Source organism: Tachypleus tridentatus, chromosome 3 (assembly GCF_004210375.1).
Source record: "Tachypleus tridentatus isolate NWPU-2018 chromosome 3, ASM421037v1, whole genome shotgun sequence".
In the NCBI taxonomy this organism is placed as follows: domain Eukaryota; kingdom Metazoa; phylum Arthropoda; class Merostomata; order Xiphosura; family Limulidae; genus Tachypleus; species Tachypleus tridentatus.
The window spans coordinates 56,018,706-56,144,582 of record NC_134827.1 but is presented as its reverse complement, the minus strand read 5'-3'; the positions used below and the strand labels follow the sequence as shown (position 1 = coordinate 56,144,582).

General features: G+C 34.4%; 1 protein-coding gene across 1 annotated transcript; it reads right to left on the bottom strand.

The window, feature by feature from the left end:
- Nucleotides 1-27,512: 27,512 nt before the first annotated feature.
- Nucleotides 27,513-80,938, bottom strand: LOC143245869 (anoctamin-8-like). Its single transcript, XM_076492125.1, has 17 exons — nucleotides 80,696-80,938; nucleotides 79,732-79,943; nucleotides 51,849-52,095; nucleotides 50,113-50,348; nucleotides 49,530-49,646; nucleotides 48,869-48,999; nucleotides 48,382-48,543; nucleotides 47,722-47,874; nucleotides 43,952-44,087; nucleotides 38,331-38,386; nucleotides 34,951-35,025; nucleotides 34,206-34,478; nucleotides 30,909-31,106; nucleotides 30,133-30,264; nucleotides 29,465-29,575; nucleotides 28,307-28,477; nucleotides 27,513-28,253 (listed from the first exon to the last, which is right to left on the bottom strand). The coding sequence occupies exons 2-17, from the start codon at nucleotides 79,838-79,840 to the stop codon at nucleotides 27,513-27,515; spliced, it is 3,048 nt and encodes a 1,015-aa protein (XP_076348240.1). The 5' UTR covers nucleotides 79,841-79,943; nucleotides 80,696-80,938.
- Nucleotides 80,939-125,877: the final 44,939 nt, after the last annotated feature.

Genomic DNA, 125,877 nt, shown 5'->3' with positions numbered 1-125,877 from the left:
CAAACACCAGACACAGGAGATAATGTACTAATAACTGTCTTGATGAAGTCAAACACCAGACACAGAAGATAATGTACTAATAACTGTCTTGATGAAGTCAAACACCAGACACAGAAGATAATGTACTAATAACTGTCTTGATGAAGTCAAACACCAGACACAGGAGATAATGTACTAATAACTGTCTTGATGAAGTCAAACACCAGACACAGGAGATAATGTACTAATAACTGTCTTGATGAAGTCAAACACCAGACACAGAAGATAATGTACTAATAACTGTCTTGATGAAGTCAAACACCAGACACAGGAGATAATGTACTAATAACTGTCTTGATGAAGTCAAACACCAGACACAGGAGATAATGTACTAATAACTGTCTTGATGAAGTCAAACACCAGACACAGGAGATAATGTACTAATAACTGTCTTGATGAAGTCAAACACCAGACACAGAAGATAATGTACTAATAACTGTCTTGATGAAGTCAAACACCAGACACAGAAGATAATGTACTAATAACTGTCTTGATGAAGTCAAACACCAGACACAGAAGATAATGTACTAATAACTGTCTTGATGAAGTCAAACACCAGACACAGAAGATAATGTACTAATAACTGTCTTGATGAAGTCAAACACCAGACACAGAAGATAATGTACTAATAACTGTCTTGATGAAGTCAAACACCAGACACAGAAGATAATGTACTAATAACTGTCTTGATGAAGTCAAACACCAGACACAGAAGATAATGTACTAATAACTGTCTTGATGAAGTCAAACACCAGACACAGGAGATAATGTACTAATAACTGTCTTGATGAAGTCAAACACCAGACACAGAAGATAATGTACTAATAACTGTCTTGATGAAGTCAAACACCAGACACAGAAGATAATGTACTAATAACTGTCTTGATGAAGTCAAACACCAGACACAGAAGATAATGTACTAATAACTGTCTTGATGAAGTCAAACACCAGACACAGGAGATAATGTACTAATAACTGTCTTGATGAAGTCAAACACCAGACACAGGAGATAATGTACTAATAACTGTCTTGATGAAGTCAAACACCAGACACAGGAGATAATGTACTAATAACTGTCTTGATGATGAAGTCAAACACACCAGACACAGGAGATAATGTACTAATAACTGTCTTGATGAAGTCAAACACCAGACACAGGAGATAATGTACTAATAACTGTCTTGATGAAGTCAAACACCAGACACAGGAGATAATGTACTAATAACTGTCTTGATGAAGTCAAACACCAGACACAGAAGATAATGTACTAATAACTGTCTTGATGAAGTCAAACACCAGACACAGAGATAATGTACTAATAACTGTCTTGATGAAGTCAAACACCAGACACAGGAGATAATGTACTAATAACTGTCTTGATGAAGTCAAACACCAGACACAGGAGATAATGTACTAATAACTGTCTTGATGAAGTCAAACACCAGACACAGGAGATAATGTACTAATAACTGTCTTGATGAAGTCAAACACCAGACACAGAAGATAATGTACTAATAACTGTCTTGATGTCAAACACCAGACACAGAGATAATGTACTAATAACTGTCTTGATGAAGTCAAACACAGACACAGGAGATAATGTACTAATAACTGTCTTGATGAAGTCAAACACCAGACACAGGAGATAATGTACTAATAACTGTCTTGATGAAGTCAAACACCAGACACAGGAGATAATGTACTAATAACTGTCTTGATGAAGTCAAACACCAGACACAGGAGATAATGTACTAATAACTGTCTTGATGAAGTCAAACACCAGACACAGGAGATAATGTACTAATAACTGTCTTGATAAGTCAAACACCAGACACAGGAGATAATGTACTAATAACTGTCTTGATGAAGTCAAACACCAGACACAGAAGATAATGTACTAATAACTGTCTTGATGAAGTCAAACACCAGACACAGGAGATAATGTACTAATAACTGTCTTGATGAAGTCAAACACCAGACACAGGAGATAATGTACTAATAACTGTCTTGATGAAGTCAAACACCAGACACAGAAGATAATGTACTAATAACTGTCTTGATGAAGTCAAACACCAGACACAGGAGATAATGTACTAATAACTGTCTTGATGAAGTCAAACACCAGACACAGAAGATAATGTACTAATAACTGTCTTGATGAAGTCAAACACCAGACACAGGAGATAATGTACTAATAACTGTCTTGATGAAGTCAAACACCAGACACAGAAGATAATGTACTAATAACTGTCTTGATGAAGTCAAACACCAGACACAGAGAGATAATGTACTAATAACTGTCTTGATGAAGTCAAACACCAGACACAGAAGATAATGTACTAATAACTGTCTTGATGAAGTCAAACACCAGACACAGAAGATAATGTACTAATAACTGTCTTGATGAAGTCAAACACCAGACACAGAAGATAATGTACTAATAACTGTCTTGATGAAGTCAAACACCAGACACAGAAGATAATGTACTAATAACTGTCTTGATGAAGTCAAACACCAGACACAGAAGATAATGTACTAATAACTGTCTTGATGAAGTCAAACACCAGACACAGGAGATAATGTACTAATAACTGTCTTGATGAAGTCAAACACCAGACACAGAAGATAATGTACTAATAACTGTCTTGATGAAGTCAAACACCAGACACAGAAGATAATGTACTAATAACTGTCTTGATGAAGTCAAACACCAGACACAGAAGATAATGTACTAATAACTGTCTTGATGAAGTCAAACACCAGACACAGGAGATAATGTACTAATAACTGTCTTGATGAAGTCAAACACCAGACACAGGAGATAATGTACTAATAACTGTCTTGATGAAGTCAAACACCAGACACAGGAGATAATGTACTAATAACTGTCTTGATGAAGTCAAACACCAGACACAGGAGATAATGTACTAATAACTGTCTTGATGAAGTCAAACACCAGACACAGAAGATAATGTACTAATAACTGTCTTGATGAAGTCAAACACCAGACACAGGAGATAATGTACTAATAACTGTCTTGATGAAGTCAAACACCAGACACAGGAGATAATGTACTAATAACTGTCTTGATGAAGTCAAACACCAGACACAGGAGATAATGTACTAATAACTGTCTTGATGAAGTCAAACACCAGACACAGAAGATAATGTACTAATAACTGTCTTGATGAAGTCAAACACCAGACACAGAAGATAATGTACTAATAACTGTCTTGATGAAGTCAAACACCAGACACAGGAGATAATGTACTAATAACTGTCTTGATGAAGTCAAACACCAGACACAGAAGATAATGTACTAATAACTGTCTTGATGAAGTCAAACACCAGACACAGAAGATAATGTACTAATAACTGTCTTGATGAAGTCAAACACCAGACACAGAAGATAATGTACTAATAACTGTCTTGATGAAGTCAAACACCAGACACAGAAGATAATGTACTAATAACTGTCTTGATGAAGTCAAACACCAGACACAGGAGATAATGTACTAATAACTGTCTTGATGAAGTCAAACACCAGACACAGGAGATAATGTACTAATAACTGTCTTGATGAAGTCAAACACCAGACACAGGAGATAATGTACTAATAACTGTCTTGATGAAGTCAAACACCAGACACAGAAGATAATGTACTAATAACTGTCTTGATGAAGTCAAACACCAGACACAGGAGATAATGTACTAATAACTGTCTTGATGAAGTCAAACACCAGACACAGGAGATAATGTACTAATAACTGTCTTGATGAAGTCAAACACCAGACACAGGAGATAATGTACTAATAACTGTCTTGATGAAGTCAAACACCAGACACAGGAGATAATGTACTAATAACTGTCTTGATGAAGTCAAACACCAGACACAGGAGATAATGTACTAATAACTGTCTTGATGAAGTCAAACACCAGACACAGGAGATAATGTACTAATAACTGTCTTGATGAAGTCAAACACCAGACACAGGAGATAATGTACTAATAACTGTCTTGATGAAGTCAAACACCAGACACAGAAGATAATGTACTAATAACTGTCTTGATGAAGTCAAACACCAGACACAGAAGATAATGTACTAATAACTGTCTTGATGAAGTCAAACACCAGACACAGGAGATAATGTACTAATAACTGTCTTGATGAAGTCAAACACCAGACACAGGAGATAATGTACTAATAACTGTCTTGATGAAGTCAAACACCAGACACAGGAGATAATGTACTAATAACTGTCTTGATGAAGTCAAACACCAGACACAGGAGATAATGTACTAATAACTGTCTTGATGAAGTCAAACACCAGACACAGGAGATAATGTACTAATAACTGTCTTGATGAAGTCAAACACCAGACACAGAAGATAATGTACTAATAACTGTCTTGATGAAGTCAAACACCAGACACAGAAGATAATGTACTAATAACTGTCTTGATGAAGTCAAACACCAGACACAGAAGATAATGTACTAATAACTGTCTTGATGAAGTCAAACACCAGACACAGAAGATAATGTACTAATAACTGTCTTGATGAAGTCAAACACCAGACACAGAAGATAATGTACTAATAACTGTCTTGATGAAGTCAAACACCAGACACACAGGAGATAACACTGTCTTGATGAAGTCAAACACAGACACAGAAGATAATGTACTAATAACTGTCTTGATGAAGTCAAACACCAGACACAGAAGATAATGACTGTCTTGATGAAGTCAAACACCAGACACAGAAGATAATGTACTAATAACTGTCTTGATGAAGTCAAACACCAGACACAGAAGATAATGTACTAATAACTGTCTTGATGAAGTCAAACACCAGACACAGAAGATAATGTACTAATAACTGTCTTGATGAAGTCAAACACCAGACACAGAAGATAATGTACTAACTAACTGTCTTGATGAAGTCAAACACCAGACACAGGAGATAATGTACTAATAACTGTCTTGATGAAGTCAAACACCAGACACAGGAGATAATGTACTAATAACTGTCTTGATGAAGTCAAACACCAGACACAGAAGATAATGTACTAATAACTGTCTTGATGAAGTCAAACACCAGACACAGAAGATAATGTACTAATAACTGTCTTGATGAAGTCAAACACCAGACACAGGAGATAATGTACTAATAACTGTCTTGATGAAGTCAAACACCAGACACAGGAGATAATGTACTAATAACTGTCTTGATGAAGTCAAACACCAGACACAGGAGATAATGTACTAATAACTGTCTTGATGAAGTCAAACACCAGACACAGGAGATAATGTACTAATAACTGTCTTGATGAAGTCAAACACCAGACACAGGAGATAATGTACTAATAACTGTCTTGATGAAGTCAAACACCAGACACAGGAGATAATGTACTAATAACTGTCTTGATGAAGTCAAACACCAGACACAGGAGATAATGTACTAATAACTGTCTTGATGAAGTCAAACACCAGACACAGGAGATAATGTACTAATAACTGTCTTGATGAAGTCAAACACCAGACACAGAAGATAATGTACTAATAACTGTCTTGATGAAGTCAAACACCAGACACAGGAGATAATGTACTAATAACTGTCTTGATGAAGTCAAACACCAGACACAGAAGATAATGTACTAATAACTGTCTTGATGAAGTCAAACACCAGACACAGGAGATAATGTACTAATAACTGTCTTGATGAAGTCAAACACCAGACACAGGAGATAATGTACTAATAACTGTCTTGATGAAGTCAAACACCAGACACAGGAGATAATGTACTAATAACTGTCTTGATGAAGTCAAACACCAGACACAGGAGATAATGTACTAATAACTGTCTTGATGAAGTCAAACACCAGACACAGGAGATAATGTACTAATAACTGTCTTGATGAAGTCAAACACCAGACACAGGAGATAATGTACTAATAACTGTCTTGATGAAGTCAAACACCAGACACAGGAGATAATGTACTAATAACTGTCTTGATGAAGTCAAACACCAGACACAGAAGATAATGTACTAATAACTGTCTTGATGAAGTCAAACACCAGACACAGAAGATAATGTACTAATAACTGTCTTGATGAAGTCAAACACCAGACACAGGAGATAATGTACTAATAACTGTCTTGATGAAGTCAAACACCAGACACAGGAGATAATGTACTAATAACTGTCTTGATGAAGTCAAACACCAGACACAGGAGATAATGTACTAATAACTGTCTTGATGAAGTCAAACACCAGACACAGAAGATAATGTACTAATAACTGTCTTGATGAAGTCAAACACCAGACACAGAAGATAATGTACTAATAACTGTCTTGATGAAGTCAAACACCAGACACAGAAGATAATGTACTAATAACTGTCTTGATGAAGTCAAACACCAGACACAGAAGATAATGTACTAATAACTGTCTTGATGAAGTCAAACACCAGACACAGAAGATAATGTACTAATAACTGTCTTGATGAAGTCAAACACCAGACACAGAAGATAATGTACTAATAACTGTCTTGATGAAGTCAAACACCAGACACAGAAGATAATGTACTAATAACTGTCTTGATGAAGTCAAACACCAGACACAGAAGATAATGTACTAATAACTGTCTTGATGAAGTCAAACACCAGACACAGAAGATAATGTACTAATAACTGTCTTGATGAAGTCAAACACCAGACACAGGAGATAATGTACTAATAACTGTCTTGATGAAGTCAAACACCAGACACAGAAGATAATGTACTAATAACTGTCTTGATGAAGTCAAACACCAGACACAGGAGATAATGTACTAATAACTGTCTTGATGAAGTCAAACACCAGACACAGGAGATAATGTACTAATAACTGTCTTGATGAAGTCAAACACCAGACACAGGAGATAATGTACTAATAACTGTCTTGATGAAGTCAAACACCAGACACAGAAGATAATGTACTAATAACTGTCTTGATGAAGTCAAACACCAGACACAGGAGATAATGTACTAATAACTGTCTTGATGAAGTCAAACACCAGACACAGGAGATAATGTACTAATAACTGTCTTGATGAAGTCAAACACCAGACACAGGAGATAATGTACTAATAACTGTCTTGATGAAGTCAAACACCAGACACAGAAGATAATGTACTAATAACTGTCTTGATGAAGTCAAACACCAGACACAGAAGATAATGTACTAATAACTGTCTTGATGAAGTCAAACACCAGACACAGAAGATAATGTACTAATAACTGTCTTGATGAAGTCAAACACCAGACACAGAAGATAATGTACTAATAACTGTCTTGATGAAGTCAAACACCAGACACAGAAGATAATGTACTAATAACTGTCTTGATGAAGTCAAACACCAGACACAGAAGATAATGTACTAATAACTGTCTTGATGAAGTCAAACACCAGACACAGAAGATAATGTACTAATAACTGTCTTGATGAAGTCAAACACCAGACACAGAAGATAATGTACTAATAACTGTCTTGATGAAGTCAAACACCAGACACAGAAGATAATGTACTAATAACTGTCTTGATGAAGTCAAACACCAGACACAGGAGATAATGTACTAATAACTGTCTTGATGAAGTCAAACACCAGACACAGAAGATAATGTACTAATAACTGTCTTGATGAAGTCAAACACCAGACACAGGAGATAATGTACTAATAACTGTCTTGATGAAGTCAAACACCAGACACAGGAGATAATGTACTAATAACTGTCTTGATGAAGTCAAACACCAGACACAGGAGATAATGTACTAATAACTGTCTTGATGAAGTCAAACACCAGACACAGGAGATAATGTACTAATAACTGTCTTGATGAAGTCAAACACCAGACACAGGAGATAATGTACTAATAACTGTCTGAAGTGATGAAGTCAAACACCAGACACAGGAGATAATGTACTAATAACTGTCTTGATGAAGTCAAACACCAGACACAGGAGATAATGTACTAATAACTGTCTTGATGAAGTCAAACACCAGACACAGGAGATAATGTACTAATAACTGTCTTGATGAAGTCAAACACCAGACACAGAAGATAATGTACTAATAACTGTCTTGATGAAGTCAAACACCAGACACAGAAGATAATGTACTAATAACTGTCTTGATGAAGTCAAACACCAGACACAGAAGATAATGTACTAATAACTGTCTTGATGAAGTCAAACACCAGACACAGAAGATAATGTACTAATAACTGTCTTGATGAAGACACAGAAGATAATGTACTAATAACTGTCTTGATGAAGTCAAACACCAGACACAGAAGATAATGTACTAATAACTGTCTTGATGAAGTCAAACACCAGACACAGAAGATAATGTACTAATAACTGTCTTGATGAAGTCAAACACCAGACACAGAAGATAATGTACTAATAACTGTCTTGATGAAGTCAAACACCAGACACAGAAGATAATGTACTAATAACTGTCTTGATGAAGTCAAACACCAGACACAGGAGATAATGTACTAATAACTGTCTTGATGAAGTCAAACACCAGACACAGGAGATAATGTACTAATAACTGTCTTGATGAAGTCAAACACCAGACACAGGAGATAATGTACTAATAACTGTCTTGATGAAGTCAAACACCAGACACAGGAGATAATGTACTAATAACTGTCTTGATGAAGTCAAACACCAGACACAGGAGATAATGTACTAATAACTGTCTTGATGAAGTCAAACACCAGACACAGGAGATAATGTACTAATAACTGTCTTGATGAAGTCAAACACCAGACACAGAAGATAATGTACTAATAACTGTCTTGATGAAGTCAAACACCAGACACAGAAGATAATGTACTAATAACTGTCTTGATGAAGTCAAACACCAGACACAGAAGATAATGTACTAATAACTGTCTTGATGAAGTCAAACACCAGACACAGAAGATAATGTACTAATAACTGTCTTGATGAAGTCAAACACCAGACACAGAAGATAATGTACTAATAACTGTCTTGATGAAGTCAAACACCAGACACAGAAGATAATGTACTAATAACTGTCTTGATGAAGTCAAACACCAGACACAGAAGATAATGTACTAATAACTGTCTTGATGAAGTCAAACACCAGACACAGAAGATAATGTACTAATAACTGTCTTGATGAAGTCAAACACCAGACACAGAAGATAATGTACTAATAACTGTCTTGATGAAGTCAAACACCAGACACAGAAGATAATGTACTAATAACTGTCTTGATGAAGTCAAACACCAGACACAGGAGATAATGTACTAATAACTGTCTTGATGAAGTCAAACACCAGACACAGAAGATAATGTACTAATAACTGTCTTGATGAAGTCAAACACCAGACACAGAAGATAATGTACTAATAACTGTCTTGATGAAGTCAAACACCAGACACAGAAGATAATGTACTAATAACTGTCTTGATGAAGTCAAACACCAGACACAGAGATAATGTACAGGAGATAAATAACTGTCTTGATGAAGTCAAACACCAGACACAGGAGATAATGTACTAATAACTGTCTTGATGAAGTCAAACACCAGACACAGGAGATAATGTACTAATAACTGTCTTGATGAAGTCAAACACCAGACACAGGAGATAATGTACTAATAACTGTCTTGATGAAGTCAAACACCAGACACAGGAGATAATGTACTAATAACTGTCTTGATGAAGTCAAACACCAGACACAGAAGATAATGTACTAATAACTGTCTTGATGAAGTACAGTCAAACACCAGACACAGAAGATAATGTACTAATAACTGTCTTGATGAAGTCAAACACCAGACACAGGAGATAATGTACTAATAACTGTCTTGATGAAGTCAAACACCAGACACAGAAGATAATGTACTAATAACTGTCTTGATGAAGTCAAACACCAGACACAGAAGATAATGTACTAATAACTGTCTTGATGAAGTCAAACACCAGACACAGAAGATAATGTACTAATAACTGTCTTGATGAAGTCAAACACCAGACACAGAAGATAATGTACTAATAACTGTCTTGATGAAGTCAAACACCAGACACAGAAGATAATGTACTAATAACTGTCTTGATGAAGTCAAACACCAGACACAGGAGATAATGTACTAATAACTGTCTTGATGAAGTCAAACACCAGACACAGAAGATAATGTACTAATAACTGTCTTGATGAAGTCAAACACCAGACACAGAAGATAATGTACTAATAACTGTCTTGATGAAGTCAAACACCAGACACAGAGATAAGATAATGTACTAATAACTGTCTTGATGAAGTCAAACACCAGACACAGAAGATAATGTACTAATAACTGTCTTGATGAAGTCAAACACCAGACACAGGAGATAATGTACTATTAACTGTCTTGATGAAGTCAAACACCAGACACAGGAGATAATGTACTAATAACTGTCTTGATGAAGTCAAACACTGTCAGACACAGAAGATAATGTACTAATAACTGTCTTGATGAAGTCAAACACCAGACACAGAAGATAATGTACTAATAACTGTCTTGATGAAGTCAAACACCAGACACAGAAGATAATGTACTAATAACTGTCTTGATGAAGTCAAACACCAGACACAGAAGATAATGTACTAATAACTGTCTTGATGAAGTCAAACACCAGACACACAGAGATAATGTACTAATACTGTCTTGATGTCAAACACCAGACACAGGAGATAATGTACTAATAACTGTCTTGATGAAGTCAAACACCAGACACAGAAGATAATGTACTAATAACTGTCTTGATGAAGTCAAACACCAGACACAGAAGATAATGTACTAATAACTGTCTTGATGAAGTCAAACACCAGACACAGGAGATAATGTACTAATAACTGTCTTGATGAAGTCAAACACCAGACACAGGAGATAATGTACTAATAACTGTCTTGATGAAGTCAAACACCAGACACAGGAGATAATGTACTAATAACTGTCTTGATGAAGTCAAACACCAGACACAGGAGATAATGTACTAATAACTGTCTTGATGAAGTCAAACACCAGACACAGGAGATAATGTACTAATAACTGTCTTGATGAAGTCAAACACCAGACACAGGAGATAATGTACTAATAACTGTCTTGATGAAGTCAAACACCAGACACAGGAGATAATGTACTAATAACTGTCTTGATGAAGTCAAACACCAGACACAGGAGATAATGTACTAATAACTGTCTTGATGAAGTCAAACACCAGACACAGAAGATAATGTACTAATAACTGTCTTGATGAAGTCAAACACCAGACACAGAAGATAATGTACTAATAACTGTCTTGATGAAGTCAAACACCAGACACAGAAGATAATGTACTAATAACTGTCTTGATGAAGTCAAACACCAGACACAGGAGATAATGTACTAATAACTGTCTTGATGAAGTCAAACACCAGACACAGAAGATAATGTACTAATAACTGTCTTGATGAAGTCAAACACCAGACACAGACACAGGAGATAATGTACTAATAACTGTCTTGATGAAGTCAAACACCAGACACAGGAGATAATGTACTAATAACTGTCTTGATGAAGTCAAACACCAGACACAGGAGATAATGTACTAATAACTGTCTTGATGAAGTCAAACACCAGACACAGGAGATAATGTACTAATAACTGTCTTGATGAAGTCAAACACCAGACACAGGAGATAATGTACTAATAACTGTCTTGATGAAGTCAAACACCAGACACAGGAGATAATGTACTAATAACTGTCTTGATGAAGTCAAACACCAGACACAGGAGATAATGTACTAATAACTGTCTTGATGAAGTCAAACACCAGACACAGAAGATAATGTACTAATAACTGTCTTGATGAAGTCAAACACCAGACACAGAAGATAATGTACTAATAACTGTCTTGATGAAGTCAAACACCAGACACAGGAGATAATGTACTAATAACTGTCTTGATGAAGTCAAACACCAGACACAGAGAGATAATGTACTAATAACTGTCTTGATGAAGTCAAACACCAGACACAGGAGATAATGTACTAATAACTGTCTTGATGAAGTCAAACACCAGACACAGGAGATAATGTACTAATAACTGTCTTGATGAAGTCAAACACCAGACACAGAAGATAATGTACTAATAACTGTCTTGATGAAGTCAAACACCAGACACAGAAGATAATGTACTAATAACTGTCTTGATGAAGTCAAACACCAGACACAGAGATAATGTACTAATAACTGTCTTGATGAAGTAGATAATGTACTAATAACTGTCTTGATGAAGTCAAACACCAGACACAGAAGATAATGTACTAATAACTGTCTTGATGAAGTCAAACACCAGACACAGAAGATAATGTACTAATAACTGTCTTGATGAAGTCAAACACCAGACACAGGAGATAATGTACTAATAACTGTCTTGATGAAGTCAAACACCAGACACAGGAGATAATGTACTAATAACTGTCTTGATGAAGTCAAACACCAGACACAGAAGATAATGTACTAATAACTGTCTTGATGAAGTCAAACACCAGACACAGACACAGAAGATAATGTACTAATAACTGTCTTGATGAAGTCAAACACCAGACACAGAAGATAATGTACTAATAACTGTCTTGATGAAGTCAAACACCAGACACAGAAGATAATGTACTAATAACTGTCTTGATGAAGTCAAACACCAGACACAGAAGATAATGTACTAATAACTGTCTTGATGAAGTCAAACACCAGACACAGAAGATAATGTACTAATAACTGTCTTGATGAAGTCAAACACCAGACACAGAAGATAATGTACTAATAACTGTCTTGATGAAGTCAAACACCAGACACAGATAAGATAATGTACTAATAACTGTCTTGATGAAGTCAAACACCAGACACAGAAGATAATGTACTAATAACTGTCTTGATGAAGTCAAACACCAGACACAGGAGATAATGTACTAATAACTGTCTTGATGAAGTCAAACACCAGACACAGAAGATAATGTACTAATAACTGTCTTGATGAAGTCAAACACCAGACACAGGAGATAATGTACTAATAACTGTCTTGATGAAGTCAAACACCAGACACAGAAGATAATGTACTAATAACTGTCTTGATGAAGTCAAACACCAGACACAGAAGATAATGTACTAATAACTGTCTTGATGAAGTCAAACACCAGACACAGAAGATAATGTACTAATAACTGTCTTGATGAAGTCAAACACCAGACACAGGAGATAATGTACTAATAACTGTCTTGATGAAGTCAAACACCAGACACAGGAGATAATGTACTAATAACTGTCTTGATGAAGTCAAACACCAGACACAGGAGATAATGTACTAATAACTGTCTTGATGAAGTCAAACACCAGACACAGGAGATAATGTACTAATAACTGTCTTGATGAAGTCAAACACCAGACACAGAAGATAATGTACTAATAACTGTCTTGATGAAGTCAAACACCAGACACAGGAGATAATGTACTAATAACTGTCTTGATGAAGTCAAACACCAGACACAGGAGATAATGTACTAATAACTGTCTTGATGAAGTCAAACACCAGACACAGGAGATAATGTACTAATAACTGTCTTGATGAAGTCAAACACCAGACACAGGAGATAATGTACTAATAACTGTCTTGATGAAGTCAAACACCAGACACAGGAGATAATGTACTAATAACTGTCTTGATGAAGTCAAACACCAGACACAGGAGATAATGTACTAATAACTGTCTTGATGAAGTCAAACACCAGACACAGGAGATAATGTACTAATAACTGTCTTGATGAAGTCAAACACCAGACACAGATAAGATAATGTACTAATAACTGTCTTGATGAAGTCAAACACCAGACACAGGAGATAATGTACTAATAACTGTCTTGATGAAGTCAAACACCAGACACAGGAGATAATGTACTAATAACTGTCTTGATGAAGTCAAACACCAGACACAGGAGATAATGTACTAATAACTGTCTTGATGAAGTCAAACACCAGACACAGGAGATAATGTACTAATAACTGTCTTGATGAAGTCAAACACCAGACACAGGAGATAATGTACTAATAACTGTCTTGATGAAGTCAAACACCAGACACAGGAGATAATGTACTAATAACTGTCTTGATGAAGTCAAACACCAGACACAGGAGATAATGTACTAATAACTGTCTTGATGAAGTCAAACACCAGACACAGAAGATAATGTACTAATAACTGTCTTGATGAAGTCAAACACCAGACACAGAAGATAATGTACTAATAACTGTCTTGATGAAGTCAAACACCAGACACAGATAAGATAATGTACTAATAACTGTCTTGATGAAGTCAAACACCAGACACAGAAGATAATGTACTAATAACTGTCTTGATGAAGTCAAACACCAGACACAGGAGATAATGTACTAATAACTGTCTTGATGAAGTCAAACACCAGACACAGAAGATAATGTACTAATAACTGTCTTGATGAAGTCAAACACCAGACACAGAAGATAATGTACTAATAACTGTCTTGATGAAGTCAAACACCAGACACAGAAGATAATGTACTAATAACTGTCTTGATGAAGTCAAACACCAGACACAGGAGATAATGTACTAATAACTGTCTTGATGAAGTCAAACACCAGACACAGGAGATAATGTACTAATAACTGTCTTGATGAAGTCAAACACCAGACACAGGAGATAATGTACTAATAACTGTCTTGATGAAGTCAAACACCAGACACAGGAGATAATGTACTAATAACTGTCTTGATGAAGTCAAACACCAGACACAGGAGAGATAATGTACTAATAACTGTCTTGATGAAGTCAAACACCAGACACAGAAGATAATGTACTAATAACTGTCTTGATGAAGTCAAACACCAGACACAGGAGATAATGTACTAATAACTGTCTTGATGAAGTCAAACACCAGACACAGAGATAATGTACTAATAACTGTCTTGATGTACTATTAACTGTCTTGATGAAGTCAAACACCAGACACAGGAGATAATGTACTAATAACTGTCTTGATGAAGTCAAACACCAGACACAGGAGATAATGTACTAATAACTGTCTTGATGAAGTCAAACACCAGACACAGGAGATAATGTACTAATAACTGTCTTGATGAAGTCAAACACCAGACACAGAAGATAATGTACTAATAACTGTCTTGATGAAGTCAAACACCAGACACAGAAGATAATGTACTAATAACTGTCTTGATGAAGTCAAACACCAGACACAGAAGATAATGTACTAATAACTGTCTTGATGAAGTCAAACACCAGACACAGAAGATAATGTACTAATAACTGTCTTGATGAAGTCAAACACCAGACACAGAAGATAATGTACTAATAACTGTCTTGATGAAGTCAAACACCAGACACAGAAGATAATGTACTAATAACTGTCTTGATGAAGTCAAACACCAGACACAGGAGATAATGTACTAATAACTGTCTTGATGAAGTCAAACACCAGACACAGAAGATAATGTACTAATAACTGTCTTGATGAAGTCAAACACCAGACACAGAAGATAATGTACTAATAACTGTCTTGATGAAGTCAAACACCAGACACAGGAGATAATGTACTAATAACTGTCTTGATGAAGTCAAACACCAGACACAGGAGATAATGTACTAATAACTGTCTTGATGAAGTCAAACACCAGACACAGGAGATAATGTACTAATAACTGTCTTGATGAAGTCAAACACCAGACACAGGAGATAATGTACTAATAACTGTCTTGATGAAGTCAAACACCAGACACAGGAGATAATGTACTAATAACTGTCTTGATGAAGTCAAACACCAGACACAGAAGATAATGTACTAATAACTGTCTTGATGAAGTCAAACACCAGACACAGAAGATAATGTACTAATAACTGTCTTGATGAAGTCAAACACCAGACACAGAAGATAATGTACTAATAACTGTCTTGATGAAGTCAAACACCAGACACAGAAGATAATGTACTAATAACTGTCTTGATGAAGTCAAACACCAGACACAGAAGATAATGTACTAATAACTGTCTTGATGAAGTCAAACACCAGACACAGGAGATAATGTACTAATAACTGTCTTGATGAAGTCAAACACCAGACACAGGAGATAATGTACTAATAACTGTCTTGATGAAGTCAAACACCAGACACAGGAGATAATGTACTAATAACTGTCTTGATGAAGTCAAACACCAGACACAGGAGATAATGTACTAATAACTGTCTTGATGAAGTCAAACACCAGACACAGAAGATAATGTACTAATAACTGTCTTGATGAAGTCAAACACCAGACACAGAAGATAATGTACTAATAACTGTCTTGATGAAGTCAAACACCAGACACAGAAGATAATGTACTAATAACTGTCTTGATGAAGTCAAACACCAGACACAGGAGATAATGTACTAATAACTGTCTTGATGAAGTCAAACACCAGACACAGGAGATAATGTACTAATAACTGTCTTGATGAAGTCAAACACCAGACACAGAAGATAATGTACTAATAACTGTCTTGATGAAGTCAAACACCAGACACAGAAGATAATGTACTAATAACTGTCTTGATGAAGTCAAACACCAGACACAGAAGATAATGTACTAATAACTGTCTTGATGAAGTCAAACACCAGACACAGAAGATAATGTACTAATAACTGTCTTGATGAAGTCAAACACCAGACACAGAAGATAATGTACTAATAACTGTCTTGATGAAGTCAAACACCAGACACAGATAAGATAATGTACTAATAACTGTCTTGATGAAGTCAAACACCAGACACAGAAGATAATGTACTAATAACTGTCTTGATGAAGTCAAACACCAGACACAGAAGATAATGTACTAATAACTGTCTTGATGAAGTCAAACACCAGACACAGGAGATAATGTACTAATAACTGTCTTGATGAAGTCAAACACCAGACACAGGAGATAATGTACTAATAACTGTCTTGATGAAGTCAAACACCAGACACAGGAGATAATGTACTAATAACTGTCTTGATGAAGTCAAACACCAGACACAGGAGATAATGTACTAATAACTGTCTTGATGAAGTCAAACACCAGACACAGGAGATAATGTACTAATAACTGTCTTGATGAAGTCAAACACCAGACACAGAAGATAATGTACTAATAACTGTCTTGATGAAGTCAAACACCAGACACAGGAGATAATGTACTAATAACTGTCTTGATGAAGTCAAACACCAGACACAGGAGATAATGTACTAATAACTGTCTTGATGAAGTCAAACACCAGACACAGGAGATAATGTACTAATAACTGTCTTGATGAAGTCAAACACCAGACACAGAGATAATGTACTAATAACTGTCTTGATGAAGTCAAACACCAGACACAGAAGATAATGTACTAATAACTGTCTTGATGAAGTCAAACACCAGACACAGAAGATAATGTACTAATAACTGTCTTGATGAAGTCAAACACCAGACACAGAAGATAATGTACTAATAACTGTCTTGATGAAGTCAAACACCAGACACAGAAGATAATGTACTAATAACTGTCTTGATGAAGTCAAACACCAGACACAGAAGATAATGTACTAATAACTGTCTTGATGAAGTCAAACACCAGACACAGAAGATAATGTACTAATAACTGTCTTGATGAAGTCAAACACCAGACACAGGAGATAATGTACTAATAACTGTCTTGATGAAGTCAAACACCAGACACACAGAGATAATGTACTAATAACTGTCTTGATGAAGTCAAACACCAGACACAGAAGATAATGTACTAATAACTGTCTTGATGAAGTCAAACACCAGACACAGGAGATAATGTACTAATAACTGTCTTGATGAAGTCAAACACCAGACACAGGAGATAATGTACTAATAACTGTCTTGATGAAGTCAAACACCAGACACAGGAGATAATGTACTAATAACTGTCTTGATGAAGTCAAACACCAGACACAGGAGATAATGTACTAATAACTGTCTTGATGAAGTCAAACACCAGACACAGAAGATAATGTACTAATAACTGTCTTGATGAAGTCAAACACCAGACACAGAAGATAATGTACTAATAACTGTCTTGATGAAGTCAAACACCAGACACAGAAGATAATGTACTAATAACTGTCTTGATGAAGTCAAACACCAGACACAGAAGATAATGTACTAATAACTGTCTTGATGAAGTCAAACACCAGACACAGGAGATAATGTACTAATAACTGTCTTGATGAAGTCAAACACCAGACACAGGAGATAATGTACTAATAACTGTCTTGATGAAGTCAAACACCAGACACAGGAGATAATGTACTAATAACTGTCTTGATGAAGTCAAACACCAGACACAGGAGATAATGTACTAATAACTGTCTTGATGAAGTCAAACACCAGACACAGGAGATAATGTACTAATAACTGTCTTGATGAAGTCAAACACCAGACACAGAAGATAATGTACTAATAACTGTCTTGATGAAGTCAAACACCAGACACAGAAGATAATGTACTAATAACTGTCTTGATGAAGTCAAACACCAGACACAAAAGATAATGTACTAATAACTGTCTTGATGAAGTCAAACACCAGACACAGGAGATAATGTACTAATAACTGTCTTGATGAAGTCAAACACCAGACACAGGAGATAATGTACTAATAACTGTCTTGATGAAGTCAAACACCAGACACAGGAGATAATGTACTAATAACTGTCTTGATGAAGTCAAACACCAGACACAGGAGATAATGTACTAATAACTGTCTTGATGAAGTCAAACACCAGACACAGGAGATAATGTACTAATAACTGTCTTGATGAAGTCAAACACCAGACACAGAAGATAATGTACTAATAACTGTCTTGATGAAGTCAAACACCAGACACAGGAGATAATGTACTAATAACTGTCTTGATGAAGTCAAACACCAGACACAGACACAGAGATAATGTACTAATAACTGTCTTGATGAAGTCAAACACCAGACACAGAAGATAATGTACTAATAACTGTCTTGATGAAGTCAAACACCAGACACAGAAGATAATGTACTAATAACTGTCTTGATGAAGTCAAACACCAGACACAGAAGATAATGTACTAATAACTGTCTTGATGAAGTCAAACACCAGACACAGAAGATAATGTACTAATAACTGTCTTGATGAAGTCAAACACCAGACACAGAAGATAATGTACTAATAACTGTCTTGATGAAGTCAAACACCAGACACAGAAGATAATGTACTAATAACTGTCTTGATGAAGTCAAACACCAGACACAGAAGATAATGTACTAATAACTGTCTTGATGAAGTCAAACACCAGACACAGAAGATAATGTACTAATCACTGTCTTGATGAAGTCAAACACCAGACACAGAAGATAATGTACTAATAACTGTCTTGATGAAGTCAAACACCAGACACAGAAGATAATGTACTAATAACTGTCTTGATGAAGTCAAACACCAGACACAGGAGATAATGTACTAATAACTGTCTTGATGAAGTCAAACACCAGACACAGGAGATAATGTACTAATAACTGTCTTGATGAAGTCAAACACCAGACACAGAAGATAATGTACTAATAACTGTCTTGATGAAGTCAAACACCAGACACAGAAGATAATGTACTAATAACTGTCTTGATGAAGTCAAACACCAGACACAGAAGATAATGTACTAATAACTGTCTTGATGAAGTCAAACACCAGACACAGAAGATAATGTACTAATAACTGTCTTGATGAAGTCAAACACCAGACACAGGAGATAATGTACTAATAACTGTCTTGATGAAGTCAAACACCAGACACAGGAGATAATGTACTAATAACTGTCTTGATGAAGTCAAACACCAGACACAGGAGATAATGTACTAATAACTGTCTTGATGAAGTCAAACACCAGACACAGGAGATAATGTACTAATAACTGTCTTGATGAAGTCAAACACCAGACACAGAAGATAATGTACTAATAACTGTCTTGATGAAGTCAAACACCAGACACAGAAGATAATGTACTAATAACTGTCTTGATGAAGTCAAACACCAGACACAGAAGATAATGTACTAATAACTGTCTTGATGAAGTCAAACACCAGACACAGGAGATAATGTACTAATAACTGTCTTGATGAAGTCAAACACCAGACACAGAAGATAATGTACTAATAACTGTCTTGATGAAGTCAAACACCAGACACAGAAGATAATGTACTAATAACTGTCTTGATGAAGTCAAACACCAGACACAGAAGATAATGTACTAATAACTGTCTTGATGAAGTCAAACACCAGACACAGAAGATAATGTACTAATAACTGTCTTGATGAAGTCAAACACCAGACACAGGAGATAATGTACTAATAACTGTCTTGATGAAGTCAAACACCAGACACAGGAGATAATGTACTAATAACTGTCTTGATGAAGTCAAACACCAGACACAGAAGATAATGTACTAATAACTGTCTTGATGAAGTCAAACACCAGACACAGGAGATAATGTACTAATAACTGTCTTGATGAAGTCAAACACCAGACACAGAAGATAATGTACTAATAACTGTCTTGATGAAGTCAAACACCAGACACAGGAGATAATGTACTAATAACTGTCTTGATGAAGTCAAACACCAGACACAGGAGATAATGTACTAATAACTGTCTTGATGAAGTCAAACACCAGACACAGAAGATAATGTACTAATAACTGTCTTGATGAAGTCAAACACCAGACACAGGAGATAATGTACTAATAACTGTCTTGATGAAGTCAAACACCAGACACAGAAGATAATGTACTAATAACTGTCTTGATGAAGTCAAACACCAGACACAGAAGATAATGTACTAATAACTGTCTTGATGAAGTCAAACACCAGACACAGGAGATAATGTACTAATAACTGTCTTGATGAAGTCAAACACCAGACACAGAAGATAATGTACTAATAACTGTCTTGATGAAGTCAAACACCAGACACAGAAGATAATGTACTAATAACTGTCTTGATGAAGTCAAACACCAGACACAGAAGATAATGTACTAATAACTGTCTTGATGAAGTCAAACACCAGACACAGGAGATAATGTACTAATAACTGTCTTGATGAAGTCAAACACCAGACACAGGAGATAATGTACTAATAACTGTCTTGATGAAGTCAAACACCAGACACAGGAGATAATGTACTAATAACTGTCTTGATGAAGTCAAACACCAGACACAGGAGATAATGTACTAATAACTGTCTTGATGAAGTCAAACACCAGACACAAGAGATAATGTACTAATAACTGTCTTGATGAAGTCAAACACCAGACACAGGAGATAATGTACTAATAACTGTCTTGATGAAGTCAAACACCAGACACAGGAGATAATGTACTAATAACTGTCTTGATGAAGTCAAACACCAGACACAGGAGATAATGTACTAATAACTGTCTTGATGAAGTCAAACACCAGACACAGGAGATAATGTACTAATAACTGTCTTGATGAAGTCAAACACCAGACACAGGAGATAATGTACTAATAACTGTCTTGATGAAGTCAAACACCAGACACAGAAGATAATGTACTAATAACTGTCTTGATGAAGTCAAACACCAGACACAGAAGATAATGTACTAATAACTGTCTTGATGAAGTCAAACACTGTCTTGATGAAGACACCAGAAGATAATGTACTAATAACTGTCTTGATGAAGTCAAACACCAGACACAGAAGATAATGTACTAATAACTGTCTTGATGAAGTCAAACACCAGACACAGAAGATAATGTACTAATAACTGTCTTGATGAAGTCAAACACCAGACACAGAAGATAATGTACTAATAACTGTCTTGATGAAGTCAAACACCAGACACAGAAGATAATGTACTAATAACTGTCTTGATGAAGTCAAACACCAGACACAGGAGATAATGTACTAATAACTGTCTTGATGAAGTCAAACACCAGACACAGAGAGATAATGTACTAATAACTGTCTTGATGAAGTCAAACACCAGACACAGGAGATAATGTACTAATAACTGTCTTGATGAAGTCAAACACCAGACACAGGAGATAATGTACTAATAACTGTCTTGATGAAGTCAAACACCAGACACAGGAGATAATGTACTAATAACTGTCTTGATGAAGTCAAACACCAGACACAGGAGATAATGTACTAATAACTGTCTTGATGAAGTCAAACACCAGACACAGAAGATAATGTACTAATAACTGTCTTGATGAAGTCAAACACCAGACACAGAAGATAATGTACTAATAACTGTCTTGATGAAGTCAAACACCAGACACAGAAGATAATGTACTAATAACTGTCTTGATGAAGTCAAACACCAGACACAGAAGATAATGTACTAATAACTGTCTTGATGAAGTCAAACACCAGACACAGGAGATAATGTACTAATAACTGTCTTGATGAAGTCAAACACCAGACACAGGAGATAATGTACTAATAACTGTCTTGATGAAGTCAAACACCAGACACAGGAGATAATGTACTAATAACTGTCTTGATGAAGTCAAACACCAGACACAGGAGATAATGTACTAATAACTGTCTTGATGAAGTCAAACACCAGACACAGAAGATAATGTACTAATAACTGTCTTGATGAAGTCAAACACCAGACACAGAAGATAATGTACTAATAACTGTCTTGATGAAGTCAAACACCAGACACAGAAGATAATGTACTAATAACTGTCTTGATGAAGTCAAACACCAGACACAGGAGATAATGTACTAATAACTGTCTTGATGAAGTCAAACACCAGACACAGGAGATAATGTACTAATAACTGTCTTGATGAAGTCAAACACCAGACACAGGAGATAATGTACTAATAACTGTCTTGATGAAGTCAAACACCAGACACAGGAGATAATGTACTAATAACTGTCTTGATGAAGTCAAACACCAGACACAGGAGATAATGTACTAATAACTGTCTTGATGAAGTCAAACACCAGACACAGGAGATAATGTACTAATAACTGTCTTGATGAAGTCAAACACCAGACACAGGAGATAATGTACTAATAACTGTCTTGATGAAGTCAAACACCAGACACAGGAGATAATGTACTAATAACTGTCTTGATGAAGTCAAACACCAGACACAGGAGATAATGTACTAATAACTGTCTTGATGAAGTCAAACACCAGACACAGAAGATAATGTACTAATAACTGTCTTGATGAAGTCAAACACCAGACACAGAAGATAATGTACTAATAACTGTCTTGATGAAGTCAAACACCAGACACAGAAGATAATGTACTAATAACTGTCTTGATGAAGTCAAACACCAGACACAGAAGATAATGTACTAATAACTGTCTTGATGAAGTCAAACACCAGACACAGAAGATAATGTACTAATAACTGTCTTGATGAAGTCAAACACCAGACACAGAAGATAATGTACTAATAACTGTCTTGATGAAGTCAAACACCAGACACAGAAGAATGTACTAATAACTGTCTTGATGTCAAACACCAGACACAGAAGATAATGTACTAATAACTGTCTTGATGAAGTCAAACACCAGACACAGAAGATAATGTACTAATAACTGTCTTGATGAAGTCAAACACCAGACACAGGAGATAATGTACTAATAACTGTCTTGATGAAGTCAAACACCAGACACAGGAGATAATGTACTAATAACTGTCTTGATGAAGTCAAACACCAGACACAGGAGATAATGTACTAATAACTGTCTTGATGAAGTCAAACACCAGACACAGAAGATAATGTACTAATAACTGTCTTGATGAAGTCAAACACCAGACACAGAAGATAATGTACTAATAACTGTCTTGATGAAGTCAAACACCAGACACAGAAGATAATGTACTAATAACTGTCTTGATGAAGTCAAACACCAGACACAGGAGATAATGTACTAATAACTGTCTTGATGAAGTCAAACACCAGACACAGGAGATAATGTACTAATAACTGTCTTGATGAAGTCAAACACCAGACACTGGAGATAATGTACTAATAACTGTCTTGATGAAGTCAAACACCAGACACAGATGAAGTCAAACACCAGACACAGGAGATAATGTACTAATAACTGTCTTGATGAAGTCAAACACCAGACACAGAAGATAATGTACTAATCACTGTCTTGATGAAGTCAAACACCAGACACAGAAGATAATGTACTAATAACTGTCTTGATGAAGTCAAACACCAGACACAGGAGATAATGTACTAATAACTGTCTTGATGAAGTCAAACACCAGACACAGAAGATAATGTACTAATAACTGTCTTGATGAAGTCAAACACCAGACACAGAAGATAATGTACTAATAACTGTCTTGATGAAGTCAAACACCAGACACAGAAGATAATGTACTAATAACTGTCTTGATGAAGTCAAACACCAGACACAGAAGATAATGTACTAATAACTGTCTTGATGAAGTCAAACACCAGACACAGGAGATAATGTACTAATAACTGTCTTGATGAAGTCAAACACCAGACACAGGAGATAATGTACTAATAACTGTCTTGATGAAGTCAAACACCAGACACAGGAGATAATGTACTAATAACTGTCTTGATGAAGTCAAACACCAGACACAGAAGATAATGTACTAATAACTGTCTTGATGAAGTCAAACACCAGACACAGGAGATAATGTACTAATAACCTTGATGAAGTCAAACACAGGAGATAATGTACTAATAACTGTCTTGATGAAGTCAAACACCAGACACAGAAGATAATGTACTAATAACTGTCTTGATGAAGTCAAACACCAGACACAGGAGATAATGTACTAATAACTGTCTTGATGAAGTCAAACACCAGACACAGGAGATAATGTACTAATAGCTGTCTTGATGAAGTCAAAGACGAGACACAGAAGATAATGTACTAATAACTGTCTTGATGAAGTCAAACACCAGACACAGGAGATAATGTACTAATAACTGTCTTGATGAAGTCAAACACCAGACACAGAAGATAATGTACTAATCACTGTCTTGATGAGGTCAAACACCAGACACAGAAGATAATGTACTAATCACTGTCTTGATGAAGTCAAACACCAGACACAGAAGATAATGTACTAATAACTGTCTTGATGAAGTCAAACACCAGACACAGAAGATAATGTACTAATAACTGTCTTGATGAAGTCAAACACCAGACACAGAAGATAATGTACTAATAACTGTCTTGATGAAGTCAAACACCAGACACAGGAGATAATGTACTAATAACTGTCTTGATGAAGTCAAACACCAGACACAGAAGATAATGTACTAATAACTGTCTTGATGAAGTCAAACACCAGACACAGAAGATAATGTACTAATCACTGTCTTGATGAAGTCAAACACCAGACACAGAAGATAATGTACTAATAACTGTCTTGATGAAGTCAAACACCAGACACAGAAGATAATGTACTAATAACTGTCTTGATGAAGTCAAACACCAGACACAGAAGATAATGTACTAATCACTGTCTTGATGAAGTCAAACACCAGACACAGGAGATAATGTACTAATAACTGTCTTGATGAAGTCAAACACCAAACACAGAAGATAATGTACTAATCACTGTCTTGATGAAGTCAAACACCAGACACAGAAGATAATGTACTAATAACTGTCTTGATGAAGTCAAACACCAGACACAGAAGATAATGTACTAATAACTGTCTTGATGAAGTCAAACACCAGACACAGAAGATAATGTACTAATAACTGTCTTGATGAAGTCAAACACCAGACACAGAAGATAATGTACTAATAACTGTCTTGATGAAGTCAAACACCAGACACAGAAGATAATGTACTAATAACTGTCTTGATGAAGTCAAACACCAGACACAGAAGATAATGTACTAATAACTGTCTTGATGAGGTCAAACACCAGACACAGAAGATAATGTACTAATAACTGTCTTGATGAAGTCAAACACCAGACACAGAAGATATTGTACTAACAACTGTCTTGATGAAGCCAAACACCAGACACAGAAGATAATGTACTAATAACTGTCTTGATGAAGTCAAACACCAGACACAGAAGATAATGTACTAATAACTGTCTTGATGAAGTCAATCACCAGACACAGGAGATAATGTACTATTAACTGTCTTGATGAAGTCAAATACCAGACACAGAAGATAATGTACTAATCACTGTCTTGATGATGTCAAACGTTCATCTCCCCAAATGGGAGAATATTAATGGCAGTTTATAAAATAAAAAATAATTATTTAAACCATGAGAAACTAAAATAGAAAGTAAAACTTCTTTTTTATAACCTCAGGAACATAACAATTTTATTGAAATTATTGAAAAGAATTAAGTATGGTTATTAGATGTCACACCCGACATTTTAGCTCCCACCTTAACATAGAAAATAAAACCATAGTTAACCTTGCATTGAAATAATAAAAAGTAATTACTGGTCATTTTATGACCCACTACACACAAAGGTCATAATTAAATTATGGAAGCCCTGGCAGAAACCTATAAAATGAGTGATAATTTTGGAGGTAAAAAGTACTGAATCATTACTGGATGTGTGGTTCATAATTTTCACTGAAAAAGGTATCCTTTGATGGTACCCGAGGTTTTCTATTACCTCTTAAGTACATGAAAAAGGTATCTTTTGATGGTACCCGAGGTTTTCTATTACCTCTTAAGTACGTTATGTATTTTACATACATGGGTCAAACTGCACATGCCTTGCATAAAAATATGAAAATTTGAACAATATTTCACAACCAAAATTGATTTCTTTTACACTAGATATCACTGGAAAAGCCCACTAATCATGTTTAACAGTGAGCTAACACACATCATGATAGAAACAGCATGAAGAGACCATATCACAATCAACCTGATGTCTGTAAAATGTCATATGACTAGGTCTCCTACCAGATTTACTTCAAACTATTTACCATCCGTTCACTTAAAAGAGAACGTCATGCCATCAACCGACTGTAGAGAAAAAGTGACAAATTTAAAACAACATCATAAATAGTTAATATTTTAAAAGGAAAAGGGTTATAAAGCTATGAATGTTAAGAACTTGAATTTTTTCCAAATTACACTTTACATAACAAAACCATATATATCCTCACAATGCATCAGTAATTTCAGAAATATGAAACTGTGGGATAAAACAAGGTACACTGAAAGTTGGACCCCTCAATTACCTCCCACATGATTGTCCTCTTGAGTCAGGATGTTACTGAGAAACTGTCTACTTGAACTGAATGAATTATGATAACAGCTTCAGACTTTCCATCTTTTTTCATTTGGGAAAACAAAAGCTTTTCCATCTTTGGGGAGGAAACTCTGAGGGGCCAGAGACGTCAGGATCTTGTTCGGACTGGCTGGTATTCCAATTTCCAGGTACATCAAGAGAAGAGGAGTGTGGAAATGGATGCTTTTTTCTTTTAAGTGTTGGAAATTTTAAGGATTTCTTTCCATTCATAGTTTTACTGGGGCTGCTGTGGGGATTTTCACCAAGTGATGGACCAGAGGATGGTGAAGGAGATGAGGATTCAGAGTCCTGTGATTCTGACTTCTTTATAAGACGAAGATGGGACAGACTAAACTTATGACGACCAGACTTTTCTTTAACTTGTATTTCCTGAGTTTCTACAGCCAAGATGGGCCGTTCATCCAACTCTACATTCTTTTGATGTGAGGTTACAGAAGCATCTGAACACAAGCTCTCCTTTTTGCCTGATTTTTCTTTCCTCTTGAGGAGAAGAACAGGAGACCCAGGTTGTAGCTCCAGTCCACAAGGAGAAGGAACTCTTGTCCTGTGAGATGAGGTCTGTGTACTTCCAGGGTCAGCATCATCACCTTCATCCTTCTGGTCCACTTTTTGATCCTTGTCCTCCACATCCGTGTGGTTTTGATCACTCTCAGAATTGCCACAAAGTAACACATTTACAGCTTTCTCGCTGTCTTCAACTAAGTTTTCCAAATGGCTATCTCCACAGAAACTTACAGTTCTACGTTTCTCTACCACAGTTTGTACACTCTGGTTTATCAAGAATTCTGTCTGGCAAGCAGCATCCTCAACGTTCGCCAGACCGTGTTAGTATGTTTGTGATCCTGACCAGAGACACCAGATTCAACCTGAGAAGAATCCCTTATTTTCTGAGCTGAAGTAGCTCTTTCTTCTTGAGGTTCTGGAACACTGCTAGACTTTGATGAATTTTCAGCCTTATATTTATCTGACAGAACTGTTGAGCTCTGTAGTCGCTACACAGGAAAGAAAGGAAGCTTCAGAAATGGATGGTTTTTTGTAGATAATATATTTACTCACTGTTTGTTCAGGGTAAAATATTCAAATAGCAAAGTTAATCTTTTACACAGCTTTAAACAGAGACTTATGTTACATTGTAAATGTTTAAGTTATGAAATTACTTATTTTACAGCAGCATAAGAACTGCTGTGAAAAACATGGTGTAGAAGTTAAAAGTCAACTGTCCCTCTGTAGTTATTTCAATGAATGTTGTACAAGTTGAAATAGAGAATTAACACCACATCAGTTTTAAGGACTCAAGGTACAACATCAGTTTTAAGGACTCAAGGTACCACAGCCTTCTCTCATAAACAAGGTCATTCACATCACCTAATTACTTAATTTCAGATGCTAATTTATCTTGTCAAAGTTCAAGTCCCTTGACTCAAAATCAAACCCAAAACAGTCGACAAGCAAGTGCTCTACGAGCTGAGAAAATCCTTTCTAACAATACATATTAACACAGTCTTCTCCCCTCACACAAGATCCCGCCATGGGCCTTATCACCCAACATTGAGCATCAGTTTTTCTGGCTGTAAGTAAGAATTTCTTTTATTACTTCTCTGTCTCATATTTGAGCTTCTTGCAGATCAGGTGAGTGCTCTAAAAACTGACATAAAGGGTTAACTTATCATAAACTGCTTATGGCACTTTTTAACAAATTAAACTGCAAAGCCTTGAAGCCTGGTTATTTGAGGTATAAGCTTATTTTTACTAATTTAATCATTTGGTTAATATTTTCACACTGAATAAGTTGCTGATGTACATAATAGTGAATTTAAATGAGCACAGAGCCACCCTATTTACTTGACTGACTAAATAACAGTACAAGAGAATTATGTAAGAAATATAAGCACACTGAAAGAAAAATTACTGGTTTTCATAACTCACTAGAAATGTTTTTATGTACAATTTTCTGTTTAATTACACGATAAAAAAAATACCTTGGTAGCTTCTCGACGCTGGAACTCTACTTTGGCCATCTCTGTCGCTACCCAGTGTGGAACATCAGGTATAGCGTAGGCTATACCAAACTTCAAAGCTAAGATAATATGCTACAAAGAATGTCAAGAATGGAATATGAATACTGGGATATGAATACACTTCTAAAACTTTCCACTGTTTTTATGGCATCTGATTTGGAAAACTTAATTAATATTATTCATTTTACTATTACTGACAGTTTTAACAGCCATTCAGAGCCTTCTGGCCTGTACACAGAGAAGGAAGAAAACAACTAAAAAGAAAAAGACACTTTGTTGTATTTGTTGATATATAATTTGTTGAATACTACATTACCAAAACTCTTAAGTATCAGAGTATATGAAAACAAGGTTACTTAAGCAAAACATATTTAAGACAAAACTTGTACAAATCACGTACTGTCATTTAAAGTCTCCATTATTCTACCCCAGCAAGACCACTCTTTCACTTCACCTTATAGAAAGTTTACAACTAGCTGCAATGGAAAACTGAAGAAGGCAAAGTAATGAAAGATTTTTGTGGCAGTCTGGACAAAACCGTAAAGTTAATGAATTACGTTCTGTTATTCTTGTCTTACACAAAATATTATGTAGAGTTTCAGTAAACTTTAATTCATGTATACACGTACCTCTAATACAATTATCAGAAGTATGGTGCCACTAGTGGACATTGAAGGAAACATTCTTTGAACTTGACCTGACATACCAATCAGTGCACAGTTAACTGTTACTGCTATCACACCCATCAGTTCCATTGCGTCCTAAAAGATGACATGTACATCTTAAAAAAACTTGCACTGTTTTTGACGTATCACCACACAGTTTAAAATAAAGTTTGAATTGTGCATTACACATGACAGTTCACATCCTTACCAAGTAACCATGTAAGTTTAATAACAAGTAAATCTATGTCACATCACTATTCTGACAGAAGGTGCAAGACATCACAACTAAAAGACATTATCAGAAGCAATTTATCATTTTAAAATAACACAGAAAGTAATAATCCAAGTCTGTACTTACCATCAGTAAACTAATTACACCTGTTTGGGTATTAATGAAACACCTTACTGGATAACTGGAATCACATATAGAGTTCTAACTGGCAACTAAATTACAAAACCTATGAACCAAATGTCTCTATGAATCTTGAATAGTTTTGAGGCCTAATTCATACAAACATTCTGCTGACCTTGACCAAACATATCAATCAGTATAAAATTAAAACTGACAAAAGTCCTGTCACATTTTCTAAGATATAGAATTTTTTCTCCACCAGTTAGTGCCACAGTGTTTCATGAAGGAAATCTCCCAAGTTATTTTAACATGTTAATATCTCACAAGTATGAATTATAAGTAAATTAGACGTGTTTATTGTACGTTATAAACACAAAATATGACCTACTTGCCAGCTCCCAATATTTTCACACCGCTGTCCAAACGGCCGTTGGAAGATCACGCAGAGTTTGAAAGCATCGCTACGTATCTCTATGACGTTGTTAAGAAGAGCACAGAAGGCTGCCAAGGGGAAAGCTGAACTGAATAAAATGACGTATCCAAACTGGATGAACATCTCCAGGTAATCTTCAAAAGTGCCTTCATACTGACAGTCACAGTCATGTTATAAAAATACATTATTCAGGTACAAGCATGGATATGGAGATTAAACATTTATTGAAATATTTAACAAAGTTTAAACTGGTAATAGAACTGATAAAACATAAATATCCTATGTCATGGATTAAACTGTTACAGGACATAACAGAATCAAAGAAATTTCAAGAGAAAATTTTTCATTTCACTTTTATTAATCTCTGTTTTGAAAGTTCAGAAATGAATTTTGAACCATATCTCAATCCGTAACCCCTCAATTTTCATAATTCATTATTTTGTAAAAATAAGACACTCAAAAAGTAAAACAAACATCACAGTTAATCTCAAAATCAATAATTGTGTCGCTTTGTAAGAACTGAAAGTCATTTTCTTACAGCTGTACATCTGCTCATTCATTTTCTTTATCAAAAAGCATCAAACTCTGAACAACTTTAATGACAAAAATTTAAAGATAACTAACTGTATAAGCTCGTGTATAAGTCACTCCTTTAGGCTGTGATTTTTCTTTGATAAGTTCTACCCTCAATTTATACATGTGGAACAAAATCTACAACATTTGTTTTATAAATTTTTTCTTTCATCTTATTTCTAAGTGCCCTGATATTAGCTTTATGCAACTATTTGTTTGCTGTTTATAAACAATTCCTTAATAAAACAGAATGACACAGAAAATATTCACGCTGATACAACCTCACGTGCTGATACAGATGACTTGTAATGCGAAGATAAAGAGTTTTACATGCTTGTGGAAAGTGATGGTAAACAATAAAAGTTTATTACAAGTTGTAAGTCTTTTAATTAATATGATAATGTTAAGTAAGCTTCCATAGTATCCTTTATTTCTTTAAAACACAGCATTGAAAAGTTTAGGAGAAAACCCATGGGTGAGTCTTAATACCTTCTAAAGACAAAACAAATACAGAAGACTTTAGCTTCAGAGGAAACTGTGATATTTTGAGGATAATATTTACCTAAAATTAAACATTTATTAAAAGGCAAAGTTTTATTTTCAAACCCTTCCTTCAACTAATACACAGAGTATGAGTGTAATAGCTCTATTTCTTACTTAGGTTTAGTTCTCGATTTATATGTGGGTAAATATTTACGGTAATCAGCACAACCAGTGAAATTTCTCCAGCTGTTATAGAATAAAATTCAGCTATGAGTAACAGTCATGTTTCTTCAATTTTCACAGACTTAAACTGTTACATAATAATTACTTTTGTTTTTTTGAAATACTTTATATTTTATATCTCTCTCTATTTGTGGTATAGATAAACAAATGCCTTGTGATACATGTACCACAAGGGTTTGGAGTCAGTGCCAGTACTGGTATCAGCAGTACTTGACATCCAGCATGGGCCATCACCACCTGTACTGGTTTATAGTATATCATAAGTTAAGAATAATATCTGTTATCATATGTCCCATCTTCAGAGTTCTGACATAATGCTTCCTCTTGCATTTCAGATTCACTTTTCACAGAATTATAATTGTTTCTTCTGGTACTTTTGAGTTCATACTTCAGTTGATATGCAAACCTCACTGTGAAAGTTAGCAACAGCAAGAGATATGGGAAATCTGCAACTCCCACACGCTGGAAGAGAACGTGAATGTTCCTACGTGACTGACTGCACTTTAGGCAAGTGCATGCATGATTAACCCTAAGCAGGCAGGCAGGTCACACTGCACATGTGACATTCAAAATTCAGTTAAACTAGTTTATTTTTACGGTATATGTATCTGACATCAAATCACAGATAATAAATCAAATTTTAATACTCTTCAAGTTTCAAGTTCTTAAATGTGTAGGGAAATATTTAAAAACAACCTCAAATTCTCCTAATGTGAGAATTTGTTCTTGTGCCGTTTCCTCTTCTGTCCACCCCCAAGAAAATTATAAAACTGTAAAATGTAACGTAATATATTCTCTGTAATTTTGTTATCAGTATTATGAAGCTATATTTTTATATTCTTTAATTTTATGGGATAAAAGAGCAACCAATGAATATTCAGAAAACACTTCCATACCTGTGTCCACATGCTCTAATTTAGAATTTGCTAATAAATATTCTGAGGCATTAAGTTTATAACAAATAGGAAGACAAGTTTCAAATGATTCATAGACATAGTCATCACACCACAGGGGCTTACAGATAATCGACAATTCTGGAAAGAATACTTGAATTTCTAATTTCTCAAATAATATTATTAGAGATGCTTGAGTACCAGCACTTGAGCCTGGCACTGCTGGTACTATGCAAACCCTGACCACATATACGATGTCCAGCATCTGGTGAGCATATGTCTTATGGCACATATACCATAAGTGATGTCCAACATCCGATACATACACATCTGATGGTACACGTACCATAAGTGATGTTCAACACCTGGTAAGCACAAGTCTGATGGTACACGTACCGTGATGTCCAACATCTGATGGTACACATACCATAAGTGATGACCAACATCTGAGAAGCACATGTCTGATGGTATACATACCATAAGTGATGTCCAACATCTGATACGTACATATCTGATGGTACACATACCATAAGTGATGACCAACATCTGATACGTACATGTCTGATGGTACACATACCATAAGTGATGACCAACATCTGATACGTACATGTCTGATGGTACACATACCATAAGTGATGACCAACATCTGATACGTACATGTCTGATGGTACACATACCATAAGTGATGTCCAATATCTGATACGCATGTCTGATGGTACACATACCATAAGTGATGTCCAATATCTGATACGTACATGTCTGATGGTACACATACCATAAGTGATGTCCAATATCTGATACTACATGTCTGATGGTACACATACCATAAGTGATGTCCAACATCTGATATGTACATGTCTGATGGTACACATACCATAAGTGATGTCCAACATCTGATACGTACATGTCTGATGGTAAACATACCATAAGTGATGTCCAACATCTGATGGCACAATGTACCAATAGCTTTGTTAATACAGTATTCAAATGTTCCTTATTCAACCTTATAAAAATCATTACAAGACATCACTTAACTACAATTTCAAGAGCTATTTTCTACCTTGTACATAGAACTTTCAACTTCAGCTTGAGTGAGCTTATTCTTTAACAAAGTTTCACTCTTGTCATCTTCCTGGGCATGTCTGTCCAAAACTTCATGTTCATCTGGTTTTAGGCTTCTCGTCTCGGGAACTGTTTTCTGCTCGTTGGTCTTGGGTGTCGAAACGGATCTTGCCCCAAGTTTGGCAAGTTTCAAAGACTCAGATAGGAAAGGGAGAAGAGATTCTTTGATGTTTCCCACTACTTGTCTCGTGATAAGCAAAACAGCCAATTGCTGAAAAGTAAAAGCTGTAATACCACATGCCACACTTTTATATCACTAGTTACACATTAAGAGGAGAAGGTATAAGTTTAATATAAGGAATCTGTCTTTTGCTATATATCACACAGATGTAGTTTAACACTAGATAAATTTACATTGCAACTAGTAACAACCTATTAAAGTAAAAACACCCTAATATTTTTCTTCAACAATACTGGACTGCCAGTAAACTGTTTTTACATTTTACCTGAGAGTTATCAAATAGTGCTAGTAACATGTAAACTCTACATCTCAGGTTTAAAACTAGATTCATAAATGTTTGTATTTGACACATGATAACCATAGTTACACGGAAACTCCTTAATTCAAAGTTTTAAGTCAAATCACCATAATTTTTACCACACACATCATATCTATTTTTAACCATTATATGTACAAAGTATAAACTACTTTTTAAAATCAGAAACAGAACTGTTCTACTTACCTCCTTTAACTTGTCCATGTCTTGAAGATAAAAAGCAATGTAGAACAGTGAAAGAAATGAGTTGAAGGACTGGAACTATAAATTAAAACTAGGTTAAAATAACAGTAGCAACAATCTGAACACATAACCTATCAGATGTATAAGAAAATGGCATGAAACATGCATAATTCAATAAGCAAAGATGAAGAACATGCTAAGCAGCAGAAATCAAAGCTACTTTTATTTTGGAGATTACACATGTTGACATGCTTTTCATATGTTAAATGTTCCCTTTCATGTTACTGCTTCTTAAATTGAAAATTGAATGATTCACCTTTATTATTATTTCAGCTTCTTTCTGATAATGAACAATAGATGCATTGTTGTGAGACAATTAAAAGATTCTTACAATATTTGACTTCTTACACTCACTTAACCCTTGTTTCTCTACTCTTTGTTATTGGTGGAGCCCACATGCCGTATTTTGTGTGATTTTATGTTTTTGTCCATCACACCACGTTGCATAAAGAACAGAGCATGAAAATATCCATAACTTTCTGTGTAAAATAAACAGGAAAACCCAGCATGAATTATTGTGATTATGTGTAATATCAATAGTATTTGTGTGTGTATTTTCTTACGATTCAATGACCATATGTTATTGTGGACCTTGTGACAAACAGCCTAGCGTATTCATAAGCAACATCGCAGATAAAGAGTTTAGCTGAATGTAAACAAAAACCCAACACAGTTCATGTGAGTTGCCTCACTAGTTCTGCATTAAAGTGTATTTCTGAAACAGAAAAATAGTGAAAGACAACTTGGTCCTTATACTATCCTTTCTTCTTAAAGAAAACACTCAGTAATCAGTAATTTAAATTAAAGTTGTATACTCTAAATTTTAAAAGTTTCATTGTTCATCCAGTAACAAATGAAATACTGACTAGAGTTTATTATCAGATACAGCAGAAAAAAAAAGTTTATATTATTCTACAATAAAATATCGAATTTCCTTACATTCCATCTAATCTGTTTCTACAGTACATACAATAAAATCACAACTACTGTTTTACAACACACCAAATGTTTGTGTGGTCTGACAAAGACAAACTGTCAAAGCTTAACTAACATTTTCAAATGAGCTCACAGTAAACACAAGTGAGCAACGTATAATTCTGTCATTAAATACAAATCGCCCATACTAATTACTTTAGATTATACTTTCTGATAACAGTATCTTTTGACCAATCACTGTTTGAAGTTACAGAAGGTTTATCCAATAAACATAAGTACTTACTTCAGTGTTCTTCTATAAAAATAAAAGGTTTTTAAAAATCCTTGAAAACACACACAAAACTTAATAATGCAAGCCTGATCACTCAAAATGAGTTTAAAATTATTTTTTTTTTTTGTTTTAGTAAGAAGATGAAACTGACACCAAATCTTTCCTTTTATATAAAATACAATCATTTGTATTTTACAAATAAAATAATCTTCTTGAAAACCCAAGATTGTATCTTATGCAAAATAAAAATACAATACAGTATTTGAACAATTACCTATAAAATGGAAACATAAAACAAAACAGTTTTGTTAATCAAAACAATTAGTTATAATATTGGTAAGACAATTTACAGTGTGATAAAAACAGTTAGTTATAATGTTGGTAAGACACTTTACAGTGTGATAAGAACAATTAGTTATAATGTTGGTAAGACAGTTTACAGTGTGATAAGAACAATTAGTTATAATGGTGGTAAGACACCTTACAGTGTGATAAGAACAGTTAGTTATAATGTTGGTAAGACACTTTACAGTGTGATAAGAACAATTAGTTACAATGTTGGTAAGACACTTTACAGTGTGATAAGAACAATTAGTTATAATGTTGGTAAGACACTTTACAGTGTGATAAAAACAATTAGTTATAATGTTGTTAAGACAGTTTACAGTGTGATAAGAACAGTTAGTTATAATGTTGGTAAGACACTTTACAGTGTGATAAGAACAATTAGTTACAATGTTGGTAAGACACTTTACAGTGTGATAAGAACAATTAGTTACAATGTTGGTAAGACACTTTACAGTGTGATAAGAACAATTAGTTACAATGTTGGTAAGACACTTTACAGTGTGATAAGAACAATTTGTTATAAGTAAGACACTTTACAGTGTGATAAAAACAGATAGGGTAATGTGGACAAACAGACATGACTGTGTTTCAATGTCACAAGAACAGTGAGGTTAAAATGGATATACAATGATCATATATACAGAATGACCTTCTATTAGAAATCATTAAACATAAACACAAGTTAATAAAACTGTTGTTATGTAAATTTAAATAATTCTTTATTGCTACAAAATACCAATCAACAATATCAAAATAGTTACTTGAATTATCACTAGGGGAGACACAAGCAACAAAGACAGCTAGCTATAAGATATCAACTGCTCATGCATACTGCACCATCACATTAATGACCATGCAGTTCTAAAGAATCAGTAGCACATGATATAAACCAGAGTTCCATGCACAGAAACTGAGATCAACAAAAGATACTAACCACCACTATTTTGACAATCAGATGGTTTTCAAACTCTTCTTCCAGTCTATAGTTCTCTGAGAGGACAGAAGTGAAAGATAGAGACAGAGATATGGGCCACACAGATTAGCACACACTATAAGAAAGGTTTAAGTACTTGGAACACTGTGGGGAGGTTGCGTGTCTTCTTATCAGTGGTATGAAACAAAAGTTATGCTTCATAAACATTATTTTGCTATTATGTTTTTCAAATTAATAACAGTAGAACTGAAGTATAGAATTATACTGTTTTTAGACTATGAAAAAAACTGGCTCAAGCATTCTGTACCTGAAAAATAATGTTTTAATTATAAGACAATTTTACTCAACATTGAAACATGATCGTGTGCTTTTCCTGACTGGTACATGTGCTAAAAATGAAAAAAAACATTCCAATAAAAAGTAATTACTTGCCATATGTACCAAATGAAACATTTAATAAAGTATCTCCTACAACCTGTATTAATTACCCTAGTGGTAGAGTCTTGAAACTATTTACTACTACTTGATTTAGTTGCTTTGACTGAGTGATTTAAAAATTTTTCTGGAAGATACCAGAAGTCTCCTTGGGTTGATACAAATATGCTTATTCTAATGTTCGATACTGTTTACGTGAGCACAGGAATGTTACTGCAATGTGTGTGAATACCTTAAGACACCAACACTGAACAGTGATGAATGAAAAAAAATTATATTACTTCACAAACCAAGCAGATAAAAAGACATACAAACATTTGAAGGAAAAAAAACAGATGCAAAACCAAGCAAACCAACCTCAAACAAAACCAATATAATGGGTACTAGTATGGTACAAACCAGAACTAATTTGATAATGAGATGGTTCTGGAAGGCTTCTTCTAACCTATAGTTTTCTGAAAGTAAGTCAAACAGAATGGTTAGTATATTAAGTGTTTACAGTTGTGGCCTAAGTAACTTATGCTAAGAGAGTGAACACAGTTTACTTAACTTCCACTTACACACTGTCTTTTAATTGTTCCTAAATAAATGTTAATATTCATTGTAAATATGTGATGAAAGAAATGATATACAGATATTCACCCAATTTACTTCATAAAAGAATACTGACAGAGATATCTTTTAATCCAAGAGCCTGGGTTCAAGTCTTGAAGTTTCTTCTTCACTTATCAATTTTTTTTACTCAGGATAATTCAGGAGCCCTGATAGCCAGAGATTCTGGGTTCAAGTCCTGGATTATATTTTTATTTACTGTTTTTTTTTTTTCATATGAAACTTACATTTATTCAACTACAGTAAGTTTAATTACATAATGTATCACAACAAGTAAGAGACTTTAAACAGAAAGCATTGGTAACTCAGTGAGCTTCAATTACCATTTGTATACAAAGCCTAAGTGACTCAACTAAAGTCCTACATTAACAAATCAAAATAATTCTTAAACAATTATAAAACACTGCCCTCTAAAGTCTTCATGTACACAGACTAGTTCCTTCGCACTGTGGTAGTGAAGTGGATAACAATACTTGAAAAATTAAACATCTTCAAAATAATACTTGTTACATACACCATCACATGGTTCATGAGCATTTTGTAAAATATTTGAAACTTAAGTCTAAAAGTATATATACATTATTTATAATACTTTATCCATGGTACCTTTCCACCACATTACACTGTAGTGATATTAACTTTACATTATATAATACTTTATCCATAGTACCTTTCCACCATGTTACACTCTAGTAACATTAACTTTACATTATATAATATTTTATTCATAGTACCTTTCCACCATGTTTACACTCTAGTAACATTAACTTTACATTATATAATACTTTGTTCATAGTACCTTTCCACCATGTTTACACTCTAGTAACATTAACTTTACATTATATAATACTTTGTTCATAGTACCTTTCCACCATGTTTACACTCTAGTAACATTAACTTTACATTATATAATACTTTGTTCATAGTGCCTTTCCACCATGTTACACTTTAGTAACATTAACTTTACATTATATAATACTTTGTTCATAGTACCTTTCCACCATGTTTACACTCTAGTAACATTAACTTTACATTATATAATACTTTGTTCATAGTACCTTTCCACCATGTTTACACTCTAGTAACATTAACTTTACATTATATAATACTTTGTTCATAGTACCTTTCCATCATGTTTACACTCTAGTAACATTAACTTTACATCATATAATACTTTGTTCATAGTACCTTTGCACCATGTTACACTCTAGTAACATTAACTTTACATTATATAATACTTTGTTCATAGTGCCTTTCCACCATGTTTACACTTTAGTAATATTAACTTTACATTATATAATACTTTGTTCATAGTACCTTTCCACCATGTTTACACTTTAGTAATATTAACTTTACATTATATAATACTTTGTTCATAGTACCTTTCCACCATGTTACACTTTAGTAATATTAACTTTACATTATATAATACTTTGTTCATAGTACCTTTCCACCATGTTTACACTCTAGTAACATTAACTTTACATTATATAATACTTTGTTCATAGTACCTTTCCACCATGTTTACACTCTAGTAACATTAACTTTACATTATATAATACTTTGTTCATAGTACCTTTCCACCATGTTTACACTCTAGTAACATTAACTTTACATTATATAATACTTTGTTCATAGTACCTTTCCACCATGTTACACTTTAGTAACATTAACTTTACATTATATAATACTTTGTTCATAGTACCTTTCCACAATGTTACACTTTAGTAATATTAACTTTACATTATATAATACTTTATCCATAGTTCCTTTCCACCATGTTTACACTCTAGTAACATTAACTTTACATCATATAATACTTTGTTCATAGTACCTTTGCACCATGTTACACTCTAGTAACATTAACTTTACATTATATAATACTTTGTTCATAGTACCTTTCCACCATGTTTACACTTTAGTAATATTAACTTTACATTATATAATACTTTGTTCATAGTACCTTTCCACCATGTTTACACTTTAGTAATATTAACTTTACATTATATAATACTTTGTTCATAGTACCTTTCCATCACGTCACACTTTAGTAATATTAACTTTACATTATATAATACTTTGTTCATAGTACCTTTCCACCATGTTACACTTTAGTAATATTAACTTTACATTATATAATACTTTGTTCATAGTACCTTTCCACCATGTTTACACTCTAGTAACATTAACTTTACATTATATAATACTTTGTTTATAGTACCTTTCCACCATGTTTACACTTTAGTAATATTAACTTTACATTATATAATACTTTGTTCATAGTACCTTTCCACCATGTTACACTCTAGTAACATTAACTTTACATTATATATTACTTTGTTCATAGTACCTTTCCACCATGTTTACACTCTAGTAACATTAACTTTACATTATATAATACTTTGTTCATAGTACCTTTCCACCATGTTACACTCTAGTAACATTAACTTTACATTATATAATACTTTGTTCATAGTACCTTTCCACCATGTTACACTCTAGTAACATTAACTTTACATTATATAATACTTTATCCATAGTACCTTTCCACCATGTTTACACTCTAATAACATTAACTTTATATTATATAATATTTTATTCATAGTACCTTTCCACCATGTTACACTTTAGTAATATCAACTTTACATTATATAATATTTTATTCATAGTACCTTTCCACCATGTTTAAACTCTAGTAACATTAACTTTACATTATATAATACTTTGTTCATAGTACCTTTCCACCATGTTACACTCTAGTAACATTAACTTTACATTATATAATACTTTATCCATAGTACCTTTCCACCATGTTTACTCTTTAATAACATTAACTTTATATTATATAATATTTTATTCATAGTACCTTTCCACCATGTTACACTTTAGTAATATCAACTTTACATTATATAATATTTTATTCATAGTACCTTTCCACCATGTTTAAACTCTAGTAACATTAACTTTACATTATATAATACTTTGTTCATAGTACCTTTCCACCATGTTACACTTTAGTAATATTAACTTTACATTATATAATACTTTGTTCATAGTACCTTTCCACCATGTTACACTTTAGTAATATTAACTTTACATTATATAATACTTTGTTCATAGTACCTTTCCACCATGTTACATTCTAGTAACATTAACTTTAGAATACATACAATACTTTATTCACGATATATTTCTTTGGTACTACACCAACTATACTAGCTCTACATAATAAATACAACATCCAAGGTACTTTCACATTATGTTACAAGGGCAGCTTTTCTATAACATAGCAGTTTTTGTTATGAATACTGATTTTGTTACAGGTTTAGAACCCTTTCCTGATGGGCTCAGTATAAAACGCACAAGTTTGTATACATACTTGCAAACGCTAAGTATTCATACTATAATTTTCAACACATTATTAATCTTGTAAACATTTAGTAATGATTCCACATCTTCACTGAACATTTCTTTTTGAAAATATCTAATGTGTTTTCTTACTAGAAAAGTGCTTATCATGTTACAAGTAAAATCTATTCTTCATCTCCAAAATCACAAGTACTATTTGTGTAATCTCTAAAACCTCCTAAATACATTTCAAATATTTGTTTTCATTCAGATTATATATTTTCTCTGTCACTTTCTATACCCTAATTATAGGGGGTCTGTCAATTTGACCGAAGTCGTAATCACCATGAAAATTAGAATATAAATTATGCTTTTTTCTTCTAGAATGAATGCAAATTATAACAAAAACAAAATCCAAATGTTTAGTATAAATACCTGAAATCTCATAACATTACACATTTATATGTATTTATTAGTTTCCGTATACTGGCCTTCCACTCATGTCTGGGTAACAGCATAAATGTTATAATGACTCTGTGCACCTGAACTTGCTACCACATCCAATAACATAAAAATAACCTTAAGTCTTTACAAAGTGACCAGTCTTAGCTGTGTTTTATTAAACTAGTATTTTGTATTATAAAGTCAGATTTCAATTATTATACATTGCACAGGTAAATAGATTATTATTATTTATAAACAAGTTCTTAGAAGTATTTTTTCTGAAAACACAGGACGGTAAGTGAAAATGTAATGCACACAATTACCTCTTCTTGTTATGACCTTTTTACTCAGTCAGAGATTCTTGTAACTTGCTGAGCATTTTAAACTTTCGAGCATGGTGAACATTAAATGAAATCATTTTTGGTTTTATATATATACATTTGAATAACCAAAAAATCATAAATTATCATACTGATACCATAGAATTCCACTATAATTTATCAAATTTAGTAACTAAGCTGTATTTCAGTCTAAAAAATATGCAATTTCAAACAGACTAAAGACACAACCTACCTGCTTGAAATTTTGGTTCAAAAGAACAAGGTTGCATCTTAACACATGAAAATGGCTAAGAAAGCCACAAGGGAGACAATCTGAACTTTGGACTCACATGTCATATTCAAAAGCAAGTGTATATAAAGGACCATTTCCAAAAATTAAAGATGTGAGAAGGGCCATTGTGTTTGATTCAATATATGAACAATATCTCAGAAGACAGAAAATTCTTATTTTATATTCTAACTTGGTAATATCAGAGATTTGAGTTCCTAATTCATATGAAACTGTAGATTTTGTATTTTGACATAAGAAACGTATAATTTGAACCTCTGCAACATTGAACAAAGCACATGGCACACAAAAAGCACAGTTTCAGGTTTTGAATATTTATTTTGAAATTAAGAAATTGAATAATGTATGATACTACGATTTGAATTATAATCTGCAGGTTGATACCAAATTTGATGACATAAATTCATAAAATAGTATTTCAGTAACATTTTGAAAGTAAATCAATAAACACTGTGACACGGCCTTTGACCCGTGACTCATATGTACAGGGTTAAATACAAACTTCATTGTTTATAATAACAGACTGTAAATTGCAGAATCATTTTGGGACCACTCAAATTATTACATAATGCTTTGGGGTAGAGAGGGTGTCTAAGTCTGCATTAATATGTGCTATTGAGGACAGATGTCGAGTGCATTCTTGTAACAAAATTCACAAAACAACACTTGTAATGAAACTTTTTGTAACAATGTTATGGTAACTTGGATGCCATGAGGAAATGTTATTTGTAACACAAAATCTACATTACAAGCTGTTTGTAAGGAAATGTTCCAGATTCGACAAAACTGCTAAATATTCCTGACAAACAATAAACTGTTATGTAATGCAATTACTGAATCAGAAATGTTTCATTCTAGAATTTTACCACAACAGAACCAAACTAATTTCCTCCTACATAATTCTTAATCTTTATGCAACAACAAGTAAAATTTCTGTTGAACAACAGAGAGAAGAGAACATGTTAACACACAAATGTATGATTTACCTTTGTCATTCAGCCAGTAAGCTATACGATAATAGATTGAATCGAGTACATTGATGACTAAAGCTAAGAATATCTTGGGTAGAAAAGTTAACCAGAATGGATATTCAAACTGTCTTATCTTCTTATCCCACCAAACCTGAAAGTAAAAAAACAGATTTAAATAGGTATCAGATAAACTTTATACTTCATTACATATGCTAACATACAACTCTTAAGAACTTATTCAAAAGGTTAAGTGGTTTACAACAAATAGCATGGATATTTTAAGCTGATGAATAACAGTGTTCTATAGAGTATTGAAACTACATTTTACTTTCTCTTGATGACGAGAAACCCACTTGAAATAAAAATGTAACTCAGAACGGCTGGTATGGGTATTAACACTTTTACTGATAAGGAGGGAACAATGTTTCGACCTTCCCAGGTTAAGAAATAGAGAGTTTACAAGTGACCGTTGCTGGACACGTCTTAGGAACAAGAGTATAAATGGGTGTGGGATTGTAAGGGACGCTGCAGTTGTAATTGCCCACTGTGTTGTGTGTTGCATTCTGATCCAGTAACTCAACCCAAGTGTTGTATTACTAATCTTTTTATTAAATAGCAAGTGCTAAGTAATAAGCAACCGTCAACTACAAGTGCTAAGTAATAAACGACTGTCAACTACAATGAAGAAAAATAACAGTTGAAAGTATACAATATGAAAAAATGATTCAATAGCACGATATATGATTTGATCTGGTTAGCAAAAACAACATATCTTCCAAAAGCTCGTATATAAAACACATAAAGACCACATAACATGAATCGGGTAAATTGCCACAAAATCAATATTACTGTTTATAATCAACAAAACTTGAACAGTTGCTTACCAACTTTGGGGTGAATACAGTTGTTGGTTGAATACAAGGACAATCTAAAGCTTGAACGTTTCTCGTGTCTGCTTCATGATAACGACAACATTTCTTGTAACAATCTCAATCTCACGTGGATCTGATCCAGTGTACGGATGCTCATTACCTTTATATAGGGTGTTCGGAAAGTCACTGTGCACTTATATATTTATTAACAGACATGTTTCAGTATAGAATACAGAAGGTAAATATGAATAACAATTATAAACAATGTTGAAAGTAATCCCCATTGGAACCAATACAGGCCTGGATCCTTCTTATTTTGTTTCTAAACACTGCTATCACTTGCTGGCTTGAAATAGACTGAAAGACATATGATTACAAAACTGCACAGTGACTTTCCAAACGCCCTGTACAATACTGTATCACTGCACGCGGCATTTGAATTCATTTACAATCGGGATTTAACACTCGGTAAGCCATAGAACACTATTGTATATTCAGATAAAACTGCATGTAATGGAATCTGAAAGAAATGCAAAGTTACAACTAGTACTATTTTTAACGGCACAAGATTCTCATTCCAGAAAGGTGATTTGGCTAGAGCCACTTCTAACTAATACAAATTATCATGTAGAGCTGAAGACACTTGAAACATTGTGTGACACAAGATAAATAAGTGAGGAAAACTTTCATCAAACTTCACAGAAGTTGGGTTATTAATTAGTATAGGTACAAAGGTGTTCCTTTATGTTGGTTTAATTTTGGTTTTAGTTGCTGTATAAGTAAGGTTTCTTTGATTTTGTGTTTGTTTATATTTGTTTCCCTACTTTGGAAGAAACTTATAACAAAACACAACATCCCAGTACACAAAAAATTTGTTCAAAGACCAGGTACAAAACTGAAGTCCATACCATATAAAAACTACACTGACAAACACAACACCAACATAATTTATAAAATACAATGCAACAACTGACACAACTTCTATATTGGAGAAACAAACAGAAAAATGGAAACCAGATTCAAAGAACATATAAAAAACACTTTCACATGTTTTCGAACACTGCAAATCAAATAAATACAACATAAACAGAGAAAACACCCAAATACTAAGTAGGGAAACAGATATAAACAAAAGCAAAATCAAAGAAGCCCTATTTATACAGCAACTAAAACCAAAATTAAACCAATATAAAGGAACACCTTTATACCCATGCCAATTAATAATTTAACATCCAATTGAGACGCGCCCGTAACTGTTTATAGTCTCATTCTTAAGACAGGTGTCTGGCAACGGTTACTTGCAAACTCTCTGTTTCTTAACCTGGGAAGGTCTAAACGTTGTTCTCTCCTTATCAATGAAAGTGTTAATACCCATACCAGCTGTTCTGAGATACATTTTTATTTTAGTTTTCTTGCTGGTGTTTCATTTTAAGCAAACAGAAATACCATTTCGCTTCTTTTTAAGTACATTTATCCAAACAAAAACACTAAAGTTTCTGAAATATAACCATAAACTGTAAAAGGAAGTAAAATTAAAAAAAAAATCTTTTTATTCCAAAATATGACAATTGTTATTTAAAAACAAGTTTGAAAATATACAATAACTGTCTTCAGCACACCTGGGGTACATGTGGACTCCAATGACTTTCTCAATTTTACATCTTTTTAGATAATCATTACAAATCTATGTCAATTCATGTAATTGTCAAGTAGTAACCCTGGATCAATACTACACTCTTGATTTTGTTTGTTTTCTTATTACTTAGCGCAGAGATACACTAGGACTATCTGCATTAGCCATCCTTAATTTAGCAGCGTAAGACTAGAGGGAAGACAGCTAGTCATCACCACCCACCACCAACTTTTGGGCTACTCCTTTACCAATGAATAGCAGGATTGACAGTCACATTATAACACCCCCACAGCTGAATTGGCGAGCATGTTTGATGTGACAGGGATTTGAACCCATGACCCACAGATTGTAAGTCAAGCACCCTAACCACCTGGCCATGCAGGGCCTATTATTTTTGAAACAGGTATATAGCATAGGTAGCTATAATGTGATATTTCTCTGGGTCTGCACATACTCCATATTAACATGACCATTACTATAAATGCAGTTCTCATATACCATAAAAAACAAATTTCTAAACATTTATTTCATTACATATACTGTTTCAGGGAATAATTTATCAAAGTAGTTTAGTATCATCTGGTCTATCAGCTTATAACATCATTATAGTAAGCATGTATGTGTACCTAATTCCTCAACAAGTGTTCTCTGTGATTACCAATTATAATACCCTATCTTATAGAAACATGTTATAAGAATACATCTGGGTTCGGGTCCGGTCTGACCCAAGGAGACCCACAATGTGCGCTTTCAGTTTCCTTTGAGTTAAATTTTGCAATATTGTGGTAACTTCATCGTGTATTGGTGGATAACGACTTAAATATAGAAGCACGATACAAATCTGACATTTCTTTGGTACAATGTTTGTATATAATGAATAGTTTTAACACTACTAACTTGTATACAGAGAAACAATGTAGTTTTATATTTTCTTAATTTGTCAACTTATTTCCTCTAGAATAAATGGACTATTACATCATTCATATTGCATGCAAACCCCTAAAAAAAGTTGTAATACAATAGGTTTCTGGCATTTAAAACCAAATATTACTTTAATGGTAAGTTAAGGGTACAGTTGGACCCCTGGTGGTCATTCATGCAACTTTTCAAAGGTTTGCTGATGAGGATGAAGCACTGTCTTTCACATTAAGAATGAATCTGTTCGAACTTCAACCAACCAATCAGAACGACTCTGAATAAAATTATTTTTAACTGCTGTTCCGAACACCAATAATGTAACATTTAAGATGTATGTTGATTCACAAAAAATCTGATGTTACCTGAAGTTCAAAAATAAGGAACATGACAACAAACACCACAAGTAAGAAGAAAGCAATGACTGGTAGGCTAACACAGTATCTGAAGAGATTTCGTTTCCAGGCAGGATAAGTGGGCTCCAACCTCCCGGTTACCTCACTTTGTTGAAGTGGACCCTGAACAATAATAATTTAATGGTATGAATAATTATCTCACTCTTCAGTTTAGCTTCCTAATATCTAAAAATTCATTATTTAACCTGGCAGATGAAACTAGGGGTAAAGTTTGCTTTTCTACTGAAATTTATTCACATATCAAAACCATGTATCAGACACTGAAACAACTTATTAGATCTTGGCTAATGAACAGTAAATATGCATGGTTTTGTTTTTAATGTACCCAAAACCCTAATGATTTTAGAAAAATCAGATGAGAGATATCATGCAACCAAAATTCAAGTTTTAAACCAAATTGTACTCCCACACACAAGTCATAATTTTTTAAAGTTTATTTTGTATTTATTTGTTTAGTTTTCTCAAGATAAGCTGCATATATGTTCTAGTGTGCATATGATCACCAAAATACACATACGCTTAAACAGATAAACGTGTGAAATGGTTGTAGAAATAACAGAATTAAATACTCTTAACTGAAACTGTGACCAAAATATAAATAGTCCTAACCAAGAAGAGAGGACGTGGCTCCAAAAGCAGTTCACTCTGGCTGTCTAAAGTACCCCAACGATATGCATGCTCTGCACACGTGCGTTTCCAAGATTCCAGATACAACGTTGCCCACAGAACGTTAAAAAGAGCAAATACTACAAAACAAAGATCTTCAGTGGCCTGTTTAAACACAAAATAAAATATCAAATTACCGTATAAACCAGAATCAGGTTACGGTTACTGTATACAAACTCTGAAGATATTTGAAGTACTCTAACTCTGCTTAAAGATGTTGAAATTTCATGGAGACGTACTGCTGATTTCTCAGAAAAACGTTTAATTTCGTATACAGACAAGCACATTTTTCACTTTCCATCACAACTTTCTACATTTTATATCTCTGCTGGCTGAATATCAAATAAAACTCTGGAACTTCACTGAAATGTATCAAATTATTATAAAGCACTTTAACCTAAACAATAAACTACTGGTCAAATGATCATACCTGGTCCTGTCCATAGTACCACATCCACAAAAAAAAGCCAAAAGCAGCAGGAACAGTGAGAGCTTTAGTGTAATGACCTAGCCAGGCAAAATATATTGCTATCTTCACTCCAAAATAACCACAAATGTCATCTGTAACAAACAAATAACTACCATTAATGCAAAGTTTAAGTCATACATATTTCACAACTTAGACTGTAAGTAGGATAAAGTTCTTCAACTGAATGTAATATTTTGGTTAAAGTGCAGACTTAAAATAATACCCAGTTATGCTTCACAGTGGAACAACTACAAGCTGTTAAGCCAAAAATAGATATGTCTTACTTAGTGGCTGTAAGAAAAACTTTAAGTATTCTATTACCTGATGATCTGTTTCAACAGAAATAGATAAATATTAATTGTGTAATGACTGTTTAACAAAGGGTCCAAATAAGTCACTATTTTACAGACAAGTTATGTTTTATGTCTGTAATGTCTAAGTAGGGTTCTATTTTACAGATGACTTACATTGCATACCTGTGATAAAATTCTGCTAAACCTCTCCTCTGACTTTCAGAAAAGTCTAAAAAAACCAATGTATGTAAAACGTTCTGTTTATTAACTCTAATGATTCCTGGTAAGACTTCATAACAAATGATGTAAATAATACTTAAATAACGCACCTAGTGGCTGAAACTGGAAAAAAGCTTGAACCCAGGTCTTCTTTAGCTTTGTCAATGTTTCACTGTTGTGCAACGGTAAAACCTGGCTGACAATTCCTGTTGCTAGACACTTAGGAACTGGAAAATATCAACAAGTGAGCTATAAAATTGTAAATTACATAGATTCATAACACATGAATTTGAAGAACTTATATATATGTTTATTTTGTAATTCACAGCTATAAAAATATTAATAAACACTTGATTAAGTTACCCATAAGGCCCTAAAACCAGTCAAACAGAACATCACACAACATAACTTGTGCCAAACAGTGCTCTTACATCTGTACAAAATAAACGTTTCAACTGACATCAGTGAGTCAGAACTTAGTAAGTGTTGAACTGAAAACAAACTTATCACATCTGAACTTGATTCACTATCAGTTACTTACAGCATGCAATTAAATTTGAACTGATATATATATAAGAACATAATAGTAAGAAAAATGGATATATTTTAAAGAGAAATGCTTTATTTAAAATGCTTGTCAGGATTTATAATGTTAGAGTGAATATAGTAAGTAATATTGATGACAGCACTTACTGATTGTCTGTCCTTCTACAAAGTGAATATGATTCAGCTGGTCTGCTTTTTCAGCTCTAAGACTGTATATGAAATACAAAATGATGCTCTGTCTCTCTTGTGAACTGAAGAAGTTAACAGAATCTTCCACATTCTCAAAGAAATCCTGTTCTTCAAACACAAATTCTTTCATGCCTCCTCCAAACACAGGTTTAAGCTGTTTGCGTAACTTCAACTGCTCGGCACCTTTTAAGAGACTGATGAATGAAAGAAGTCATCAGATCTTATGCAAACTACGATGGAAATCACTTTGAGTTTCTCAAAAAGTAGGTTTTAAATACTCCAACAGAAAATAGAAAATAGTTTTTCTAACTTTATAGAAATAAAATTCACTTATAAAGTTCTGGACATCAAAATCTCTTCAGTTGATTGACTTAAAGCTACATTATAATAATGGAATTATCAAAATGATACTACCTTCTACTGTTATATCGTCAGCATAAAAACAATGAGTAATATACAACAAAAATTATAACTTGCAGTTAAATCAGTTTTCATTTTTAAGTAATGCTTCATACTAGTTGATTAACTACAACTCAAATTAAAGTTTTTAATGTTACAATAGAATATACACCTGGATATTTTAAGCAACTCATCTGATAAAAAAAAAACCTTTATGTTCAAAGTCAGATCCTGTGATAATGTTCTCATATTTACATGTCCATTCACACAACTTCTATAACTTGAAATGTTTGCTTATGCTACTGTAGTCCCTTCAAGTGTCTGCTTACGTTACTTTATTCCACTGAAATATCTTTTTACATGACTTCAGTCTCTGATATGTCTATTTACACTACCTCATTCCTCTGATGTATCTGTTTACATTATTTCAGTCCTCTGTTGCATCTGTTTACATCACTTTAATGCTCTGCTGTATCCGTTTACATCACTTCACTCCTCTGCTGTATCTGTTTACATCACTTCAGTCCTCTGATGTATCCGTTTACATCACGTCAGTCCTCTGATGTATCTGTTTACATTACTTTAGTCCTATGCTATGTCTGTTTACATCACTTCACTCCTCTGCTGTATCTGTTTACATCACTTCAGTCCTCTGATGTATCTGTTTACATTACTTTAGTCCCATGCTATGTCTGTTTACATCACTTTAGTCCTCTGATGTATCTGTTTACATCACTTCAGTCCTCTGATGTATCTGTTTACATCACTTTAGTCCCATGCTATGTCTGTTTACATCCCTTTAATCCTCTGCTATGTCTGTTTACATCACTTCACTCCTCTGCTGTATCTGTTTACATCACTTCACACCTCTGATGTATCTGTTTACATAATTTCAGACTCCTGATATGTCTGTTTACATTACTTTGGTCACCTGATATGTCTGTTTAACAATACTTCAGTCTTCTAGTGTATCTGTTGTAGTCTCTAATGTTTGATTATGTTGTTTAAATACTTCACAAAGCTCAAAAACTAAAAACAAAAAGTTTTTCCCACGAGCTTTTTAACCAAAAACAAACAAAATGCCATACAATAATACAAAGTCAGGCTGCCCATCACAATATAACATAAAGTGAAAATGACCATCACATTACTATTATATTAGTATAAACAAAATTGTACTTTTACTTCAAGTGATACAGTGGTACGTAGCTGGCAGAACACGGATAGTGCATTGTGTATCCTTGTGCTTAATTACAAACAAACATACTTGAAGTTACATCATCATCAAAACTTACTTTTCATAAGGAGCAGTGAAGTAAAACACATACACTCCAGAATATCTATGATGGCGAACTTCAACTGAAATATCTGGTACACACGTTTTCAGTTTTGTCAATAGCCACACCAGTGTAGCTTCGCTGGCATTAGGAGGGAAGGTCATAACAACATCACAGTCATGGCTGGGAACTGTATGTTTCAACACCTGCCCAGCAGCAAGTAGCTGTCGAGATGAGGAGATTCGTTTTCCAATTAGTTGGCTCGCTTTGAAAGAGAAAACCACAAGGTTATATATCACAAGTAAAGGTACTTGAAAGAAATGAAGGTCACAATTGTTTTACAAACACGCTATAGTATACATAATTATCATAACTTCTGGTTTCTTATTAAATTAATATAAAACACACAGTTTCTCTACCTTTTCTTAACTAACAGCATGGTAGATTTCTGTGCACAAATATTTACAAATGGAAGTTCAATCAATAACCCATATATTTGTGTTCCAAACCTGAACAGTTGTATCCTATTAAGAACATGTGTTTCATGTACATCTATGATTCCATAACCCATACTTGAATCCACAAGTCAAGGAAAGTTTAATTAGAACACGAAAAGACGTGATAATTATGGTCTATACTGCATTGATCACATAAACTTTAAGCACTTTCTACGCACTCTCTTGAAGCATTTTTTGGAAGCTAAAATCTACATCAAAATGAATCTGATTATATTGAAATTTAAAAAAATGTGAATGTAAACTGAAACAAAAAGTATTTACTCCATTGAACTGTGCAACATTCATTAAAGTTAGATATATTGATATATTCTGTTACTATGATCTATTCAAATACATTTGCAAAAAAAGGTACTGTTTTCAAGGACTTTTTGAGGAATTGTATGCACCTTAGATCAGTGATAAAGTGCCTATTGTATTCAAAGTGACTGTTTAGACTATCAGGATGTATTAGTAACCAGGAAGAATAGTTTGTTACAAATACATTCAGGTTAACACGGTTTCACTATGTTCTATAAAGGTTTCTTATCATGTAATGTCAGACTAGAAGAGTATGGAAGGTGAAACTTCAGTGGTTTGAAAACTTTCATAAATATTTAAGTTTCTGAAATTTGAACATTTTAGTAACTGCTTGTATAAAGTTTTGAAGAACTTCCAAATTTGAGACATTGAATTTTTATAAACTACTAAAAAGTTAAGCATTTCAAAGTCTGAATTATATTATCGAGTATTATATTAATGAGTATCTCTGATCTCTTGTCTATTTGAAAATATTCATACTGAGATATAAAGTTGTATCTCAGGCTGGCTGGTATGGGTATTAGCACTTTTACTAATAAAGCAGAAAATAGCATTTTGACCTTCTTAGGACATCTTTAGGTTTAACCGTTGTTCTCTCCTTATCAATAAAAGTGTTAATATCCATACCAGCTGTCTTGAGATTAACTGTGTAAATTTAGATAAACCGTGTTAGTTTAGTTTTAACTAAACTAAGGTTTCATAACTGTGCTGAAAGGTGTAGTAAAAACAACATTTATCTAACATACACCCACCCTAAATTCAACCCTCAAACAGCAGTCATCATCAACTGATGCTGCAACCTACAACATTTTTGTTGTTTAATGGTAAATCTGGACATGACATAACTCTGTTATTACTCACTTTCTACATTCAACAACAGTTGCATGTATGGTTAGATAGTTAATGAAAGTTGCTAAATGATGAATCATTAGGTTCATTAACCAATTACATTCAATTTTTTCAGTTGTTCCCATGAGACAAATAAAAATAAATTTCATTACATGCCATACTAACATCATAATGTCCATGTAAAATCAAAATAACTCACTTTACTAGCTCATACTTAATGTTAACAAAATAACTCACTTTACTAGCTCGTACTTATGGTTAACAAAATAACTCACTTTACTAGCTCATACTTAGGGTTAACAAAATACCTCACTTTACTAGCTCATACTTAGGGTTAACAAAATACCTCACTTTACTAGCTCATACTTAGTGTTAACAAAATACCTCACTTTACTAGCTCATACTTAGTGTTAACAAAATAACTCACTTTACTAGCTCATACTTACGGTTAACAAAATAACTCACTGTACTAGCTCATACTTACGGTTAACAAAATAACTCACTTTACTAGCTCATACTTAGGGTTAACAAAATACCTCACTTTACTAGTTCATACTTAGTGTTAACAAAATAACTCACTTTACTAGCTCATACTTAGTGTTAACAAAATAACTCACTTTACTAGCTCATACTTAGTGTTAACAAAATACCTCACTTTACTAGCTCATACTTACGGTTAACAAAATAACTCACTTTACTAGCTCATACTTACGGTTAACAAAATAACTCACTTTACTAGCTCATACTTAGTGTTAACAAAATACCTCACTTTACTAGCTCATACTTAATGTTAACAAAATACCTCACTTTACTAGCTCATACTTACGGTTAACAAAATAACTCACTTTACTAGCTCATACTTAGGGTTAACAAAATTACTCACTTTACTAGCTCATACTTAGGGTTAACAAAATAACTCACTTTACTAGCTCGTACTTACGGTTAACAAAATACCTCACTTTACTAGCTCATACTTACATTTAATAAAATAAATCACTTTACTAGCTCATACAGTTAATAAAATAAATCACTTTACTAGCTCATACTTACAGTTAATAAAATAAATCACTTTACTAGCTCATACTTATGGTTAACAAAATAACTCACTTTACTAGCTCATATTTAAGGTTAACAAAATCCCTCAGTCTGAACCCCAAGACGAACTACATATAAATAATGTAAACATAAAAGATTTTGCAACAAACAGAATAGCATACTACAAAATAAACTTCAGGCTTTGAAGTTTCTGGAAGCTAAAACCTTCTTTCTCTCTAAAATACAACAGACTTTTGAACTCTTTGAATTTTCATTTTTTGTCTGAATTTTTGGAGGATTCAGGTTTCAGGTGTTTAAATTACAAACTCTGTATCCCAAGACGGCTGGTTTGGGTATTAAAACTTTTACCAAACTAAAATATAGAACAAAGTTTCAACCTTCTTAGGTCATGTTCAGGTTAACAAAAAGAGTTTCCAACTGACATTTGCTGAGCACGTCTTACGGAAGAGATTGTAAATATCCTTGGCGAACAGTTTTTTTAAAAATACTAAGTTTGGTTTTGAAATTTCACATTAACGTTCCATATGCTTCACCCTCATTACTAACCAAATCAGCTCAATGGGCAATCTTACAACAAATCTGATTGTTCTTAATAGCTAAGAAAAGTATTTATTTTTCTATTTATCTACTGATATTTTAGTAAAGGTGTATCCTTCACAATCAATGATATCCATACTTAATAATACAGCTGTCTCCTTGTCAACCAGGGGTACAACAGTTAATAATACAGCTGTCTCCTTGTCTACCAGTAGTACAACAGTTAATAATACAGCTGTCTCCTTGTCTACCAGTGGTACAACAGTTAATAATACAGCTGTCTCCTTGTCTACCAGTGGTACAACAGTTAATAATATAGCTGTCTCCTTGTCTACCAGTGGTACAACAGTTAATCATACAGATGTCTCCTTGTCTACCAGTGATACAACAGTTAATAATACAGCTGTCTCCTTGTCTACCAGTGGTACAGCAGTTAATAATACTGCTGTCTTGTTATTAACCAGGGGTACAACAGTTAATAATACAGCTGTCTCCTTGTCTACCAGTGGTACAACAGTTAATAATACAGCTGTCTTGTTGTTAACCAGTGGAACACCAGTTAATAATAAAGCTGTCTTGTTGTCAACTGGTGGTACAACAGTTAATAATACAGCTGTCTTGTTGTTAACCAGTGGTACAACAGTTAATAATACAGCTGTCTTGTTGTCAACTGGTGGTACAACAGTTAATAATACAGCTGTCTTGTTGTCAACCAGTAGTACAACAGTTAATAATACAGCTGTCTCGTTGTCAACCAGTGGTACAACAGTTAATAATACAGATGCCTTGTTGTCAACCAGTGATACGACAGTTAATAATACAGCTGTCTCCTTGTCTACCAGTGGTACAACAGTTAATAATACAGCTATCTTGTTGTCAACCAGTGGTACAACAGTTCATAATACAGCTATCTTGTTGTCAACCAGTGATACAACAGTTAATAATACAGCTGTCTCCTTGTCTACCATTGGTACCACAGTTAATAATACAGCTATCTTGTTGTCAACCAGTGGTATAACAGTTAATAATACATCTGTCTCCTTGTTTACCATTGGTACAACAGTTAATAATACAGCTGTCTCCTTGTCTACCAGTGGTACAACAGTTAATAATACAGCTATATTGTTGTCAACCAGTGGTACAACAGTTAATAATACAGCTATCTTGTTGTCAACCAGTGGTACAATAGTTAATAATACATCTGTCTCCTTGTCTACCAGTGATAAAACAGTTAATAATACAGCTGTCTCCTTGTCTACCATTGGTACAACAGTTAATAATACAGCTGTCTTGTTGTCAACCAGTGGTACAACAGTTAATAATACAGCTATCTTGTTGTCAACCAGTGGTACAACAGTTAATAATACATGTCTCCTTGTCTACCAGTGGTACAACAGTTAATAATACAGCTGTCTCCTTGTCTACCAGTGGTACAACAGTTAATAATACAGCTGTCTTGTTGTCAAGCAGTGGTACAACAGTTAATAATACAGCTATCTTGTTGTCAACCAGTGGTACAACAGTTAATAATACATGTCTCCTTGTCTACCAGTGGTACAACAGTTAATAATACAGCTGTCTCCTTGTCTACCAGTGGTACAACAGTTAATAATACAGCTGTCTTGTTGTCAAGCAGTGGTACAACAGTTAATAATACAGCTATCTTGTTGTCAACCAGTGGTACAACAGTTAATAATACATCTGTCTCCTTGTCTACCAGTGGTACAACAGTTAATATTACAGCTGTCTCCTTGTCTACCATTGGTAAAACAGTTAATAATACAGCTGTCTTGTTGTCAAGCAGTGGTACAACAGTTAATAATACATCTGTCTCCTTGTCTACCAGTGGTACAACAGTTAATATTACAGCTGTCTCCTTGTCTACCATTGGTAAAACAGTTAATAATACAGCTGTCTTGTTGTCAAGCAGTGGTACAACAGTTAATAATACAGCTATCTTGTTATCAACCAGTGGTACAACAGTTAATAATACAGCTATCTTGTTATCAACCAGTGGTACAACAGTTAATAATACAGCTATCTTGTTATCAACCATTGGTACAACAGTTAATAATACAGCTATCTTGTTATCAACCAGTGGTACAACAGTTAATAATACATCTGTCTCCTTGTCTACCAGTGATAAAACAGTTAATAATACAGCTGTCTCCTTGTCTACCATTGGTACAACAGTTAATAATACAGCTATCTTGTTGTCAACCAGTGGTACAGCAGTTAATAATACATGTCTCCTTTTCTACCAGTGGTACAACAGTTAATAATACAGCTATCTTGTTGTCAAGCAGTGGTACAACAGTTAATAATACAGCTATCTTGTTATCAACCAGTGGTACAACAGTTAATAATACAGCTATCTTGTTGTCAACCAGTGGTACAACAGTTAATAATACAGCTGTCTTGTTGTGAACCAGTGGTACAACAGTTAATAATACAGCTGTCTTGTTGTGAACCAGTGGTACAACAGTTAATAATACAGCTGTCTCCTTGTCTACCAGTGGTACAACAGTTAATAATACAGCTGTCTTGTTGTCAAGCAGTGGTACAACAGTTAATAATACAGCTATCTTGTTGTCAACCAGTGGTATAACAGTTAATAATACATCTGTCTCCTTGTTTACCATTGGTACAACAGTTAATAATACAGCTGTCTCCTTGTCTACCAGTGGTACAACAGTTAATAATACAGCTATATTGTTGTCAACCAGTGGTACAACAGTTAATAATACAGCTATCTTGTTGTCAACCAGTGGTACAATAGTTAATAATACATCTGTCTCCTTGTCTACCAGTGATAAAACAGTTAATAATACAGCTGTCTCCTTGTCTACCATTGGTACAACAGTTAATAATACAGCTGTCTTGTTGTCAACCAGTGGTACAACAGTTAATAATACAGCTATCTTGTTGTCAACCAGTGGTACAACAGTTAATAATACATGTCTCCTTGTCTACCAGTGGTACAACAGTTAATAATACAGCTGTCTCCTTGTCTACCAGTGGTACAACAGTTAATAATACAGCTGTCTTGTTGTCAAGCAGTGGTACAACAGTTAATAATACAGCTATCTTGTTGTCAACCAGTGGTACAACAGTTAATAATACATGTCTCCTTGTCTACCAGTGGTACAACAGTTAATAATACAGCTGTCTCCTTGTCTACCATTGGTAGAACAGTTAATAATACAGCTGTCTTGTTGTCAAGCAGTGGTACAACAGTTAATAATACAGCTATCTTGTTATCAACCAGTGGTACAACAGTTAATAATACAGCTATCTTGTTATCAACCAGTGGTACAACAGTTAATAATACATCTGTCTCCTTGTCTACCAGTGATAAAACAGTTAATAATACAGCTGTCTCCTTGTCTACCATTGGTACAACAGTTAATAATACAGCTATCTTGTTGTCAACCAGTGGTACAGCAGTTAATAATACATGTCTCCTTTTCTACCAGTGGTACAACAGTTAATAATACAGCTATCTTGTTGTCAAGCAGTGGTACAACAGTTAATAATACAGCTATCTTGTTATCAACCAGTGGTACAACAGTTAATAATACAGCTGTCTTGTTGTCAACCAGTGGTACAACAGTTAATAATACTGCTATCTTGTTGTCAACCAGTGGTACAACAGTGAATAATACATCCGTCTCCTTGTCTACCAGTTATAACAAGAGTTAAAAGCACAGCAACAAACAGTTTCTTTATAATTTCAACAGTGAATTAAACTTGTCTTCATTACATTAATTAATAAAGAAAGGTTATGATTGTAAACTCTAAATATTTTTACTTATTAGTAACTGTCAACTATACAGTACATAAACTACTCAAACTAACTGACTCCTAAACAGTAATTTCTTGAAAACACTACTGAATAGTTCCTTCCACACTGGCCTATACTTTTATAATCAACAAAATTAGTCAGTAGATATTCACTAAGTTCAGAATAAATAATGAATTTCATCATACCTGGCTGAAATATGGAATTGCATGCAGACAAAAACCATATTTTCACTGCCTGAAACCTTGTCATAGTGTCAAACACATATATTATTAGCCCAAGAGTTTCATGTCTGTAAGCAAATGGCAAAATGCCAAAACAAATTTGGCAGGAACCAATACTTTACTCACCTATATTCCTAGTGATCAAAATAGATTAACTTTCTTTTCTTACACACTGTTTAAAAAAAGAACAAATGGAAGTTCTTCCATCTTCATTTTAACGGGATTATTTATTTTTAGACTGTTTTTTTTTGTCAACCAAGGAAGTATTTTTGTCACATGCTTAAAAAAAGCCAATTCGTTAATTAAACATGTTAAACAAAAGATATAGTACATCACAATATAGATAAGTATATATTCCCTCTTCTCTCAGACAGATTATTTAATGTAGGTTGTCTGTTCATTTAAAACAAACAATCTATTTTTAAATATTCAACTACTATTAATACCACATTATCTCATACAGAATGATTTAAATTATTTCTGTGGTCACCACCTTAATTAAAGGTTAGGAGTTCATCCTGACATTTGTTTTATTTAAAATATACACACATGAATAAATAAATAAGTTAATAAGTTCATAAGGTATTCCTCTCACATGTCAACTGTATATGCTATGGTATAAATGATTCAAAACATTTCATTCAACTGGTACCTATTCTAACCAAGAAGTCTACCAACTGCAGAATGAAATTCCAGAGAAAACATCATAATGACCACATTGGAAGGTTTGCTGGGTAAAATAATAATAATTTATCACATAACTTTCAAGTTTATCAAATATAGCTTTTGTCATATCAGTTCCATGTTGTTTTCAAAAGAGATAACCACATGTCATTGGATATACTGTTACCATATCATTCTGTACCTTCAACATATGACAGTTGTCAGGTTTTTCAACTATGACTAAAATTGGAAACATTACATTTTAACCTCACATAAAAATACTAATAAAATATAGCTCCTAACTGGTATATTGCTTCTCAAAATGTTGATTCCGTAAGTTCAAAATTTATGCAGAACAAACAAGGAGTCAACACGTACAACCTGACCTTGAAAAACAAGTGTCCCTGAGTTACCTCACAGAAAAATGGGAAGTTTCAGATCATAAGCAGTCCTGGAGGAACAGATACACAGCTCCATTCACATGTGTATGGCCTTCAGTCTTGCCAATACATGTGTTTCACCTCTATAGCACATCACCAAATACACAGTTGTACACTATGTATCTTAAGGTTAGAGTCACACATTCTTAAAACAGGTACATTTATGAGTGCAACCTGCCTTTCACTCTTATCAGAGGGAAATATTTAACATAAAGTTAAAAAAACATTTTCAAGGAAAATTATCTTTCCATGTCACACGGTTATAAAATAAAACACTACAAACCTCAACTGGAAACTTCATTCCTTAATAGACTGTATAGACAGATAATTCATGTTGAAACTTTGTAAAATAGATGGCAACTGACTGTTCTAGAAATGCAAGTGCAGAGAACAGAACATCAATCTCTACACACATGACTCCACAACGGCCAGTTGCCGTCCATTCCACAAAAATTCATCATCAAAACTTCATTATAATCTAGTTCTTCTTGACAGTAACCAAAAGTTACAAACCAGCCCAGCAAATGAAACTTGATACAAAGATAGTTTTATTTTTATAACTGTATTCACAAGCACATAAAACAATATAAAATGTTACCGTCTCTGTCAAATTGGACTCAAATTTTACATCTACACTAATGTTCTGGTACAGAAATGATATATGCACTATATCAAGTACACATATATTCCTGCAAACATACTGTTGGTAAACGACAGTATATTTATTTTTATTAAACTCTAAAAAATAATCACAAAATATTGAATTATTGCTGTATACACAACAGACTATTAATCATATTGGTAAACAGGCTATGAAACAATGTTATATACACAACAGACTGTTAATCATATTGGTAAACAGGCTATGAAACAATGTTATATACACAACATACTATTAATCATATTGGTAAACAGGCTATCAAACAATGTTATACACACAACATACTATTAATCATATTGGTCAACAAGTTATGAAACAATGTTATACACACAACATACTATTAATCATATTGGTAAACAAGTTATGAAACAATGTTATACACACAACATACTATTAATCATTGGGTAAACAGGCTATGAAACAATGTTATATACACAACATACTATTAATCATATTGGTAAACAAGCTATGAAACAATGTTATATACACAACATACTATTAATCATATTGGTAAACAGGCTATGAAACAATGTTATACACACAACATACTATTAATCATATTGATAAACAGGCTATGAAACAATGTTATACAAACAACATACTATTAATCATATTGGTAAACAAGTCATGAAACAATGTTATATACAACATACTATTAATCATATTGGTAAACAGGCTATGAAACAATGTTATACACACAACATACTATTAATCATATTGGTAAACAGGCTATGAAACAATGTTATACACACAACATACTATTAATCATATTGGTAAACAAGTTATGAAACAATGTTATACACACAACATACTATTAATCATATGGGTAAATAGGCTATGAAACAATGTTATACACACAACATACTATTAATCATATTGGTAAACAAGTTATGAAACAATGTTATACACACAACATACTATTAATCATATGGGTAAACAGGCTATGAAACAATGTTATATACACAACATACTATTAATCATATTGGTAAACAAGCTATGAAACAATGTTATATACACAACATACTATTAATCATATTGGTAAACAGGCTATGAAACAATGTTATATAGACAACATACTATTAATCATATTGGTAAACAGCCTATGAAACAATGTTATATACACAACATACTATTAATCATATTGGTAAACAGGCTATGAAACAATGTTATATACACAACATACTATTAATCATATTGGTAAACAGGCTATGAAACAATGTTATATACACAACATACTATTAATCATATTGGTAAACAGGCTATGAAACAATGTTATATACACAACATACTATTAATCATATTGGTAAACAGGCTATAAAACAATGTTATATATACAACATACTATTAATCATATTGGTAAACAGGCTATGAAACAATGTTATACACACAACATACTATTAATCATATTGGTAAACAGGCTATGAAACAATGTTATACACACAACATACTATTAATCATATTGGTAAACAGGCTATGAAACAATGTTATACACACAACATACTATTAATCATATTGGTAAACAAGTTATGAAACAATGTTATATACACAACATACTATTAATCATATTGGTAAACAAGTTATGAAACAATGTTATATACACAACATACTATTAATCATATTGGTAAACAGGCTATCAAACAATGTTATATACACAACATACTATTAATCATATTGAAACAATGTATTAATCATATTGGTAAACAGGTTATGAAACAATGTTATATATACAACATACTATTAATCATATTGGTAAACAGGTTATGAAACAATGTTATATACAACATACTATTAATCATATTGGTAAACAAGTTATGAAACAATGTTATATACAACATACTATTAATCATATTGGTAAACAGGCTATGAAACAATGTTATACACACAACATACTATTAATCATATTGGTAAACAGGCTATGAAACAATGTTATATATACAACATACTATTAATCATATTGGTAAACAGGCTATGAAACAATGTTATATACACAACATACTATTAATCATATTGGTAAACAGGCTATGAAACAATGTTATATACACAACATACTATTAATCATATTGGTAAACATATTGGTAAACAGGTTATGAAACAATGTTATATATACAACATACTATTAATCATATTGGTAAACAGGCTATGAAACAATGTTATATACACAACATACTATTAATCATATTGGTAAACAGGCTATGAAACAATGTTATATACACAACATACTATTAATCATATTGGTAAACAGGCTATGAAACAATGTTATATACACAACATACTATTAATCATATTGGTAAACAGGCTATGAAACAATGTTATATACACAACATACTATTAATCATATTGGTAAACAGGTTATGAAACAATGTTATATACACAACATACTATTAATCATATTGGTAAACAGGCTATGAAACAATGTTATATACACAACATACTATTAATCATATTGGTAAACAGGCTATGAAACAATGTTATATACACAACATACTATTAATCATATTGGTAAACAAGTTATGAAACAATGTTATATATACAACATACTATTAATCATATTGGTAAACAAGGTTATGAAACAATGTTATATACACAACATACTATTAATCATATTGGTAAACAGGCTATGAAACAATGTTATATACACAACATACTATTAATCATATACTATTAATCATATTGGTAAACAGGCTATGAAACAATGTTATATACACAACATACTATTAATCATATTGGTAAACAGGCTATGAAACAATGTTATATACACAACATACTATTAATCATATTGGTGCTATGAAACAATGTTATATACACAACATACTATTAATCATATTGGTAAACATGTTATGAAACAATGTTATATACACAACATACTATTAATCATATTGGTAAACAGGTTATGAAACAATGTTATATACACAACATACTATTAATCATATTGGTAAACAGGCTATGAAACAATGTTATATACACAACATACTATTAATCATATTGGTAAACAGGCTATGAAACAATGTTATATACACAACATACTATTAATCATATTGGTAAACAGGCTATGAAACAATGTTATATACACAACATACTATTAATCATATTGGTAAACAGGCTATGAAACAATGTTATACACACAACATACTATTAATCATATAAACATATGAAACAATGTTATATACACAACATACTATTAATCATATTGGTAAACATGAAACAATGTTATATACAAAACATACTATTAATCATATTGGTAAACAAGCTATGAAACAATGTTATATATACAACATACTATTAATCATATTGGTAAACAGGCTATGAAACAATGTTATATACACAACATACTATTAATCATATTGGTAAACAGGCTATGAAACAATGTTATATACACAACATACTATTAATCATATTGGTAAACAGGCTATGAAACAATGTTATATACACAACATACTATTAATCATATTGGTAAACAGGCTATGAAACAATGTTATATACACAACATACTATTAATCATATTGGTAAACAGGCTATGAAACAATGTTATATACACAACATACTATTAATCATATTGGTAAACAGGCTATGAAACAATGTTATATACACAACATACTATTAATCATATTGGTAAACAGGCTATGAAACAATGTTATATACACAACATACTATTAATCATATTGGTAAACAGGCTATGAAACAATGTTATATACACAACATACTATTAATCATATTGGTAAACAGGCTATGAAACAATGTTATATACACAACATACTATTAATCATATTGGTAAACAGGCTATGAAACAATGTTATATACACAACATACTATTAATCATATTGGTAAACAGGCTATGAAACAATGTTATATACACAACATACTATTAATCATATTGGTAAACAGGCTATGAAACAATGTTATATACACAACATACTATTAATCATATTGGTAAACAGGCTATGAAACAATGTTATATACACAACATACTATTAATCATATTGGTAAACAGGCTATGAAACAATGTTATATACACAACATACTATTAATCATATTGGTAAACAGGCTATGAAACAATGTTATATATGAAACAATGTTATATACACAACATACTATTAATCATATTGGTAAACAGGCTATGAAACAATGTTATTACACAAATACTATTAATCATATTGGTAAACAGGTTATGAAACAATGTTATATATACAACATACTATTAATCATATTGGTAAACAGGTTATGAAACAATGTTATATACACAACATACTATTAATCATATTGGTAAACAGGCTATGAAACAATGTTCCTCCACAACATACTATTAATCATATTGGTAAACAGGCTATGAAACAATGTTATATATACAACATAATCATATTGGTAAACAGGCTATGAAACAATGTTATATACACAACATACTATTAATCATATTGGTAAACAGGCTATGAAACAATGTTATATACACAACATACTATTAATCATATTGGTAAACAGGCTATGAAACAATGTTATATACACAACATACTATTAATCATATTGGTAAACAGGTTATGAAACAATGTTATATATACAACATACTATTAATCATATTGGTAAACAGGCTATGAAACAATGTTATATATACAACATACTATTAATCATATTGGTAAACAGGCTATGAAACAATGTTATATATACAACATACTATTAATCATATTGGTAAACAGGCTATGAAACAATGTTATATACACAACATACTATTAATCATATTGGTAAACAGGCTATGAAACAATGTTATATACACAACATACTATTAATCATATTGGTAAACAGGCTATGAAACAATGTTATATACACAACATACTATTAATCATATTGGTAAACATATTGGTAAACAGGCTATGAAACAATGTTATATATACAACATACTATTAATCATATTGGTAAACAGGCTATATGAAACAATGTTATATACACAACATACTATTAATCATATTGGTAAACAGGCTATGAAACAATGTTATATACACAACATACTATTAATCATATTGGTAAACAGGCTATGAAACAATGTTATATACACAACATACTATTAATCATATTGGTAAACAGGCTATGAAACAATGTTATATACACAACATACTATTAATCATATTGGTAAACAGGCTATGAAACAATGTTATATACACAACATACTATTAATCATATTGGTAAACAGGCTATGAAACAATGTTATATACACAACATACTATTAATCATATTGGTAAACAGGCTATGAAACAATGTTATATATACAACATACTATTAATCATATTGGTAAACAGGCTATGAAACAATGTTATATATACAACATACTATTAATCATATTGGTAAACAGGCTATGAAACAATGTTATATATACAACATACTATTAATCATATTGGTAAACAGGCTATGAAACAATGTTATATACACAACATACTATTAATCATATTGGTAAACAGGCTATGAAACAATGTTATATACACAACATACTATTAATCATATTGGTAAACAGGCTATGAAACAATGTTATATACACAACATACTATTAATCATATTGGTAAACAGGCATATGAAACAATGTTATATACACAACATACTATTAATCATATTGGTAAACAGGTTATGAAACAATGTTATATATACAACATACTATTAATCATATTGGTAAACAGGCTATGAAACAATGTTATATACACAACATACTATTAATCATATTGGTAAACAGGCTATGAAACAATGTTATATATACAACATACTATTAATCATATTGGTAAACAGGCTATGAAACAATGTTATATACACAACATACTATTAATCATATTGGTAAACAGGCTATGAAACAATGTTATATACACAACATACTATTAATCATATTGGTAAACAGGCTATGAAACAATGTTATATACACAACATACTATTAATCATATTGGTAAACAGGCTATGAAACAATGTTATATACACAACATACTATTAATCATATTGGTAAACAGGCTATGAAACAATGTTATATACACAACATACTATTAATCATATTGGTAAACAGGCTATGAAACAATGTTATATACACAACATACTATTAATCATATTGGTAAACAGGCTATGAAACAATGTTATATACACAACATACTATTAATCATATTGGTAAACAGGCTATGAAACAATGTTATATACACAACATACTATTAATCATATTGGTAAACAGGCTATGAAACAATGTTATATACACAACATACTATTAATCATATTGGTAAACAGGCTATGAAACAATGTTATATACACAACATACTATTAATCATATTGGTAAACAGGCTATGAAACAATGTTATATACACAACATACTATTAATCATATTGGTAAACAGGCTATGAAACAATGTTATATACACAACATACTATTAATCATATTGGTAAACAGGCTATGAAACAATGTTATATATATACAACATACTATTAATCATATTGGTAAACAGGCTATGAAACAATGTTATAACATATTGGTAAACACAACATACTATTAATCATATTGGTAAACAGGCTATGAAACAATGTTATATACACAACATACTATTAATCATATTGGTAAACAGGCTATGAAACAATGTTATATACACAACATACTATTAATCATATTGGTAAACAGGCTATGAAACAATGTTATATACACAACATACTATTAATCATATTGGTAAACAGGCTATGAAACAATGTTATATACACAACATACTATTAATCATATTGGTAAACAGGCTATGAAACAATGTTATATACACAACATACTATTAATCATATTGGTAAACAGGCTATGAAACAATGTTATATACACAACATACTATTAATCATATTGGTAAACAGGCTATGAAACAATGTTATATACACAACATACTATTAATCATATTGGTAAACAGGCTATGAAACAATGTTATATACACAACATACTATTAATCATATTGGTAAACAGGCTATGAAACAATGTTATATATACAACATACTATTAATCATATTGGTAAACAGGCTATGAAACAATGTTATATACACAACATACTATTAATCATATTGGTAAACAGGCTATGAAACAATGTTATATACACAACATACTATTAATCATATTGGTAAACAGGCTATGAAACAATGTTATATACACAACATACTATTAATCATATTGGTAAACAGGCTATGAAACAATGTTATATACACAACATACTATTAATCATATTGGTAAACAGGCTATGAAACAATGTTATATACACAACATACTATTAATCATATTGGTAAACAGGCTATGAAACAATGTTATATACACAACATACTATTAATCATATTGGTAAACAGGCTATGAAACAATGTTATATACACAACATACTATTAATCATATTGGTAAACAGGCTATGAAACAATGTTATATACACAACATACTATTAATCATATTGGTAAACAGGCTATGAAACAATGTTATATACACAACATACTATTAATCATATTGGTAAACAGGCTATGAAACAATGTTATATACACAACATACTATTAATCATATTGGTAAACAGGCTATGAAACAATGTTATATATACTATGAAACACACAACTATTAATCATATTGGTAAACAGGCTATGAAACAATGTTATATACACAACATACTATTAATCATATTGGTAAACAGGCTATGAAACAATGTTATATACACAACATACTATTAATCATATTGGTAAACAGGCTATGAAACAATGTTATATACACAACATACTATTAATCATATTGGTAAACAGGCTATGAAACAATGTTATATACACAACATACTATTAATCATATTGGTAAACAGGCTATGAAACAATGTTATATATACAACATACTATTAATCATATTGGTAAACAGGCTATGAAACAATGTTATATATACAACATACTATTAATCATATGGTAAACATTGGTAAACTATGAAACAATGTTATATACACAACATACTATTAATCATATTGGTAAACAGGCTATGAAACAATGTTATATACACAACATACTATTAATCATATTGGTAAACAGGCTATGAAACAATGTTATATACACAACATACTATTAATCATATTGGTAAAACAGGTTATGAAACAATATTAATATATACAACATACTATTAATCATATTGGTAAACAGGCTATGAAACAATGTTATATACACAACATACTATTAATCATATTGGTAAACAGGCTATGAAACAATGTTATATACACAACATACTATTAATCATATTGGTAAACAGGCTATGAAACAATGTTATATACACAACATACTATTAATCATATTGGTAAACAGGCTATGAAACAATGTTATATACACAACATACTATTAATCATATTGGTAAACAGGCTATGAAACAATGTTATATACACAACATACTATTAATCATATTGGTAAACAGGCTATGAAACAATGTTATATACACAACATACTATTAATCATATTGGTAAACAGGCTATGAAACAATGTTATATACACAACATACTATTAATCATATTGGTAAACAGGCTATGAAACAATGTTATATACACAACATACTATTAATCATATTGGTAAACAGGCTATGAAACAATGTTATATACACAACATACTATTAATCATATTGGTAAACAGGCTATGAAACAATGTTATATACACAACATACTATTAATCATATTGGTAAACAGGCTATGAAACAATGTTATATACACAACATACTATTAATCATATTGGTAAACAGGCTATGAAACAATGTTATATACACAACATACTATTAATCATATTGGTAAACAGGCTATGAAACAATGTTATATATACAACATACTATTAATCATATTGGTAAACAGGCTATGAAACAATGTTATATACACAACATACTATTAATCATATTGGTAAACAGGCTATGAAACAATGTTATATACACAACATACTATTAATCATATTGGTAAACAGGCTATGAAACAATGTTATATACACAACATACTATTAATCATATTGGTAAACAGGCTATGAAACAATGTTATATATACACAACATACTATTAATCATATTGGTAAACAGGCTATGAAACAATGTTATATACACAACATACTATTAATCATATTGGTAAACAGGCTATGAAACAATGTTATATACACAACATACTATTAATCATATTGGTAAACAGGCTATGAAACAATGTTATATACACAACATACTATTAATCATATTGGTAAACAGGCTATGAAACAATGTTATATACACAACATACTATTAATCATATTGGTAAACAGGCTATGAAACAATGTTATATACACAACATACTATTAATCATATTGGTAAACAGGCTATGAAACAATGTTATATACACAACATACTATTAATCATATTGGTAAACAGGCTATGAAACAATGTTATATACACAACATACTATTAATCATATTGGTAAAACTACTATGAAACAATGTTATATACACAACATACTATTAATCATATTGGTAAACAGGCTATGAAACAATGTTATATATACAACATACTATTAATCATATTGGTAAACAGGCTATGAAACAATGTTATATACACAACATACTATTAATCATATTGGTAAACAGGCTATGAAACAATGTTATATACACAACATACTATTAATCATATTGGTAAACAGGCTATGAAACAATGTTATATACACAACATACTATTAATCATATTGGTAAACAGGCTATGAAACAATGTTATATACACAACATACTATTAATCATATTGGTAAACTATGAAACAATGTTATGAAACAATGTTATATACACAACATACTATTAATCATATTGGTAAACAGGCTATGAAACAATGTTATATACACAACATACTATTAATCATATTGGTAAACAGGCTATGAAACAATGTTATATACACAACATACTATTAATCATATTGGTAAACAGGCTATGAAACAATGTTATATACACAACATACTATTAATCATATTGGTAAACAGGCTATGAAACAATGTTATATACACAACATACTATTAATCATATTGGTAAACAGGCTATGAAACAATGTTATATACACAACATACTATTAATCATATTGGTAAACAGGCTATGAAACAATGTTATATACACAACATACTATTAATCATATTGGTAAACAGGCTATGAAACAATGTTATATACACAACATACTATTAATCATATTGGTAAACAGGCTATGAAACAATGTTATATACACAACATACTATTAATCATATTGGTGAACAGGCTATGAAACAATGAAATCATATTGGTGTTGAAACAATGTTATACACATAACATACTATTAATCATATTGGTAAACAGGCTATGAAACAATGTTATATATACAACATACTATTAATCATATTGGTAAACAGGCTATGAAACAATGTTATATATACAACATACTATTAATCATATTGGTAAACAGGCTATGAAACAATGTTATATACACAACATACTATTAATCATATTGGTAAACAGGCTATGAAACAATGTTATATACACAACATACTATTAATCATATTGGTAAACAGGCTATGAAACAATGTTATATATACAACATACTATTAATCATATTGGTAAACAGGCTATGAAACAATGTTATATACACAACAGACTATTAATCATATTGGTAAACAGGCTATGAAACAATGTTATATACACAACATACTATTAATCATATTGGTAAACAAGTTATGAAACAATGTTATATACACAACATACTGTTAATCATATTGGTAAAAAGGCTATGAAACAATGTTATATACACAACATACTATTAATCATATTGGTAAACAGGCTATGAAACAATGTTATATATACAACATACTATTAATCATATTGGTAAACAGGCTATAAAACAATGTTATATATACAACATACTATTAATCATATTGGTAAACAGGTTATGAAACAATGTTATATATACAACATACTATTAATCATATTGGTAAACAGGTTATGAAACAATGTTATATATACAACATACTATTAATCATATTGGAAAACAGGCTATAAAACAATGTTATATACACAACAGACTATTAATCATATTGGTAAACAGGCTATGAAACAATGTTATATACACAACATACTATTAATCATATTGGTAAACAGGCTATGAAACAATGTTATATATACAACATACTATTAATCATATTGGAAAACAGGCTATAAAACAATGTTATATATACAACATACTATTAATCATATTGGTAAATAGGTTATGAAACAATGTTATATATACAACATACTATTAATGATATTGGTAAACAGGTTATGAAACAATGTTATGTACACAACATACTATTAATCATATTGGTAAACAGGTTATGAAACAATGTTATATATACAACATACTATTAATGATATTGGTAAACAGGCTATGAAACCATGTTATATACACAACAGACTATTAATCATATTGATAAACAGGCTATAAAACAATGTTATATACACAACATACTATTAATCATATTGGTAAACAGGTTATGAAACAATGTTATATATACAACATACTATTAATCATATTGGTAAACAGGTTATGAAACAATGTTATATACACAACAGACTATTAATCATATTGGTAAACAGGCTATGAAACAATGTTATATACAAAACAGACTATTAATCATATTGGTAAACAGGCTATGAAACAATGTTATATACACAACATACTATTAATCATATTGGTAAACAGGCTATGAAACAATGTTATATACACAACATACTATTAATCATATTGGTAAACAAGTTATGAAACAATGTTATATACACAACATACTATTAATCATATTGGTAAAGAAGCTATGAAACAATGTTATATACACAACATACTATTAATCATATTGGTAAACAGGCTATGAAACAATGTTATATACACAACATACTATTAATCATATTGGTAAACAGGCTATGAAACAATGTTATATACACAACATACTATTAATCATATTGGTAAACAGGCTATGAAACAATGTTATATACACAACATACTATTAATCATATTGGTAAACAGGCTATGAAACAATGTTATATATACAACATACTATTAATCATATTGGTAAACAGGCTATGAAACAATGTTATATACACAACATACTATTAATCATATTGGTAAACAGGCTATGAAACAATGTTATATACACAACATACTATTAATCATATTGGTAAACAAGTTATGAAACAATGTTATATATACAACATACTATTAATCATATTGGTAAACAAGTTATGAAACAATTTTATATACAACATACTATTAATCCTATTGGTAAACAGGCTATGAAACAATGTTATACACACAACATACTATTAATCATATTGGTAAACAGGCTATGAAACAATGTTATATATACAACATACTATTAATCATATTGGTAAACAGGCTATGAAACAATGTTATATACACAACATACTATTAATCATATTGGTAAACAGGCTATGAAACAATGTTATATACACAACATACTATTAATCATATTGGTAAACATGCTATGAAACAATGTTATATACACAACATACTATTAATCATATTGGTAAACATGTTATGAAACAATGTTATATACACAACATACTATTAATCATATTGGTAAACAGGCTATGAAACAATGTTATATATACAACATACTATTAATCATATTGGTAAACAAGCTATGAAACAATGTTATATATACAACATACTATTAATCATATTGGTAAACAAGGTATCAAACAATGTTATATATACAACATACTATTAATAATATTGGTAAACAGGCTATGAAACAATGTTATATACACAACATACTATTAATCATATTGGTAAACAGGCTATGAAACAATGTTATATACACAACATACTATTAATCATATTGGTAAACAGGCTATGAAACAATGTTATATACACAACATACTATTAATCATATTGGTAAACAGGCTATGAAACAATGTTATATATACAACATACTATTAATCATATTGGTAAACAGGCTATGAAACAATGTTATATATACAACATACTATTAATCATATTGGTAAACAGGCTATGAAACAATGTTATATACACAACATACTATTAATCATATTGGTAAACAGGCTATGAAACAATGTTATATACACAACATACTATTAATCATATTGGTAAACAGGCTATGAAACAATGTTATATACACAACATACTATTAATCATATTGGTAAACAGGCTATGAAACAATGTTATATACACAACATACTATTAATCATATTGGTAAACAGGCTATGAAACAATGTTATATACACAACATACTATTAATCATATTGGTAAACAGGCTATGAAACAATGTTATATACACAACATACTATTAATCATATTGGTAAACAGGCTATGAAACAATGTTATATACACAACATACTATTAATCATATTGGTAAACAGGCTATGAAACAATGTTATATACACAACATACTATCAATCATATTGGTGAAAAGGCTATGAAACAATGTTATATATACAACATACTATTAATCATATTGGTAAACAGGCTATGAAACAATGTTATATACACAACATACTATTAATCATATTGGTAAACAGGCTATGAAACAATGTTATATATACAACATACTATTAATCATATTGGTAAACAGGCTATGAAACAATGTTATATACACAACATACTATTAATCATATTGGTAAACAGGCTATGAAACAATGTTATATACACAACATACTATTAATCATATTGGTAAACAGGTTATGAAACAATGTTATACACATAACATACTATTAATCATATTGGTAAACAGGCTATGAAACAATGTTATATATACAACATACTATTAATCATATTGGTAAACAGGCTATGAAACAATGTTATATACACAACATACTATTAATCATATTGGTAAACAGGCTATGAAACAATGTTATATACACAACATACTATTAATCATATTGGTAAACAGGCTATGAAACAATGTTATATACACAACATACTATTAATCATATTGGTAAACAGGCTATGAAACAATGTTATGTACACAACATACTATTAATGATATTGGTAGACAGGCTATGAAGCAATGTTATATATACAACATACTATTAATCATATTGGTAAACAGACTATGAAACAATGTTATGTACACAACAGACTATTAATCATATTGGTAAACAGGCTATGAAACAATGTTATATATACAACATACTATTAATCATATTGGAAAACAGGCTATAAAACAATGTTATATACACAACATACTATTAATCATATTGGTAAACAGGCTATGAAACAATGTTATATACACAACATACTATTAATCATATTGGTAAACAAGTTATGAAACAATGTTATATACACAACATACTATCAATCATATTGGTAAAGAAGCTATGAAACAATGTTATATACACAACATACTATTAATCATATTGGTAAACAGGCTATGAAACAATGTTATATACACAACATACTATTAATCATATTGGTAAACAGGCTATGAAACAATGTTATATACACAACATACTATTAATCATATTGGTAAACAGGCTATGAAACAATGTTATATACACAGCATACTATTAATCATATTGGTAAACAAGCTATGAAACAATGTTATATATACAACATACTATTAATCATATTGGTAAACAGGTTATGAAACAATGTTATATACACAACATACTATTAATCATATTGGTAAACAAGCTATGAAACAATGTTATATATACAACATACTATTAATCATATTGGTAAACAGGCTATGAAACAATGTTATATATATAACATACTATTAATCATATTGGAAAACAGGCTATAAAACAATGTTATATATACAACATACTATTAATCATATTGGTAAACAGGTTATGAAACAATGTTATATACACAACAGACTATTAATCATATTGATAAACAGGCTATGAAACAATGTTATATACACAACATACTATTAATCATATTGGTAAACAGGCTATGAAACAATGTTATATACACAACATACTATCAATCATATTGGTAAAAAGGCTATGAAACAATGTTATATACACAACATACTATTAATCATATTGGTAAACAGGCTATGAAACAATGTTATATACACAACATACTATCAATCATATTGGTAAACAGGCTATGAAACAATATACACAACATACTATTAATCATATTGGTAAACAGGCTATGAAACAATGTTATATATACAACATACTATTAATCATATTGGTAAACAGGCTATTAAACAATGTTATATATACAACATACTATTAATCATATTGGTAAACAGGCTATGAAACAATGTTATATACACAACATACTATTAATCATATTGGTAAACAGGCTATGAAACAATGTTATATACACAACATACTATTAATCATATTGGTAAACAGGCTATGAAACAATGTTATATATACAACATACTATTAATCATATTGGTAAACAGGCTATGAAACAATGTTATGTACACAACAGACTATTAATCATATTGGTAAACAGGCTATGAAACAATGTTATATATACAACATACTATTAATCATATTGGAAAACAGGCTATAAAACAATGTTATATACACAACATACTATTAATCATATTTGTAAACAGGCTATGAAACAATGTTATATACACAACATACTATTAATCATATTGGTAAACAAGTTATGAAACAATGTTATATACACAACATACTATCAATCATATTGGTAGAGAAGCTATGAAACAATATTATATACACAACATACTATTAATCATATTGGTAAACAGGCTATGAAACAATGTTATATACACAACATACTATTAATCATATTGGTAAACAGGCTATGAAACAATGTTATATACACAACATACTGTTAATCATATTGGTAAACAGGCTATGAAACAATGTTATATACACAGCATACTATTAATCATATTGGAAAACAAGCTATGAAACAATGTTATATATACAACATACTATTAATCATATTGGTAAACAGGTTATGAAACAATGTTATATACACAACATACTGTTAATCATACTGGTTAAAAGGCTATGAAACAATGTTATGTACACAACATACTATTAATCATATTGGTAAACAGGCTATGAAACAATGTTATATATATAACATACTATTAATCATATTGGAAAACAGGCTATAAAACAATGTTATATATACAACAGATTATTAATCATATTGGTAAACAGGCTATGAAACAATGTTATATACACAACATACTATTAATCATATTGGTAAACAGGCTATGAAACAATGTTATATACACAACATACTATTAATCATATTGGTAAACAAGTTATGAAACAATGTTATATACACAACATACTATCAATCATATTGGTAAAGAAGCTATGAAACAATGTTATATACACAACATACTATTAATCATATTGGTAAACAGGCTATGAAACAATGTTATATACAGAACATACTATTAATCATATTGGTAAACAGGCTATGAAACAATGTTATATACACAACATACTGTTAATCATATTGGTAAATAGGCTATGAAACAATGTTATATACACAGCATACTATTAATCATATTGGTAAACAAGCTATGAAACAATGTTATATATACAACATACTATTAATCATATTGGTAAACAGGTTATGAAACAATGTTATATACACAGCATACTATTAATCATATTGGTAAACAAGCTATGAAACAATGTTATATATACAACATACTATTAATCATATTGGTAAACAGGTTATGAAACAATGTTATATACACAACATACTGTTAATCATATTGGTTAAAAGGCTATGAAACAATGTTATGTACACAACATACTATTAATCAGATTGGTAAACAGGCTATGAAACAATGTTATATATACAACATACTATTAATCATATTGGAAAACAGGCTATAAAACAATGTTATATATACAACATACTATTAATCATATTGGTAAACAGGTTATGAAACAATGTTATATATACAACATACTATCAATGATATTGGTAAACAGGTTATGAAACAATGTTATATACACAACATACTATTAATCATATTGGTAAACAGGTTATGAAACAATGTTATATATACAACATACTATTAATGATATTGGTAAACAGGTTATGAAACAGTGTTATATACACAACAGACTATTAATCATATTGGTAAACAGGCTATAAAACAATGTTATATACACAACATACTATTAATCATATTGGTAAACAGGTTATGAAACAATGTTATATATACAACATACTATTAATCATATTGGTAAACAGGTTATGAAACAATGTTATATACACAACAGACTATTAATCATATTGGTAAACAGGCTATGAAACAATGTTATATACAAAACAGATTATTAATCATATTGGTAAACAGGCTATGAAACAATGTTATATACACAACATACTATTAATCATATTGGTAAACAGGCTATGAAACAATGTTATATACACAACATACTATTAATCATATTGGTAAACAAGTTATGAAACAATGTTATATACACAACATACTATCAATCATATTGGTAAAGAAGCTATGAAACAATGTTATATACACAACATACTATTAATCATATTGGTAAACAGGCTATGAAACAATGTTATATACACAACATACTATTAATCATATTGGTAAACAGGCTATGAAACAATGTTATATACACAACATACTGTTAATCATATTGGTAAATAGGCTATGAAACAATGTTATATACACAGCATACTATTAATCATATTGGTAAACAAGCTATGAAACAATGTTATATATACAACATACTGTTAATCATATTGGTTAAAAGGCTATGAAACAATGTTATATACACAACATACTGTTAATCATATTGGTTAAAAGGCTATGAAACAATGTTATGTACACAACATACTATTAATCATATTGGTAAACAAGTTATGAAACAATGTTATATACACAACAGACTATTAATCATATTGGTAAACAGGCTATGAAACAATGTTATATAGACAACATACTATTAATCATATTGGTAAACAAGCTATGAAACAATGTTATATATACAACATACTATTAATCATATTGGTAAACAAGGTATGAAACAATGTTATATATACAACATACTATTAATAATATTGGTAAACAGGCTATGAAACAATGTTATATACACAACATACTATTAATCATATTGGTAAACATGTTATGAAGCAATGTTATATACACAACAGACTATTAATCATATTGGTAAACATGTTATGAAACAATGTTATATATACAACATACTATTAATCATATTGGTAAACAGGCTATAAAACAATGTTATATATACAACATACTATTAATCATATTGGTAAACAGGCTATGAAACAATGTTATATACATAACATACTATTAATCATATTGGTAAACAGGCTATGAAACATTGTTATATATACAACAGACTATTAATCATATTGGTAAACAGGCTATGAAACAATGTTATATACACAACAGACTATTAATCATATTGGTGAACAGGCTAGGAAACAATGTTATATACACAACATACTATTAATCATATTAGTAAACAGGCTATAAAACAATGTTATATATACAACAGACTATTAATCATATTGGTAAACAGGCTATGAAACAATGTTATACACACAAAAGACTATTAATGATATTGGTAAACAGGCTATAAAACAATGTTATATACAGAACATACTATTAATCATATTGGTAAACAGGCTATGAAACAATGTTATGTACACAACATACTATTAATCATATTGGTAAACAGGCTATGAAACAATGTTATATATACAACATACTATTAATCATATTGGTAAACAGGCTATGAAACAATGTTATGTTCACAACAGACTATTAATCATATTGGTAAACAGGCTATCAAACAATGTTATGTACACAAGAGACTATTAATCATATTGATTAATAAAATCTGTACGGTAACAAGTCACATGGAATTTTTATGGAGACATTATACTTACCTCGAGAAAGAGAGATCTTTGCTTTTTGTGACAGTTTTTCTCTGTCACTCTGGTCATCGGTCTTTCTCTTACGACAATGCAAGTCATCTGATGAACTTGTGCATTTCATTTCTGCATCTACTGTGTCAATCTGTGAAATCTCTGCACACAGTTCATCTCTACATGAACTGTAGTACTTAGATTGAGCTATCTGCTGTCTTCTCAACACGTGACTGAAAATTATAAAACAATACACAGAATAATTAATATTTACATCTTTATTTAAAACACATGCATTTCTAGACTGTAGATTTAAAATCAGTATGAAACAAGCCAGGAGCATACACAAATCACCAGTTAATGTTGTTATAACAAGTCAATAGGTTAAATGTTCATAACCTGTTTAATTCTCAATAATCAAAACAAAATAACATAACATGCTGGTGAGTTTAAAGTGGTCATGCTATCTGTATCTTTCTAAAAACTAAGTCTTATAGATTTACAGTCCTTACAATTATTTAAGCTGCAAACTTGTACAATTGGAAACTAGTTACAGAAGACAAGATAGTTCTGGTAAGCACTATCTCCTCTGTTATTTAAAGATTTAAAAACCCTCAGTAAGAACTGTTCTTTGGAACTCATGATTTTTATTAATATTTATAAGGAAAAAATATATATAAAGTACATTGTTTCAGCTAACAAAAATAATGCGATTAGGTAGAGACTACAATCATATGTTCAAAATTTTATAAATACCTCATTATAGCAAGTAAAATCACATACGAAGAACGAAACTGAAAACAGTAAAAACTGATTTAATATTATTGAGCTTGAAGTAAACATAGCTAGTCTTAACTTAAGAATTTGAATTAGATAAAATTATGCAAAATCAAGAACAACACCCATATTACCATGTATTTTATAAAAATACAAGTTTAACTTAGTGATAGGGGTTTCTTGTTCAATCACACACACACTCGCTCACCTACAGTACACTTGTTACTAAAGGATCGTTGTGGTAAACGAACAGAAACAGTGGCGTATTAAGCCTAAACTTAAGTTATTATATTTACTTCAAACAATAATCATTAAGTTTTTTAAGTAATAAAACAGTTGAAATGTTAATTACATAATTTCTAAATAACTGAATAAATAGATAATACGTTATTCACGATTGTACGAGTCTTATCACCAACAGCGAAGGTAAACACTGAACACATTATGTCAAATATTTAACAGCAGTAACCAGGTGAAAAAAAAACCTGTCTAAATCACGTGACCTACCTGAAACGCTTCGTGTGGCTCTGTGGATGTTACAACCAAGCTCGAAATATTGACGGCTTTGTTACACTACACGATCCGGAAGGTTTTCTAAACAAGTACAGGTAGAGTCATACATCATAAAAACTTAAAACCGTGTTGAAAGTTTTTAAAAACGCGGAGAAAACTATTGCATTGATTTAAAAGAGTTGATATAAAAGTTAAACAAATGCAATCGACAGGTGGCGGTGTTGTAACGGGTGTTCCTGTCTTTTTGAAGGATATGCCAAAATTCACGAGGTTATAAGGTTATAATGCTCTCAGCATTTCATCCGTGAATACAAATACACCAAACATGCTTGCCCTTTCAGCCGTGGGGGCATTATAGTGTTACGGTCAATCCCACTATTTGTTGATAAAAGAGTAGCCAGAGAGTTGTTGGTGGGTGGTGATGACAAGCTGCCTTCCCTTTAGTCTTACACTGCTAAATTAGGAACATTTAGCGTAGATAGCCCTCGTGCATATTTGATGATTCGAATCCGTGATCCTCAGATAACGAGCCAAGCGTCCTAACCACCTGGCCATGTCGGGCCCTCGTGGAAGGTATACAACATCGACCTAAAATGCTGTTTTCAACTCTCGTGAATTTTAATCAACAATGAACAAACTGGTATGAACGTAAAGAAAAAACACAGTGCCAGCGTAATTTTTATCACAACTTGTAGAATATGTCAAAAGATTATTCTTATTAAACGGGTGTTTTGAATTCCGCTCAAAGCTACACGAGGGCTACCTGCGCTAGCCGTCCCTAATTTAGCAGTGTAAGACTAGAGGAAAGGCAGCCAGTTATCAACACCCACCGCCAACTCTTGGGCTACTCTTACCAACAAATAGTGGGATTGACCGTGACATTATTACGCCCCCACGGCTGAAAAGGTGAGCATGTTTGGTGTGACGGGGATTCGAACCCGCGAACCTCGGGATTATGAGTCGAGTGCTTTAACCACCTGGCCATACTGGGCCACGTGCAAATGTGTCGTGCGTAACAGCACGAGAAAATCAAGATCGCAGAAATCGAAATATCTCGCTCAGTATATTTCTAACATTACATTCTATATCCACGACTGCTGTGCTCAGGAACATACTAGGCCTAGTACAACTGTTTGATATGAAAAACTCCTGTCAATACATGTACAAATATTTATATGAATTTCTGTGATATGTTTGTGTCAGAGCAAAGTCACAAAGGGCTCCAGATTCTGACGTTGAAAAAACAAGAAAACGTAGATGTATTTAAAAACTTCTCTGGAAAAAAAAAAATTCAGAATTCACCAAGCGTCACCACGTGGCACAATTATTAACTATGAAAATTAGAAATGATAGTTTAATGGCACTTAAGAAATACCCTAAACCCACATAAGCCTAAACAAGTTACCAAAATTGGGGTCAATTCTCCAGAGGCGTAGCTAGGGTTTTCAGCGCCTGGGGACAAAGTTTTCGCGCCCCCTCGTGACAAAATGTAAACCATAACTCCTAATTATGTAACATCAATTTGGCGCCCCCCAACCCCGATGCTGCGCCCGGGAACAGATGTACCCTCTTGCCCCCCTCCTTAGATACGTCACTGCAATTCGTATTAACTTGTGAGGTTACAGTCAAGTACACCTGAGTGTTTACATTGATATATATCTGACTTTATGTCAATGTTAAACGTAACTGGCTTTAGACTATAAAAAGTCAAATAATATGCTATAGATTATAACGTATTATATCTATTAATATACTGGGAAAGGTTCTGTTTTAAAATGAGAATTGAAACTGAAACCAAATTCGACTGGCTGTTCGTGCAAAATCCGACAATTTTACTGCTATTTACTCTTTGGCCCATGGCTTTAGTTATAATAAATAACTCAGTTCGCTATGAGTAGCCTTTGTCTAAGAAAGTGTAGTTTACAAAGGCGTCGCTAGGTGCTTAAAAAGATTCGAGGCCCAAGCTCACAGGCACAGAAACTATCGGCGTTTCGACATAAAATCGATCGTAGTTTTCTATTAGGATTTTTCACGACACCAACTGGAGATTTGTGGTATGGGCTCCGTATTGACACCTAGCGACACCTCTGATAATTTACAGAAGAAAAAAACAATGACACACGTTCTCACATATTGGTAAATTTTTATTAAATCACAAAGCGACATGTTCGACCAAAATGCTTGTAAATGTAATCTACACAGAAACTGGGAAATGTTCCCCAAATGTTACGTCATTTACCACATCATGCTTCTAGCATCAGCGTCATTGGACAATGACGTTATTTAACCTTAGCTGCTTCTTATACTGAATTTCGTGCTCGTGATAACGAAGCAAGTGCATCGATTTTCTTACGACGTATAAATGAAATATGAAATACATACTATTGTACCACTTCTTATTGGTTTGGCAGGATCTCTCTGATTATAAAAAAAAAATGGTTAAGTCCAGTCCATTTAACTTTAACAAAAGCTTTTTTTTTTACCCCATTTAACCGTCACATCTTGATATTAGGTTGTTGTTTGGAATTTCGCACAAAGCTACTCGAGGGCTATCTGTGCTAGCCGTCCCTAATTTAGCAGTGTCAGACTAGAGAGAAGGCAGCTAGTCATCACCACCTACCGCCAACTCTTGGGCTACTCTTTTACCAACGAATAGTGAGATTGACCGTCACATTATAACGCCCCCACGGCTGGGAGGGCGAGCATGTTTGGCGCGACTCGGGCGCGAACCCGCGACCCTCAGATTACGAAGCGCACGCCTTAACGCGCTAGGCCATGCCAGGCCTTCTTGATATTAGGGAAATGTCTAGAACTCGTTCTGAAGCCAGCATGGCCGGGTGGTTAAGGCACTCGACTCGTAATCTGAGGTTCGCGGGTGCGAATCCCTGTCACACCAATTTTAAGGTGATATAGTTAAAGGAAGGCAGCTAGTAAACACCGCAGTCCCATAACCATCAGTCAAGGGTTCAGAGGCGAGACAACACTGCTGGTACCAATACAACACACATACTTCTATATCATATAATCCAAACGTCGCGAGTTCGAATCCCGTCGCACCAAACATACTTGCCCTTTCAGCCGTGGGGGCGTTATAATGTGACGGTCTATCCCACTATTCGTTGGTAAAATAGTAGCCCAACAGTTGGCGGTGGGTGGTGATGACTAACTGCCTTCCTTCTAAGCTTACGCTGCTAAATTAGGGACGGCAAACGCAGATAGCCCTCGTGTAGCTTTGCGCGAAATTCAAACCAAATCAAACTATATATACATTTTTATAGCTTCAAAAAACTACAAAGCCTACACGTATACACACAGATATAAATATCAGCCAACATGTATTCTGTGTTCATGCACGTATAAAACTCACATGGTTACAAAATCCAGAACGTGCAACATTCCAGTAAAGTTCATTGGTCCTTACAAATTCAGACTTCCCATGTATATCAATATATTTTACAAACATATACATAACACGTGGCATGTTGATCATACATGTAGTACCAGTATCAATCATAATATTGTAACAGTGATATCTGGAGTAACAACCACCCAGTCCACCTGAAAACCAATTCAAAGGATTCATTTGTTTTCCGAGAGAGCATCATACGCCAACTATGTATTTCATCAAAATAAAACTGAATTACGACAGTGTTGTTATTTTAAAGATTTATATTCATGATGGATATAAAACGTTAGATAAATAAGGTAATCAAAAACTATTAATTTAAAAATGGAAATAGGGACCGTATAAAAATTAAAATATAAAAGCTGGATGGAAAATTCAATCGGAAGAAACTGAACAAACAAGTTGATAAATGTTACAGTTTTTTAGAGATGGAGTCAAAACAGGGATTTGTAGCTTGATGAAACAAATCGGTACTGTGTGTCAAACCTTAAGTTTGTTTGCTTACTTTTTCTTGGCAGTTGTATTTTCATTTTAAATCACATTTGTTATTTCGGGCAATTTTTAGAAGATCCCTATTTTCCCTTTTTGAATAATCTTTTAAAATAGCCAAATTTGTAGACCGTGAATATTTGTGTAAAGAATAATTTTTTGACTTAGCTGTCTTTCATTGTATTTTTGCTTTAGTTTTCCATGAAACCGTACCTATACCACTACAAACTGAAGTACAAGTGTGGGAAAACTGAATAACAGCATCATCTGGTGTGCATTTTCCAATCATTAATCAAGGCCACTCGAGCGAACCCTGGTGATATTAATAAGTGAAATTTATTTTTAAAATATTTTTTTCCAGATAAATTGCCACGAATAATGAAATGAGAAATGTTGAAAAGTATCCGCTGGAGGATTCGTTTTGATTTTTTTAATCTCCAAGTAATGTGTAGATCATGTTTACCCTTGACCTATCAGTTTTGGTGAACTGCAGTAAGGTTCTTCTTTAAGAAACCGGTGAGATTATTTTCGAGAGAGTACAAATAATTACTTTTATCAGGATACATGGTCAGGTGGTTAAGGCGCCCTACTCGTAATCTGAGGGTCGCGGGTTCGAATTCCTGTCACACCAAACTGTTCTCGCTCTTTCAGCCGTAGAGATGTTATAATATTTCGGTCAATCCCACTATTCGTTAGTAAAAGAGTAGCCTAAGAGTTGGCAGTGGGTGGTGACGACTAACTGCCTTCCCTCTAGCCTTACACTGCTAAATTAGGGACGGCTAGCACTGATACCTCTCGTGAGGGTTTGTATGAAATTCACCTTTACCAGGACATGGTGAGAAATGCTTAAATTATTCACAGAGAGTTACAGATAAGTCCGTTAGGACTCAGCATCACTGTGTATGTGGACTTTCGTTTATTATTCAGGTTAACAATAACCTTTCACATGACCCCCCCCCTCCACCAGTGGCACAGCAGTATGTTTGCGGACTTATACTGCTGGAAACCGGGTTTCGATGCCCGTGGTTGGCAGCATATAGATATTCTTTTGTGATTAATAACAAACAGCAACAACCATTGTTGTAAGTGTTGTTTTAAACGCTTTAATTTAGGTATTTGCTCAAGGAAGGTAAATGTAATTATGACGTAATATATCCAGAAGACGCACGTTGGTGTAATAAATGAGCAGCTTTGTGTCATACGTAGTAAACAACAGCGACAGTAAATATGAGAATCAGTGAAGTGGTAAATGAATGAGTAATAAGTGAGTTCTCATGATCTTTGTTCTCAGTGGGAAAGGCCCGGCATGGCCAAGCGTGTTAAGGCGTGCGACTCGTAATCTGAGGGTCGCGGGTTCGCATCCCCATCGCGCCAAACATGCTCGTCCTTTCAGCCGTGGGGGCGTTATAATGTGACGGTCAATCCCACTATTCGTTGGTAAGAGAGTAGCCCAAGAGTTGGCGGTGGGTGGTGATGACTAGCTGCCTTCCCTCTCGTCTTACACTGCTAAATTAAGAATGGCTAGCGCAGATAGCCCTCGAGTAGCTTTGTGCGTGGACCTGGGTATTGTTACTTATTCACGTGCGTGCACAAAACTTTTTATGAGGCAGGCTAGCGAAAACTGCGTAGAAAAAAAAAAAGTGGTTGCTTATATTATAAATGGCAATTACATAAAGACATGCATTTGCGCTCATGCGCATGCTTGTCTGTGTGATCACCATAGCTCCAGTAGGAAAAAAAAACCTCATGAGTGCACAACTGGGTAATTATTACTAATCATTTCCGCGATGCAAGTTGGCAAAATAAAACCACATAGAAACAAAGTGGTTACTTAAGCAACAACTCCTAATAAATAGGAAAATCATTGCGTTTTAGTAACAATAGGTTTTTGTCACTTTTCTTATTAATAGAAGTATATAGGCTATATTTTTATGTTATAATGGGTTCAGAATATAAACACTCTCAACCTAATAATTCAAACGAAGACTGCTACTTTCGCTTGAGTTTGAAAAAAAAGGTGGGGGACACTCTCACGCCGAACACGCCGCCTATAGTGTGGAAATTCGTGACGTGCTCATCAAGGGGAAGAATTCTCAATGTGCATTTTACGCTATAAATTTCAAATTTTCCTCAATGAACAGCCAGCCCAGAGCATGTAATCCTACGATGGAAAGCTTATAAAGATAAAATTCTGGGTTCGATTTCCCATTACACAACTTTGTGCTCAGACCAAACAAATAAACAAATCTATTTATGTAAATTCAATCTATAATCTAACTTCTAAGTGGTTCAGCCGTAAGTTCGGAAATTTATAGCGCAAAAAAGATGGGCTTTGATACTTTTAGAGGAGATAGCACAGACAGTCCATTGTATAACTGTGCGCTTATATTCAAATAATGTGCATATCTTCAGGTTAAGCTTAACGTATTAGCCACGTGGGTTGTCTTAAAATGGGCTTGTTATCAGTGTTATACGACTATCAAATTGTTGTGTGTACATTGTTGAGAGACCCGGCATGGCCAAGAGCTAAAGGCGCTCGACTCGTAATCTGAGGATCACGGGTTCGAATCCCCGTCACACCAAACATGCTCGTCCTTTCAACCGCGTGGGCATTGTAATGTTACGGTCAATCCCACTATTCGTTAGTAAAAGAGTAGCCAGAGAGTTGTTGGTGGGTGGTGATGACAAGCTGCCTTCCTTCTAGTCTTACACTGCTAAATTAGGAACATTTAGCGTAGATAGCCCTCGTGCATATTTGATGATTCGAATCCGTCAAGAGTTGGCGGTGGGTGGTGATCACTAGTTGCCTTCCCTCAAGTTTTGCGCTGCTAAATTATGGACAGCTAGCGCAGATAGTTATTGTGTAGTCTTCACTCCAGTCTATTACTTACAGACGGCTAGTACAGATAGTTGTGTAGTGCTGCCTTCCGTCTAGAACTAACAGATTAGAGAGAATCAAACAGTAACAACATCACCGTCAACTTTAGGGCTGTTGTAATCAAATAACAGGATTTGACTGTCATCTCTCTCGAATCCCTAGGGAAGCCAACTTTGGGCCACGCCCGGGTTCACAGAGATGGTATCATAGCAGCTGAAGACGTGTTTAACATGTTATCACCACATTGCATGACGAAAGTTATAAACCTTACTTTACCTCGGGCAACTGCGTAGCTAGGTAACCTTCTGATTGACGCACGTGCTTTTCGTTGTGATGTTTATCAGTGATTCCCCGTATTTTATGACTATCGTTTTATGCCAATAAATCCAGATAGATCTCTTGCCAGATAGATCTCTTGCTTTATAATGAATATTCTACTTACTGAAGCATTATTATTTTGAATATAGTTGTGTGTTTCATTTTATATCCATCATTATGTATACAGATTTAGACCACACCCACACTGCTGACAATTAATTTCACATATTAATCATAGAATTTAGTCTCTGAGTTGCTTATATATATATAAATGTGTTATATGTAACATGAATACGTCTTATGTATCGGTACTATAGTTTCAAGAGTATTTGGATATTTTTCTTTCTATCTTGTGTGGGAAAGTCGCTAATCCCTCGTTCTTTTTATTTTAATAATCGCCTGTAAACTGGTTAAAACCAAGATGTTCTGGTACGTACACATGACGTAGGTAAACGTTAGAAATCTAATAATAAAAGAACGTGTCTGTATACACGTGTGTGTGACCACAACAGCTGCATGAGCTGGGAATCTCTTTTTACGCATATTAAAGATGCGAACCTGGGTATTAGTGTTGAGATTTGATAAGAACATTTTTGCCAATTTAATGCTCTCCTGCTAGTACAGCCGTATGGCTACGGATTTACAACGCTAATATAAGGGGTTCGATTCTCCTCGGTGGGCTCAGCAGATAGCCCGATGTGGCTTTTCTATAAGAAAACACAAACAGCCCATTTAACGCCACCCCGCTAGTACAGCGGTAAGTCTACGGATTTACAACGCTAATATAAGGGGTTCGATTCTCCTCGGTGGCCTCAGCAGATAGCCCGATGTGGCTTTGCTATAAGAAAACACAAACAGCCAATTTAACGCCACCCCGCTAGTACAGCAGTAAGTCTACGGACTTACAACGCTAAAATCAGGGGTTCGATTCCCCTCGGTGGTCTTAGCAGATAGCCCGATGTTGGTTTGCTATAAGAAAACACAATTTAAATTTCTTAAGCCACATAATTTTGCTTACTGATTGTCTATATAAAAGTACCATGTTTTCTTACCCTCACTTACTGAATGAATAACATACAGAGATTTTCTATCAATTAAAAAAAGAACAGTGGTAAACAATTACGCCCTCTTATATCAGTTCCTGCAGCTTCAGTTCCACTCGGGATTTTCATGAGCACCAACACGGCGCATGGTCAGTTACTAATGGTTGTTGGTTTGAACGCCCAAAGTTCACACTTTGTTTATGGACACCTTTATGTTGGTCGGCACTGGTAAGAACCTTTTCTTCTCGGAAGCAGCCAACACTGTCTATCCTGTGGCACTGCAAGGACAACAAAGTCGAGAAACATTGTGATAATATAGAATGTGACGTGATAATGTAGAATGTGACGTGAAATTCTCAGTGCTTTGATAAAATATTTAGATTCAAAAAACAATTTTTTAAACCTGTAACATATTTTTATAATACAACAAAATCAATGAAATTATATGGGCTTTTGAAAAAAAAAATATTAGAAAATATTTTTGGAGGTAGGTCAAAATAAGTTCAAAACACACACACACACATAGTCGACCAATAAAATATCAATCTAATAACCCGAATGAAGCCAGACACTTCAGTTAGCAATTAAATAAACTTATTTTCAGGGCCTTTAACCTGTTGACTGCCAAGTATTTCATCTGCTACAATGCAACTCTAATGCTTCTTCATTTTGTAACTTTCTCGTGACGCCATTTTGGATCGAAAGTGAAACAATTCGTAAGTAGGTCAAAGTCATGTATGGTGCTGACATCTAGCGTTGAAGTTAGGTATTATTGAGAACGAATTAACTCGTCCGTGGCACTGTTTTACCGATCGGCTTGGACGAGTTATCTCGTCTACGGCACTGAACAGGTTAAGACTTACTCGCTCTACGCTGTTGGTGTATCACATAATGTCAATAAACTCAAATAAAGACTTGATACATTTTTAATATCGAGAAGCATGGGCGTCTGGGGGCATTGGGCTCTCATTGACTGGGCGTATTTCACAGTGCCCTGAAAATTTATTACACTGTTATTATGATTTAATTATTTTCAGAAAAAAACAGCTGCTTCGTGGGGCCAAAGCACCGAAGCTGACGGCGTCTCTGCAGATAACTGGAGTCTGGACCATGAAATTGCTCTGAAAATACGATGTGATTCGTCCACCAGTACAAACTTAAACCACTCCGAATCAAAACATATACAAGTTTTATCATATAGTAATAACAATAACGGAATATACTTATTCCTTTCCAGCAACGCATAAGATTGGGTTTCCATAGTCGGAGCGAGCACAGCCTTCTGTGCAGCTTTTTGGTCACAGAGAACTCTGTTACTACAACAGATTAATGTGTTGATGTGTCCTAATTATTATTATTTTATCTTTTATTTTTCACAAACTGTTACCTACTAAAATATCATACCATGAGAAAGCGTTGTTGTATACTGTGTTTTTCATGTTTTAATTTAGATGTTAGGCCCGGCACGACCAGGCGCGTTAAGGCGTTCGACTCATAATCTGAGGGTCGCGGATTCGAATCCCCGTCGTAACAAACATGCCGTGGGGATGTTATAACGTGACAGTCAATCCCACTATTCGTTGGTAAAAGAGTAGCCAAAAGGTTGGCGGTTGGTGGTGATGACTAGTTGCCTTCCCTCTAGCTTTGCGCTGCTAACTTATGGACAGCTAAGTTATGGTGTAGTCTTCACTCTAGTTTATTAGTTCAAACTTACAGATAGTTGTGTAGTGCTGCCTTCCGTCTGCATCTAACAGATTAGAGAGAATCAAATAGTAACAACATCACCGTCAACTTTAGGGCTGTTGTAATCAAACAACAAGGACGGCTAGCGCAGATAGCCCTTGAGTAGCTTTGCGCAAAATTCAAAAACAAAAAAATTAGATATTTTGTTTGCTACAGGACGCTTTAACCTTGGGTGTTAACGGTTACACAGTCGCTGTTATTTGTTAAGTAGTCAAATAAACGTAAAACTACACAATAATAAGTTAAGTTACACTGCCCAGATTTCACTATAATACTCATAGCCATTTGTGCTTTAAGTTCGCGGAGCAATATGAAATAACAATAAAGAAAAACAAATTGGCGATATCTATTACAAAACAATACCTGTCCCTGAGTGCAATTAAACTGTAGCTAACAAATACCCTGTCAGGAGACCACTTTTGAGCCCCGATATAAAATTTCAGTAAAGAAGTCTGACATTAAATTGGAACTATAAATATAAAAACATAAAAATTGAAAAAATATTAATAAAAGTAAACATCAAATACATATATACATATCACATGAACTATTTTATATTAAATGAACTAGCTTCATTGTACTTACCGCAGGGATAGAACCTAGCATTTTTGTGTTATAAATCTTTAGTTTCACCGCTGCAAAACAGGGAGCTAACTCAGGTGAATCACACGTGATTCGTTTTTTTTTTTGTTTGAACTATTTGTGGTCTACCCTCCACAGGTATCGAAACCCGATTTCTAGTGATGTAAGTCCGCAGGCGTACCGTTATGCCACAGGAGGGCGACACTGGCATTTACAATGCGTGTTTTCTTATAGCAAAGCCACAACGGACTCTCTCCTGTGTCCATCGAGGATAATCGAACCCCTGGTTTTAGCGTTGTAAATCCAAAGGCTTATTGCCGTCCAGGCGGACGACAGCATTTTGAGAAAAACAAGCCTTAATCAACAGACAAGATAAAAAGTCACAATATTCAAATATTTTTAGATTATTACAGAAAAACGATAATATTTTAAAAGTTATGTGTACTTTATATATCAAGATTTTCAGCGTGATTTAGAATTTATTTTTGATGTTAAAACCCATTCTTATCAAACTGAAACATAAATGTCACCAGCATCCTTACCGTGACGAAGAAAGACATATTGAAATGCCAAAGTTTGAAGGGTAAGTCAATTGAACGAATTTTTCCAAATAATACAGAATTACATCGCTTCTGGTTTATTAAATAATAGGTACAGAATGCTAAATACGACACGGGTTGCTGACAAAAACAAGTACAAAAGTATGAAAAAACACTTACTGGAGCTCAATAATGTGAGGGCGCACAGACAAAATCGAAAAACTTGTACAACGAAAGCTAAGATACTATTCAGAGATATGTTTCAAACTACTGAAAAATACTGTTTTTTTAATAGGTCACGACTAAGATAAACGAAAGTACATTATCTTTCTGAAGACTTTACTAACTATTCTAAATTTTTTATGGTTATTTTTATTTTGTGAAAGAAATCACGTCGTGAAAGTTATTTCGTCGCAGTAGGCTCGTTTCTTTTTCAGTTCCAGTTCTCTTGTAAAAACTTGCACGATTGGTTTGATTTCCACCAAAATCATGACGGATCACTGCCCTACCGTAACGTATATACTCTTATTTCCTGATAGAACTGTATTAATTGTAGGGAGTGTACTAAAGAAATATTTCATATAAATTGAACGTTTCCTTTTGATGTCAGATCTTCGCAAGGAAAGGTTAATTATGGACAGGTCAGAGAGAATTAATAATTTAAAAAAGTTTTAGTAATTAAAAACAGAACTAATTAAATCATTGGGGATAAACAATTTCTAAAGCGAGGGAGATTGTTTAATACATTTCTGTATTTTTCTTTAAATATTTTTAAAAGGCAAAAATTCAAATTTAATATTTACAAACAGTAAAGTATAAATCATCGCAAGTGGTTAAGGCACTCAATTCGTAATCTGATGATCGCGGGTTCGAATCCCCATCACATCAAACATGCTCGCCCTTTCAGCCGTGGGGGTGTTATAATGTGACGTTCAATCCCAAGTAGCCAAAGAGAAGACGGTGGATGGTGATGACAAGTTGCCTTCCCCTCTAGTCTTACAGTGCAAAAGTAGAGCGCAGATAGTCCTCGTGTAGCTTTGCGTGAAATTCAAAACAAACGAAACTTTCTCAATTCAGCACGTACAGATAAATACAATAACCAAGATGTATTTTCAAAGAAATATCAAATTTGTCCGAACAGCCACACCATTACTAGCTTTTTCTCAAAGGAACATATATTTATATTTATATCAGAATAAGAAGAAATAATGTTCCCGAAAGGACTACCTTCAATTTTAAGTTTTAAACAATTAAGTTTACCCTTAAATAATTAAAGGTCCACCAGTGGCTCGGCGGTGTTTCTGTGGACTTAAAAGACAAGGAATTTTTTCGATATCCATGATTGGCAGAGAACAGAGAGACCTTTGTGTTACCTTGTGCCTAAGCACAAACAATCAGTTTATTAGAATATCTGAAAATAAAGCATTGTAAAGAGTCTATTTTCTATCTGTAAGTATACAGGGTTTTAACCTACACCCACGTATATTAACTAGACATCCACACCATTAGTACTCGGTAGAGTATAGTGTATTTACTTTATCAAAACAATATTCTTCCGAACAATAAAAAAGTGCAGATTATGGATAATTTCTCGGTAGTAAGACATCAGTTTCATGCACGACTTGTAACTGTAGGACTATATTTGTTTCTTTGTTCTCTCAACCAATCAAAACGGGTTTATCTCCTTATTGTATCTATGCACCTTCACTTTTGAAAGTTCACTTTTTCCTCAGACACGCACAAAAGCTTTTTCTCTGGGCCAAAGCTATTGATCCGTTTGCAGTCACCATTGACACTTCAATGACAATAGAGGGCGCTCATATCCAGTAATATCACCACCGATACAGAGAACAGTTAAAAAGTCGGATAGAAATCACGTTCGTTTAATTCTAGCTTCCTCTGTCCGAAACGTCAATTGTTGTCGCAACCGTTTCGATTTCGTCAATACGAAGATGCCGATGATCGGATGGACAATCTCGTCACCAGAACGAGGTAAGTTAATTAGTGAGGTTGTACTAACACAGAAAGAAAAACTCAGCTATCTTTTTCGAAACTTAGCTATACTAGACGGGTTTCCTTGTTAATGCTTGTTTAGAGAATAGACCGATTTAAACCTGTTTGGACGCTTTCTCTAACTTACGCACTAACATATTAGAAGTTTTTATCCCCGTTACAAAGAAACCAGGAAACTCCAGAAGTGAAAGGTATGTAAGTTAAAACCGTTACACACAATACAATATTGTAAATGATAACGGATTTTGTTTTCAAATAGCAGTTCGTATCTAAAATTATATGGAAAGCACCTACAGAATAGTTAGGGAACTCTCTAACGTTTCCTGGATGTTTTTCCAATTAAATATACTGAGGAATGCTGTTTGTCATACCGCGTCTCGCCTCCAAATTTAGAGATGCGAAAACATTAAACCAAGTTTAGCTGTTCCTCTTTTCCAACCTTCCATAGTCCCAAAAAGAAATCTCTCTCAGTCTTATAGATTAGTTCAATATAAGAAAGCCTCACTTCCAGAAAAGTCGGATATCCAAGTAATTATGTCTCATTTAATCTTAGTGCTCGGTTTAACAGTTTCCGAATCCACGTGTAGTTATCTGTCTCAGTGAGTCTTGGTTCTTAGTTTAACAGGTTCTTAATACACGTGTAGTTGTTTGTTTCAGTGAGTCTTGGTTCTTAGTTTAACAGGTTCTTAATACACGTGTAGTTGACTGTCTCAGTGAGTCTTGGTTCTTAGTTTAACAGGTTCTTAATACACGTGTAGTTCTGTCTCAGTGAGTCTTGGTTCTTAGTTTAACAGGTTCTTAATACACGTGTAGTTGTTTGTCTCAGTGAGTCTTGGTTCTTAGTTTAACAGGTTCTTAATACACGTATAGTTGTCTGTCTCAGTGAGTCTTGGTTCTTAGTTTAGCAGGTTCTTAATACACGTGTAGTTGTCTGTCTCAGTGAGTCTTGGTTCTTAGTTTAACAGGTTCTTAATACACGTGTAGTTGTCTGTCTCAGTGAGTCTTGGTTCTTAATACACGTGTAGTTGTCTGTCTCAGTGAGTCTTGGTTCTTAGTTTAACAGGTTCTTAATACACGTGTAGTTGTCTGTCTCAGTGAGTCTTGGTTCTTAGTTTAACAGGTTCTTAATACACGTGTAGTTGTCTGTCTCAGTGAGTCTTGGTTCTTAGTTTAGCAGGTTCTTAATACACGTGTAGTTGTCTGTCTCAGTGAGTCTTGGTTCTTAGTTTAGCAGGTTCTTAATACACGTGTAGTTCTGTCTCAGTGAGTCTTGGTTCTTAGTTTAACAGGATCTTAATACACGTATGGTTGTCTGTCTTAGTGAGTCTTGGTTCTTAGTTTAGCAGGTTCTTAATACACGTGTAGTTGTCTGTCTCAGTGAGTCTTGGTTCTTAGTTTAACAGGTTCTTAATACACGTGTAGTTGTCTGTCTCAGTGAGTCTTGGTTCTTAGTTTAACAGGTTCTTAATACACGTATAGTTGTCTGTCTCAGTGAGTCTTGGTTCTTAGTTTAGCAGGTTCTTAATACACGTGTAGTTCTGTCTCAGTGAGTCTTGGTTCTTAGTTTAACAGGTTCTTAATACACGTATAGTTGTCTGTCTCAGTGAGTCTTGGTTCTTAGTTTAGCAGGTTCTTAATACACGTATAGTTGTCTGTCTCAGTGAGTCTTGGTTCTTAGTTTAGCAGGTTCTTAATACACGTGTACTTGTCTGTCTCAGTGAGTCTTGGTTCTTAATACACGTGTAGTTCTGTCTCAGTGAGTCTTGCTTCTTAGTTTAACAGGTTCTTAATACACGTGTAGTTGTCTGTCTCAGTGAGTCTTGGTTCTTAGTTTAACAGGTTCTTAATACACGTGTAGTTGTCTATCTCAGTGAGTCTTGGTTCTTAGTTTAACAGGTTCTTAATACACGTGTAGTTGTTTGTCTCAGTGAGCTTGGTTCTTAATACACATGTAGTTGTCTGTCTCAGTGAGTCTTGGTTCTTCATACATCTATAGTTGTCTGTCTCAGTGAGTCTTGGTTCTTAGTTTAACAGGTTCTTAATACACGTGTAGTTGTCTGTCTCAGTGAGTCTTGGTTCTTAGTTTAGCAGGTTCTTAATACACGTGTAGTTGTCTGTCTCAGTGGGTCTTGGTTCTTAATACACGTGTAGTTGTCTGTCTCAGTGAGTCTTGGTTCTTAGTTTAGCAGGTTCTTAATACACGTGTAGTTCTGTCTCAGTAAGTCTTGGTTCTTAGCTTAACAGGTTCTTAATACACGTACAGTTGTCTGTCTCAGTGAGTCTTGGTTCTTAATTTAACAGGTTTTTAGTACACGTGTAGTTGTTTGTCTCAGTGAATCTTGGTTCTTAGTTTAACAGGTTCTTAATACACGTATAGTTGTCTGTCTCAGTGAGTCTTGGTTCTTAATACACGTGTAGTTGTCTGTCTCAGTGAGTCTTGGTTCTTAGTTTAGCAGGTTCTTAATACACGTGTAGTTGTCTGTCTCAGTGAGTCTTGGTTCTTAGTTTAGCAGGTTCTTAATAGACGTGTAGTTCTGTCTCAGTGAGTCTTGGTTCTTAGTTTAACAGGTTCTTAATACACGTGTAGATGTCTGTCTCAGTGAGTCTTGGTTCTTAGTTTAACAGGTTCTTAATACACGTATAGTTGTCTGTCTCAGTGAGTCTTGGTTCTTAGTTTAGCAGGTTCTTAATACACGTGTAGTTGTCTGTCTCAGTGAGTACTGGTTCTTAGTTTAACAGGTTCTTAATACACGTGTAGTTGTCTGTCTCAGTGAGTCTTGGTTCTTAGTTTAACAGGTTCTTAATACACGTATAGTTGTCTGTCTCAGTGAGTCTTGGTTCTTAGTTTAACAGGTTCTTAATACACGTATAGTTGTCTGTCTCAGTGAGTCTTGGTTCTTAGTTTAGCAGGTTCTTAATACACGTGTTGTTGTCTGTCTCAGTGAGTCTTGGTTCTTAGTTTAACAGGTTCTTAATACACGTGTAGTTGTCTGTCTCAGTGAGTCTTGGTTCTTAGTTTAACAGGTTCTTAATACACGTGTAGTTGTCTGTCTCAGTGAGTCTTGGTTCTTAATACACGTGTAGTTGTCTGTCTCAGTGAGTCTTGGTTCTTAGTTTAGCAGGTTCTTAATACACGTGTAGTTGTCTGTCTCAGTGAGTCTTGGTTCTTAGTTTAACAGGTTCTTAATACACGTGTAGTTGTCTGTCTCAGTGAGTCTTGGTTCTTAGTTTAACAGGTTCTTAATACACGTGTAGTTGTCTGTCTCAGTGAGTCTTGGTTCTTACTTTAACAGGTTCTTAATACACGTGTAGTTGTCTGTCTCAGTGAGTCTTGGTTCTTAATACATGTATAGTTGTCTGTCTCAGTGTGTCTTGGTTCTTAGTTTAACAGGTTCTTAATACACGTGTAGTTGTCTGTCTCAGTGAGTCTTGGTTCTTAATACACGTATAGTTGTCTGTCTCAGTGAGTCTTGGTTCTTAGTTTAACAGGTTCTTAATACACGTATAGTTGTCTGTCTCAGTGAGTCTTGGTTCTTAGTTTAACAGGTTCTTAATACACGTATAGTTGTCTGTCTCAGTGAGTCTTGGTTCTTAGTTTAGCAGGTTCTTAATACACGTGTAGTTGTCTGTCTCAGTGAGTCTTGGTTCTTAGTTTAACAGGTTCTTAATACACGTGTAGTTGTTTGTCTCAGTGAGTCTTGGTTCTTAGTTTTACAGGTTCTTAATACACGTGTATTTGTCTGTCTCAGTGAGTCTTGGTTCTTAATACACGTGTAGTTGTCTGTCTCAGTGAGTTTTGGTTCTTAGTTTAGCAGGTTCTTAATACACGTGTAGTTGTCTGTCTCAGTGAGTCTTGGTTCTTAGTTTACCAGGTTCTTAATACACGTGTACTTGTCTGTCTCAGTGAGTCTTGGTTCTTAGTTTAACAGGTTCTTAATACACGTGTAGTTGTCTGTCTCAGTGAGTCTTGGTTCTTAGTTTAACAGGTTCTTAATACACGTGTAGTTGTCTGTCTCAGTGAGTCCTGGTTCTTAATACACGTGTAGTTGTCTGTCTCAGTGAGTCTTGGTTCTTAGTTTAACAGGTTCTTAATACACGTGTAGTTGTCTGTCTCAGTGAGTCTTGGTTCTTACTTTAACAGGTTCTTAATACACGTGTAGTTGTCTGTCTCAGTGAGTCTTGGTTCTTAATACATGTATAGTTGTCTGTCTCAGTGTGTCTTGGTTCTTAGTTTAACAGGTTCTTAATACACGTGTAGTTGTCTGTCTCAGTGAGTCTTGGTTCTTAATACATGTATAGTTGTCTGTCTCAGTGTGTCTTGGTTCTTAGTTTAACAGGTTCTTAATACACGTGTAGTTGTCTGTCTCAGTGAGTCTTGGTTCTTAGTTTAACAGGTTCTTAATACACGTGTAGTTGTCTGTCTCAGTGAGTCTTGGTTCTTAATACACGTGTAGTTGTCTGTCTCAGTGAGTCTTGGTTCTTAATACACGTATAGTTGTCTGTCTCAGTGAGTCTTGGTTCTTAGTTTAGCAGGTTCTTAATACACGTGTAGTTGTCTGTCTCAGTGAGTCTTGGTTCTTAGTTTAACAGGTTCTTAATACACGTGTAGTTGTCTGTCTCAGTGAGTCTTGGTTCTTAATACACGTGTAGTTGTCTGTCTCAGTGAGTCTTGGTTCTTAGTTTAGCAGGTTCTTAATACACGTGTAGTTCTGTCTCAGTGAGTCTTGGTTCTTAGTTTAACAGGTTCTTAATACACGTGTAGTTCTGTCTCAGTGAGTCTTGGTTCTTAGTTTAACAGGTTCTTAATACACGTGTAGTTGTCTGTCTCAGTGAGTCTTGGTTCTTAGTTTAACAGGTTCTTAATACACGTGTAGTTGTCTGTCTCAGTGAGTCTTGGTTCTTAGTTTAACAGGTTCTTAATACACGTGTAGTTGTCTGTCTCAGTGAGTCTTGGTTCTTAATACATGTGTAGTTATCTGTCTCAGTGAGTCTTGGTTCTTAATACACGTGTAGTTGTCTGTCTCAGTGAGTCTTGGTTCTTAGTTTAGCAGGTTCTTAATACACGTGTAGTTGTCTGTCTCAGTGAGTCTTGGTTCTTAGTTTAGCAGGTTCTTAATACACGTGTTGTTCTGTCTCAGTGAGTCTTGGTTCTTAGTTTAACAGGTTCTTAATACACGTATGGTTGTCTGTCTCAGTGAGTCTTGGTTCTTAGTTTAACAGGTTCTTAATACACGTGTAGTTGTTTGTCTCAGTGAGTCTTGGTTCTTAGTTTAACAGGTTCTTAATACACGTATAGTTGTCTGTCTCAGTGAGTTTTGGTTCTTAGTTTAGCAGGTTCTTAATACACGTGTAGTTGTCTGTCTCAGTGAGTCTTGGTTCTTAGTTTAACAGGTTCTTAATACACGTGTAGTTGTCTGTCTCAGTGAGTCTTGGTTCTTAGTTTAACAGGTTCTTAATACACGTGTTGTTCTGTCTCAGTGAGTCTTGGTTCTTAGTTTAACAGGTTCTTAATACACGTATGGTTGTCTGTCTCAGTGAGTCTTGGTTCTTAGTTTAACAGGTTCTTAATACACGTGTAGTTGTCTGTCTCAGTGAGTCTTGGTTCTTAGTTTAACAGGTTCTTAATACACGTATAGTTGTCTGTCTCAGTGAGTCTTGGTTCTTAGTTTAGCAGGTTCTTAATACACGTGTAGTTGTCTGTCTCAGTGAGTCTTGGTTCTTAGTTTAACAGGTTCTTAATACACGTGTAGTTGTCTGTCTCAGTGAGTCTTGGTTCTTAGTTTAACAGGTTCTTAATACACGTGTAGTTGTCTGTCTCAGTGAGTCTTGGTTCTTAATACACGTGTAGTTGTCTGTCTCAGTGAGTCTTGGTTCTTAGTTTAGCAGGTTCTTAATACACGTGTAGTTGTCTGTCTCAGTGAGTCTTGGTTCTTAGTTTAACAGGTTCTTAATACACGTGTAGTTGTCTGTCTCAGTGAGTCTTGGTTCTTAGTTTAACAGGTTCTTAATACACGTGTAGTTGTCTGTCTCAGTGAGTCTTGGTTCTTAGTTTAACAGGTTCTTAATACACGTGTAGTTGTCTGTCTCAGTGAGTCTTGGTTCTTAGTTTAACAGGTTCTTAATACACGTATAGTTGTCTGTCTCAGTGAGTCTTGGTTCTTAGATTAGCAGGTTCTTAGTTTAGCAGGTTCTTAATACACGTGTACTTGTCTGTCTCAGTGAGTCTTGGTTCTTAATACACGTGTAGTTCTGTCTCAGTGAGTCTTGGTTCTTAGTTTAACAGGTTCTTAATACACGTGTAGTTGTCTGTCTCAGTGAGCTTGGTTCTTAATACACATGTAGTTGTCTGTCTCAGTGAGTCTTGGTTCTTAATACATCTATAGTTGTCTGTCTCAGTGAGTCTTGGTTCTTAGTTTAACAGGTTCTTAATACACGTGTAGTTGTCTGTCTCAGTGAGTCTTGGTTCTTAGTTTAGCAGGTTCTTAATACACGTGTAGTTGTCTGTCTCAGTGGGTCTTGGTTCTTAATACACGTGTAGTTGTCTGTCTCAGTGAGTCTTGGTTCTTAGTTTAGCAGGTTCTTAATACACGTGTAGTTCTGTCTCAGTAAGTCTTGGTTCTTAGTTTAATAGGTTCTTAATACACGTACAGTTGTCTGTCTCAGTGAGTCTTGGTTCTTAGTTTAACAGGTTTTTAGTACACGTGTAGTTGTCTGTCTCAGTGAGTCTTGGTTCTTAGTTTAACAGGTTCTTAATACACGTGTAGTTGTCTGTCTCAGTGAGTCTTGGTTCTTAATACACGTGTAGTTGTCTGTCTCAGTGAGTCTTGGTTCTTAGTTTAACAGGTTCTTAATACACGTGTAGTTGTCTGTCTCAGTGAGTCTTGGTTCTTAGTTTAACAGGTTCTTAATACACGTGTAGTTGTCTGTCTCAGTGAGTCTTGGTTCTTAGTTTAACAGGTTCTTAATACACGTGTAGTTGTCTGTCTCAGTGAGTCTTGGTTCTTAGTTTAACAGGTTCTTAATACACGTGTAGTTGTCTGTCTCAGTGAGTCTTGGTTCTTAGTTTAGCAGGTTCTTAATACACGTGTAGTTGTCTGTCTCAGTGAGTCTTGGTTCTTAGTTTAACAGGTTCTTAATACACGTGTAGTTGTCTGTCTCAGTGAGTCTTGGTTCTTAGTTTAACAGGTTCTTAATACACGTGTAGTTGTCTGTCTCAGTGAGTCTTGGTTCTTAGTTTAACAGGTTCTTAATACACGTGTAGTTGTCTGTCTCAGTGAGTCTTGGTTCTTAGTTTAACAGGTTCTTAATACACGTGTAGTTGTCTGTCTCAGTGAGTCTTGGTTCTTAGTTTAACAGGTTCTTAATACACGTGTAGTTGTCTGTCTCAGTGAGTCTTGGTTCTTAATACACGTGTAGTTGTCTGTCTCAGTGAGTCTTGGTTCTTAGTTTAACAGGTTCTTAATACACGTGTAGTTGTCTGTCTCAGTGAGTCTTGGTTCTTAGTTTAACAGGTTCTTAATACACGTGTAGTTGTCTGTCTCAGTGAGTCTTGGTTCTTAATACACGTGTAGTTGTCTGTCTCAGTGAGTCTTGGTTCTTAGTTTAACAGGTTCTTAATACACGTGTAGTTGTCTGTCTCAGTGAGTCTTGGTTCTTAGTTTAACAGGTTCTTAATACACGTGTAGTTGTCTGTCTCAGTGAGTCTTGGTTCTTAGTTTAACAGGTTCTTAATACACGTGTAGTTGTCTGTCTCAGTGAGTCTTGGTTCTTAAGGTACATGTAGTTGTCTGTCTCAGTGAGTCTTGGTTCTTAGTTTAGGTTCTTAATACACGTGGTTCTGTCTCAATACACGTGTAGTTGTCTGTCTCAGTGAGTCTTGGTTCTTAGTTTAACAGGTTCTTAATACACGTGTAGTTGTCTGTCTCAGTGAGTCTTGGTTCTTAGTTTAACAGGTTCTTAATACACGTGTAGTTGTCTGTCTCAGTGAGTCTTGGTTCTTAGTTTAACAGGTTCTTAATACACGTGTAGTTGTCTGTCTCAGTGAGTCTTGGTTCTTAGTTTAACAGGTTCTTAATACACGTGTAGTTGTCTGTCTCAGTGAGTCTTGGTTCTTAGTTTAACAGGTTCTTAATACACGTGTAGTTGTCTGTCTCAGTGAGTCTTGGTTCTTAGTTTAACAGGTTCTTAATACACGTGTAGTTGTCTGTCTCAGTGAGTCTTGGTTCTTAGTTTAACAGGTTCTTAATACACGTGTAGTTGTCTGTCTCAGTGAGTCTTGGTTCTTAGTTTAACAGGTTCTTAATACACGTGTAGTTGTCTGTCTCAGTGAGTCTTGGTTCTTAGTTTAACAGGTTCTTAATACACGTGTAGTTGTCTGTCTCAGTGAGTCTTGGTTCTTAGTTTAACAGGTTCTTAATACACGTGTAGTTGTCTGTCTCAGTGAGTCTTGGTTCTTAGTTTAACAGGTTCTTAATACACGTGTAGTTGTCTGTCTCAGTGAGTCTTGGTTCTTAGTTTAACAGGTTCTTAATACACGTGTAGTTGTCTGTCTCAGTGAGTCTTGGTTCTTAGTTTAACAGGTTCTTAATACACGTGTAGTTGTCTGTCTCAGTGAGTCTTGGTTCTTAGTTTAACAGGTTCTTAATGTAGTTGTCTGTCTCAGTGAGTCTTGGTTCTTAGTTTAACAGGTTCTTAATACACGTGTAGTTGTCTGTCTCAGTGAGTCTTGGTTCTTAGTTTACAGGTTCTTAATACACGTGTAGTTGTCTGTCTCAGTGAGTCTTGGTTCTTAGTTTAACAGGTTCTTAATACACGTGTAGTTTTCTGTCTCAGTGAGTCTTGGCTCTTAATACACGTGTAGTTGTCTGTCTCAGTGAGTCTTGGTTCTTAATACACGTGTAGTTGTCTGTCTCAGTGAGTCTTGGTTCTTAGTTTAACAGGTTCTTAATACACGTGTAGTTGTCTGTCTCAGTGAGTCTTGGTTCTTAGTTTAACAGGTTCTTAATACACGTGTAGTTGTCTGTCTCAGTGAGTCTTGGTTCTTAGTTTAACAGGTTCTTAATACACGTGTAGTTGTCTGTCTCAGTGAGTCTTGGTTCTTAGTTTAACAGGTTCTTAATACTGTTCTGTCTCAGTGAGTCTTGGTTCTTAGTGAGTCAGGTTCTTAATACACGTGTAGTTGTCTGTCTCAGTGAGTCTTGGTTCTTAGTTTAACAGGTTCTTAATACACGTGTAGTTGTCTGTCTCAGTGAGTCTTGGTTCTTAGTTTAACAGGTTCTTAATACACGTGTAGTTGTCTGTCTCAGTGAGTCTTGGTTCTTAGTTTAACAGGTTCTTAATACACGTGTAGTTGTCTGTCTCAGTGAGTCTTGGTTCTTAGTTTAACAGGTTCTTAATACACGTGTAGTTGTCTGTCTCAGTGAGTCTTGGTTCTTAGTTTAACAGGTTCTTAATACACGTGTAGTTGTCTGTCTCAGTGAGTCTTGGTTCTTAGTTTAACAGGTTCTTAATACACGTGTAGTTGTCTGTCTCAGTGAGTCTTGGTTCTTAGTTTAACAGGTTCTTAATACACGTGTAGTTGTCTGTCTCAGTGAGTCTTGGTTCTTAGTTTAACAGGTTCTTAATACACGTGTAGTTGTCTGTCTCAGTGAGTCTTGGTTCTTAGTTTAACAGGTTCTTAATACACGTGTAGTTGTCTGTCTCAGTGAGTCTTGGTTCTTAGTTTAACAGGTTCTTAATACACGTGTAGTTGTCTGTCTCAGTGAGTCTTGGTTCTTAGTTTAATACACGTGTAGTTGTCTGTCTCAGTGAGTCTTGGTTCTTAGTTTACAGGTTCTTAATACACGTGTAGTTGTCTGTCTCAGTGAGTCTTGGTTCTTAGTTTAACAGGTTCTTAATACACGTGTAGTTGTCTGTCTCAGTGAGTCTTGGTTCTTAGTTTAACAGGTTCTTAATACACGTGTAGTTGTCTGTCTCAGTGAGTCTTGGTTCTTAGTTTACAGGTTCTTAATAGTTGTTGTCTGTCTCAGTGAGTCTTGGTTCTTAGTTTAACAGGTTCTTAATACACGTGTAGTTGTCTGTCTCAGTGAGTCTTGGTTCTTAGTTTAACAGGTTCTTAATACACGTGTAGTTGTCTGTCTCAGTGAGTCTTGGTTCTTAGTTTAACAGGTTCTTAATACACGTGTAGTTGTCTGTCTCAGTGAGTCTTGGTTCTTAGTTTAACAGGTTCTTAATACACGTGTAGTTGTCTGTCTCAGTGAGTCTTGGTTCTTAGTTTAACAGGTTCTTAATACACGTGTAGTTGTCTGTCTCAGTGAGTCTTGGTTCTTAGTTTAACAGGTTCTTAATACACGTGTAGTTGTCTGTCTCAGTGAGTCTTGGTTCTTAGTTTAACAGGTTCTTAATACACGTGTAGTTGTCTGTCTCAGTGAGTCTTGGTTCTTAGTTTAACAGGTTCTTAATACACGTGTAGTTGTCTGTCTCAGTGAGTCTTGGTTCTTAGTTTAACAGGTTCTTAATACACGTGTAGTTGTCTGTCTCAGTGAGTCTTGGTTCTTAGTTTAACAGGTTCTTAATACACGTGTAGTTGTCTGTCTCAGTGAGTCTTGGTTCTTAGTTTAACAGGTTCTTAATACACGTGTAGTTGTCTGTCTCAGTGAGTCTTGGTTCTTAGTTTAACAGGTTCTTAATACACGTGTAGTTGTCTGTCTCAGTGAGTCTTGGTTCTTAGTTTAACAGGTTCTTAATACACGTGTAGTTGTCTGTCTCAGTGAGTCTTGGTTCTTAGTTTAACAGGTTCTTAATACACGTGTAGTTGTCTGTCTCAGTGAGTCTTGGTTCTTAGTTTAACAGGTTCTTAATACACGTGTAGTTGTCTGTCTCAGTGAGTCTTGGTTCTTAGTTTAACAGGTTCTTAATACACGTGTAGTTGTCTGTCTCAGTGAGTCTTGGTTCTTAGTTTAACAGGTTCTTAATACACGTGTAGTTGTCTGTCTCAGTGAGTCTTGGTTCTTAGTTTAACAGGTTCTTAATACACGTGTAGTTGTCTGTCTCAGTGAGTCTTGGTTCTTAGTTTAACAGGTTCTTAATACACGTGTAGTTGTCTGTCTCAGTGAGTCTTGGTTCTTAGTTTAACAGGTTCTTAATACACGTGTAGTTGTCTGTCTCAGTGAGTCTTGGTTCTTAGTTTAACAGGTTCTTAATACACGTGTAGTTGTCTGTCTCAGTGAGTCTTGGTTCTTAGTTTAACAGGTTCTTAATACACGTGTAGTTGTCTGTCTCAGTGAGTCTTGGTTCTTAGTTTAACAGGTTCTTAATACACGTGTAGTTGTCTGTCTCAGTGAGTCTTGGTTCTTAGTTTAACAGGTTCTTAATACACGTGTAGTTGTCTGTCTCAGTGAGTCTTGGTTCTTAGTTTAACAGGTTCTTAATACACGTGTAGTTGTCTGTCTCAGTGAGTCTTGGTTCTTAGTTTAACAGGTTCTTAATACACGTGTAGTTGTCTGTCTCAGTGAGTCTTGGTTCTTAGTTTAACAGGTTCTTAATACACGTGTAGTTGTCTGTCTCAGTGAGTCTTGGTTCTTAGTTTAACAGGTTCTTAATACACGTGTAGTTGTCTGTCTCAGTGAGTCTTGGTTCTTAGTTTAACAGGTTCTTAATACACGTGTAGTTGTCTGTCTCAGTGAGTCTTGGTTCTTAGTTTAACAGGTTCTTAATACACGTGTAGTTGTCTGTCTCAGTGAGTCTTGGTTCTTAGTTTAACAGGTTCTTAATACACGTGTAGTTGTCTGTCTCAGTGAGTCTTGGTTCTTAGTTTAACAGGTTCTTAATACACGTGTAGTTGTCTGTCTCAGTGAGTCTTGGTTCTTAGTTTAACAGGTTCTTAATACACGTGTAGTTGTCTGTCTCAGTGAGTCTTGGTTCTTAGTTTAACAGGTTCTTAATACACGTGTAGTTGTCTGTCTCAGTGAGTCTTGGTTCTTAGTTTAACAGGTTCTTAATACACGTGTAGTTGTCTGTCTCAGTGAGTCTTGGTTCTTAGTTTAACAGGTTCTTAATACACGTGTAGTTGTCTGTCTCAGTGAGTCTTGGTTACACGTTAGTTGTCTGTCTCAGTGAGTCTTGGTTCTTACAGGTTCTTACACGTGTAGTTGTCTGTCTCAGTGAGTCTTGGTTCTTACTTTAACAGGTTCTTAATACACGTGTAGTTGTCTGTCTCAGTGAGTATTGGTTCTTAGTTTAACAGGTTCTTAATACACGTGTAGTTGTCTGTCTCAGTGAGTCTTGGTTCTTAGTTTAACAGGTTCTTAATACACGTGTAGTTGTCTGTCTCAGTGAGTCTTGGTTCTTAGTTTAACAGGTTCTTAATACACGTGTAGTTGTCTGTCTCAGTGAGTCTTGGTTCTTAGTTTAACAGGTTCTTAATACACGTGTAGTTGTCTGTCTCAGTGAGTCTTGGTTCTTAGTTTAACAGGTTCTTAATACACGTGTAGTTGTCTGTCTCAGTGAGTCTTGGTTCTTAGTTTAACAGGTTCTTAATACACGTGTAGTTGTCTGTCTCAGTGAGTCTTGGTTCTTAATACACGTTGTAGTTAGTTGTCTGTCTCAGTGAGTCTTGGTTCTTAGTTTAACAGGTTCTTAATACACGTGTAGTTGTCTGTCTCAGTGAGTCTTGGTTCTTAGTTTAACAGGTTCTTAATACACGTGTAGTTGTCTGTCTCAGTGAGTCTTGGTTCTTAGTTTAACAGGTTCTTAATACACGTGTAGTTGTCTGTCTCAGTGAGTCTTGGTTCTTAGTTTAACAGGTTCTTAATACACGTGTAGTTGTCTGTCTCAGTGAGTCTTGGTTCTTAGTTTAACAGGTTCTTAATACACGTGTAGTTGTCTGTCTCAGTGAGTCTTGGTTCTTAGTTTAACAGGTTCTTAATACACGTGTAGTTGTCTGTCTCAGTGAGTCTTGGTTCTTAGTTTAACAGGTTCTTAATACACGTGTAGTTGTCTGTCTCAGTGAGTCTTGGTTCTTAGTTTAACAGGTTCTTAATACACGTGTAGTTGTCTGTCTCAGTGAGTCTTGGTTCTTAGGTTCTTTACACGTGTAGTTGTCTGTCTCAGTGAGTCTTGGTTCTTAGTTTAACAGGTTCTTAATACACGTGTAGTTGTCTGTCTCAGTGAGTCTTGGTTCTTAGTTTAACAGGTTCTTAATACACGTGTAGTTGTCTGTCTCAGTGAGTCTTGGTTCTTAGTTTAACAGGTTCTTAATACACGTGTAGTTGTCTGTCTCAGTGAGTCTTGGTTCTTAGTTTAACAGGTTCTTAATACACGTGTAGTTGTCTGTCTCAGTGAGTCTTGGTTCTTAGTTTAACAGGTTCTTAATACACGTGTAGTTGTCTGTCTCAGTGAGTCTTGGTTCTTAGTTTAACAGGTTCTTAATACACGTGTAGTTGTCTGTCTCAGTGAGTCTTGGTTCTTAGTTTAACAGGTTCTTAATACACGTGTAGTTGTCTGTCTCAGTGAGTCTTGGTTCTTAGTTTAACAGGTTCTTAATACACGTGTAGTTGTCTGTCTCAGTGAGTCTTGGTTCTTAGTTTAACAGGTTCTTAATACACGTGTAGTTGTCTGTCTCAGTGAGTCTTGGTTCTTAGTTTACACGTGTAGTTGTCTGTCTCAGTGAGTCTTGGTTCTTAATACACGTGTAGTTGTCTGTCTCAGTGAGTCTTGGTTCTTAGTTTAACAGGTTCTTAATACACGTGTAGTTGTCTGTCTCAGTGAGTCTTGGTTCTTAGTTTAACAGGTTCTTAATACACGTGTAGTTGTCTGTCTCAGTGAGTCTTGGTTCTTAGTTTAACAGGTTCTTAATACACGTGTAGTTGTCTGTCTCAGTGAGTCTTGGTTCTTAGTTTAACAGGTTCTTAATACACGTGTAGTTGTCTGTCTCAGTGAGTCTTGGTTCTTAGTTTAACAGGTTCTTAATACACGTGTAGTTGTCTGTCTCAGTGAGTCTTGGTTCTTAGTTTAACAGGTTCTTAATACACGTGTAGTTGTCTGTCTCAGTGAGTCTTGGTTCTTAGTTTAACAGGTTCTTAATACACGTGTAGTTGTCTGTCTCAGTGAGTCTTGGTTCTTAGTTTAACAGGTTCTTAATACACGTGTAGTTGTCTGTCTCAGTGAGTCTTGGTTCTTAGTTTAACAGGTTCTTAATACACGTGTAGTTGTCTGTCTCAGTGAGTCTTGGTTCTTAGTTTAACAGGTTCTTAATACACGTGTAGTTGTCTGTCTCAGTGAGTCTTGGTTCTTAGTTTAACAGGTTCTTAATACACGTGTAGTTGTCTGTCTCAGTGAGTCTTGGTTCTTAATACACGTGTAGTTGTCTGTCTCAGTGAGTCTTGGTTCTTAGTTTAACAGGTTCTTAATACACGTGTAGTTGTCTGTCTCAGTGAGTCTTGGTTCTTAGTTTAACAGGTTCTTAATACACGTGTAGTTGTCTGTCTCAGTGAGTCTTGGTTCTTAGTTTAACAGGTTCTTAATACACGTGTAGTTGTCTGTCTCAGTGAGTCTTGGTTCTTAGTTTAACAGGTTCTTAATACACGTGTAGTTGTCTGTCTCAGTGAGTCTTGGTTCTTAGTTTAACAGGTTCTTAATACACGTGTAGTTGTCTGTCTCAGTGAGTCTTGGTTCTTAGTTTAACAGGTTCTTAATACACGTCTGTCTCAGTAGTTGTCTGTCTCAGTGAGTCTTGGTTCTCTAGTTTAACAGTCTTGGTTCTTAATACACGTGTAGTTGTCTGTCTCAGTGAGTCTTGGTTCTTAGTTTAACAGGTTCTTAATACACGTGTAGTTGTCTGTCTCAGTGAGTCTTGGTTCTTAGTTTAACAGGTTCTTAATACACGTGTAGTTGTCTGTCTCAGTGAGTCTTGGTTCTTAGTTTAACAGGTTCTTAATACACGTGTAGTTGTCTGTCTCAGTGAGTCTTGGTTCTTAGTTTAACAGGTTCTTAATACACGTGTAGTTGTCTGTCTCAGTGAGTCTTGGTTCTTAGTTTAACAGGTTCTTAATACACGTGTAGTTGTCTGTCTCAGTGAGTCTTGGTTCTTAGTTTAACAGGTTCTTAATACACGTGTAGTTGTCTGTCTCAGTGAGTCTTGGTTCTTAGTTTAACAGGTTCTTAATACACGTGTAGTTGTCTGTCTCAGTGAGTCTTGGTTCTTAGTTTAACAGGTTCTTAATACACGTGTAGTTGTCTGTCTCAGTGAGTCTTGGTTCTTAGTTTAACAGGTTCTTAATACACGTGTAGTTGTCTGTCTCAGTGAGTCTTGGTTCTTAGTTCTTTACACGTGTAGTTGTCTGTCTCAGGTTCTTAGTACAGGTTCTTATAGTTGTCTGTCTCAGTGAGTCTTGGTTCTTAGTTTAACAGGTTCTTAATACACGTGTAGTTGTCTGTCTCAGTGAGTCTTGGTTCTTAGTTTAACAGGTTCTTAATACACGTGTAGTTGTCTGTCTCAGTGAGTCTTGGTTCTTAGTTTAACAGGTTCTTAATACACGTGTAGTTGTCTGTCTCAGTGAGTCTTGGTCTTAGTTTAGTCAGGTTCTTAATACACGTGTAGTTGTCTGTCTCAGTGAGTCTTGGTTCTTAGTTTACAGGTTCTTAATACACGTGTAGTTGTCTGTCTCAGTGAGTCTTGGTTCTTAGTTTAACAGGTTCTTAATACACGTGTAGTTGTCTGTCTCAGTGAGTCTTGGTTCTTAGTTTAACAGGTTCTTAATACACGTGTAGTTGTCTGTCTCAGTGAGTCTTGGTTCTTAAGGTTCTTAAAACACGTGTAGTTGTCTGTCTCAGTGAGTCTTGGTTCTTAGTTTAACAGGTTCTTAATACACGTGTAGTTGTCTGTCTCAGTGAGTCTTGGTTCTTAGTTTAACAGGTTCTTAATACACGTGTAGTTGTCTGTCTCAGTGAGTCTTGGTTCTTAGTTTAACAGGTTCTTAATACACGTGTAGTTGTCTGTCTCAGTGAGTCTTGGTTCTTAGTTTAACAGGTTCTTAATACACGTGTAGTTGTCTGTCTCAGTGAGTCTTGGTTCTTAGTTTAACAGGTTCTTAATAGTTGTCTGTCTCAGTGACGTGTAGTTGTCTGTCTCAGTGAGTCTTGGTTCTTAGTTTAACAGGTTCTTAATACACGTGTAGTTGTCTGTCTCAGTGAGTCTTGGTTCTTAGTTTAACAGGTTCTTAATACACGTGTAGTTGTCTGTCTCAGTGAGTCTTGGTTCTTAGTTTCAGGTTCTTAATACACGTGTAGTTGTCTGTCTCAGAGTCTTGGTTCTTAGTTTAACAGGTTCTTAATACACGTGTAGTTGTCTGTCTCAGTGAGTCTTGGTTCTTAGTTTAACAGGTTCTTAATACACGTGTAGTTGTCTGTCTCAGTGAGTCTTGGTTCTTAGTTTAACAGGTTCTTAATACACGTGTAGTTGTCTGTCTCAGTGAGTCTTGGTTCTTAGTTTAACAGGTTCTTAATACACGTGTAGTTGTCTGTCTCAGTGAGTCTTGGTTCTTAGTTTAACAGGTTCTTAATACACGTGTAGTTGTCTGTCTCAGTGAGTCTTGGTTCTTAGTTTAACAGGTTCTTAATACACGTGTAGTTGTCTGTCTCAGTGAGTCTTGGTTCTTAGTTTAACAGGTTCTTAATACACGTGTAGTTGTCTGTCTCAGTGAGTCTTGGTTCTTAGTTTAACAGGTTCTTAATACACGTGTAGTTGTCTGTCTCAGTGAGTCTTGGTTCTTAGTTTAACAGGTTCTTAATACACGTGTAGTTGTCTGTCTCAGTGAGTCTTGGTTCTTAGTTTAACAGGTTCTTAATACACGTGTAGTTGTCTGTCTCAGTGAGTCTTGGTTCTTAATACACGTGTAGTTGTCTGTCTCAGTGAGTCTTGGTTCTTAATACAGGTTCTTAATACACGTGTAGTTGTCTGTCTCAGTGAGTCTTGGTTCTTAGTTTAACAGGTTCTTAATACACGTGTAGTTGTCTGTCTCAGTGAGTCTTGGTTCTTAGTTTAACAGGTTCTTAATACACGTGTAGTTGTCTGTCTCAGTGAGTCTTGGTTCTTAGTTTAACAGGTTCTTAATACACGTGTAGTTGTCTGTCTCAGTGAGTCTTGGTTCTTAGTTTAACAGGTTCTTAATACACGTGTAGTTGTCTGTCTCAGTGAGTCTTGGTTCTTAGTTTAACAGGTTCTTAATACACGTGTAGTTGTCTGTCTCAGTGAGTCTTGGTTCTTAGTTTAACAGGTTCTTAATACACGTGTAGTTGTCTGTCTCAGTGAGTCTTGGTTCTTAGTTTAACAGGTTCTTAATACACGTGTAGTTGTCTGTCTCAGTGAGTCTTGGTTCTTAGTTTAACAGGTTCTTAATACACGTGTAGTTGTCTGTCTCAGTGAGTCTTGGTTCTTAGTTTAACAGGTTCTTAATACACGTGTAGTTGTCTGTCTCAGTGAGTCTTGGTTCTTAGTTTAACAGGTTCTTAATACACGTGTAGTTGTCTGTCTCAGTGAGTCTTGGTTCTTAGTTTAACAGGTTCTTAATACACGTGTAGTTGTCTGTCTCAGTGAGTCTTGGTTCTTAGTTTAACAGGTTCTTAATACACGTAGTTGTCTGTCTCAGTGAGTCTTGGTTCTTAGTTTAACAGGTTCTTAATACACGTGTAGTTGTCTGTCTCAGTGAGTCTTGGTTCTTAGTTTAACAGGTTCTTAATACACGTGTAGTTGTCTGTCTCAGTGAGTCTTGGTTCTTAGTTTAACAGGTTCTTAATACACGTGTAGTTGTCTGTCTCAGTGAGTCTTGGTTCTTAGTTTAACAGGTTCTTAATACACGTGTAGTTGTCTGTCTCAGTGAGTCTTGGTTCTTAGTTTAACAGGTTCTTAATAGTTGTAGTTGTCTGTCTCAGTGAGTCTTGGTTCTTAGTTTAACAGGTTCTTAATACACGTGTAGTTGTCTGTCTCAGTGAGTCTTGGTTCTTAGTTTAACAGGTTCTTAATACACGTGTAGTTGTCTGTCTCAGTGAGTCTTGGTTCTTAGTTTAACAGGTTCTTAATACACGTGTAGTTGTCTGTCTCAGTGAGTCTTGGTTCTTAGTTTAACAGGTTCTTAATACACGTGTAGTTGTCTGTCTCAGTGAGTCTTGGTTCTTAGTTTAACAGGTTCTTAATACACGTGTAGTTGTCTGTCTCAGTGAGTCTTGGTTCTTAGTTTAACAGGTTCTTAATACACGTGTAGTTGTCTGTCTCAGTGAGTCTTGGTTCTTAGTTTAACAGGTTCTTAATACACGTGTAGTTGTCTGTCTCAGTGAGTCTTGGTTCTTAGTTTAACAGGTTCTTAATACACGTGTAGTTGTCTGTCTCAGTGAGTCTTGGTTCTTAGTTTAACAGGTTCTTAATACACGTGTAGTTGTCTGTCTCAGTGAGTCTTGGTTCTTAGTTTAACAGGTTCTTAATACACGTGTAGTTGTCTGTCTCAGTGAGTCTTGGTTCTTAGTTTAACAGGTTCTTAATACACGTGTAGTTGTCTGTCTCAGTGAGTCTTGGTTCTTAGTTTAACAGGTTCTTAATACACGTGTAGTTGTCTGTCTCAGTGAGTCTTGGTTCTTAGTTTAACAGGTTCTTAATACACGTGTAGTTGTCTGTCTCAGTGAGTCTTGGTTCTTAGTTTAACAGGTTCTTAATACACGTGTAGTTGTCTGTCTCAGTGAGTCTTGGTTCTTAGTTGTCTGTCTCAGTGAGTCTTGGTTCTTAGTTTAACAGGTTCTTAATACACGTGTAGTTGTCTGTCTCAGTGAGTCTTGGTTCTTAGTTTAACAGGTTCTTAATACACGTGTAGTTGTCTGTCTCAGTGAGTCTTGGTTCTTAGTTTAACAGGTTCTTAATACACGTGTAGTTGTCTGTCTCAGTGAGTCTTGGTTCTTAGTTTAACAGGTTCTTAATACACGTGTAGTTGTCTGTCTCAGTGAGTCTTGGTTCTTAGTTTAACAGTTTAGCAGGTTCTTAATACACGTGTAGTTGTCTGTCTCAGTGAGTCTTGGTTCTTAGTTTAACAGGTTCTTAATACACGTGTAGTTGTCTGTCTCAGTGAGTCTTGGTTCTTAGTTTAACAGGTTCTTAATACACGTGTAGTTGTCTGTCTCAGTGAGTCTTGGTTCTTAGTTTAACAGGTTCTTAATACACGTGTAGTTGTCTGTCTCAGTGAGTCTTGGTTCTTAGTTTAACAGGTTCTTAATACACGTGTAGTTGTCTGTCTCAGTGAGTCTTGGTTCTTAGTTTAACAGGTTCTTAATACACGTGTAGTTGTCTGTCTCAGTGAGTCTTGGTTCTTAGTTTAACAGGTTCTTAATACACGTGTAGTTGTCTGTCTCAGTGAGTCTTGGTTCTTAGTTTAACAGGTTCTTAATACACGTGTAGTTGTCTGTCTCAGTGAGTCTTGGTTCTTAGTTTAACAGGTTCTTAATACACGTGTAGTTGTCTGTCTCAGTGAGTCTTGGTTCTTAGTTTAACAGGTTCTTAATACACGTGTAGTTGTCTGTCTCAGTGAGTCTTGGTTCTTAGTTTAACAGGTTCTTAATACACGTGTAGTTGTCTGTCTCAGTGAGTCTTGGTTCTTAGTTTAACAGGTTCTTAATACACGTGTAGTTGTCTGTCTCAGTGAGTCTTGGTTCTTAGTTTAACAGGTTCTTAATACACGTGTAGTTGTCTGTCTCAGTGAGTCTTGGTTCTTAGTTTAACAGGTTCTTAATACACGTGTAGTTGTCTGTCTCAGTGAGTCTTGGTTCTTAGTTTAACAGGTTCTTAATACACGTGTAGTTGTCTGTCTCAGTGAGTCTTGGTTCTTAGTTTAACAGGTTCTTAATACACGTGTAGTTGTCTGTCTCAGTGAGTCTTGGTTCTTAGTTTAACAGGTTCTTAATACACGTGTAGTTGTCTGTCTCAGTGAGTCTTGGTTCTTAGTTTAACAGGTTCTTAATACACGTGTAGTTGTCTGTCTCAGTGAGTCTTGGTTCTTAGTTTAACAGGTTCTTAATACACGTGTAGTTGTCTGTCTCAGTGAGTCTTGGTTCTTAGTTTAACAGGTTCTTAATACACGTGTAGTTGTCTGTCTCAGTGAGTCTTGGTTCTTAGTTTAACAGGTTCTTAATACACGTGTAGTTGTCTGTCTCAGTGAGTCTTGGTTCTTAGTTTAACAGGTTCTTAATACACGTGTAGTTGTCTGTCTCAGTGAGTCTTGGTTCTTAGTTTAACAGGTTCTTAATACACGTGTAGTTGTCTGTCTCAGTGAGTCTTGGTTCTTAGTTTAGTGACAGGTTCTTAATACACGTGTAGTTGTCTGTCTCAGTGAGTCTTGGTTCTTAGTTTAACAGGTTCTTAATACACGTGTAGTTGTCTGTCTCAGTGAGTCTTGGTTCTTAGTTTAACAGGTTCTTAATACACGTGTAGTTGTCTGTCTCAGTGAGTCTTGGTTCTTAGTTTAACAGGTTCTTAATACACGTGTAGTTGTCTGTCTCAGTGAGTCTTGGTTCTTAGTTTAACAGGTTCTTAATACACGTGTAGTTGTCTGTCTCAGTGAGTCTTGGTTCTTAGTTTAACAGGTTCTTAATACACGTGTAGTTGTCTGTCTCAGTGAGTCTTGGTTCTTAGTTTAACAGGTTCTTAATACACGTGTAGTTGTCTGTCTCAGTGAGTCTTGGTTCTTAGTTTATACAGGTTCTTAATACACGTGTAGTTGTCTGTCTCAGTGAGTCTTGGTTCTTAGTTTCACAGGTTCTTAATACACGTGTAGTTGTCTGTCTCAGTGAGTCTTGGTTCTTAGTTTAACAGGTTCTTAATACACGTGTAGTTGTCTGTCTCAGTGAGTCTTGGTTCTTAGTTTAACAGGTTCTTAATACACGTGTAGTTGTCTGTCTCAGTGAGTCTTGGTTCTTAGTTTAACAGGTTCTTAATACACGTGTAGTTGTCTGTCTCAGTGAGTCTTGGTTCTTAGTTTAACAGGTTCTTAATACACGTGTAGTTGTCTGTCTCAGTGAGTCTTGGTTCTTAGTTTAACAGGTTCTTAATACACGTGTAGTTGTCTGTCTCAGTGAGTCTTGGTTCTTAGTTTAACAGGTTCTTAATACACGTGTAGTTGTCTGTCTCAGTGAGTCTTGGTTCTTAGTTTAACAGGTTCTTAATACACGTGTAGTTGTCTGTCTCAGTGAGTCTTGGTTCTTAGTTTAACAGGTTCTTAATACACGTGTAGTTGTCTGTCTCAGTGAGTCTTGGTTCTTAGTTTAACAGGTTCTTAATACACGTGTAGTTGTCTGTCTCAGTGAGTCTTGGTTCTTAGTTTAACAGGTTCTTAATACACGTGTAGTTGTCTGTCTCAGTGAGTCTTGGTTCTTAGTTTAACAGGTTCTTAATACACGTGTAGTTGTCTGTCTCAGTGAGTCTTGGTTCTTAGTTTAACAGGTTCTTAATACACGTGTAGTTGTCTGTCTCAGTGAGTCTTGGTTCTTAGTTTAACAGGTTCTTAATACACGTGTAGTTGTCTGTCTCAGTGAGTCTTGGTTCTTAGTTTAACAGGTTCTTAATACACGTGTAGTTGTCTGTCTCAGTGAGTCTTGGTTCTTAGTTTAACAGGTTCTTAATACACGTGTAGTTGTCTGTCTCAGTGAGTCTTGGTTCTTAGTTTAACAGGTTCTTAATACACGTGTAGTTGTCTGTCTCAGTGAGTCTTGGTTCTTAGTTTAACAGGTTCTTAATACACGTGTAGTTGTCTGTCTCAGTGAGTCTTGGTTCTTAGTTTAACAGGTTCTTAATACACGTGTAGTCTGTCTGTCTCAGTGAGTCTTGGTTCTTAATACACGTGTAGTTGTCTGTCTCAGTGAGTCTTGGTTCTTAGTTTAACAGGTTCTTAATACACGTGTAGTTGTCTGTCTCAGTGAGTCTTGGTTCTTAGTTTAACAGGTTCTTAATACACGTGTAGTTGTCTGTCTCAGTGAGTCTTGGTTCTTAGTTTAACAGGTTCTTAATACACGTGTAGTTGTCTGTCTCAGTGAGTCTTGGTTCTTAGTTTAACAGGTTCTTAATACACGTGTAGTTGTCTGTCTCAGTGAGTCTTGGTTCTTAGTTTAACAGGTTCTTAATACACGTGTAGTTGTCTGTCTCAGTGAGTCTTGGTTCTTAGTTTAACAGGTTCTTAATACACGTGTAGTTGTCTGTCTCAGTGAGTCTTGGTTCTTAGTTTAACAGGTTCTTAATACACGTGTAGTTGTCTGTCTCAGTGAGTCTTGGTTCTTAATACACGTGTAGTTGTCTGTCTCAGTGAGTCTTGGTTCTTAGTTTAACAGGTTCTTAATACACGTGTAGTTGTCTGTCTCAGTGAGTCTTGGTTCTTAGTTTAACAGGTTCTTAATACACGTGTAGTTGTCTGTCTCAGTGAGTCTTGGTTCTTAGTTTAACAGGTTCTTAATACACGTGTAGTTGTCTGTCTCAGTGAGTCTTGGTTCTTAGTTTAACAGGTTCTTAATACACGTGTAGTTGTCTGTCTCAGTGAGTCTTGGTTCTTAGTTTAACAGGTTCTTACACGTGTAGTTGTCTGTCTCAGTGAGTCTTGGTTCTTAGTTTAACAGGTTCTTAATACACGTGTAGTTGTCTGTCTCAGTGAGTCTTGGTTCTTAGTTTAACAGGTTCTTAATACACGTGTAGTTGTCTGTCTCAGTGAGTCTTGGTTCTTAGTTTAACAGGTTCTTAATACACGTGTAGTTGTCTGTCTCAGTGAGTCTTGGTTCTTAGTTTAACAGGTTCTTAATACACGTGTAGTTGTCTGTCTCAGTGAGTCTTGGTTCTTAGTTTAACAGGTTCTTAATACACGTGTAGTTGTCTGTCTCAGTGAGTCTTGGTTCTTAGTTTAACAGGTTCTTAATACACGTGTAGTTGTCTGTCTCAGTGAGTCTTGGTTCTTAGTTTAACAGGTTCTTAATACACGTGTAGTTGTCTGTCTCAGTGAGTCTTGGTTCTTAGTTTAACAGGTTCTTAATACACGTGTAGTTGTCTGTCTCAGTGAGTCTTGGTTCTTAGTTTAACAGGTTCTTAATACACGTGTAGTTGTCTGTCTCAGTGAGTCTTGGTTCTTAGTTTAACAGGTTCTTAATACACGTGTAGTTGTCTGTCTCAGTGAGTCTTGGTTCTTAGTTTAACAGGTTCTTAATACACGTGTAGTTGTCTGTCTCAGTGAGTCTTGGTTCTTAGTTTAACAGGTTCTTAATACACGTGTAGTTGTCTGTCTCAGTGAGTCTTGGTTCTTAGTTTAACAGGTTCTTAATACACGTGTAGTTGTCTGTCTCAGTGAGTCTTGGTTCTTAGTTTAACAGGTTCTTAATACACGTGTAGTTGTCTGTCTCAGTGAGTCTTGGTTCTTAGTTTAACAGGTTCTTAATACACGTGTAGTTGTCTGTCTCAGTGAGTCTTGGTTCTTAGTTTAACAGGTTCTTAATACACGTGTAGTTGTCTGTCTCAGTGAGTCTTGGTTCTTAGTTTAACAGGTTCTTCTGTCTCAGTGAGTTGTCTGTCTCAGTGAGTCTTAATTCTTAGTTTCTCAGTGAGTCTTTTCTTAATACACGTGTAGTTGTCTGTCTCAGTGAGTCTTGGTTCTTAGTTTAACAGGTTCTTAATACACGTGTAGTTGTCTGTCTCAGTGAGTCTTGGTTCTTAGTTTAACAGGTTCTTAATACACGTGTAGTTGTCTGTCTCAGTGAGTCTTGGTTCTTAGTTTAACAGGTTCTTAATACACGTGTAGTTGTCTGTCTCAGTGAGTCTTGGTTCTTAGTTTAACAGGTTCTTAATACACGTGTAGTTGTCTGTCTCAGTGAGTCTTGGTTCTTAGTTTAACAGGTTCTTAATACACGTGTAGTTGTCTGTCTCAGTGAGTCTTGGTTCTTAGTTTAACAGGTTCTTAATACACGTGTAGTTGTCTGTCTCAGTGAGTCTTGGTTCTTAGTTTAACAGGTTCTTAATACACGTGTAGTTGTCTGTCTCAGTGAGTCTTGGTTCTTAGTTTAACAGGTTCTTAATACACGTGTAGTTGTCTGTCTCAGTGAGTCTTGGTTCTTAGTTTAACAGGTTCTTAATACACGTGTAGTTGTCTGTCTCAGTGAGTCTTGGTTCTTAGTTTAACAGGTTCTTAATACACGTGTAGTTGTCTGTCTCAGTGAGTCTTGGTTCTTAGTTTAACAGGTTCTTAATACACGTGTAGTTGTCTGTCTCAGTGAGTCTTGGTTCTTAGTTTAACAGGTTCTTAATACACGTGTAGTTGTCTGTCTCAGTGAGTCTTGGTTCTTAGTTTAACAGGTTCTTAATACACGTGTAGTTGTCTGTCTCAGTGAGTCTTGGTTCTTAGTTTAACAGGTTCTTAATACACGTGTAGTTGTCTGTCTCAGTGAGTCTTGGTTCTTAGTTTAACAGGTTCTTAATACACGTGTAGTTGTCTGTCTCAGTGAGTCTTGGTTCTTAGTTTAACAGGTTCTTAATACACGTGTAGTTGTCTGTCTCAGTGAGTCTTGGTTCTTAGTTTAACAGGTTCTTAATACACGTGTAGTTGTCTGTCTCAGTGAGTCTTGGTTCTTAGTTTAACAGGTTCTTAATACACGTGTAGTTGTCTGTCTCAGTGAGTCTTGGTTCTTAGTTTAACAGGTTCTTAATACACGTGTAGTTGTCTGTCTCAGTGAGTCTTGGTTCTTAGTTTAACAGGTTCTTAATACACGTGTAGTTGTCTGTCTCAGTGAGTCTTGGTTCTTAGTTTAACAGGTTCTTAATACACGTGTAGTTGTCTGTCTCAGTGAGTCTTGGTTCTTAGTTTCTGTCTCACAGGTTCTTAATACACGTGTAGTTGTCTGTCTCAGTGAGTCTTGGTTCTTAGTTTAACAGGTTCTTAATACACGTGTAGTTGTCTGTCTCAGTGAGTCTTGGTTCTTAGTTTAACAGGTTCTTAATACACGTGTAGTTGTCTGTCTCAGTGAGTCTTGGTTCTTAGTTTAACAGGTTCTTAATACACGTGTAGTTGTCTGTCTCAGTGAGTCTTGGTTCTTAGTTTAACAGGTTCTTAATACACGTGTAGTTGTCTGTCTCAGTGAGTCTTGGTTCTTAGTTTAACAGGTTCTTAATACACGTGTAGTTGTCTGTCTCAGTGAGTCTTGGTTCTTAGTTTAACAGGTTCTTAATACACGTGTAGTTGTCTGTCTCAGTGAGTCTTGGTTCTTAGTTTAACAGGTTCTTAATACACGTGTAGTTGTCTGTCTCAGTGAGTCTTGGTTCTTAATACACTTAGTTGTCTGTCTCAGTGAGTCTTGGTTCTTAGTTTAGCAGGTTCTTAATACACGTGTAGTTGTCTGTCTCAGTGAGTCTTGGTTCTTAGTTTAACAGGTTCTTAATACACGTGTAGTTGTCTGTCTCAGTGAGTCTTGGTTCTTAGTTTAACAGGTTCTTAATACACGTGTAGTTGTCTGTCTCAGTGAGTCTTGGTTCTTAGTTTAACAGGTTCTTAATACACGTGTAGTTGTCTGTCTCAGTGAGTCTTGGTTCTTAGTTTAACAGGTTCTTAATACACGTGTAGTTGTCTGTCTCAGTGAGTCTTGGTTCTTAGTTTAACAGGTTCTTAATACACGTGTAGTTGTCTGTCTCAGTGAGTCTTGGTTCTTAGTTTAACAGGTTCTTAATACACGTGTAGTTGTCTGTCTCAGTGAGTCTTGGTTCTTAGTTTAACAGGTTCTTAATACACGTGTAGTTGTCTGTCTCAGTGAGTCTTGGTTCTTAGTTTAACAGGTTCTTAATACACGTGTAGTTGTCTGTCTCAGTGAGTCTTGGTTCTTAGTTTAACAGGTTCTTAATACACGTGTAGTTGTCTGTCTCAGTGAGTCTTGGTTCTTAGTTTACAGGTTCTTAATACACGTGTAGTTGTCTGTCTCAGTGAGTCTTGGTTCTTAGTTTAACAGGTTCTTAATACACGTGTAGTTGTCTGTCTCAGTGAGTCTTGGTTCTTAGTTTAACAGGTTCTTAATACACGTGTAGTTGTCTGTCTCAGTGAGTCTTGGTTCTTAGTTTAACAGGTTCTTAATACACGTGTAGTTGTCTGTCTCAGTGAGTCTTGGTTCTTAGTTTAACAGGTTCTTAATACACGTGTAGTTGTCTGTCTCAGTGAGTCTTGGTTCTTAGTTTAACAGGTTCTTAATACACGTGTAGTTGTCTGTCTCAGTGAGTCTTGGTTCTTAGTTTAACAGGTTCTTAATACACGTGTAGTTGTCTGTCTCAGTGAGTCTTGGTTCTTAATACACGTGTAGTTGTCTGTCTCAGTGAGTCTTGGTTCTTAGTTTAACAGGTTCTTAATACACGTGTAGTTGTCTGTCTCAGTGAGTCTTGGTTCTTAGTTTAACAGGTTCTTAATACACGTGTAGTTGTCTGTCTCAGTGAGTCTTGGTTCTTAGTTTAACAGGTTCTTAATACACGTGTAGTTGTCTGTCTCAGTGAGTCTTGGTTCTTAGTTTAACAGGTTCTTAATACACGTGTAGTTGTCTGTCTCAGTGAGTCTTGGTTCTTAGTTTAACAGGTTCTTAATACACGTGTAGTTGTCTGTCTCAGTGAGTCTTGGTTCTTAGTTTAACAGGTTCTTAATACACGTGTAGTTGTCTGTCTCAGTGAGTCTTGGTTCTTAGTTTAACAGGTTCTTAATACACGTGTAGTTGTCTGTCTCAGTGAGTCTTGGTTCTTAGTTTAACAGGTTCTTAATACACGTGTAGTTGTCTGTCTCAGTGAGTCTTGGTTCTTAGTTTAACAGGTTCTTAATACACGTGTAGTTGTCTGTCTCAGTGAGTCTTGGTTCTTAGTTTAACAGGTTCTTAATACACGTGTAGTTGTCTGTCTCAGTGAGTCTTGGTTCTTAGTTTAACAGGTTCTTAATACACGTGTAGTTGTCTGTCTCAGTGAGTCTTGGTTCTTAGTTTAACAGGTTCTTAATACACGTGTAGTTGTCTGTCTCAGTGAGTCTTGGTTCTTAGTTTAACAGGTTCTTAATACACGTGTAGTTGTCTGTCTCAGTGAGTCTTGGTTCTTAGTTTAACAGGTTCTTAATACACGTGTAGTTGTCTGTCTCAGTGAGTCTTGGTTCTTAGTTTAACAGGTTCTTAATACACGTGTAGTTGTCTGTCTCAGTGAGTCTTGGTTCTTAGTTTAACAGGTTCTTAATACACGTGTAGTTGTCTGTCTCAGTGAGTCTTGGTTCTTAGTTTAACAGGTTCTTAATACACGTGTAGTTGTCTGTCTCAGTGAGTCTTGGTTCTTAGTTTAACAGGTTCTTAATACACGTGTAGTTGTCTGTCTCAGTGAGTCTTGGTTCTTAGGTTCTTTACGTGTAGTTGTCTGTCTCAGTGAGTCTTGGGTTTAACAGGTTCTTAATACACGTGTAGTTGTCTGTCTCAGTGAGTCTTGGTTCTTAGTTTAACAGGTTCTTAATACACGTGTAGTTGTCTGTCTCAGTGAGTCTTGGTTCTTAGTTTAACAGGTTCTTAATACACGTGTAGTTGTCTGTCTCAGTGAGTCTTGGTTCTTAGTTTAACAGGTTCTTAATACACGTGTAGTTGTCTGTCTCAGTGAGTCTTGGTTCTTAGTTTAACAGGTTCTTAATACACGTGTAGTTGTCTGTCTCAGTGAGTCTTGGTTCTTAGTTTAACAGGTTCTTAATACACGTGTAGTTGTCTGTCTCAGTGAGTCTTGGTTCTTAGTTTAACAGGTTCTTAATACACGTGTAGTTGTCTGTCTCAGTGAGTCTTGGTTCTTAGTTTAACAGGTTCTTAATACACGTGTAGTTGTCTGTCTCAGTGAGTCTTGGTTCTTAGTTTAACAGGTTCTTAATACACGTGTAGTTGTCTGTCTCAGTGAGTCTTGGTTCTTAGTTTAACAGGTTCTTAATACACGTGTAGTTGTCTGTCTCAGTGAGTCTTGGTTCTTAGTTTAACAGGTTCTTAATACACGTGTAGTTGTCTGTCTCAGTGAGTCTTGGTTCTTAGTTTAACAGGTTCTTAATACACGTGTAGTTGTCTGTCTCAGTGAGTCTTGGTTCTTAGTTTAACAGGTTCTTAATACACGTGTAGTTGTCTGTCTCAGTGAGTCTTGGTTCTTAGTTTAACAGGTTCTTAATACACGTGTAGTTGTCTGTCTCAGTGAGTCTTGGTTCTTAGTTTAACAGGTTCTTAATACACGTGTAGTTGTCTGTCTCAGTGAGTCTTGGTTCTTAATACACGTGTAGTTGTCTGTCTCAGTGAGTCTTGGTTCTTAATACACGTGTAGTTGTCTGTCTCAGTGAGTCTTGGTTCTTAGTTTAGGTTCTTAATACAGGTTCTTAATCAGGTTCTTAATACACGTGTAGTTGTCTGTCTCAGTGAGTCTTGGTTCTTAGTTTAACAGGTTCTTAATACACGTGTAGTTGTCTGTCTCAGTGAGTCTTGGTTCTTAGTTTAACAGGTTCTTAATACACGTGTAGTTGTCTGTCTCAGTGAGTCTTGGTTCTTAGTTTAACAGGTTCTTAATACACGTGTAGTTGTCTGTCTCAGTGAGTCTTGGTTCTTAATACACGTGTAGTTGTCTGTCTCAGTGAGTCTTGGTTCTTAGTTTAACAGGTTCTTAATACACGTGTAGTTGTCTGTCTCAGTGAGTCTTGGTTCTTAGTTTAACAGGTTCTTAATACACGTGTAGTTGTCTGTCTCAGTGAGTCTTGGTTCTTAGTTTAACAGGTTCTTAATACACGTGTAGTTGTCTGTCTCAGTGAGTCTTGGTTCTTAGTTTAACAGGTTCTTAATACACGTGTAGTTGTCTGTCTCAGTGAGTCTTGGTTCTTAGTTTAACAGGTTCTTAATACACGTGTAGTTGTCTGTCTCAGTGAGTCTTGGTTCTTAATACACGTGTAGTTGTCTGTCTCAGTGAGTCTTGGTTCTTAGTTTAACAGGTTCTTAATACACGTGTAGTTGTCTGTCTCAGTGAGTCTTGGTTCTTAGTTTAACAGGTTCTTAATACACGTGTAGTTGTCTGTCTCAGTGAGTCTTGGTTCTTAGTTTAACAGGTTCTTAATACACGTGTAGTTGTCTGTCTCAGTGAGTCTTGGTTCTTAGTTTAACAGGTTCTTAATACACGTGTAGTTGTCTGTCTCAGTGAGTCTTGGTTCTTAGTTTAACAGGTTCTTAATACACGTGTAGTTGTCTGTCTCAGTGAGTCTTGGTTCTTAGTTTAACAGGTTCTTAATACACGTGTAGTTGTCTGTCTCAGTGAGTCTTGGTTCTTAGTTTATCAGGTTCTTAATACACGTGTAGTTGTCTGTCTCAGTGAGTCTTGGTTCTTAGTTTAACAGGTTCTTAATACACGTGTAGTTGTCTGTCTCAGTGAGTCTTGGTTCTTAGTTTAACAGGTTCTTAATACACGTGTAGTTGTCTGTCTCAGTGAGTCTTGGTTCTTAGTTTAACAGGTTCTTAATACACGTGTAGTTGTCTGTCTCAGTGAGTCTTGGTTCTTAGTTTAACAGGTTCTTAATACACGTGTAGTTGTCTGTCTCAGTGAGTCTTGGTTCTTAGTTTAACAGGTTCTTAATACACGTGTAGTTGTCTGTCTCAGTGAGTCTTGGTTCTTAGTTTAACAGGTTCTTAATACACGTGTAGTTGTCTGTCTCAGTGAGTCTTGGTTCTTAGTTTAACAGGTTCTTAATACACGTGTAGTTGTCTGTCTCAGTGAGTCTTGGTTCTTAGTTTAACAGGTTCTTAATACACGTGTAGTTGTCTGTCTCAGTGAGTCTTGGTTCTTAGTTTAACAGGTTCTTAATACACGTGTAGTTGTCTGTCTCAGTGAGTCTTGGTTCTTAGTTTAACAGGTTCTTAATACACGTGTAGTTGTCTGTCTCAGTGAGTCTTGGTTCTTAGTTTAACAGGTTCTTAATACACGTGTAGTTGTCTGTCTCAGTGAGTCTTGGTTCTTAGTTTAACAGGTTCTTAATACACGTGTAGTTGTCTGTCTCAGTGAGTCTTGGTTCTTAGTTTAACAGGTTCTTAATACACGTGTAGTTGTCTGTCTCAGTGAGTCTTGGTTCTTAGTTTAACAGGTTCTTAATACACGTGTAGTTGTCTGTCTCAGTGAGTCTTGGTTCTTAGTTTAACAGGTTCTTAATACACGTGTAGTTGTCTGTCTCAGTGAGTCTTGGTTCTTAGTTTAACAGGTTCTTAATACACGTGTAGTTGTCTGTCTCAGTGAGTCTTGGTTCTTAGTTTAACAGGTTCTTAATACACGTGTAGTTGTCTGTCTCAGTGAGTCTTGGTTCTTAGTTTAACATACACGTGTAGTTGTCTGTCTCAGTGAGTCTTGGTTCTTAGTTTAACAGGTTCTTAATACACGTGTAGTTGTCTGTCTCAGTGAGTCTTGGTTCTTAGTTTAACAGGTTCTTAATACACGTGTAGTTGTCTGTCTCAGTGAGTCTTGGTTCTTAGTTTAACAGGTTCTTAATACACGTGTAGTTGTCTGTCTCAGTGAGTCTTGGTTCTTAGTTTAACAGGTTCTTAATACACGTGTAGTTGTCTGTCTCAGTGAGTCTTGGTTCTTAGTTTAACAGGTTCTTAATACACGTGTAGTTGTCTGTCTCAGTGAGTCTTGGTTCTTAGTTTAACAGGTTCTTAATACACGTGTAGTTGTCTGTCTCAGTGAGTCTTGGTTCTTAGTTTAACAGGTTCTTAATACACGTGTAGTTGTCTGTCTCAGTGAGTCTTGGTTCTTAGTTTAACAGGTTCTTAATACACGTGTAGTTGTCTGTCTCAGTGAGTCTTGGTTCTTAGTTTAACAGGTTCTTAATACACGTGTAGTTGTCTGTCTCAGTGAGTCTTGGTTCTTAGTTTAACAGGTTCTTAATACACGTGTAGTTGTCTGTCTCAGTGAGTCTTGGTAGTTGTCTGTCTCAGTGAGTCTTGGTTCTTAGTTTAACAGGTTCTTAATACACGTGTAGTTGTCTGTCTCAGTGAGTCTTGGTTCTTAGTTTAACAGGTTCTTAATACACGTGTAGTTGTCTGTCTCAGTGAGTCTTGGTTCTTAGTTTAACAGGTTCTTAATACACGTGTAGTTGTCTGTCTCAGTGAGTCTTGGTTCTTAGTTTAACAGGTTCTTAATACACGTGTAGTTGTCTGTCTCAGTGAGTCTTGGTTCTTAGTTTAACAGGTTCTTAATACACGTGTAGTTGTCTGTCTCAGTGAGTCTTGGTTCTTAGTTTAACAGGTTCTTAATACACGTGTAGTTGTCTGTCTCAGTGAGTCTTGGTTCTTAGTTTAACAGGTTCTTAATACACGTGTAGTTGTCTGTCTCAGTGAGTCTTGGTTCTTAGTTTAACAGGTTCTTAATACACGTGTAGTTGTCTGTCTCAGTGAGTCTTGGTTCTTAGTTTAACAGGTTCTTAATACACGTGTAGTTGTCTGTCTCAGTGAGTCTTGGTTCTTAGTTTAACAGGTTCTTAATACACGTGTAGTTGTCTGTCTCAGTGAGTCTTGGTTCTTAGTTTAACAGGTTCTTAATACACGTGTAGTTGTCTGTCTCAGTGAGTCTTGGTTCTTAGTTTAACAGGTTCTTAATACACGTGTAGTTGTCTGTCTCAGTGAGTCTTGGTTCTTAGTTTAACAGGTTCTTAATACACGTGTAGTTGTCTGTCTCAGTGAGTCTTGGTTCTTAGTTTAACAGGTTCTTAATACACGTGTAGTTGTCTGTCTCAGTGAGTCTTGGTTCTTAGTTTAACAGGTTCTTAATACACGTGTAGTTGTCTGTCTCAGTGAGTCTTGGTTCTTAGTTTAACAGGTTCT

Bases quoted from the DNA above. Each gene is read 5' to 3' on its own strand.
- LOC143245869 (XM_076492125.1), bottom strand. From the start codon at position 79,840: ATGAAATGCACAAGTTCATCAGATGACTTGCATTGTCGTAAGAGAAAG. The intron at 38,387-43,951 runs GTAAATCATACA...ACTTACTTTCAG, and splicing joins TTACTGGCTGAATGACAAAG to AAAACTATAGGTTAGAAGAA. The intron at 34,479-34,950 runs GTAAGTAGAACA...TTTACTTTTCAG, and splicing joins ACATGGACAAGTTAAAGGAG to CAATTGGCTGTTTTGCTTAT.